Genomic DNA, 142,285 nt, shown 5'->3' on the forward strand with positions numbered 1-142,285 from the left:
GGAAGGAAAAGGTTTGGGGGTGACTAAGTTCTCATGTTGGGGACAAAACCGGAAAAAATCTCCCATAGCAACCGAGAGATCAAAGGCAGACCACGTCGTGGGAGGAGAGGCCCGGTGAGAGGGGGCAGAGGCGGAGAACCAGCAACACATCAAAAGGCTGCTATGTATGCTTTTGTTGGACAGGCTGCAGCCAACAGCAAACAGCGTTGGATCATTGACAGTGGGGCCAGCAGGCATCTAGCTCCACCTGGTGGCCAGTTGCGAGACTGCTTTCAGATTTCAAATGGGACAACAGTCACATTGGCTGATACAACCAAGAGAGCTATTTCAAAAGCTGGTGTTGCGTTTATGCCTTGTTTGAAAGCTGATATTGATGTGTATTTACTTGATGGTATGAAATGTGGGTTACTTTCTGTTTATGCTCTTGACAATGCTGGTTTTCAGGTGCAGTTTGGGAACCAGGTAAGCACCATTTCCAAAGATGGGGAGCAGTTAGTACAGGTACGAGGCCACGATGGGCTGTACATACTAGAAACAGGTGATGATGCTTCTGAGGAAGCACAGGCAAAGTGTGCCAACGTCCCCACTCATGACCAGTGTATGCACTTATGGCATAAAAGATTTCCGCATGCGAACTGGTGATATGTGCGCAAACAGGTAGAGTGTGCTGATGGCTGTAAAATGAAGGAGTGCTCTAAGTTTCTTGAATGTAGAGCTTGTAAAAAAGCCAAAGTGCACACCACCAATTACCCGAGGTGACCAAGAAAGCCTTTGAGCTCGTGCACGCTGCCAAGAAAGCCTTTGAGCTCGTGCACGATGCCAGTGGCTAGCTTGTGTAACTCCAGATACATTCTGCGTCTCACCGATGATTTCTTGAGGGTGGGATGGATTATCACACTCTGAGATAAAGGGCAAGCAGCCAAGGAGATCAAAGAGTGGGTGGTGGCAGTAGAACTGGAGTTTGACACCCGTGTCAAAGCGTTTCAGACAGACAGAGGGTCGGAGTTTATAGCCTCTAGTCTGCAAAACTTCTTCCGTGTGAAGGGTATTAAGCACAGGAAGACAGCAGCTTATTCCCTGCAAGAAAATGGAGTTGCGGAGCACAGGAATCGAACCCTGCAAGAGGCCATGGAGGCTCTTCTGTTTGATTCAGGGCTGCCCAAATGCTATTGGGCCGAGGCTGTGAAGGCAGCGTTGTTCTTTTTGAACAGGACGTATAACTTTGTGGTTGGGAACACGCTCTATTTCATGCTCCATGGAAGGAAGCCCAAGGTGCACTACTTTCGTACCTTTGGGGTGGGGGCTTGGGTATTGATTCCCAAACAGCAGCACAGGAAAGGTGGCCCTAGATCATGCAAAATGATTTTCTGTGGATACGAGCCAGGGTCAAAAGCCTGGAGGCTTACATATCCAAGTGGAGATCGCTCACGTGTGGTAATCAGCAGGAACGCTGAATTTTGTGAGCAGGCTGGTTGGGACAGGATTCACGGAAACCCCAAAGTGCTCACAGATTGGTTTAGAGGTCTTGGTCCAGGGGATCAACCAATTGCACCTGCTGGTGGAGCTGCTGGCGATGCACCTGCTGGCGGTCCAAGCAGAGTTGCCAATCACCACCAGGGTGCAGTGCCAGAGGGGGCAATTCCAAAGAGAGAGGTGAAGTCAGAACCCAGGAGTGTACCCTTCTTTCCTCAGGCTTGGCCTAGTTGGCACAGGCACAGAAGGTCTCCCTTGTGTCCCACAGACAAGCGCAGTCCAGAAGCGCAATGCAGGCGCAACAAGTCGCTTGGTGGTTCACCAGACGCCAGGGACTCACAGGAAGAGTCCAGCACGTCTGGGTCAGAGGGGGAGTCTGGCATGGGACAAAGACGGTCCAAGCGGACCACGAAAGGTAAAGCACCTGACCGTTACACAGTCACAAATGTGTGAGCTGGTTTTGCTCAGTGCGAACCAGAAAGTTTTGCTAAGGTTCAGAAGTTACCTCAGGCAAAATCCAGCAAGTGGCAGAAAGCCATGGAAAAGGAGCTTACTGCCATGAAGTCTCTAGGAGTTTTCACACTCACAACTCTGCCAGCTGATCAGCAGGTAGTGAGAAACTGTTGGTTTCTGTTTGTGCCACTGTGCAGTGCTTTGGAGTCACAAGACTCTGTTTACATCCCACACATTCCATACTATTGGAAGTCTCACAGGAGACGGGAGACAGATGTGACGTTACTGGTTTCCTGTTCCTTTGTTCCTTTGTGTTTCAGTTGCTCTCTGCTCTCACAGAGAGAGGATGTCTTTTCTGTCTGCGTAGTAAGAAATAAAACCTAGCCATGTAGCTCATACTATCTCGTCCTTCCCTGCATGCTGCTTTGATTCTCTGCTGAATGGGATGTGCCTGGAGCCTTATCAGAGGCTCAGGTCGTTAATCACATCGAAGGCGATTCCAGAGGACTCGGTTGGAGGAGGATGAGCTTTATCAGCTTGGCCGAGCGCAGGTTCCGACATTTTTGGTTATGGGCCCAGAAGAACGGCAGAAAGAACGGAATGTAGATTATCTTCTCTGTGTGTCAAGAAGATTGATAAGAGGTATGTGCTCTTGCCCCGGGAAGCCTGCCAGTCCCTAATTAATTGGCAATAAGGGTGGACTTTGAACTTTTAGCCAAAGCTCTGATTGGCTGGAGCAGACGCTCAGGTGAATGCAAAGGCCTCATTTGAAATGCAGCTGCTCGTAAAAAGACGCAGCCTGCTTTAAAGACACAATGGCCAATCCAAAAGTGACAGAGGCTCTTCAATTTGCAATGGGAATTCCAAAGCTCTCAAAAGGGAATTATCAGGACTGGGTGCAGTATGCAGAAGCTCTACTAAGAAAAGAGGGTCTGTTTAATGTGATATCAGACGCCCCCCCCCCCAGCTCCAATAACCGAAAAATGGGAGGCTAAGGATTCCAAAGCAATGGGAACTCTGACGCTTATTGTGTCCCCTAAAGAGTTATGTTTTTTGCGTGACAAGGCCTCAGCCAAAGAGATGTGGGACAGTCTCCAAGAGTCACATTTAAGAACAGAGTTGGGAGCTTCTTTGTTCTTTTATGCCAAGTTGCATCATATGGCACTTGCTGAAGGAGCAGGTGTATGTGCTCACCTCATGGAAATGCAGAATCTTAGACATGAGTTGCAACAGCATGGAATCACCTTTCCAGAGGCTGTGTATTCCTTCATGATTCTACATTCTTTGGGTTCAAGTTGGGAAGCGATTGCCAGCCAGCTTGCTGTTTTGCCTACTGCTCAGCTTACAGTAGGGCATGTTACTGCTGTGGTGTTGAATGAAGCGGATCGGCGTAGTGCCAGCTGTATCACTAAGAGCGAGTCCTCACAAACGTCATCCCAGAATGCAGTGCAACCACTAGGTGGCGCCAAAGCTTTGGTTTTTTTTATATATATATAAATATTTATTAAGTTTCAGAAAAGACAACAAACATAAGAAAAAAAAACAAGAACAGATACACAAAAATACAAAATACATAAGTAAAAAGAAAAAGTAGTTTCAAAAAAGAAAAGAAAAAACGCATTTTAAGAAAAAAGAAAAAAACAACACAAAAATCCCTCTTTTACTTCTCATCTTTGATTCACTTATTTTCTTGACTTCCTCACATCTCCCTTTTTTGTATCCCTGTTGAAAATTAATTCAGCAAATTCATATCCAATTTATTTGTCTAATTATCCATCCAATCTTATTTTTAACCTCGTTGCTAGTACCCCTTCAGTTCATTTCAATGCCATTAACTTTCAAAATTTTTACAATATTTCTGTAAATAAATTTTAAATTTCTTCCAATCTTCTTCCACCGACTCTTCTCCCTGGTCTCGGATTCTGCCAGTCATTTCCGCCATCTCCATATATTCTATTACTTGCATCTGCCATTCTTCCAGGGTGGGTAGGTCTTGTGTCTTCCAATGCTTTGCGATAAGTATTCTTGCTGCTGCTGTTGCGTACATAAAAAAAGTTCTATCCTTCTTTAACACCAATTGGCCGACTATGCACAGGAGAAAGGCCTCTGGTTTCTTAGGGAAAGTATACTTGAGTACCTTTTTTAGTTCATTATATATCGTCTCCCAAAAGGCCTTAATCCTAGGGCACGTCCACCAAAGGTGAAAGAATGTACCTTCTGTTTCCTTACATTTCCAACATTTGTTATCGGGCAAATGATATATTTTTGCAAGCTTGACTGGGGTCATGTACCACCTATACATCATTTTCATAATATTCTCTCTTAAGGCATTACATGCCGTAAATTTAATCCCGGTGGTCCACAACTTCTCCCAGTCAGCAAACATAATGTTATATCCTATATCTTGTGCCCACTTTATCATAGCAGATTTTACCATTTCTTCCTCAGTGTTCCATTTCAATAGCAAATTATACATTCTTGATAATATCTTAGCATTGGGTTCTAACAATTCTGTCTCTAACTTAGATTTTTCCACCTGGAAACCCACTTTTTTATCCTGGTTATAGGCCTCTCTTATTTGAAAATAATGTAACCAGTCTCGCACCTTATCTTTAAGCTTCTCATAACTCTGCAATTTCAATTTGTCCCCTTCCTGTTCCAAAATTTCCCAATATTTTGGCCATTTAATCTCCATATTAAGTTTTTTCAAAGCTTTCGCTTCCATAGGTGAGAGCCACCTTGGGGTTTTACTTTCCAGAAAATCTTTATATCTCGACCATACATTAAACAATGCCTTCCTGACAATATGGTTTGTAAAGGCCTTGTGTACTTTAACCTTGCCATACCACAAATATGGATGCCACCTGAATACATTATCATAACCTTCAAGATCTAAGATGTCTGTGTTCTCAAGAAGTAGCCATTCCTTCAACCAGCAAAAAGCTGCTGATTCATAGTAGAGTTTCAAATCTGGCAGGGCAAACCCCCCTCTATCTTTAGCATCCGTAAGTATCTTAAATTTTATTCTGGGCTTTTTGCCCTGCCAGACAAATCTAGAAATATCTCTTTGCCACCTCTTGAAACAATCCATCTTGTCAATAATTTGCAAAGATTGAAACAAAAACAGCATTCTCGGCAATACATTCATCTTAATAACAGCAATTCGACCTAGCAAGGAAAGCTTCAAGTTTGTCCAAATTTCCAAATCTTTTTTCACTTCTGACCAGCATTTTTCATAATTGTCTTTAAATAAATTAACATTCTTAGAAGTCATATTCACCCCCAGGTATTTTACCTTCTTTACCAATGTTAAGTCTGTCTCCTTCTGAAACCTTTCTCTCTCAGTCGGAGACAAATTTTTTTCCAAAACTTTGGTTTTTGTCTTGTTTAACTTAAATCCTGCCACTTGACCGAAATCCTGGATTAGTTCTAGTGCCCTCTTAGTGCTAGCTATTGGCTCCTGTAATGTCAAAACAAGGTCATCTGCAAAAGCTTTAAGTTTGTAATGTTTAACTCCGACCTGAATACCCTGTATCAAGTGGTCCCTTCTTATCATGTTTAGCAAAACTTCCAGGACTGAAATAAAAAGTAATGGGGAAATTGGGCAGCCTTGTCGTGTCCCTTTCTCAATCCTAAACTCTTCTGTCACCACATTATTAACTATCAGTTTAGCCTTTTGCTCAGAGTAAATCGCACCTATACCATTTTCAAAGTTTTGTCCTACCCCCATCCCCTGAAGATTTTTCTTCATAAAGCTCCAAGAAATATTGTCAAAGGCTTTCTCCGCGTCTACAAATATCAAAACTGCTTCTGTATTAATATTCACTTGTAACTTTTCCAAAATATTAATTATATTCCTCATATTATCGGATAAGTGTCTACCAGGGAGAAAGCCGGCCTGGTCTTTATTTATCATTTCAGCTAATACTTTTTTCAATCTTTTAGCCAAAATGTCTGCAAAAATTTTGTAATCCACATTTAAAAGGGATATGGGACGGTAGTTCTTAAGTTGTGTCTTCTCAGTCTCATTTTTCGGTATAAGTGTGATATATGCTTCTTGCCACGACTCTGGCGCTTTTCCCCCCTCCATAATTTCATTACAAACCTCCCTTAGTGGTTGAATTAAATAGTCTTTCAGAGTTCTATAATATTTGGAGGTTAGTCCATCAGGCCCTGGGGATTTGCCTAGTTGCATATTCTGAATGACACCTTCCACCTCTTGTTCTGTTATTTTATAGTTCAAAAACAATTTATATTTTCTTGAGAAATTTTTTGTAATCCATTAATTTTCAAAAATTGGTCAATTTCAATCTCATTCTGTGGCCCTTGTGTGTAAAGTTGTTTGAAGTATCTCTGGAAACAACTTCTTATCTCCTGTGGATTCTGTATGTTCTTTCCATCAACTTCAAGGTTAGTTACCGTGTTCAATTTTTGTCTCTTCTTCAACTGCCATGCTAGCAACTTCCCACATTTATTCGCTGAATCAAAAGTCTTTTGTCTCATCTGTTTAATTTTCCATTCTATTTCTTGATTTATCATTTTCATATATTGTACTTGATGTAGCTTAATTTCTCTTAAGATCTCTTGTGACTTCGGTTTGGATCTAAGTTTCCTCTCTCCTTCTCTTATTTTTCCCAAGATCTTTTCTTTTTTCTCCTCTTGAATTCTCTTTTTTATTGCATTTTGTTGAATCAGAAATCCTCTCATTACAGCTTTGCTAGCGTCCCAAATTACTCTTTTTTCCACAGAAGTCTTCAAATTTATCTCAAAATAGTCTCTCATAATTTTTTGGGCCTTCTTAATAATTTCCTGATCTCTAAACAAGGTGTCATTCATCCTCCATCTGAAGGAGCCATTCAATGTTACTTTCATTTCCATTTTCACAGGGTTATGGTCGGAGCAAGTTTTTGGGCAGATTTCCACCCTTCGAATCTTGGGAGCCAGTCCTCTGGTAATCCAGATTTGGTCAATTCTTGTCCAGGTCTTTTGGGCTTCAGAAAAGAAAGTTCCCTCTCTGCCTAGGGGGTTCTTAGTTCTCCAAGTGTCAATCAAGTCCATATTGTCTGTCATTTCAAAAAAAGTTTTCGGTAGTCTTCCATCTTTAGTTACCACTTGTCTTTCTGATTTATCCATATTTGTCGAAACCACTCCATTCATATCTCCGAGCATGATGATTTTGTAATCCATAAAGTCCAACAGTGTCTCATGCAGTTTCTTAAAAAATTCTGATTTCCCCTCATTTGGTGCATATATCCCTACAATCAAAAAGTTCTCTCCTTGAAATTGTATCTCAATTGCCACAAATCTTCCTTGATCATCTTTAAAGACAAATTTGGGTAGTAGGCTTTCTTTTGCATAAATCACGACTCCTCTCTTTTTAACTTTGTCTGATGAAATAAATTCTTGACCTAATCTTTTGTTAATTAAAACTTTTCTATGTGTTCTGGTCACGTGAGTTTCTTGCAAACAAATCAAGTCCAATTTCTCCTTTTTCAGCAAATGAAAAATTTTCTTCCTCTTATCAGGGGAGTTCAGCCCTCTAATGTTCCAACTTAGTACCTGCAGAGACATTGTGTAGTTATTCTGTTCCTCCAACTGCTCCCAGTAGTTGTTCTTGGTCTGTTGGTGGTCTCGCTTTCTCTAGTTTGTCCGGTCCCAGTGGTAACTTTGCTGTGTCCAAAGCTCCTGGCTTTGGTATCTTCGGTTCTCCTTCCTCTGACTCTTTCCGTAAATGTTCCTCGTGGTCTTTCAAAAATCTCTCTTTATCTTCCTCTGATCTTATTCTCACTTTTTCCCCTTTATAGGTAAAGGACAAACCCTGGGGGAACTCCCACCTGAAAATGATGCTATTTCTTCTTAACAAATACACCAAGTCTCTGTATTTGGCCCTGAGGTCCAAAAGATGTTTTGGGATGTCTTTATAAATCTCAATCCTGGAGTCCTCTATCTCCAGTGATTTCTTGTAGTGCAGGCTCAATATTTTGTCTCTCTCTTCCTTAGATCTGAGTGTAATCAAACAATCTCTTGCTCTATTCTTTTTTCCTTTACCACCTTTGCCAAATCTAAAGGCCGCCACTATCTTAAAATCTTTATCCTGGTCCAGGCCCCAGAATTCTTCAAATTCCTGTGTCAAATATTCACTCAAATTTTCTTCTTCCAATTCTGGGACCGCTCTGATCCTTAAGTTGGCCTGTTTATCTCTAAGTTCAAATAAAGACAATTGCGTCTTGTGGTCTTCTAGTTGTCTATTGATTGGCTGAATCTTTCCTTCTACTTCCAATACCTTTTCTTTAGTGTCCTCTTCAATCCTTCTTGTCAGTTTAGATTCCTGCAGCAGCCTATCGATGGCCTGTGTGTTAGAACTGATAGTTGTAGTATTTAAATCAATTTTAGCTGACAATTTTTCCAATTCTCCAAAGATTTTATCTAATGATGCATTAAGTGTCTCATCAGAGCCCCCACCTTTTGTCCCAGATTGGCCAGTTTCTTCCTTTTCTATAGTTGGAGGGGCTACAATTGATTGTCTTCGCTGCTGCAGCCTAGTTTTTACTCTTGCAGGTTTTTCTTGGGGTTTTTCCTGAGGTTGAAGTTGATCCATTACTTTATCTCCCTCAAGGTCACTCTCACAGTCAAATTCTTTGTTATGGGAGAAGTTTCCTGGCCAGCTGCAATGGAAAAACCCCAGTTATAACACAGACTTCCTCTAGGGGAGCTTGGCAACAATGTTCACTTTAAAATGGATTGCTTCTATATACAATAGTATCCTTCAGTCAAGGGCAACAGTTACAAAGAGAGTCTCTCAAAATTTCCAATTCAAAAACAGAGTAACCATATAATGTAGCAATAAACGGTGCAGGGCTTTCCTTGCTGTTTCTGGCAGCCCAATAGCAGGGATTGAGCGCTGGTCTTAATTTCCGCCCTTTCCCCCCCTTTAAATAACAAGTTTCTTCTTCCCCCCAACTTTAAGGGGGGTTCTTTCAACAGGCGTTGGAATTAAGCTCCTTATATCTCCACTTTTCCCGGTTCTTAGCTTCCAAAGTCTTTGCTTTGATCCTATTTACAAAATCGGAAGACGGACTTCCCTTTTGCGCCTTCCCGCTTCAGAGTCAAATTCAAGTTCTTGTGCCGATCAAAGGAAGCAAGTCCCTTGATCCCCCGTTTTTATCAAGTTCTTACTCACGGGTTGTAGTTTAAAGCCGAATTTTCAGAAGAAGAAAGGTCAGCGCTCTCCGGCATCAGCTGTGCAGCTTCACTCTGCAGAAGTAGCGATTAACTCTCAGCACCGCGTCACACACCCCGTCCTGTTCCGGGGCTTTTTTCCAAGCCCCTTCTCAAAGCGGGGGGAGCGCAAAGGTACCCACCGAGTCCCACGGTCGCAGGCTTCACCCGCCTGTGGTTTTTGGAAGGGTCCCCGCTTCGCTGTAGCGGGTAGACCCGATTTCTGCGGAGCTTCCCCTTCTTACTCAGAAGGAGTCCGCCATTGCCGATGGCGCCGCCTCCGGAAGTCTCTAGATGGCGCCAAAGCTTTGAAGGCAGTGAAATGCTACTCGTGTGGACGTCTAGGCCAGGTGAAGAGGGATTGCAAACATCTCAAGGCCAAGGCAGCAGAGCAGCGAAGCGAAAGCTCAACGCGTGTGTCAGGGGCTCAGGAGCAGAGACACGGGGGAGAGAGGAAACGGAGAGCGAAGGGGAGGAATCTGAGGGCAGCGTAGGGGAGTATGACAGTGGCCCGAGAGATTCCATGAGCTTCTCCAGCGATTCAGAAGATTCCCAGAGGGGGGCGCCGATGGCCAGGGCAAGGGGGGTCCCAGGGGGGACACACCAGAAGCAAGGGGCCAGCGGGGATTCCCAAAGCAGCAGCAGGAGATCAGGACCAGTTCCCCCACCAGAGCGGAGTGGGGGGGAAGAGTCCCATGTGTCAGGACCAGCGTCTCCTCCAATAGGGAGAGAAGATGAGTCAGGGCTGGCCACGCCTCTATCGCAGAGTGAGGGAACGGAGGGGAAGTCAGGTCCAACTAGCACTCCCGAAGGGGGAAGCAGTGACAGGAGCAGTGTAACGGTCAGGAGAAAGGTTGCCGGCTGGGCGCGCGCGCCAAGTTCAAATGTACAGGCGCGCGGGACAGCAGAAAGCCCGGATTGGGAACCAGGTCCTAAAGCCCGCCGAAGGCAGGGGGAAGAATCAGGGGACTCAGCGTCAGAAGAGTCCAGAAAGGGCAAGACCCCAGCGGACAAGCGGACCCAGAGGAGGAAAGAGCAGAGGAAGAGGTGGAGCAAGGCTAGAGTCTTGAACTGGTGTCTGGGGGGAGGAGATTCAGACGGAGCTTCAGCGGTCTAGAGTCCAAGACGTAGAGCTGCGCGCCGCGGCTTTGAAATCGAAACTGAACTTCAATAAAGACTTTTGTATATAATAAGAACTGGCGTTGGTCCTTTGTGAGCTGGGACCTCGGGCAGCTCTGACAGTAAGCTCCGTCTCACAAAAAATTGAACCCTCGCAGCGTGAGTTGGCGCAGCGAGGGGCAAAACTTGGTGTTTTGCGAGCTCACGAAGATCGGCAAGGATGACTACCGAGGACAAGGTGAAAGAGCTGACAGACGCAGTCTCGGCGCTTTACGCAGAAGTAGCAGCTTCCAGAAAGAGGGAGGAAGAAGCAACAGCGCTCTGCCGGGATCTGCAAGCCAGGTGGGAACGTTTGGGCAAAGAGGGGCTGCCGGGACCCAAGCCGGAAGGAGTCGGCCTCGGGAAGAGGGGGGGCAGCATCGTATCCCACTTTGACGGGAATCTGCAGCAGTATCCTAACTTCAGAGCAGACTTAGTTTTCGCGCTCAATTTGCTTCGGAAAGACTTCAGAGATGAGGAGGAGAAAGTAGGCTTCATAATAACTCATCTCCATGGGGAAGCTAAATCGTGGCTGCGCAATTTATGGCGCGAAAATGACCCCGCCCTCAAAGATTCAAAAGCCTTTATTGAGGCTATGGACAATTGTTTTAAATCAACGGTAGATGTGGATGTGGCCAGGAGGGAAATGCATGGGCTGAAGCAGGGCAAAGCCACTGTGAGACAGTATCACTCCCGCTTTTTTGCGCTAGTAAATGTGCTGGGCTGGGAGAAGGACTCCGCTGCCATCCGAGATCTGTTCTGGGAGGGGCTGAATGGGGCTGTGAAAGATGAATTAGCGAGAGGGGAAAGACCCAACAACACCACAGAAGTTGTCCAAAGAGCGCTGGCGATAGGGGTGCGCCTGGAAGAACGCCCTTGGAGGAGGGATGAGGGACGTATGGGACGCACACCAGTCAGAACAACTCCCTTCATACCCAGAGAGACAGCGCGGGCGCAATCCACGCCTCCAGTGGGAGGGGGAGAAGAGCCGATGGAGATAGGTGGTGCCAGGGCTCAGACAGCAGCCAGAGCCCAAACACCAGGAGCAGTCAAGGCGAAGACTCCTAGAGGGAGCAGGAAGTGTTATATCTGCGACAGTGCACAGCACATGGCCAAAGAGTGTCCCCAGAGGCTCCAAAGGCACACTGCAGCTTCAGCAACAGTAAAGGGAGCAGTTCAGCAGGGGGAACAGCTGCAGGGAAACGACGAAGCCTGGTTGGAGGCAGAGGCACTGGGGCCCAGCCAGGCGAGTCAGTGAAGCAGTCCCCAGAGATTTTACAGCCCACAGACCCCCTCCCGCCCAAACCAGTGGTGCAACTCACCGCATCGCTCCAGCTGCCCAATGGACTCACCCTGGAAGTCCCTATTACTATTGACTGTGGTAGTAATGCAGACTTTGTAGGAGTGGATTTCATCAAGCAACATCGCATAGCGCTCCTACCAGCCACGATGCCCCTAAACGTCGTCACGGTCGATGGCAGAGAGCTACTGGGAGGACAGGTGGGGTACCTCAAAGGTCTCCGGTCTGGAACCCCCACAGAATTATTTTTTAAGAGTTCTTTTAGGTTTACGCAAAGACGTGCAATCTGCCATGGTCAGGTTGGAAACTCACATGTTGAGCATAGAGAGCCAAATAGATAAAAGAATTCTCTGTTACTGGTTTAGAGTTCAACAGATGGACAACACTAGGCTACCAAAAAAATGCCTGATTGAGCTCTCAAATGGATTACCCCTTAAAAACTGGGTACATCATGCTGCCCAACTGATGGGCAAATATGATCTCTCAGTGACTGAGATTAAAGAACTCCCCTTATATTCACAGAAAAATATTTTTAAACGAACCATAAGGGCAGTGGCAACTAAAAACGATTTAAACTCTATGTGCACATCTACATGCGCCCCATTGTATTTTAAACTTAGAGAGGTCAATGAACACATATCTTATTTTAATGAATTGACTTTTGCTCAGCTTCGAAAAGCTTTCACAGAGCTACGACTAAATACAATAAGCTCTGCTTATAGAGATGGGAGATATAGAGGCATACCAAAAAACGAACGTGTTTGCATTAGGGGATGTTCTGAAGTAGAGGACCTTATGCATTATATCTTGCACTGTCCGTTATATAATGATGCAAGACAAAGATTTTTGGTACCTATAATGACGGGGTCCCCTGGCCAGAACCCCCTCGATATGATGTTATATCTCCTTGCAGACACAGATAAGTATGTGACCTGGCGGGTAGCACTTTTTGCAACTGCTGCCAGGAAAATTAGAGCAAATTATATAGCTAAGGTAGCCATTAACTGTAAAGGAGATGAATTTATCTGATCCTATCTATCTACCTCAGGCTATGCTCTATCTTTCTCACCAAACTCTGAGTATAAATTGCACACTGTATTAATTGATATTGTTTCTAACATTAGTGACCATGTGATGATTTTAGCCTATGAATTTTATTGTTTAATGTTTTTATTTGTAAATTGGGGTACTTTTATAGCTTTGTTTAGAGTATGTAATGTTTTAATAATATAAATGTTTTAAGCCTTTTTTTACCAATTCAGTATATTTATTTTTAACTGTCAAATAATTCTGTGTACATTGCGGCAGCCTTTGGCTATGTGCAATAAAACTGACTGACTGACTGACAGGTGGTACAGCAAACACCGCCAATGGTGATGCAAATTGGAAATCACCGCGAAGTCATCAGCTTCAACGTCACCCACCTGTCGGACACGCCCATAGTGTTGGGCATGAGTTGGCTGGACAGGCACAGCCCAGCATTAGCATGGTACCAGCGTCAATTAACCTTCTGCTCCTCCTACTGCGCAGAACACTGCATCCTGACCAGCCAGGAAGATGAGGGGCAAGAGGATGACCCACGGCTACACTTAGGCATGGTGCAAGCGGTACCCAACAAGTACAATAATAATAATAATAATAATTTATTATTTATACCCCGCACATCTGGCTGAGCCTCCCCAGCCACTCTGGGCGGCTCCCAATCAGTATTAAAAACAATACAGCATTACATATTAAAAACATCCCTGAACAGGGCTGCCTTAAGATGTCTTCTGAACGTCAGGTAATTCTTTATCTCTTTGACATCTGATGGGAGGGCGTTCCACAGGGCGGGCGCCACTACCAAGAAGGCCCTCTGTCTGGTTCCCTGTAGCCTCACTTCTCGCAATGAGGGAACCGCCAGAAGGCCCTCGGCGCTGGATCTCAGTGTCCGGGCTGAACGATGGGGGTGGAGACGCTCCTTCAGGTATACAGGACCGAGGCCGTTTAGGGCTTTAAAGGTCAGCACCAACACTTTGAATCGTGCTCGGAAACGTACTGGGAGCCAATGCAGATCTCTCAGAACCGGTGTTATGTGGTCCCGGCGGCCACTCCCAGTCACCAGTCTAGCTGCCGCATTCTGGATTAATTGCAGTTTCCGGGTCACCTTCAAAGGTAGCCCCACGTAGAGCGCATTGCAGTAGTCCAAGCGTGAGATAACTAGAGCATGCACCACTCTGGCGAGACAGTCCGCGGGGAGGTAGGGTCGCCTGCGTACCAGGTGGAGCTGGTAGACAGCTGCCCTGGACACAGAGTTAATCTGCGCCTCCATGGACAGCTGTGAGTCCAAAATGACTCCCAGGCTGCGCACCTGGTCCTTCAGGGGCACAGTTACCCCATTCAGGACCAGGGAATCCTCCACACCTGCCCGCCTCCTGTCCCCCAAAAACAGTACTTCTGTCTTGTCAGGATTCAACCTCAATCTGTTAGCCGCCATTCAACCTCCAACTGCCTCCAGGCACTCACACAGGACCTTCACCGCCTTCACTGGTTCTGATTTAAAGGAGAGGTAGAGCTGGGTGTCATCTGCATACTGATGAACACCCAGTCCAAACCCCCTGATGATCTCTCCCAGCGGCTTCATATAGATATTAAAAAGCATGGGGGAGAGGACAGAACCCTGAGGCACCCCACAAGTGAGAGCCCAGGGGTCTGAACACTCACCCCCCACCACCACCTTCTGGACACGGCCCAGGAGGAAGGAGCGGAACCACTGTATAACAGTGCCCCCAGCTCCCAGCCCCTCTAGACGGTCCAGAAGGATGTTATGGTCGATGGTGTCAAAGGCCGCTGAGAGATCCAGCAGAACTAGGAAACAGCTCTCACCTTTGTCCCTAGCCCGCCAGAGATCATCAACCAGCGCGACCAAGGCAGTTTCAGTCCCATGGTGAGGCCTGAATCCCGATTGGAAGGGATCCAAATGGTCCGTTTCCTCCAGGTGTGCTTGGAGTTGTTCAGCAACCACCCGCTCAATCACCTTGCCCAAGAATGGCAGATTTGAGACTGGGCGATAGTTGGCCAAATTGGCCGGGTCTAAAGATGTTTTTTTAAGAAGCGGTTTAATGACTGCCTCTTTCAGCGGGTCTGGGAAGGCTCCCTCACAGAGGGAAGCATTCACCACCCCGCAGATCCCATCGCCCAGCCCTTCCCGGCTCGCTTTTATCAGCCAGGATGGGCAAGGATCAAAGAGACAGGTGGTCGGTTTCACTCGTCCAAGCAGCCTGTCCACATCCTCGGAGGTAACAGATTGGAATTGATCCCATGTAACAGGACCAGACAGAACTCTAGCACTCTCCCGCCCTGGCCCTGCTCCCACGGTGGAGTCTACCTCCTTCTGAATCTGAGTGGTTTTATCTGCAAAAAACTTTGCAAAAGCATTGCAGGAGATCTTGGGGTCCCTACCAGGCCCCGGTGGTACAGGTGGTTCTGATAGATTGCGAACCACCTGAAAAAGTCTCCTGCTGCTGTTTTCTGCAGATGCAATGGAGGCGGTGAAGAAGGCCCTCTTCGCCGTCGCCATTGCCACTTGGTAGGCTCAACGTTGAGCTCTAACCCGTGTCCGGTCTGATTCAGAATGAGTTTTCCGCCACCGGCGCTCTAGCCGTCTCAACGATTGTTTCATCACCCTCAGCTCCGGGGAAAACCACGGGGCTGTCCAGGCTCCATGCAATCGGAGAGGGCGCTTCGGAGCCAGACAGTCAATAGCCCTGGTTAACTCCACATTCCAGCGGGCCACCAGGGAATCAGCTGAAAGGCCATCAACTTGGGATAAAGCATCCCCTACCACTCTCTGGAAGCCAATTGGATCCATTAAGTGGCGGGGGCGGACCATCCGAATCGGTCCCACCTCCCTGCGGAGGGGAAGGGTTGCGGAGAAGTCCAGTTGCACCAGGAAGTGATCTGACAATGGCACTTCTTTTGTTTCGCTTTTAGTTAATGTCAGATCACCAGCATCCGTAGAGGTAAACACCAAGTCTAAGGCATGTCCGTGGCTATGAGTTGGGCCAGACTTATTCAGGGACAGCCCCATGGAGGCCATGCTTTCCACGAAGTCCCGAGCGGCCCCTTGTAAGGTCGTGTCGGCATGGATGTTAAAATCCCCCAGGACAACCAAGCTAGGTGTCTCCAGGAGCATATCCGCCACGACCTGAAGCAGCTCGGGCAGGGAATCCTTGGTGCAGCGGGGAGGTCGGTACACCAATAGGAATCCTGTACTGCCCCTATTGCCCAACTTCCAGAACATGCACTCAGAAAACTGGGTCTTCCCAATAGGACGCCTGGTGCAGACTAATGACTTCCTAAAAATCACTGCAACCCCCCCTCCCCGCCCACATGACCTGGGTTGCTGTGCGTAAGAGAAACCTGGTGGGCAAGCAGCGGCAAGGACAGGCCCATCTGCTTCATCCAACCAAGTCTCTGTTACACATGCCAGATCAAATCCTCCATACATGATCAAGTCATGGATGGCAGTGGTCTTATAAATCATTGACCTGGCATTGCACAGCAACACTTTCAGGTCATGTGGGTATCCCTTGCTGATTCTAGTATCCATCCGGTCAGGACCAGACCCGGAGGCAGGAATAGTCCTCAGACAACGACTAAACCTGCCTCCTCTGTAATGACATGGTCTGGTCTTAGCGTAACTCCTCCTCCTACCCGTGATCACTGAGATCGGTTGTCCCAGTGCATTCCCCCCTGTGGAACATGCCCCAGCCATTTTGTGGGCTGTGGCCCACTCCCCGGCAGCCCTGACCCCTCCCCCTAAGAACAAAATAACAACTTATACAAACAAACAAAACCAATAAAACAATACAAACAAAAAAATGTAAAAATTACAAGAACATCAAAATAAAAAAATAATTCCCCAAACCCAACCAAACTTCCATCCCACCCCCACCCCCCACATACAAAAAATCCAAAAGAAATTTTTAAAAAACATTTTAAAAACACTCTGTGCCCCTCCTGCAGTAACACTGTCCTAGTGAGGCCTGTCAGGCCCCGCCCTGGGCCAGATGGTAAGTGGCAGGAAGGAGCAGGGCCCTCAGGCACTCACTCAGGGGAGTCCTCCTGGGCAGCAGGCAGCAAGCAGCAAGCAGTCCTAGTGAGGCCTGTCAGGTCCCGCCCCAGGCCAGATGGTAAGTGGCAAGAGCAGGGCCCTCAAGCACTCACTCAGGGGAGTCCTCCTGGGCAGCAGGCAGCAAGCAGCACGCAGTCCTTGTGAGGCTTCAGGCCCCGCCCCAGGCCAGATGGTAAGTGGCAAGAGCAGGGCCCTCAAGCACTCACTCAGGGGAGTCCTCCTGGGCAGCAGGCAGCAAGCATCAACAAAGTCCTTATGAGGCCTGTCAGGCCCCGCCCCAGGCCAGATGGTAAGTGGCAAGAGCAGGGCCCTCAAGCACTCACTCAGGGGAGTCCTCCTGGGCAGCAGGCAGCAAGCAGCACGCAGTCCTTGTGAGGCTTCAGGCCCCGCCCCAGGCCAGATGGTAAGTGGCAAGAGCAGGGCCCTCAAGCACTCACTCAGGGGAGTCCTCCTGGGCAGCAGGCAGCAAGCAGCACGCAGTCCTTGTGAGGCTTCAGGCCCCGCCCCAGGCCAGATGGTAAGTGGCAAGAGCAGGGCCCTCAAGCACTCACTCAGGCGTTTTTGGAGGTCTTCTGCGAGAAGGAAGCGGACAAGCTGCCTCCCCACAGGCCCTACGACTGCAAGATTGACCTCCTGCCGGGGGCGACGCTGCCGACTGGAAAACTGTATTCCATGTCTGAAGACGAACTGCAAGTACTCAGGGAGTTCATAGATCACAACTTGAAGCGAGGATTCATCCAAGAGTCCAAAGCAGTGGGGGGCAGTCCCGTGTTTTTTGTGAAGAAAAAAAACACGCCCCAACGGAGGTTGGTAGTTGATTACAGAATCATCAATTCCAGAACAAAGCCCACAGCATTCCCCATGCCCAAGATCGACGACCTGCTCGCGACGGTGAGGAAGGGACGCATCTTCACCAAGTTGGATCTTCGAGGGGCGTACAACCTTATACGCATGCGGGAGGGCAATGAGTGGAAGACGGCCATGTTTACGCCTTTAGGCACCTATGAAAATCGAGTTATGCCGTTTGGTTTGCAAAATGGCTCCCATTGTTTCCAAGCCTTCATGCACCACGTGTTAGCGGGACTCCTCTACAAGAAGTGCGTCTGCTTCCTAGACGACATCCTGATCTTCTCGGAATCGCAGGAGGCTCACGAGAGAGACGTCAAGGAGGTCCTGCAGAGGCTACGGGAGCACAGACTTTACGCCAAACTGGAGAAGTGCCAGTTCGACATGACGGAGGTGGATTTCCTGGGCTACAAGCTGTCCGACAAGGGACTCGCCATGGACAGCACCAAGGTCCGCTCGGTGTTGGACTGGAAGAGCCCGCGCAATCGGAAGGAGGTCCAGAAGTTCGTCGGCTTCGCCAACTTTTATCGCAAGTTCATCAAGGGGTTCGCGATGGAGACGGCGGCCATCACGGACACCCTCAGCTCCAAGAAGAAGAAGTTCACCTGGACAGACCAGGCGGAGCAGTCCTTTCGGAGACTCAAGCGTCTCTTTGCGTCCGAAGAACAGCTGCTACACGTCAACCCCTGCAAACCAATGAGGGTTGAAACGGATGCCTCGGACAGAGCGGTGGGGGCAGTCCTGTTGCAGCAAGATCCGCAAGGGGACTGGAGGCCGTGCGCATTCTACTCCAGGAAACTCAGCAAGTCGGAACAGAATTACACCATCTGGGACAGGGAGTTGCTGGCCATCCATGCAGCCTTCAAGGCGTGGCGGCACTTCCTCATCGGAGCCAAGCACACGGTGCAGGTCCGCACGGACCACAAGAACCTGGAGTACTGGCGCACGGCGCGGTTCCTGAACCAGAGACACATCCGCTGGGCGGAGTTCTTTGCGGATTTCGATCTCCGGATAGAATACATCCCGGGAGACAACAACGTCACGGCGGACGCGCTATCCAGGAAGCCGCAATATCTCGAGGAAGCGGCACCGGTGGCAGCCAAACACATTTTCGCACCGAAAGCGTGGGCGTGCGCTTCAGCCACCATGGATCTGGAAGTGGTAGGTCGCGCGCTGCAGACGGATTCGTTCGCACAATCCAAGATGGAGGAGGTGCAAAGAGGCACAGCGAAGGACGACGAGTTCCAGATACGCGACGGACTGCTCATCCGCAAAGGGGCCCTCTACGTGCCGGGAGACGACCTCCGCGCGAAAGTGCTGCAGCAGTTACACGACGCGCCTAGCGCCGGGCACTTCGGCAAGGACAAGACGGCGGAATTAGTAGCCAGAGACTTTTGGTGGCCCAAGATGAGGGGAGAAGTCGCGGATTACGTCACTAGGTGTGACACATGCCAAAGGGCGAAACCAGTACACAGGCCGCCGGCGGGACTGCTGGAACCGCTACAGACGCCGCTCAAACTGTGGGAGAAAGTGGCCCTGGACTTTGTCACAGATCTGCCCAGCTCGCGAGGCAAAACAGCGGTACTCGTGGTCGTAGACCTGTTCACCAAGATGGCACACTTCATTCCTTGCGCGAAGGTGGCCACAGCGGAACAGACCGCCAAGCTGTTCATAGACCACGTGTTCAAGGTTCACGGCTTACCGCGGTCCATCCTGTCCGACCGGGGTCGCCAATTCATCTCGAGCTTCTGGCAGAAGCTGCTGGGCATCCTGGAAGTCAAGATCAACTTAGCGTCGGCACGACACCCGCAGACCAACGGGCACGCAGAGAGGGTCAACGCCATCATGCAGCAGTACCTGAGATGCTATGCGAATCAACAGCCCTCGACCTGGGTGGACTACCTACCGCTGGCCGAGTTTGCCTACAACAACACGAAGCACGTGTCCACGGGGGTGACACCGTTCTTCGCCAACAATGGGCGGCATCCCAGAACCTTCCCGGGATTAGAGAAAGTGGGGGAGGGGGAGACACAGGGAGCAGAGGCTTGGGCAGCGGAATTACGGGAGGTCCACGAGCAGCTCCAAAGGCATTTAGAACTAGCAAAACACGCATACAAAGTGCAGGCAGACAGGCACAGGAGAGTCGGGGAAGACATCCAGGTGGGGGACTGGGTCTGGTTAGCAGCCCAGGCAGTGCCGGCCAGGACGTTAGCTCAGAAGAAGCTCAGACACAAGCAGCTAGGGCCTTACCAAGTCAAGGCACAAATCAATCCGGTAGCCTTCCGGTTGACACTCCCGGAGGGCTCCAGAATGCACCCGGTCTTTCATAGATCAGTGCTCACACCCTACAAGGAACCCCACAGGTTTCAGGCGCCTGGGAACGCACCAGACCAACCCAGCAAATCGCCAACAGGGGGGGTCGCCGAGAGCAGCGCCACTCAACGAGGTCACGGAGATTTTGGACTCGAGATGGGGGGAAGAGGGGGATGAATATCTCCTCGCCAGGGAAGGTACCCCGGCCAGCGCCAACAGGTGGGTACCGTACTATGCCGTGGAGGAGCACTACCTCAAAGACGAGTTCCATGCACTCTTCCCACACAGACCTATGCCGGCAGATTATTTCGACGAATATCTTTTCACACACATGCTTTCAGCCAGCACGTTCCAGGGGTTCTCATCAGATGAGGAACCAGCACCCGACACATGCTCCCCGGAGGGATCACTCTCGGGGTCTGTCACAGACCGCTCTTATTGGTGGGACGATCAACCGGAGGTGGGGTGGAGCAGGGAACTGCTGAAGGGGCCTTTACAGGCAGCATCCCCCGAGGCAACGGGGGGGGGGAGACGGACATGGACGTGTTGGGGGAGGATCCTGAGTTTGAGCACAGCTGCAGAGAGATGGAAGCAGAGGAGATCGACGTCGACGAGCCCATTACGGACTGGCCGGACCCAGCCGGCCAGCTGCACACCAGAGGGGAAGAACCGTATCCCGCGCTCACCCCCACAGCGCTGGAGCACCCGGAACCCGCACCCGAAGAGGGGGAGGGGGAAGGGGGGGCTTCGAGGGGGGGATGGATGTCAGGGGCTCAGGAGCAGAGACACAGGGGAGAGAGGAAACGGAGAGCGAAGGGGAGGAATCTGAGGGCAGCGTAGGGGAGTATGACAGTGGCCTGAGAGATTCCATGAGGTTCTCCAGCGATTCAGAAGATTCCCAGAGGGGGGCGCCGATGGCCAGGGCAAGGGGGGTCCCAGGGGGGACACACCAGAAGCAAGGGGCCAGCGGGGATTCCCAAAGCAGCAGCGGGAGATCAGGACCAGTTCCCCCACCAGAGCGGAGTGGGGGGGAAGAGTCCCATGTGTCAGGACCAGCGTCTCCTCCAGTAGGGAGAGAAGATGAGTCAGGGCTGGCCACGCCTCTATCGCAGAGTGAGGGAACAGAGGGGAAGTCAGGTCCAACTAGCACTCCCGAAGGGGGAAGCAGTGACAGGAGCAGTGTAACGGTCAGGAGAAAGGTTGCCGGCTGGGCGCGCGCGCCAAGTTCAAATGTACAGGCGCGCGGGACAGCAGAAAGCCTGGATTGGGAACCAGGTCCTAAAGCCCGCCGAAGGCAGGGGGAAGAATCAGGGGACTCAGCGTCAGAAGAGTCCAGAAAGGGCAAGACCCCAGCGGACAAGCGGACCCAGAGGAGGAAAGAGCAGAGGAAGAGGTGGAGCAAGGCTAGAGTCTTGAACTGGTGTCTGGGGGGAGGAGATTCAGACGGAGCTTCAGCGGTCTAGAGTCCAAGACGTAGAGCTGCGCGCCGCGGCTTTGAAATCGAAACTGAACTTCAATAAAGACTTTTGTATATAATAAGAACTGGCGTTGGTCCTTTGTGAGCTGGGACCTCGGGCAGCTCTGACAGCGTGGAAAAGGCAAAGGTCTGATGTCCAGGACAACGCAACACAAGGCCATGGTCTCACGCTACACTACAAAGGTCCAGAAGACGTGTAGATCTTGCTTCATCGTCGACTCGGGAGCGACCCGGCACGTCTGCAAAGACAAACACCTGTTCGTGTCCTTTACTCCGCAGGAAGGTGCGATTCACCAAGCAGATGACCACACGATCTCCAGTCAAGGCTACGGAACGGTTGTTCTTCACAGCTTGGATGCATCGGTACGCAACATTCTTTTTGTTCCAGATGCTGCACACAACCTATTGAGTGTCTCGCAGCTGACTGAACAGGACATAGACATTTCCTTCAAGAAGGGGAAGTGCACCATCACCAAGAAAGATGACTTTGTATTGCATGCTGATTATGTTGATAATTTGTTTGTATTGCATTATTATGATTCTGTTGATATTGTGCAGGATGAAACTTGTTGTATTGCAGATACTAACAAGGTTTTGCATGCAGGATGTATTCATGGTTATCACAGGAGACTTGGTCGTTTAAACTTCGAGACAGTTTCCAATATGCCTGCATTAGTTGAAGCTATGACTATAAAACCCTGCAGGTACCACATGAAGTGTAAGGCATGCGCAGCAAACAAGGTAAAGACGGCTGCAAAAGGTAAGGTGTCTAGTAGACAAGCTACAGAACCATACCAGGTAGTGCATGCTGATCTCGTTGGTCCACTAACACCCTCTTTGGGTGGAGCCAGTTACTTCATGGTCCTCTTTGATTCATTTTCCAGGTATATTCATGTGTTGAATCTCAAGCAGAAATCAGAAGCGTTTCCTAGGTTCAAGGAATTCTGTGCTTGGTTGCAAAATGTGCATGATAGACAAGTGAAATGTTTGTTTACAGATCGCGGGGGAGAATTCACTTCTCAGCAGTTTGAACCTTTTCTGACTGAGAAAGGAATTCAACATGACTTTTCAAGTCCACGGTCTCCTTGGATGAATGGACTTTGTGAAAGGGCAGGCCAAACATTGCTTCAGTTATTGGGCAGAAGCGCTCAGCTGTTTTGTTTACACCTTTAATTGCAGATTGTCATCACCGATTGGTTGTACTCCCTATGAAAAGATGTTTGGCAAGAAACCATACATCAAGCACATGAGAATTTTTGTTTCTGACATGTGAGTTCACACACCACAAAGCTCCAAGTTAGGCAAACGTGGTTTGCATGGTATCTTTCTAGGATATCAGAAAGGTTCTTACAGAGTAATAATGACTGATACTAATACAGTTAGACTCACTAGAAGTGTTGAGTACAATGCCAAGTGGGGGGAGAATGTGGGGATTTTCCAGTGTTATCCAGATGACAGTGAAGAGTCTGAGGATAAACAGCAGCAAAACCCCACACCCACTGATGAAGGTTCTGATTCTGAATCTGAAACTGAATCAGATAGTTCAGAGGATTTCAAGAGTGCCAAGGCCTCTCTGAGACCCTCTGAAGCCTCTGATCAAAAATTGGAGGAAGCACTGTTCACTATAGGTCACTTTTCTCCTAAGAAAGAAGAGGAGAGCGTTGAAGACTTACGTCCAATTCACAGGTCTGAAAGAGCCACAAAAGGAAGACCTCCAAAGAGATTTGCTGATGAATTTGCTAAAGCAGCTAAAGCTGTAACAGCTGTTAATAGCTCCAAGAAGGTATTTGAACCTTCAAGTTTCCAAGAGATCCAGGCTTTGGACTCGAAGGATGCTGAGCCATGGTTAACTGCCATGAATGCTGAGCTTGATTCCTTAGAGAGGAATAAAACATGGGAGCTAGTTCCAACAGTTCCAGGGATGAAACTGCTTGACAGCAAATGGGTCTTGAAAGCAAAGACAGATCAAAATGGCAAGGTAGTCAGACACAAAGCCAAATTGGTAGCCAGAGGTTTTTCACAGGTACCAGGAGAAGACTATCGCGAGACCTACTCACCTACCGTGAGATATGAGAGCATTAGGCTTATACTCAAACTTTCTGCAGAGGAGATTCTAAAAGTTTCTTATCACGATATGAATACAGCATTATTGTATGGAACCTTAGGCAAATCACTTTATATGCTTCCACCTGATGGCATACAGGTAAAACAGGGATTTGTTTGTTCTCTGAAGAAGTCCCTATATGGTCTCAAGCAAAGTGCACGATGCTGGCACTCTAAACTCACTGAAGTGTTGTTTTCTATAGGTTTTCAGCAAGGTAAAGCTGATCCATGTGTATTTGTCAAAGAGGAAGGGCAAAAGAAGCTGCATTGCTTGTTTTATGTTGATGATATTCTGTTCTTTTGGAAGGATGTCAAGATGTACATAATTTAAGGTTAAGGTCTATACCAGAGCTTGAACAAGGAAACTTAATTGAGTTCCTGACTAAAGAATTTGTTAAATTTTGGCCCTTAGAGGAGGAAAAGGACTTTAAAATTGTGTCAGCTTTTAGACTTGGAAAATTTGCAAGGAAAGACAAGCCCAGAGACTGTTTGATAACTTTGAGGTCGAAGGAGGAAAGAGACAAGATATTGGGCCTACATTACGAAAAGTCACTGGACTTTTTGGATAGAAGAGCTGAGATTTACAAAGATATCCCGAAACAACTCTTGGACCTTAGATCCACCTATCTTGAACTGGTTAGATTGTTAAGGAGCAACTCAATTATCTTTAGGTGGGAATTTCCTCAGGGATTATCCTTCACTTTCAGAGGGAAGAAGGTTAAAATTAAAACACCTGAAGACAGAGATAAATTTTTGATTGCACTCGGAGAGGACCTTCAGAAAGGAATTGAAACACCTTCGGGGCCTGGACCATTAGCTGCACCCCCATCCTTGGAACCTGAAGATCCAGAGAAAAAGATACCACCACCAGAGAAATAACAGATTTATTCAGGATGTCTCTGCAACTTCTGAGCTGGAATATTAATGGATGCAACTCCCCGGAAAAAAGGAGGAAATTATTTCATATATTGAAAAAAGAACAATTGGACATCATTTGTCTGCAAGAAACGCACGTGACTAGGCTCCATAAAAAAGTGTTAATAAACAAAAGATTAGGCCAAGAATTTATTTCCTCGGATCGAGTAAAGAAAAGAGGAGTGGTGATTTATGCAAAGGAGAGCCTGTCACCTAAATTTCTATTTAAAGATGAGCAAGGAAGAATTTTGGCAATAGAGATACAACACCAAGGAGAGAAGCTTTTGATATTAGGAATCTATGCACCAAATGAGGGGAAATCGGAATTTTACAAGAAGCTGCATGAGAGCATGCTGGATTATCTGGACTATGATAACATCATCATGATGGGAGATATGAATGGGGTGGTATCAACCAACATGGACAAGTCACAAAGCCAAAACGTGACAAAAGATGGCAGACTACCTAAGACTTTTTTCGAACTGACTGACAATATGGACTTGATTGACATTTGGAGGACAAAGAACCCCTTGGAAAGAGAGGGAACATTCTTTTCTGAAGCCCAACTGACATGGACAAGAATTAACCAAATATGGATATCTAGAGGTCTGGCACCCAAGACCAGAAAGGTGGAAATCTGCCCAAAAACCTGCTCCGACCATAATGCAGTAAAGATGGATATGACACTACTACCAGCCGGCTCCTTTAGATGGAAGATGAATGACAATTTGTTTAGAGATCAGGAGATTACTACGAAGGCCCAAAAAGCTTTGAAGGATTACTTTGAGATAAACTTGAACACTACGGTGGAAAAAAGAATCATCTGGGATGCAAGTAAGGCTGTGATGAGGGGGTTCTTGATACAACAGAATGCTGCAAAGAAAAGGACACAAAATGAGAAAAAAGATAAGATTTTGGGAAAAATTAAAGAATGTGAGAAGAAGTTAAGATTAAATCCGAAGTCACAGCCGATTCTGAGAGAAATTAAACTCTATCAAGCACAATATTCCAAATTGATAAACCAGGAAATAGAGTGGAAAGTTAAATTAATGAAACAAAGGTCATTTGAATCGGCTAATAAATGTGGGAAACTGCTAGCATGGCAGTTGAAGAAGAGACAAAAATTAAATACAGTTACAAATCTAGAGATTGAAGGAAAGAACATTCAGAACCCTGTGGAGATTAGAAAGTGCTTTCAGAGATACTTCAAAAAATTATATACTCAAGGGCCGGAAGATGTGACTGAGATAGAACAATTTTTGACAAAGAATGGATTACCAAAACTGTCACAAGAAAAAAGATCAATCCTGAATTGTAAAATAACACGACAAGAGATTGAACAAGCCATTCAGAATATGCAACTGGGCAAGTCTCCAGGGCCAGATGGGCTCACCTCCAAGTACTATAAGACATTGAAAGACTATCTGATACAACCATTGATGGAGGTGGGCAATGAAATTATGGAGGGGAAGAAGGCACCGGAATCGTGGAAAGAAGCTTTTATCACATTGATACCTAAATTGGAAACTGAAAAGACACAACTTAAGAACTACCGTCCCATCTCCCTTTTAAATGTGGATTACAAAATTTTTGCAGACATTTTAGCAAGCAGATTTAAAAAAGTTTTAAATGAAGTAATTCACAAGGACCAAGCAGGCTTTCTCCCAGGTAGACACTTGTTTGCCAACACAAGGAACATTATTGATATTTTGGAACTACTGCAAACAAATATCAATACAAAAGCTGTGTTAATTTTTATAGATGCAGAGAAGGCCTTTGATAATATTTCTTGGAAATTCATGAAGAAAAATTTGGAAGGGATGGGAGTGGGACGGGGGTTTGAAAATGGGATAGATGCAATCTATTCAGAACAAAAAGCTAAATTGATAGTTAACAATGTGGTTACAGAAGAGTTCAAAATTGAAAAAGGAACACGACAAGGTTGCCCTATTTCCCCACTGTTATTCATCTCAGTCCTGGAGGTGCTCTTGAATATGATTAGGGGGGACCGGTTGGTTGAAGGAATTCAGGTCGGAGCGAAACAGTACTGTGATGGGATGACGAGCTGCTTGTGCGTAAAAGCTTAGTCCCTCAGAGTTTGCTCAGTTTAGCAAAGCTCTGTCTTTAGCGGAGCCCTTAAGCATGGCTCCGTCAATCACTGGCAGAATCCGACAGTGGGCGTTTACGGAATTTACTCCAGCATAAAAGCTCCTTGACGGAAACGTGTCGTCTGGATTCACGGCGCGACAGTTTCCGGCGAGGAGTGGGTGTACCTATGGGAGGTCCTGAGACTTCTCTGCTGTTATCACTAGAAGACTCCCTGAGCCATTCCTTCGCCTCCCTCTCTCTCTGATCTCCCATTCTTCCCCTGCTGGTGCCTTCCTCCGCTGCTGACTCTCTCCTGACTTCTGAGAGCCCCTCCACCTCCTGTCTTTCCGATGGCAGTTCCCTGACATCCACCTCCCCTCCAGGGCCCCCTTCACCCCCTCCCGCCTCCTCCCCTACTGGCGGTGAGGATGGAAAACCCCGGAAGGAACACTCTTCCTCATCAGAGGATTCAAACACTTCTCGCCACTGCCTCCCGTCTCTTCTTCCTGATTCCTCTTCCTCGTCGGAGTCTACTCCCTCCTCCACCCCTGACTCTGGGAACCCTTCAAACTCCCCCTCCTCATCGGTGGTGCCGAAGTGTTCCCTCCTGAACCGTGCCACGGGCTGAGGATTCCTCGGGAACCGTTGATGAAACGTTTCTATTAAAACCTCGTCATTGACCTCCTCTGCCGGTACCCATGTGTTTTCTGACTCCGCTTCCCCTTCCCATTCTACCAAATACTCTACTTGATTCCCTTTCCACCTGGAATCAATGATTTCTGCCACATGCATGTTGCGTTCCCTTTCTTCTATGACTGGTGTTTGAGTAACCTCCCTCTCACGTTCTCCCCACTCTCGCCCCTCTCGGTACGGTGACAGTAAGGACCTGTGAAATACTGGATGCAGTTTCATATGGTTGGGCAATCTGAGTTTGAATGCTACCGGGTTGACCTGTTGTATGACCTCAAAGGGTCCCAGCCGTTTGGGTCTCAATTTCTTACACCCTCCCTTGAACGGCAGTCCTTGGGTGGATAGCCACACCCGGTTCCCCACCCTTATGGTTTCACCTTCCCTTCTGCTTCTGTCTGCTTGCTTCTTGTATTCTTCCTTGGCTCTCTCTAAGTTGAGTTGGAGTTGCCGGTGGATCGCTTCCATCTCTTCAACAAAGTGTTCCGCCGCCGGGACACTCCACCTCTCCCCTCCTTCTCCTGGAAATGCCCTGGGATGACACCCATAATTTGCCAGGAAGGGACTCATCCCTGTGGACACGTTCTCCGCGTTGTTGTAGGCAAATTCTGCCAGGGCCAACTTATCTACCCAATCATTTTCTCTGTCATTTACATAACACCTCAGGTATTGTTGTAAAATCCCGTTTGCCCTTTCCGCCTGCCCATTTGTTTCTGGGTGCCTGGCCGTTGAAAAATTGACTTCCACGTGCAGTAAGCTCATTAGCTTCCTCCAGAACCTGGAAGTAAATTGTTTCCCTCGGTCTGAGACCACCCTCAAGGGGGCGCCATGCAACCTGAAAATATGCTTTACAAACAACTTGGCGGTTTCTTCCGCTGTGACTGCGTGTGAACAGGCTATGAAATGGCACATCTTAGTTAATAGGTCTACCACCACCATGACAGCTGTTTTCCCTTTGGATTTTGGCAGATCCGTCATAAAATCTATGGATACTGCCTCCCATGGCCTTTCTGGTGTGGGTAAGGGTTCCAATAGCCCCGCTGGTGACAGCCTCTCCCCTTTCGCTCGCTGGCACCTGTCGCACCCCCTAACATATTCCCGTACGTCTTCCCTCACCTTGGGCCACCAAAACTCCCTGGTAACCAACCACATGGTTTTGTGCTGCCCGAAGTGCCCCGCTGTGGGGTTGTCATGTAACTGCTTGAGCACTCTGCCCCTCAGTTCCCCATCGGGTATGTACAGTGCCCCTTTGTAATACAACGCTCCGTTCTTTTCCTCAAACCCCCCTGTGTTCTCCCCTGTCCCCCTGAGTTCTCTGAGTTTCTCTTGGGCATATTCATCGTTCTCGGTACCCTCTACCAGTTCTCTTTGCCCCACCAATGCCGCCCCACACATCCAGTGGTCCTCGGGGATGATATGCCTTTCCTCAGGCGCTCCCTCCCCCTCTAAATACTCAGGTTTTCGGGAGAGAGCGTCCGCCCTGACGTTCTCTGGTCCTGGTACGTAACGGATTTCAAAATGGAATTTGGAGAACTCCTGGGCCCATCTCACTTGTCTCTGGTTCAGTACTCGGACAGTTCTCCAGTATTCTAAATTTTTGTGGTCGGTCCGCACTTGGACCTTGTGCTGCGCCCCAATCAGCAAGTGTCGCCATCTCCGGAACGCTTCATGAATGGCGAGTAGTTCTCGGTCGTATACGGTGTAGTTCCTTTCGGATTTGTTCAACTTCCGCGAGAAGAAGGCACACGGTCTCCATTCCGACGTATCTTTTCCCGGCTGTAGAAGCACTGCCCCCACCGCTCTGTCTGAGGCGTCAGTCTCCACTCTCATTGGTTGCTGTAGATCCACGTGCAAAAGTTGTTCTTCCGACGCAAACGCCTTTAACCTTTCGAACGCTCGCTGCGCCTCTTCTGTCCAGACAAATTTCTTCTTGCTGCTGAGACAATCAGTGATGGGTGCCGTTAAGTGGGCAAAGTTCTTGATGAACTTCCGATAGAAGTTTCCGAAACCCAGGAACCTTTGCACGTCCTTCTTAGTTTTCGGTGTCTTCCATTCCAGTACCACTTGAACCTTGCTGGGATCCATGGCCAATCCCTTGTCTGACAACCGGTACCCCAGGAATTCCACCTCTCTGGTATGAAACTGACACTTCTCCAGTTTCACCCACAGCTGGTTTTCTTGCAGTCTGCTCAGTACCTCTCTTACATCTCGCACATGCTGCTCCTCATTCTCTGAGTACACCAGGACGTCATCTAAGAACACTACGCAGTTCTTGTAAAGCAATGGTCCCAGGACGTGATTCATGAACGATTGAAAACAGGCCGAGCCCGCCTGTAGACCGAAGGGCATAACGAGGTACTCAAAGGCCCCCAAGGGGGTGAACATAGTGGTTTTCCACTTGTCTCCCTTTCTCATACGTATCAGGTTATACGCCCCCCTTAGGTCCAGCTTGGTAAAAAATTTTCCTTTCCTCACCCGGGTCAGAATGTCATCGATTCTGGGCATGGGGAAAGTCACTGGTTCTGACACCGCATTTAGGGCCCTGAAGTCCACGACCAATCTGGGTTTATTAGTATTTTTTTTGTCCACAAAGAACACTGGACTGCCCCCCACCGCTCGTGACTCTCTGATGAAACCTCGCTTGAGATTCTTGTCAATGAACTCCCTTAACTCCTGCATCTCTCTGTCTGACATTGCATACAGCTTGCCCACTGGCAATTGTGCTCCTGGGAGTAAGTTGATTTGACAGTCAAAGGGTCTGTGCGGGGGCAGTTTATCTGCTTCCCTTTCGCTGAAGACGTTAGCCAGGTCGGCGTATTGTCGTGGTACCTTCCCTTTGTCTGTTATTTCCACCCCTGCTAGCGTGGCCTGGGTTCCTACTTGGGCTTCCCTTTCCTTGCAGTGTGCCAGGCAATGCACTGACCCAAATGAGACTACTCTCTGGTGCCATCCCACTAGCGGATCATGCAGCGCTAGCCAGCTCATCCCCAAAATAATGGGCGCTCCTCCCAAGGTGGCCACATTAAACGCTATCAGTTCTGTGTGCCTTGCCACCCTCATTATCATTGGGACAGTCTGCTGGTTCACTTCTCCTCCCAACAGCGCCCTCCCATCAATCGTGGTCACCTGCAAAGGGTTACTTAAAGGGATAGTCTGTATCTGGTGTTCGGCTGCAAACTCCTTACTCATAAAATTACAGGGTGCCCGTTTGGCAGCTCTAGCGACACCTCTATTACAAGCGCTGGTCTTGGGGGTTCCGGCGTGGGCACATTCACTGCCCCTTGGCCTGGCTGCTGTGCCCCGATGGTGGCAGCCAGGCGTTGGCTTTTACTTGCTCCTTAGCTCCCTCCTCCTCCCCCCAACAGCTCCCGCCATCCCTTGCCATTCCTTTCTTTGCGGACAGACTCTGGCAAAGTGACCTGGCTGTTGGCAGAGAAAACATTTCTTGGCGCTCTTTCCCTCCTTCTTCCGCCCTTCACTGGGGTTTGAAACTGCGCGCGCGCTGTTCCAATTTCCATCGGCTCTGCTGGCGGGGAATGCTGCTCGGGAATCTCTGGAATGCGGAAATCCCTCCAACGTTCCCCCTTCCCTTCCCGCTTCTCCAAGGCTCTCGCCTCCTGGCGTTCTCCTATGGCCAGCGCGGATTTAGTCAGCTGGTCCATAGACTCCGCCCTGGGCGCCCAGGAAAGTTCGTCCTTCACTGCCGAAGATAGTCCTTCTTCGAACAGCATTTGTATCGGTTCCGCCGACAAATCCCAACCCAATTTATGGATCAGCATGGTGAACTCAGTCCAGTACTCACGGACAGATCGGCTCCCTTGTTTACACCCCATTAACTGTCTGCGCACCACTCCCTGCTCAATCTCGCTGGAAAACATCAGATCCATGGCGCGAAAAAACTTCCTTGTGTCCTTTAGGGCATCATTATTAGCTGCCATCAGGGGTCTCACCCAGGCTTTCGCCCCCCCTTCGAGATGGCCAATCACAAACGCTACCCTCGATTCCTCATCAGGAAAGTCATCAAACTGCAGATTGAGGGCATATTGCATCTCTGTCCTAAAGGCTTGATAGTTCCTGGGATCACCCCCAAACTTCTGCACCAATCCTGGCACCTTCCTTGAGAGTGGGGTGGCTTTTCCCTTTTCTGCATCCTGAGCCCTCCTCTCCTCGAGCCTAGCCATTTGCAGCGCTAGCTGGACCTCCAACATCCTGTACCTTTCTTCCAGGCTTGGACCCGCTCCAGCTCCTCCCGCTTCTCCGGCTCCGGCTGGGTTGCTCATGATGCCTCTCCTTGCACAAGCTGCTTTCAGAGACTGTCAGATTGCTGTGATGGGATGATGAGCTGCTTGTGCGTAAAAGCTTAGTCCCTCAGAGTTTGCTCAGTTTAGCAAAGCTCTGTCTTTAGGGGAGCCCTTAAGCATGGCTCCGTCAATCGCTGGCAGAATCCGACAGTGGGCGTTTACGGAATTTACTCCAGCATAAAAGCTCCTTGACGGAAACGCGTCGTCTGGATTCACGGCGCGACAGTTTCCGGCGAGGAGTGGGTGTACCTATGGGAGGTCCTGAGACTTCTCCGCTGTTATCGCTAGAAGACTCCCTGAGCCATTCCTTCGCCTCCCTCTCTCTCTCTGATCTCCCATTCTCCCCCTGCTGGTGCCTTCCTCCGCTGCTGACTCTCTCCTGACTTCTGAGAGCCCCTCCACCTCCTGTCTTTCCGATGGCAGTTCCCTGACAAGTACAAACTTAAAGCTTTTGCAGATGACCTAGTTTTGACCTTACAGGAGCCAGAACCTAGTACGAAAAGAGTATTACAACTGATTCAAGAGTTTGGTCAGGTGTCGGGATTTAAATTAAATAAGCAGAAAACCAAGGTATTAGAAAAAAATTTGACAGTCACAGAGTCAGAACGGTTTCAGAGAGAGACAGAGTTAAATGTGGTTAAAAAAGTAAAATACCTAGGGGTAAACATAACAGCAAAAAACTTGAGTCTATTTAAGGACAACTATGAGAAATGTTGGTCAGAAATTAAGAGAGATTTAGATAGTTGGACAAGATTGAAACTTTCCTTGTTAGGCCGAATTGCTGCTATTAAGATGAATGTACTGCCAAAAATGCTGTTTTTGTTTCAAACATTACAGATTGTGGACAAAACAGAGTGCTTTCGGAAGTGGCAGAGAGATATTTCCAAATTTGTCTGGCAGGGCAAAAAGCCCAGAATTAAGTTTAAGATATTAACTGATGCGAAAGAAAGAGGGGGCTTTGCCCTGCCAGACTTAAGGTTGTATTATGAATCAGCAGCTTTCTGCTGGCTAAAAGACTGGCTACTTCTTGAAGATACTGATGTACTGGATTTAGAAGGTTTTAACAATACCTTTGGTTGGCATGCATATCTATGGTATGACAAGGTTAAGATTAACAAGGTTTTCAAGAACCATATTGTCAGAAAAGCAGTGTTTAACGTCTGGACAAAATATAAAGACTTACTGGAAAATAAAACTCCAAGGTGGCTTTCACCATTGGAAGCTAAGGCCCGAAAAAGACTTAATATGGAGGCCAATTGGCCAAAGTATTGGGAAATACTAGAAAAAGACGGAGATAATTGGAAATTGCAGAGTATGGAGAAAATGAAAGATAAAGTGCGAGATTGGTTACACTATGCTCAGATTAAGGAAGTTTTTAAACTTGACAAAAAGTTAGGGTTTCAGGTGGAAAAATCGAAGCTGGAAACGGAATTGTTAGAACCTAAGACTAAGGTACTTTCAAGAATGTATAACTTGCTGTTAAAATGGAACACACAAGATGAAACGGTAAAATCGGTTATGATAAAGTGGGCACAGGACATTGGGTACAATATCATGTTTGAGGACTGGGAAAGGTTGTGGACCACTGGGCTGAACTTCACTGCATGTAATGCTTTGAAAGAAAATGTTATGAAAATGATATACAGATGGTACATGACCCCAGTCAAACTTGCAAAAATATACCATTTGTCCGATAATAAATGTTGGAAATGTAAAGTAAGCGAAGGAACTTTCTTTCACCTCTGGTGGACCTGCCCTAGAGTGAAGGCTTTCTGGGAAATGATATATAATGAGCTGAAAAAGGTATTTAAGTATACCTTCCCTAAGAAACCAGAGGCCTTCCTCTTGGGTATTGTCGGCCAGAGGGTGTTAAAGAAGGACCGAATATTTTTTTTGTATGCAACAACGGCAGCAAGGATACTCGTCGCTAAGCACTGGAAAACCCAAGATTTACCCACACTGGAAGAATGGCAGATGCAACTGATAGACTATATGGAACTGGCCGAGATGACCGGCAGAATCCGAGATCTGGGAGAAGAGATGGTTGAAGAGGACTGGAAGAAATTCAAGATTTACTTACAAAAATATTGTAAATTGTATGAATGTTAAGAAGGATGCTAGATCATAAATAATCTGGCACCACTAAGTTAGATGGTGTTATGAAGATAAGTGAGATTAAAGAAAAGATAAATTTTTGGATAATTATTAGATTACATTTAAATTTTTAGGATTTGAACAAAGGATATCTAAAATTAGAGAAAAAATATGGGAAAATTAGATAATAAGATTGGAAACAAGGCGATAAATTGCTGGAAAATTTTTTGTGTGTGTGAGGAACGCAGGAGCGGGAGATGTGAGGAAGTCCAAAGAAGTTAAGAAATTATGTTAAGATACATGTTATATTGTTTTTTCTTTTGTATTGTATTCAAAAATTGTTAATAAATATTTATATATATATAAAAAAAAATAGAATTCAAGATTTCCAAAAAATAAAATAAAATAAAATAAAATAAAATAAAATAAAATAAAATGCAGTTCAAGCAGTAAAGTTAGTTAGTTTCAGTTTTCAGTTACTTTTTATAATCAGACGGAGACAGTCAAAACAATGTATCTCTCTTATTTGGCAAACTGTCAATGAACGTTCTATTTGCAGTGAATAAACATTTCAAAGCACGTCAATCTCACTGGCAGCCCGTTTCCAGGTTCGGAGCGGTAGTGTTTTAACTTCCTTCACTCTCTCCTGCAGGCATATACGATCCAACACTTCCCCCCTCTTCTCCTGCTTCCAAGGGGGGTTAGATGTTTTTTACTGATGGAAATTTAGTCCTTTAGAGTAAGCTTTCCAAGACTTTAGCTTGCAGCCTCTTTGCTTCAGTCTATTTACAAAAGGGGAAGGCGGACTTCCTGTTTTAAACCTCCCCCGTTCGATGCCAAATTAAGACGTTTTAAAAATCCAATTCTTCACTCTACTCACGGGTAGTTGCTTTGATATCAAATTGTCCACAGGAAAAAGTCAGCGCTCTCCGGCAACAGCTGTGCGGCTTCGCTCTGTGAAGAAAGCAGTCGGTTCGAAGCACCGCGCCGCTCACCCTACGTCGCTCTGGATCCCCGAAACCGGGTTTCCCCGTGAATAGGGGAGGCGCAAAAGGTGCCAGCTGAATCCCACATTCACAGGCTTCACCCACCTGTGATTTATAGTGGGTCTCCACCTTCGCCGTGGCGGCCAGACCCAAATTTCCACGAAGCAAATTCCTCCCAGTCAGAGGAATTCCGCCATTGCCGATGGCGCTAACCCGGAAGTCCAATTCCAAATTCTTTAACATGAACTCCCAAGATATATTATCAAAGGCCTTTTCCGCATCCACAAAAATTAACACCGCTTGCTTTTCATTTCTAGCAGTCAGATATTCAATTATATTAACTATATTTCTTATGTTGTCTTTCATCTGTCTGCCAGGTAAAAAGCCTTCTTGGTCCGTATGAATTATCTCATTCAATATCTTTTTCAGTCTATTTGCCAGTATGCTTGCAAATAGTTTGTAATCATTATTTAACAGCGAAATCGGCCTATAGTTCTTTACTTGTGTTAAATCCGAATCTTGTTTTGATATTAATGTAATATATGCTTCTTTCCATGTTTCTGGTAATTCTCCTTTTCTTAATATATTGTTCATCACTTATTTCAACAGTACAAGTAGGGCGTATTTCATTTCTTTATAATATTTTGCTGTGAATCCATCCAGTCCCGGTGCCTTTCCACTTTTTAGTTCTTTTATAGCAGCTTTAATTTCTTCTGTTTCAATTAGGTCATTCAGTCTGTCTTTCTTTTCTGTCGGAATTTTTTGCACCCCCTTCTGTCGCAAGAAATCTTCTATTTTCTTTACGTCATTCTCTCCAGCTCTTTTATATAAATGTCTATAGAAATTTATGAATCTTTTTCTATTTTTTTTCGGGTTATCTACTTCCTTTTCTTCCACTACAATCTTATTAATTGTATTCTGTTTGTCAGGATGATTGGTGGATGCTAGCAGAGATAACAGCCCGGGACTCCAGCCAGCTTTACAAGATTTATTAAGTCCAGAAAACTATGTACAATCCGGAGCTCTTAAAAGCATGTCTTTCTCAGTCAGTGTCAGTTGCCGAAAGTGGCTCCTCCCTCTTGCTTTTCCAGCATAGAAACTTCCTGAAGCCCGCCCTTTTCCTTCCCCCCTTACGTAAAGAGCGAAGCGCCGGAAGCTGTTCCTTTCTCCCTGATTCATTGTTTCCTGACAGCCCCTCCTCCTCTTCCCTCTCTGACGAAGTGCAGCTGCTCATTATCGGAGGCTGCTCTCTGTACATTCCAGGCTTTCCCCCTTCTTAGCGAACAGTTCCCTGACACTGTTCCTTTCTCTTTTTGATCTGCCATGCCAGCCACTTTCCAGATTTGTTAGCGTATTCAAAGTTCTTTTGTCTCATTCTTTTAATATTCCATTCTACTTCTCAGTTTATTATAATTGCAAATTGACTTTGCAAGATTTTAATATTCTGTTTTATTTTCACATTATTTGGGTTTTTAACTAATTTATTCTCATTTTCCATTATTTGTTTTAGTATTTCTTTCTTGCCTTTTTCTCTGAATTTATTTCTAATACTGTTCTGCTGTATAAAGAAGCCTCACATTACTGCTTTGCTAGCATCCCTTACCACACTCGTTTTTGTTCCTTTATTACTATTATTCACAAAATAGTCCATCAGAGTCTTCTGCGCTTTCTCATTTATTTTTTGATCATCCAATAAGTTCTCATTTAGTCTCCATAGAAAAGTTTTTTCCTCCATTTATTTTATTTCACATTTTATTGCATTATGCTCCGAAAGTATTTTTGGTTGTATTTCCATTTTTGTCACTCTTGGTGTTAACTCGCTGGATATCCAAATATAGTCTGTTCTTGACATTGATTGATTTGGTCCTGAGAAATAAGTAAATTGGTTTTCTAATGGGTGTCTTAATCTCCAAACATCTATCAAATTACAATTCTCAATCATTGAAAAAAGTCTTTTTTTAAAATAATCTTTATTACTTTTCAAATTTACGGCAGAAAAGAAAAAAAGAACAAAAAAAAATACAATAAACAATACAAAACACAACCTTAACACTAAATTAAACAAAACAAAACAACAACAATTTTAAAAAAACATATAGCATACCATTTCATTAGTCTATCTTTCATTCCCTTATTTCATCGACTTCCTCTCACCTCCCTTTTTGTATTCCACTTCTGTTACTTGTTTCAGCAAATCCTTTCCATCTTTCTCTATTTTTATCATTATGAATGTCTTAACATATTTTTAACCTTATTTTCCATTAATACTAAAATACTTATTTATACTTAACTCCTTATAGCATTTCTGCTAAAGCCATAAAGTTTCATTCCAACAATTTTCAAACACTCATTAATTTTACAATATTTCTATGTACAAACTTTAGACTTTCCCAATCTTCTACCACCATCTCTTCTCCCTGGTCTCGGATTCTGCCAATCATTTCCGTCCATTCCATATAGTTCTGCCAATCATTTCCGTCCATTCCATATAGTTCATCAACCTGGAGATCTTCTGTCTGAGGCTCTTAAATCTTTTCCAAGTCCCTTCTGCAATTCTTCTTCATATTCTTTGATGCTGAAAATGCTGAAGAGCAAGTCTCGGGGAGGCCCCAACCCAGCCATGCCCCCATTCCCTCTCGACAGGCCAGCCAACTCTCCACAGCTAGAACCAAGGTCCATACAATATCTCAAATCATGTTTCAAGACTCATCCAGATCCAAAGACCCCCACAACTCCAATCACCTCCTGACCTAGATTCAGAACCCAAAGGTCAATAAATCCCTGCATGAAAGAGTCTATCCAACCTTCCTTCTCCAGTGCAGGCAGGGCTCCAATCTTCAAATTCTGACTTTTTCTATATTCATTCATAAGAGGCCTCCACTTATAGTCCTCGATTTGCCTCTGAAAGGCTGGGGCTTCCACTTGTATTACTTTAGGTTCAACAACCACAACTTTCTCCTTCTTCTCCCCAGTTTGTCCTGTCAAAGTAGTTTCCTGTATCAAATCCTGAGCAATTTCTGTATTAATGGTCACTTTTTGTCCCAAATTTATCACTTTTTGTTCCAAGTTCTCAAGTTTGGAATTCATAACATCCATCTTTTTATGAAGCTGTTCCAGCGAGTAGCTTATCTTACATAAAACAGTCACTAAAGCTCCTTCTGTCAACATTCTTAAAGTCCAAGGTCAATCTCTGATTCTCACAGCTCTTAGCTTGCAGCTGGGAAAAAACACTCTCGTAACAGTTTCAAAAGCTCCCTCTAGAGGGAAACAGTCTCCACTTGTATCGATCCTTTCATGCGCATTTTAAAATATAAAGTTAGTTTCAATTTTCAATTACTTTTCCTCCTTTTCGAACGCAGAAGAGGACAATGGAAACAATATATTTCTCTTATTTAGCCATCTGTCAACATGCTATCCATTCACAGTCAATGAACTCTCCCAAAACGTTAATTCTGCTGGCAGCCCTTTTCCGGGTTCAGAGCAGTGGTAATTTAATTTTTCACTCTCTCCTGCAGGCTCACTAAGTCCAAAATTTTCCCCTCTTCTCCTGCTTCCAAGAGGGGGGGGTAACAGTTTTAACCGATGGAGATTTAATCCTTTACAAAATACTTTCCAAGGCTTTAACTTGCAACGCCTTTGCTTCAATCTATTTACAAAAGAGGAAGGCGGACTTCCTGTTTAAAACCTTCCCGCTTTGATGCCAAATTAATGAATTTAAAGATCCAATTTTCCGTTCTACTCACGGGTAGTTGTTTAAAGTCAAATTGTCCACAGGAAAAAGTCAGCGCTCTCCAGCAACAGCGATGCGGCTTCACTCCGTGAAAGAAGCGGTCGATTCAAAGCACCGTGCCGCTCACCCCACTTCGCTCCGGATGCCCAAATCAGGGTTTCCCCGCGAGTAGGGGAGGCGCAAAAGGTGCCAGCCGAATCCCAAGTTCACAAGCTTCTCCCGCCTGTGATTTCAACAGGTCTCCGCCTTCGCCGTGGCGGTCAGACCCTAATTTCCATGGAGCAAATTCCTCCCGATCGGAGGAACTCCGCCATTGCCTGGAGGCGCCAACCCGGAAGCCCATTGAGAAAAAAGTCTTAGGTAGTTTCTCTTCTTTCGATTTTCCTCTTGATCTCAACCTATCCATTTCCATCGAAACCACTCCATTCATATCACCCATTATTATGATTTTCTGATCCACAAATTCAAATCCAGTTTTACTTCCATTTGGTGCATACACTCCGACTATTATCAATTTTTCACCTTGCCATGTGACTTGTACCGCAATTACCCTACCTTCCATTGTATTTCAGATTTGGGGGAGGTCCATACCAGCAGAATTGCAGTAAAATGCTTGAAAAGGTTTTTAAAGCCCAGGTTATCCATACACACAAGTTTAAGAATTATCCTACGGTACTTCAGTACCCTGCAGTTGTGATGTTAGCCCCAAGAGAGACAGGAGATAAAACCAGAGAAAAATTGTAGGAAACTTGCATACTTCCAACTGAAGGAAGAAAAGCAGCAACCATTCTTCTTGTTATGGTGCTGTATTTGTAATTCCAAAGGGCTAGTTCACACATAATGCTCATTATTATGTGCATTATTGTTATAAAAGTGCCTCTGCTGTTATAATGCACTAGTGTTATATGTGAAATAAGAATCATGGCTTATGGCAAACAGTTTGTAGCTATACAAACCAGCTTCATAGCCCATTGTCTGAAGTGAGCTTGCTTGGTAACCACCAGTGATTGTTGCAAGCTACGATTCCTCGTTTGCGCATAGCACAAAGCAGAGATTCTGTGTGAAGAGAATCAGAACTTACAGGGTTAAACAGTTCTGAGTGACGTCTCACATTCTGAGGCGTGGCCATGTTCACATACGGAAATGTTTCTCTCTGTGTGTGTTCTCTTTCGCTTTTGACAGAGAAGCAGAAGGATGCCAGCCAATTCGCCGGGCTGATTTAACTCTGCTAAGTAAGAGAGCCAAGGGAGCTGAACAATCGGCACGGACGTCCAGTGGCGCAGTGGAAACGTGCCGGACGCCAACTTATCTTCACAGGTTATGGGAAGTCAGCCAAGCTTTGGAAGCTGTTGCCACGTCGTGCCGGTGTGTGGGAGAAGCCAGCTGAGCTGAGCTGGAGCCAGTTGGAGCTTTTGCCTAACGTTTTGAGGCAGAGAGAAGCTTGCTGGGGAGGATCTCATCTTCGGGACCGGGTGCCAAGGAGCTGCTGTTACGTGAGTACGCTGAGCCCCGGGGGAGAAGATGGCAGATGGCCAGGAGTCATATTCCGTCCCTTTTGAAAAATTAAATGGGAGAAATTGGCTGCAGTGGAGCTTTCAAATGGAGCTGTTGCTAGTGGGGAAGCAGCTGTGGGACGTAGTCCAGCAACCACAGAAGGCGGCTGGGAAAGCAGAGGCTGAGAGGGCTGCAGAGCAAAGTGAAGTGCAGAAGCGTGTGCTTGCTTTTTTGGCAGAAAATGTGGATGCTCATCTAGTGCCAGTTGTCCTGGATGCTAAAGGGCCAGAGGCTGCTTGGCTAGCACTCCGAGAAGCTTGTGGAGCTGGGGTGGGAAGCAAGGGCCGAGACGTGGCTGCATCCGAAGGGGAGAGGCAAGATGGCGCTGGCCACATTCTTGAGAGCCGACACACAGCTGGGAGGAGCTGGGAGCCCCCACGGGGGGGGGGCAAAGGGACTGTTGCTGGTGCTGTTGCTGGCAATGCTGCTGGTGCTTTTGCTGAGCCTGAGAGCTGTATGGATGCTGCAACGTGTCTGTGTGAGGAGCCAGGAGAGAGGCCAAGTGTTGGGAGCCCTTTACCCACCAGAGGGGGTGCAGGAAAACGTCCTGGGAGCCCCGTGAGTAGGGGGCGGCAGAGAAATCCAAAGGCAAGTTTGTAAAGTTTTCCACTGTGTGTGACGAGGAGGAACGCCATCTCAGAGAGGGCCGAGCTGGCACAGAGAGCCCATCTAGTAGCAGAGGGGGGGCCAGGCCAGCTGAAGGCGCAGTTCAGGTTTTTTCCACTCGGCAATGTTTTGTCTACAAGTCTGCTAACCATTTGCGTCGTTCCTGTCCGCGGAGAGCCAGAGAGGCTGGGCAGGATGTCTCCAAGGTCGCTTCTCATGGCAGTCAGCCAGGTTTCCATGGCAGCCAGTCCAGGAGAGGGGGCCAGCGTGGGAATGCAAAGGGAGGACGTGACACAGCAAGCGTGGAGGACGGTTCTTATCTAGCCTCCATGGCAACGCTAGAGAACAACTCCAGTGAGGGCAGAGTGCTGCGTTGGGTCATAGACTCAGGAGCCAGCCATCACCTGATGACACCTAGTGGTGAAATGTGGAACTGCAGGGCTGTTTCAACTGGGAAGACAGTCGTCTTTGCTGATGGCTCACAGAGACATTTAACTACTGTTGGAAATGTGTTTGCTTCTTTTTTACAGGCAGAGCTGGAGGTCTACGTTGTGCCTGGAATGAAATATTGTCTTTTATCTGTATCTTCTCTTTTACAGGAAGGGTACAAGGTTTGCTTTGAAAATAATGTCTGTTCTATTTCCAGGGGTGGGAGACAACTGGTCAGTGTTGCATGTCAGAACAACCTCTTTGTTCTGGAGACACCGCTGGAGGGTAAGGGGGACGCTGAGGAAGCACAGGCGAAGTGTGCAAATGTTCCCATTCATGATTCATGTGCTCACCTGTGGCAGAGGAGAATGTCACATGGCTGTTGGAAAGATATCCAGAAGTTGCCCGAATGCACTGTAGGTTGCAAGATGAAAGCATGTGATAAATCCCTTGATTGTAGGGCATGCAGAAGGGCAAAGGTAAAAAGGTGCAGTTATCCCAGATCGGAGAGGGTAACCACAAAGCCTTTTGAGCTTGTGCACACAGACCTTTGTGGTCCCATGCCAGAGAGTCTGGGCGGGGCCAGATATGCGCTTACGCTGACAGATGATTTTACCCAGAATGGGTGGGTCTTCTCGCTGAAACACAAAAGCGAGGCAGCGCAACTGATCAAAGACTGGGTTGTGGCGGTGGAACTACAGTTTTCCACCAAGGTGCAGGGTTTTCAGAGTGACCGAGGCGAGCAGTTCACTGGGTCTGCTCTGCAGAGTTTCTTCCGCCAGAAGGGAATACGTCACAGGTTGACGGTTGCTACTTCACCTCAGGAGAGTGGTGTGGCGGAGCGCAGGAGCAAGGCACTGGCTGGAGCAGCTGACGCTTTACTGTTTGACTCTGGTTTGCCTCAGAGTTTTTGGGCCGAAGCTTGGAAGGCGGCCAATTTCACTTTGAACAGGTCCTATAGTTCAGTGGTAGGTGACACACCGTATTTCTTGCTGCACCGGAAGAAGCCGAAGGTGCATTTCTTCTGTGTGTTTGGTTGCGAAGCCTGGGTGCTTGTGCCAAAGGCTCAACGAAAGAAAGGTGACCCGAGGTCCCAGAGAATGATCTTTTGTGGGTATGAGCCTGCGACAAAAGGGTGGAGGTTTGCATATCCAGATGGTGATCAGTCCAGGATTCTGATCAGCAGAAATGCTGAGTTCTGTGAGCAGAATGGTTGGTCAAGGATCCATGCGAATCCTGACGTTCTCTCAGAATGTCTGCTTGATTCTGATGAGGAGGGAGAGGCAGAAGCTGAACCTGTTGATGAGGACCAGGTCGCTGACCAGGGTCAAGAACAGGATTGGGCATCTCCACAGGTTGTTAAAAGAAAGCCCAAGAGTGAGCCTTCGTCTCCCGTTAGCAAAGTGCAGAAGGCCCGAAGACGCAGTAAGTCAGAGGGGGAGTCTTCTGGTACCAGTGACACACTTGCTGACCCCAGTGGGTCAGAGGGAGCACCTGAGACAGTGCTCAGACGTTCCGCACGCTCCACGAAGGGGGTACCACCTGAGAGGTTTCAGGTCACCAGCGCGTGGGTTGGTTTCGCACAGTGCGAACCTGAGAGTTTTGAGGAGGTTCAACAGTTGCCTGAGACAAAAGCCAGGAAGGGGCAAGAGGCAATGGGAAAGGAGCTGAACTCAATGAGGTCTTTGGATGTGTGCTCGACCACGAAGCTGCCAGAGGGCAAGCAGGCCGAGAGCTGTGCACAGATAGACAGATGCAAGGTTTTGCCAAAGAGCTTGGCAAGAAGTTCCTGTTGTCTGACTGTGCAGAGGTCAGAACGCCCATGGAGTCCAACTCTGTGAAGGGTTGTGTTTGGGGAGAGTTATACTCACAGTTTCCCTCAGAATGCGAGACGAGAGGGGTGTGAGGAGAATCAGAACTTACAGGGTTAAACAGTTCTGAGTGACGTCTCACATTCTGAGGCGTGGCCATGTTCACATACGGAAATGTTTCTCTCTGTGTGTGTTCTCTTTCGCTTTTGACGGAGAAGCGGAAGGATGCCAGCCAATTCGCCGGGCTGGAAGAGGAGCTGAAAGCCCCCACTTCCTGGATCTGCTGCTGAGGACTCGGATGCATGAAGCTATGTTCTGTAATCTGTTTATACTATGTAAATAAAGAATGTAAATATATCTCTGAGTGAGCAGAGGTATTTCTTGCGAAAGGCTTCCAGACCCATCACAGGCAGGAGCGAAGTCTCTGTGCTACGGGACTCTTGTATAGGAGCCTTCCAGAACCGGTGAGGGCAAGGCTGAGCTTCTAGCAAGAGTGAAAGCCCTTCTTGCATTTCTGGATGCGAAGAAATAGAGATATGTTGCTGGAGCGGCTATGTATCTCCCGTTTTCTATTATTTTATAATCGGGGACCCTTGTACAGTCCTGTTGTCTCTCTGTGTCCATGATTCTTTGCCTAACCACAGATCTAGCTTGGCCCAGGCCCATAGTTATGAGGGTTTGGTAAGCAAGGCCCAGTTTCTGAAGAGTGTTTAAGACTGCTGTCTGCCAGCCAGACTGAAACTGGTTGCTCAGAACCAATGGGGCTATTCCTCAGGGGAGCAGTTTCAGAGTTAGTCACTTATATATTGATGTTAGACTAATATGAGCTTCAACTTTCATCATCCCTGTTTCTAGTCTGACCCATGCATTTGAAACGCATCTAGGAACTTGTAGAAGGGCTCCAAGGAGTTTGGATTGCACTCTTTCAAAAGGAATGAACGAGGAGGGAGGCAGGCCCAGAAACGATCTGTAAAGAAGCTGTGGCAACGTTTTGGCTTTATATACAGATAGGTAGCCGTGTTGGTCTGCCATAGTCAAAACAAAACAAATTCCTTCCAGTAGCACCTTAAAGACCAACTAAGTCAGTTCTTGGTATGAGCTTTCGTGTGCATGCACACTTCTTCAGATACCTGAAGAAGAATATCTGAAGAATATCTGAATATCTGAAGAGTATCTGAAGAATATCTGAATATCTGAATATCTGAATATCTGAAGAGTATCTGAAGAAGTGTGCATGCACACGAAAGCTCATACCAAGAACTGACTTAGTTGGTCTTTAAGGTGCTACTGGAAGGAATTTGTTGTGTTTTGGCTTTATATAATTTTAGTGCTGCAGGGACATAAAAAACCCCTTGAGTTCTAAAAAATTTAAGGATAGCATTTGCAGATATTTCTCCGGCACACCCATTTGAGTTCATATGAATTTTGTTGGATCCTAATGCCTGGACCGCCATTCCTAAATATTTATGGCTTGAGACGTTCTAAATTTTGGCCTTGAAGTTTCCAGTTTCTGAGCTTTGGTTTTTTCCCAAAAGCAAGAATTTTGGTCTTCTGATAATATATTTTGAGGCATTCCATCTCACAATAGGCAGCTAATTTTCTTAGTGCTCTTCTAAGCCCTATGGGGGTTCTGGATAGTATTACAGCGTCATCTGCATAAAGCAGAGCAGTGATGTGCTGGTTTGCTAACTTCGGAGGGTGGAAGTTGAGGTTATGGAGAGTGGTTACCAAGTTATTTAAATAAAGATTAAGTAATAAAGGCATCCTTGCCTAACACCCTTAAATGTTTTGATGGGATCTGTTAAGTGCCCTAGCACCTGACTCTAAGGGCCGTATTTGAATGTACTACCTGAATTAAATATAGTAGCCTTCTATCAATGGTAGTGGCCCAAAGCTTGTCCCAGAGTCTCGTTCTGGGAACTGAGTCAAAGGCTGCTTTTAGATCAACAAAAGCTGCATATAGTGAGACCTGCCCTCCTGACTTATATTTTTCTATAAGGTGTTGTAACGTTAGGCAGTGATCTAGTGTGGACCTGCTGGGTCTAAATCCCACTTGTTCTGCTGCCAGAATGTCTTTATCCTCTAGCAACTCTGTGAATTTTTCCAGCAGGTGCTTTGTGTAAAGTTTGCTAATTACACTTAATAAGCTGATAGACCTGTAGTTCAATGAATCTCCTCTGTTGCCTTTTTTATAGAATAGAATGACTATGGCTGTTCCCCAGTCCCTTGGGATGCGGCAAGTATTGCCTATATTGTGGGATGTAAACACAGGAGCAGTCAATGACAACATTCCTAGAGTGTACATGTTAGAACATAGGGAGGGATGTCTGTCCAGCAAGCAGGTAAACTTCCTGGGGACGGACTTCCTCCGCATGTGACCAGAGGTGGGTGTGGCCTCACCTGTGCAGGTAAATGATAAAAGCACAGGGCAGGCAGCCATTCTCTCTCTTGCCCCTCTTGCTCTCTTGCCTCTCTCTGATCTTCATCTTCTGAAGGAGCAACATGCCCTCTTGGCTCTCAGCCAAGAGAGGACTGGACTATCTTGCTATAAGATAGATTCTGAATGTATGTAACCTTTTTAAAGCTGTCTGCCTTCTGGGATCATATTGTGAACAGAACGTGAGTAAACTCTTTTATACTTTTATAAAGACTGTGTTGTGTCTTGTATTTTAAGAGGGAACAAAAGGGGAAATTACCAGAGTAATTATTATAGAGGTTCTAGCGAACCTGTGCAAGCGTTACCGTTGCGAACTTAAAGGGGAATGTTATAAACTCTGCTGATATTTTGGGAACTTGTTAGCACAAGTTGGATAAGGATATAATTAGTCAATATATCCTCTCCTGCACCCCAGAACATTCCCACATATATGAGTGAAAAGAGTGGCTAGGAAAGGGACCTACCAGTCTGCCTATGATTTTAGCATTTCTGGAAGGATGCCATCAGGTCCAGGAGCTTTAGCCATTTTCAGTTGGTTTATATGTGATTTCACTTCTGTTTCCGAGACTGCTGGCCATTTAGCCAGCTGCTCTATTTCATGTTCCTGAATGGGATATTCAACATCCTCATACATAGCTTGAAAATAGGAGACCCAGTGGTCAGGTGGGATTTGTGTGGATAGAGGGGAAACAGCCTTGGGGGAGCCGGAGGTAACCAATTTCCAAAATAGTGACTGTTTTTTTCCCTTTGCCACACTAATTAGATTCAACCAGCGTTTTCTGCTGTAGGCATATTTTTGGTGGGTTATTAGGGCTTTGTTTTTGTTTTTTAAGAGAGGGGACAGAAAGATAGGCTTGTTGTCTAATAGCGTTCTCAGCTGTCTGGGCAGTTTTATAGGCAGTTTGTAACGTTTTCTTATTCAACGCTCATATTCAACAAGAGGATCTTCTGGATAGAGGTTGCTCCTGGAGCCCTTTGTAGGTGTATATGGTTTTTCAGAAGTTAAAATCTCCTTTAGTTGGATGTCAAGTGTGGGGGTCCATTTAGCTCGACATCCAGGGCGCTCTAAAGCAATAATCTCTGCAGGGTATATTGTTTTCAGAAAGATTGTCTTGTTTTTGAGGGATACCTGCAGGTGTAATGGGAAGTGATCCCCTTCTACATATGGGAGCACTTTTAATCTCTCAGTTTTTGCTACTAATTTGCTATCAACCAATATAAAGTCAATTGTACTAGTTTTTGACCCTGTCAGGAATGTATATTCTCCAGGGAATGTATTCCCCAGGGAATGTATAAACTTAGCTGCCTCGAAAATTTGAAAAGGCAGGCACTGGCGTAGTTTGAATATTGGTCCTTAGATAGCCTTGGGGTCTGGCGGGCTTCTGGGCTAGACGTCTTGGGAAACCCAACTTTGCACCTGTATTTGGTTGCTAAACTGGAGTCATCTGGCCCTAGCCTTGTGTTTAGATCACCCACCAGCAGAACCTTTGCCCCTGGATAATCCGAAATCAGCAACTTAACAAAGGTTTCTAATCTTTTCCACTTGCTATCGATGTCAATATTTAAGCTAGTTGAAGGAATATAAACATTTATAAATAACACTTTACATCTTCCCTGTGATATAACTAAGGCCATTGCTAGTTGGTCTAGGGAAGGCAGCTCTTTACAGGTGGTATTTAGACATTGAGAAATCAAGATGCAAAGCCCCCCTTTTAGCCTCCCCGGGCCTCTGCCCGGGATGGCCCTAATTGCATAAGCATAAAAACCTTCCAGAGCTGGAGTTTCCGCAGCCCATGTCTCTTGAAGGGTGATGATGTTAAAGTTTTGGCAATAGAATGGAATACCTTAGATTGAGATAAACATCTAGACCAACCAGCCACATTCCAGGAAAGGATATTTAGGGCATTGACTGATTCTTGGATTTTGGGCACCCTCAGAGATTTTCAGCCGTTGATTCTTTAGGGTGGTGGAGTCTGGCGTATTTGTAGGGAGGTGGGGTAGGATAGAAAAACCTTTTGTAGTAAGGACTGATTTGGTGTGTTTAGTTTCTCTGACTGTATCTCTGACTGTCCACCCACTGTATCTGTATTTCAATCTTCTGTCTGAATGGCATCTAGAGATCCTAGGTCATCCGCAAAGATTGAGCTGTTCCCGGTCGCTGGCACCGCTAGTTCGAATTGGTGCATTATTGTTTGAGGTATTGAAGGGGGTGCTGGGGACCCCCATTTCCTCTGGGGTCAGGTACTGGCTTAATGTCCAATCTTCATTGGATAAGGGTTTTGTTGTGTGGTTTGCATAGTTGAATTCCAAAGGGGCAGGAAAGACTAGGAGAGGTATGGACTTTCTTATGGTTGATAATCTAGCAATTAGCGCGTCCTGGGACTGTTGAATTTGCTCAAGGGAGGCTATGAAGAACTGCTCATTCTCGTTGATGGCATTTTTTTTTTTTTTTTTTTTTGTTCGAAAGAGGAGGATAAGGTTTTTTGAAGCTTAACCATCTGTTGGGGGACTTTGTCTGCTTCTGGCTGTGGCAGCTTGCAATTCTCAGCAGTGTTAGGTTTTGTTTTTAGTCTAACGAACTTGTGTGTTTCTATGAGTGGTGAAGGGTCACCAAAATCTTTGAAAAGACAGATCACCAACAGTCCAGCCCTTTGGAGCTTGTCTTTATTGGCTAAAATTTGTTTGGTTGTAGACCAGTCCCTAAAGGTCACCACTGCTGTATTTTGGACATTGTCAGATGAGAGAAATTTTACGTTGATAATATTTTTTGCTGAGACGAGGCCTCTAATGGCTAAGTCGATTTTCTTGAGAATATTGGCTCTCCATTGTGCAAGCATGGGGAAGCCTCTGTATTTGGAGAGGGGTAGGAAGACAAGTTTATGTCTGATTAGGATTAAATTTTGACTGTTTCAGGCTATTTTGTCATGAGCCTTTTTGGGTAGATTTGAGTATATATGTTTTCCTTGAGGAGTCTTGTAGGAAGTTGATTGCTTAGGTGTAAGGATCTCAGGGGGTTACTTGAGAGCAATGAGGCAAATGCCTCCCTGGTCGGCTGTAAAGCCTCTTTATTGGTGCCAAAAACCCTTCACCATGCAGAGCGCCACTATTCTGTGGCTCGCTCATTCACTGGCAGAATCTGTGAGTGGGCGGTCCTTAAACCTTCCCCAGCAGAGTAGTTTCTTTTTTCTTTTTAATAATAATTATTAGCAGTTTAAAAATTACCAAAAAAAGAAAAAGAATTAAACAATACAATACAATACAATACACGAACAAAAGCAAAAACACCACACAACCCAAACCCTAAAACATTAAATCAACCAAACAAGACAAAAACAATTAAAAACACATCCATTAATTTCGATATCATAACTTTCGTTCACTTGTTTCAGCGACCTCCTCACACCTCCCTTTTTGTATTCCACTTCAATTAACTGTTTCAGCAATTCCTTTCCATCTTCCTCTGTTTTCTGTCCTGTAATTTATCTTAACATATTCTAACCTTGTTTTTTCCCTTTAATACATTTACAATCTGTCTGTACCTAATTCCTTATAACATTTCTGCTAAAGCCATATAACTTCATTCCATCATTTTTCTAACATTCATTAATTTTACAATATTTCTGTAAATAATCTTTAAGCTTTTTCCAATCTTCTTCCACCGACTCTTCTCCCTGGTCTCGGATTCTGCCAGTCATTTCCGCCAGTTCCATATAGTCCATCAACTTCATCTGCCATTCTTCCCGGGTGGGTAAATCTTGTGTCTTCCAAAGGTTCACGATGAGTATTCTTGCTGCTGTTGTTGCATACATAAAGAAAGTTCTGTCGTTCTTTGGCACCATTTGGCCGACCATGCCCAGGAGAAAGGCCTCTGGTTTCTTCAGAAAGGTAGATTTAAATACCTTTTTCAATTCATTATAAATCATCTCCCAGAATGTCTTAATCCTTGGGCATGTCCACCAAAGGTGAAAAAATGTACCTTCAGTCTCATTACATTTCCAACATTTATTTTCGGGCAAATGGTAAATTTTTGCAAGCTTGACTGGTGTCATGTACCACCTATCAATCATTTTCATTAAATTCTCTCTTAGGGCATTACATGCCGTAAATTTCATACCTATGGTCCATAACTGTTCCCAGTCAGCCATCATAATGTTATGTCCAACATCTTGTGCCCATTTAATCATAGCAGATTTCACCGTTTCATCCTGAGTGTTCCATTTCAACAGCAAGTTATACATTCTTGACAAATTCTTAATTTTGGGATCTAGCAATTCTGTTTCCAATTTTGATTTTTCCACCTGGAAGCCAACTTTTTTATCCAAATTATATGTCTCCATTATTTGGTAATAATGGAGCCAATCTCGCACTTTGTTTTTTAATTTTTCAAAGCTCTGCAGTTTTACTCTGTCTCCCTCTTGTTCCAAAAATTCCCAATATTTCGGCCATTTGGCCTCCATATTGAGTTTTTTCTGTGCCTTCGCTTCCATTGGTGACAACCATCTTGGGGTTCCCAGCAGAGTAGTTTCTTGACGCCCAATCTGCACCTCCCCTCTAGGCACGGAAGCCTACTGCGCAGGGAGAGCGTGGGTAACGGAGGACCTCTCTCCTCCCTGCTTTGCCCAGGCAAGGTGTCCTGGCACCACCTCGCCTCCTCTGAGCCCTGAAGCTCCTCTCCACTGGAGGCGTGGTTACTCTCCTCCGCTGAGGAGGTGCTGCTTCCCACGATCTTTGGGGGCTCTCTGTAATCCATCCGGCTTTTCCCCTCTCGCCCCTGAGCCAATGGCAGTTTCCCTTACATTAGGATCTGGGATTTCCTTTAATTTTACTGAGACTCCACTGGGGGTGATGTTTGTTCTACTAGGTTTTGAGGCCTAACCTCCTTGATGCTTTTTTAATATGCTTGGGCTTTGGCTCTTATTTTGGGTTGTTGTACAGTGGTACCTCGGGTTAAGAACTTAATTCGTTCTGGAGGTCCGTTCTTAACCTCAAACTGTTCTTAACCTGAGACACCACTTTAGCTAATGGAACCTCCTGCTGCTGCCGCGCTGCCACCACGCGATTTCTGTTCTCATTCTGAAGCAAATTTCTTAACTCAAGGTACTATTTCTGGGTTAGCGGAGTCTGTAACCTGAAGCGTCTGTAACCCGAGGTATCACTGTACTGGAGTGCTTTGTGTTTGAATTCTCCAACAGCTTAAATTACTTTGAGAAATTCATTTTTCAAGTACGAGAGGATAGCTTTGCCTTTCGGTGTCCCATTTTAACATTCTTAGATTTCTTCTTCTTGACTTTCCCTTTAAGGAAGATTTCTTGGGGGCAAGTAGTAGTTCTTCCTGGCCTGGTTTAGTTCTAGTTGTTTTTTTCTATTATCAGTGCTTGACTGGATTATATTTCCATTTGGGAAATAAGCAGGCCCAAACATTCTAAAGAGTGCTGCCAGAAGCGGAGCCCACCAGTGCTGGTTTGATGTAATCAACTCTGCTGGGATAAAGTCTTTCCCCGGAGCCTTTCCACTCTTCAGATTCCCAATTAATGTATGGACTTCCTCCACAGTAACCGGCCTCCAATTAGGGAGCAGTGGCAATTCTGCCCTGTCATCATCCTGTAAGCTGGAAGGGAGGTTTGGATTTTCCATAAATATATTTCTGAAGTGATTCTCCCAAACCTGAGCTGGAATGACACAGCTGGGGGCTGAGGAACTATTTTTCATTGAGTCAGAGACCAGTTGCCAAAAGAGTTTAGTTTCATTGTTTAGTGAGGCATTCAATATCAGGGACCAGGAATTTTGTTCGGACTGCCTTTTTTTTGAGGCCAAAAGGGCTTTATACTCTTTTTTGATTTTGAAATAAGCTGGAGGTAAGTAGTTTAATCCAGCGTTTCTATAGGCCAAATAAGCGTTCCTTAAGGCTTCCTTCTTTGTGCGGCACTCTTGGTCAAACCAACCATGTCCTTTTGCAGTGCGTGGCTTGCCAGCTGAGTTTATGTTACGCAATGCTGGATAATATGCTTTATCTATGACCTCATGTTCTATGTGAGAGCGCTGAATTGAATTTTGGCCAGTAGTGGAGATGATTAGAGGTAGGTGGTCGCTTTCAGTCCTATTATCTATGGTGAATTTTTTAATTGATTCGAAGGCCTCTCTGTTAGTGAGGCAGTAGTCTACTGTGCTGGCTCCATTTGTATTTATGAATGTGTACTCACCTTCTCTGTCCCCGGGGAATGCCCCATTAGCAATGATGAGGTCAAGACTTATTTGTAAAAAAGCCAGGCAGAAGCCAGCATAGTTGATTTGGCAATCTTTCGAATGTCTACGAGGGGGTGGGTTTAGAAAGAGGGCGCTATTTTCCTTTAGATCTCTTAATATTGGGAATTTTATTTCCAGGCTATCATCATTTGAGCCTATTCTGGCATTCATATCTCCCATTAGGTAAAAAGGCGATCCAGGGTGCCTAATTTGTAGAGAATAAAGGAAACTATGGAATTTACGCCACGTGCTCTCGATCTGTGTTTGCACTGTATATGGTGGGATATAAGCTGAAAGAAGAATGATACTCTTGGATTCCAGATGCAAAGTGATCCCCAGTACCAGCTGCTCGAAAACTGAGGACTCAGTAACTTGTGACGCCAATTGAGTGGAAACCAGAGTTACTAGGCCCCCCCTTGGTCGTCCCCTTCCGAGCGGTTTAGAGGCCTTGATTTCATAGGCGTCGTAACCGTCGAAAACTATGTTGTCAGTTGCCCAAGTTTCCTGCAGCATTATTATTTTTTTTTTTTTTAAAATAATTTTTATTGGGTTTTTACATTTTATAACAACAGACACACACACAAAAACAAAGACAAACAAGCACACAAATACACATACCCTAAGTTTCTTTACCCACTTTCATTGACTTCCCCCCACCCCCTCCTCTTACATCCCAATTCCAAAATTAATTCAGCAAGTTCTTACCTAACCTCTTAAAGATATTCACATTGCTTTTAAAAATTAAAATCTTTTGTTTATCTGTATTCAACTATCCAATTCTCTTATAATCATTAATTTCTTTTTTTTTAAGGTCGATATAACTTCCCCTTCACAAATTTTCCCTTTATTATATTAATTATAGGTCACATTGACCAAGTAAAACAAAACATAACATTTTATAATTCTATTCTCTCCCCCCCCTGCCCCGGTTTCTGTCCCTTCCTAGACAAATGTCCAGAAAACAAACAAAAAATATTTCTAGCCCGGATTCCTCACGTCCGAGGCGTCTGATTCTCTGTCAGTCCCTCTCTGCCAGCTATATTGGTAGTCCTCTTTGATGGTCCTAAGACCCCGAAGGAGTTCAGTCAGAGTCAGATCATATTTTCTTTCATTCAGAATGTTGAAGAGTGTTTGCTGCGAAAGACCATCTAGTTTTCCATACTCAAGAGAAAAGTCCCAATCATATTGCTTTGTTCTTTCTAGTTTTAATATTCCAAGTACTCCAGGGGCTTCTCTCTTCTTCTTTCTCATCTTTCGCAGATCTGTAATCCAGAGGTCTTCTTGCTCATACTCTAACGCTGCAGATTTCTGGTTGATATTTTCCACTTGTAGTGTCTGAACTCCTTCTTTTTTCTCTGTCAATTCCAAAGGCATCTCTTCCTGCTCAGCTGCAGAATTTTTATCGTACATCTCCTTTGTGCATTCAGCAGAGTTGTTTGTTTCAGAATTCAAGGTCATAAAAACTTTACTCAGAGCCATACTCTGCTCCTGCAGGATTCCCACGAGAAAAAACATTTTTTCTATCTCCGCCAGTAATTTTCCCTCTGCAGCCATTGTAATGTCACTAATTCCCCCTAGGGGGCTTTCAGTTATTTAGTAGTCCTTTTCCAATAATCTGTTACTTTGTTATTATCAATACTTTGTTTCCAATCGCCTCAGTCCAAATGTATCAGCTTTAATTCCAAGAGTTATTAAATAGCAAAATTCTTTACTTTGTCCGCCCGTTTGACAGCTTCTTTGACAGCTGTCAAACTCCTTTCACTTCTTCCTCCGGGACCCAAATAGGACACTCCCGGGTTTTTTGGGGGGGATACACACAAAGTTCCAAATTCCCTTTCTCTCCAGCACAAAAATCTTGTTCTATCAAATTTGTGAGAAACTTTTAAATCATCAAAACAGTATTCATTCCGCCTTAATTCTCCGTTCCTTGCTTTGAAACGTCTATAAGTAGAGGGGGTGCGGACTTCCCTTTAACACATCCCCCGATCGTGCCGAATTCACAGGATAAAATTTTTAAAGTCCAAATTCCACTACTCACGGGTCCTTTGTTATCCAGTCCAAATTTTGGGAAGAAAGTCAGCGCTCTCCGGCCATGGCTTGCGGCTTCGCTCTACTGAGGTAGCGGTCTACTCTCAGCACCACGCCACTCTCCGTACCCTCTCCGCAGCCTTTAAAAAGGCTCTTCGTGGGTCGGGGAGGGCGCTTAAGGTGCCCACCGAGTCACCAAGTCCGCAGGCTTCCGCGCCTGCGGTTTCTGAGGGTCCCCGTGTCGCCGGCACGGCAAGACCCGTCCTCAGCAGAGCCGATTCCCTCCGGAGCTCGGAGGGAATCCGCCATTAGCCGTTCGCGCTAACCCGGAAGCCCGGCCTGCTGCTCGAAAGCCCGTACCAGCTGCTCGAAAACTGAGGACTCAGTAACTTGTGACGCCAATTGAGTGGAAACCAGAGTTACTAGGCCCCCCCTTGGTCGTCCCCTTCCGAGCGGTTTAGAGGCCTTGATTTCATAGGCGTCGTAACCGTCGAAAACTATGTTGTCAGTTGCCCAAGTTTCCTGCAGCATTATTATGTCAAACCCCATTATATATTCATGAAATGGCTCGTCCCCTAGTTTGTTGGCCCAACCCACTATGTTCCATAACTGGCTTGGCTTCATTGTGATGGGGAAATTGTTATCAGCTCTCCCACTGGTTCGGAAATGATGCAACCGTTCTTAGGATATGCACAGTGTTGTTGTTCTCGGGGTTGATTTGCAGCATTTTCCCAATTTCCCGGCATCAACGGTGTTTTCTGAATTGCTGGGACCATTGGGGGGTCTTCGTCAAAGACGATTAAATCTTTCTCTGGCTTTCTATGTGTCCCATTTCCCTTGGGAGGGGCGTCACTTGGCATTGGCTGATCAGATTCCAGCCGGGGTAAAGAGTGGTGAAATTCTGGATCTGCCAAAGGCGCTTCTCGGCCTTTTGGCTAAGATCAAGTGTAAAGGGAAATAAATATCTCACACAGAAAATTCACAGGATGTACTTCTTGCAGAAGTAAAATTTATAAAATAAGTACTTATGAATGAAAGTCAAGAAACCAGTGGCTATTAAATTAAGGATTAAGATCAGAATTGTTGTAATTGGATTAATCAAGATCAAGGAAGCAGAAAGAAATAAGATCGGAGTACCTTGAAATTCAACACTGGGAAGTCACTCAAAATTGTTTAATTTGGTATTTGAATAATTGGCATTTTAATTGTATTGTAATTTGGTATTCTAATAATGCGGCTCTTATTGGATAATGGTAAATGAAAATTAATAAATTTTATTATACAGAAGGGAACACAAAAACTCCACAGTAGAGCCAATACTCCTTGTTTTGCTGCACTCAGGAGCCCTGAACCTCCTCTAAGCAGCTGTCTCTGTAAACTGAAAACTACCACCAACTTGCAAACAGTCAAAGATTTTGCTTTTAACAGAATGCCTCATTTAATCAGCAGTAATATATATATATATATATATATATATATATATATATATATATTCAGTTTATAGAAAAGCCATTGCTTCTTAGAACACATATACTAGAGATCTCACATAATCAGAATTGAACAGGTTGGTTCAAGTCAATGGGAAATTTAGAGCCTTCCCACCACACCCCAACCCATGGTTCTTCAACCCACTTGCTCTTCTTTGCCTGTCCATACCCTTGCTGCCAACAGCATGCAGGTCCTCATGTCCCTAAGTGTTTTGCATAGCCAAAAGGAACCTTGCCTCACAGAAGTTGCTTAATTAACATGGTTGCTGCACCCTGAGCAAGCAGAACATATGGCCAGTGGCATAGCGTGGGGGGTGCAGGGGGGGCCGGCCGCACCGGGCGCAACATCTGGGGTTAGGGCAAATCCATGGGTTAGGGGGCACAAATTACTTGCCTTGCCCCGGGTGCTGACAACCCACGCTACGCCACTGCATATGGCTATTCATTGGCACTACCCTAGCACAGCTGCTGCCCACCCAGCTCCCCTAACAGTAGCCACCCCACATCTGGCTGTAGTGAACAAAGAGATGGATCAAGCAATAGGGCCTTCACCATTGACTTGGCTGATGTACAAGTTCCATTTTGCTCCCTGGACTGTTTCTGTTCAAGCTAGTGCTCTCAAAAACTGGCATCAGCATTTCCTTGTTTTCTTTTTGCATTACGTCTTTTAGATTGCAAGTCTGTGGGCAGGAACTGTCTTGTTCTTAATCTGTGTAAGTGCTTAGTAAATCTTAGTATAAATATAGTTCATAAGTGCCACTCACACAAAAGGATCAAGTCTAGTCACGTCTAATTAAAAATCCATCATGTAGCTAGCTATCCTACACTTTTAGTAACTTTTAGCTCCAATGTGGCATTAAATACACATATTTGTTAGGATTTTTATCACACCAGCTGCACAGAGAGCAGCACAATGGTTGTTGACATCATGTGAGTGTCTGAGAGCGTGAGACAGGAAGTCTCAGCTTGGTCTCAGTACTGTAAGAAGTTACCGGTACTTTTGCTTCTGAGTGAAGTGTGCTCTTCCATACTGCTGCTCAGGGAGAGCAGACACGCTCATGGAAGCTCTGTGTATAGACAATGTAAATAAAGTAGTTTAGAGCTACGAATTGTCTCTTTCTTCTGCAATGAGATGCCAGAAGACAAGTGTGCTCCTCTCAGGAGGGAGGGGTCGCTTATTACCGGTCTCTCTGGACTGAGGAAGATTTACAGCCAGAGGGTGACCACCGGAGAGATGCCTCGGTGTCTTGGGAAGGTGGCGGCCTTCCCGGGCATTTTTCCAACAATATTTCCCCCCATATATGTGCAATTTCATATTCTGTAGGTTTTGTTACATTATGCTTTTTGCCATGTTTCAAATCTCTCACCTATTGTGCACACATAGTGCCTCTTTTCCACTCTGAATATTTCACTCAAACCAGTTTAGTTAAGCCCTCATTTTAAGTGGGGTTTTTTTTCTTGGCAGGTGAATGAATTGTTGCACTTCTACAGTAGCAGTGGTTCAAGCAAAATATTATGACTACCACAGTATCTCACTTAATGGTTGCACTGATGTAACATTCACCTTTAACCATTCCTTTTTGTTTAGAATCCATGCTTCCAGGTTAAGTTATGGAAAAAATTGCATGAGTAAGCAAAGACCCTATGGCTAGAAATTAGGAAATTAGGAGAAAGGCCATGATGGTTGTTTAACAGAAGGCTACAATAATCTTTACATTCACATTTTTACATTAAATTAGAATCATTGTCATACATTCTTAATTGTTTTAAAGCTGTGTTTCATTTGGGGTCTATTTGACCCCTGCATTATATTAGTCAAGTGCTATTCACAAACCTACCTCTAAATATTGCATGTTCTGCAGAAGCTGGGGAAAGGTCTGCAGCTGTCCCAACGAAAATAATTTATGCTTTTCACTCTCAGCTAAGCTTTCTGCATTGGAGCTGCATACAGGCGGAATCAACTTTGTATTCCTTTCCTATGGAGAAAAAAAAATGCCAAAATTAAACGACTCATGGCTACATTTCTAGATTATGCCTCTGTCAACCCTAATCCCAATTTCTTTCTTTCTTTCTTTTTAAATATTTTTTATTAACAGGCCAATCACATCACATTATCCAAATCACATTAGTTCCAAATTATACAGCCGAATTTTAAATTTTGTTGGGGGTACCCATACATCAAGCTCCGAATGAGTCCAAAGCTCCGAACAAGTCCAAACATCACTTATATTACTGCTTTAATTAAACAGTTCTATCCAGTTCAATCCAGATAGTCCTTTATTACTTTCTTAATCTTCTTGTTATCGTATATTCCTTTCTTTACGATCTCTGATAATTTTCACAAGCAGATTGAAAACAGGCATCCTCTGTGTGGGTTTTGTACTCTCCAAATATCATATCACTCAGGGACAGCCGCTGTTCAACGCTTCCATAAAAAAATTAATCTTTGGTCTGTCCTTTACTTTTCTCAGACTTGCCAAGTATATCAGGAGGCTCTGTCAGGTCAAGATTGCATTCTAACATTCCTTCTCATTCCAATGGTCCTGATTTTCCTCCCCCTGTCCTTCTTTCTCCGGCAAGCCTGTCTTGGCGAGACGCCATTTTTTAACTGCGTCATAGAATTTTCCTCCGTTCTCACCGTTCACCAATTCTCTCTCCAGCTATAATCCATCCCACACAGTTCTTGAATTCCTGCTTGTGATTAGTAAAATGCAACAATCTTGTTTCTATCTGGGGTGGAGGGTTATTAATATCACATCGTGCAAAGAAAAAGGGTTTTTTCCTCCACCCCCCCTTCATTCCAAACATATAGTCTCTTAATGGTGATTCATCAGAAGATTTACTTATCCGTCCGTCACTCCCGGTCAGAGAGATCCATTAATCAGCAGTCTTATCTCTCAAGCGTTACTTGATGTATGTGCTTCAGCTTCATTCCAATCATATGTTTCCAATTATAATTCTGAGCTGAAGCTAACCAGCACGCGCTGATTGGAATCGGCGTCAGGAAGATCTGACTTCATCGAGGGCTCGTACCAAGTGACCGGCACCCCCATCTCTCGGATCAGGGGGTGCATTGTGGACATCGCTGGCAAGGCAGCCCCCCCCCATCTCCTGGGGGGGGTAGGAAGACTGCATACTTCCCATAGCAGCCTCTTAATTACCTCGTATGGGTCAGAGAGATGTTATTGTCGGCCATCTTCCAACGCGCCACCTGGTGGCCCCACCCTAATCCCAATTTCAGCTATCATATAATCTTCCAAATCTTTTCTAAAGTTGTGCCTTAAGTGATTAATTTTCTTTACAATTCTGTGTAATTGTAATGTTCAGGTAGAAGAAGAAAACCAAAGAATATTTCAAGATTGGTGAGCTTTAAATATTCAATAAAAGGTTTACACTCCTCCTTAAAGTCTGCCTCTTCCTGATCAGAATTATAATAATAATAAATGTGTGAGCTTTACATATTGCATTCCATTTATAATGTAATTGAAAAAATAAATGACCAGAGAGCATCTGTTGCTATAGCAGGTGTGAATCCAATAATAATCAGAACAGGAGTCTACTAAAAGCATCATGTAAGCTACTCTAAATATGGGACGCGGGTGGTGCTGTGGGTTAAACCACAGAGCCTAGGACTTGCCGATCAGAAGGTCGGCGGTTCGAATCCCCACGACAGGGTGAGCTCCCGTTGCTCAGTCCCTGCTCCTGCCAACCTAGCAGGTTGAAAGCACATCAAAGTGCAAGTAGATAAATAGGTACTGCTCCGGCGGGAAGGTAAACGGCGTTTCCGTGCGGTGCTCTGGTTCGCCAGAAGCGGCTTAGTCATGCTGGCCACGTGACCCGGAAGCTGTACGCCAGCTCCCTCGGCCAATAAAACGAGATGAGCGCCGCAACCCCAGAGTTGGCCACGACTGGACCTAATGGTCAGTGGTCCCTTTACCTTTAAGCTACTCTAAACTTTTTCAAATATGAAAATATAATAAAGTTATTCAGCACTACCATCAGGAAACCCTTTCCATATCTGTGAGTGGACAGAGATTCTCATGCCATCATTGACACTAACTAGTTGTCAATAAAGTAAATAAAATTAGCATGCACAGTTGTAGCCCAATAACTGCATTCAAACTATCCCCAGCAACAAACCCTCTTCAGAGATTGGGGATACTCCATGTATTTTAAAGTTAGCTGGGATGCAGATGGTGTTCCATGAATTTGCAGTTTTATGTTGTCAATTGCTGTTTTCCATGGGTGTGAAAAAGTTCTAAATGACATCTGGCAGGGGAAGAAAAAGAAGAAGGTTGGTTTTGTTGAGATTAAGTTCCTTTTCTGTCCTCAAATGGGTTGACTCTGCACTTACTCCAACAGGCTACGCAAATCAAACTTTTTACTGCCATCATGTGTGGAAGAGAGCCTCTCCACTTTTGGGACATAACATAAGAAATTGAACCATGAATGCTCAAACTGTCCTTGATAGAAGAGGGACTGCAACCCTTAATAGCAAAAACAGCAGACATTGGGGGAAAATTGATATCGGTGATATCAAAACCCAAATAGAACTGAGAGCATACAACCACCCCCAACTCTTCCCAGCAATGAGAATCACCCCTCCAGGGCAGGTAAGCTATCATCCATCCAGTGTGGAAGAGGAACTTTGCATACTAAGTCCAATGTTCTATTTACCTACAGTGGAGGAGGCTACCATTGAATGTGTATCTGAAGAAGTGTGCATGCACACGAAAGCTCATACCAAGAACTGACTTAGTTGGTCTTTAAGGTGCTACTGGAAGGAATTTGTTTTGTATTGAATGGGATGTTCTATACCAGCCTTGTACTCAACAATTAGCCTGGTACCATAAAAAACTAGGAATTCCATGCAGATGAGTGAGCTAGTTGGTGGTGAAAGGACATGTAGCTCACTCCTTATCCAGCAACTTTGTTTTCATGTTTGCTGTGGAGGAAAGCAAGTTTCTTCCTTCATTACAGAGCAGGCTGACAAATCTGGCAGTCTGCTTTAAAAAGACACAGCAGAATGAAAAAGGTAGCTCAGCCAATCCATTGGCAAGATTAACTCTGTGCTTCAGGCTTAGTAGGAGCAGCCCAGTAGGGGTATTAAGCCCACCAGTGTGGCATCCTGCTTCTCCAGGGACCTGACTTCCAGCTTCCCAATACTTGTTTTGCCCATCACAGACAATGTCATATTCGGCTATGATGACAAAAAAGCAGATTACAGGGCTGCATTAAAAGATACTGGTCTGGTTGAATATATTTGTGAGCTTGCCCTCTTCAAGTGTTCATTGTGGGGGGTTTTTATCAGCAAACCTCAACAAAGTTTATTGGCAGAGGAGAACTCAGTACAAGAGTAATAAATGTCAGTTAAGACGACAGCTGGCTGCTCAATTTAATTTCTGCTTTGATTTGGCTAAGCTATATGGGTACACCCTTACCATATTTGGAGCTGGCATTATTTCGTCAAGGATCTTAAAACAGGAGTAAAGAATCTCCAGTCTGTGGGTCCATTTTGGTTTGACAGGTAATTTCCCCCAAACCATGCCCACCTATCCATCAGCTGGTGTTGCAAAGCAATAGGATTAAACTTGGGCTCAATTAGCTTATGACTGGGTGCTAATCCTGCTCTACACTACACATGCAAATTCATGGGAAGAGCACTATAAAGTGCTGTTTAGGGAACATCGACCTCCTGCGCTACTTAACATCCCTTTCGATAATGATACACCATGGCCCCCAACATCTGAAACTGAAATCACTTCGTTAATTCTACAAATGAAATCTGGCAAAGCCCCAGGAAGTGATTTCATTGTTGCTGAACTTCTGAAAGCGCAAATAAACTGGTGGGCCCCGGTTCTTGCAAATCTATTCTCATATATAGATAAGACAACCGAAATCCCTAAAGATTGGGGACTGGCTATAATTGTTCCTATATTTAAAAAGGGCAACCCCTCTGACCCATCTAATTATAGACCAATTAGTCTTCTGAATGTGATCTGCAAACTTTATACAAAACACCTATGCCTAAAATTGTGTGAATGGTTAGATCATAATGATTTGCTAGAAATTGAACAAGCAGGATTTACATCTGGACGTTCCACCATTGATCACTGCTTAGTGTTAGATTATTTTGTTTATAAGTATGTGAAACATTGGAAAAAGTCATTGTATGCGGCCTTTGTGGACCTAAAGGCAGCATTTGATTCTGTATCCAGGGGTAGGCTCTGGGCCAAATTGGCCAATATGGGTATTAACAGAAGGTTATTACTTCTGGTGATCAAGCTTCATGAGAACAATACCCTCCAGATAAGAGTCGCACAGGACGGCAGACTCTCTAGAGAAATCCCAGTCCATAGAGGAGTCAGACAAGGATGTCTATTAGCCCCATTTTTATTTAACATCTATGTTAACTCCCTGGTCACATGTTGCTGTGAAATCGAAACCCATCCCCCGGTGTTCTCTAACGGCCGAAAAGTACCAGTTTTAATGTATGCGGATGATGCTGTTCTTCTCTCTCAAACCAAAGAGGGTCTGAAACGTGCCTTAGGAAAATTTAGTGACCAATGTAACACTGAGCTGTTAACAATTAACTTTGCCAAAACCAAAATTGTACATTTTAACCGCTCCTTCAGGAAAGATAATTGGAGCGTAAAGGGAAACGCCATTGAACAGACTAAGATCTTCCAATACCTAGGCATTACTTTCTCTTATAATGCCAAATTGTCAACACACCTGACCACATCAGCTATATCAGCAGGAAGAAGTGCAAATGCCATCCTTAGATTATTCAGAAGGAAAGGAGCTGGCTTCCTCCCGATGGCCCTTAAAGTTTTCCAGGCAAAATCGTTAGCCCAACTCCTGTATGGCTCTCAAATTAGCCCTTCTACCAACCTTAAGACCCTTGAAACAGTACAATCAAAATTCTTAAGATCATTATTTGCTACCCCAAAGTGTACACCTAATGCAGTCTTAAGGCAAGAGGCAGGACTGCCCAGAGTGGAATTAAAAGTCTGGGAGCAAGCAATATCCCTCTGGTTGAAAATCCATTACAACCCTAAGGGACTGTTACCTTACTTCCTGGCTGCAGTTCCCTATCCTCCTTGGCTTATGCAAATAACTAACAAGATCAAACAAATTGGCCTAAACCCTGAAAATCTTCTTATTGGAACTCTGAACAAGGCAAAAGTAATTATCACTCAGAGACTTTACGATGTCGAATTACAACAAGAAGACACCCTACTCCCGGAGACGTATAGATGTTTAAAAGCTTGGCCTAATTTTGCAGCTGCCCCTTACTTAACTAACATCACTAACAAAGCTTATAGATGGGCTTTCTCCAGAGCCCGCTTTGAGACAATGCCCTCAGCAGTGCTGTACGGCAAATTTACGCGGGTACCAATGCATGCGCGTCTCTGCCCCTGTATGTCTAATAAGGTAGAATCTGTCACTCACATCCTTCTATTTTGCGAATTCTATAGTGAAGAACGAGTTCAACTTATTTTGCCGCTTTTATCAAAATTTATACCCCTTCAACATTATTTGGAATCCTCCCCCGAAATTCTACGAAAATACCTTCTGGAAGATTCCTCAAGCTCAATATCATATGAGGTGGCCAAATTTTGCACTTTAGCAATCAGGAAGCGTAAATCTCTTTTGTTGAATGGCACACTGCGAAGTTCCCTTGTGTAATTTTTTTCTTTTCTTTTCTTGATGCTGTTGTTGATTTCCTTTTGTTTGATCTTGTGGTGTTCTGTGTCACTGGCTTTTGCCGCAACAAAACTTGACTTGGCTTGACTTGCGTAATCCTGCTCAGTTCAGCCACACTCTCTGGTTCCTGCTGGGAACAGGCACAGGCAGCCAAAGACAAGCATTGAGAAAGGTAGCTGTCCCTCTTCCAGCCATCTACAAAAAGCAGCTTTCTTAAGTGTTTTTTTGCAGATCAGATGCAAGAAGGCTTTCTCATGTGTGCAGCAATGGCTGTAAAATACTGTCAGATGGCTGTTAATTTGTTTTTGTGACTGTGTGGAACCCAGCTCAGCTGATTGATTGTGCGACTGCAGAAATGGATAAAAGCCCCCCATCCAAACAATAACTATCATCATTGCAGGTAAGAAAAAATAATAATTTTAATTGTTGTCATCTACAATACTGTCTTATTTATTTTACAGTACAGTACATTGATTATTGCTTTCATTTTATGGATCAATGGTCGTAGATAGTAAAATTCATGTTAAATTGCTGTTTTAGGTTTTTCTTTTAAAACGTCTGCAATGGATTAATTCGTTTTGCATTACTTTCTATGGGAAAGCGTACCTTGGTTTTGGAATGGACTTCCACAACAGATTAAGTTTGAGAACCAAGGTACCACTGTACTTCAAAAGTAACTCATGAAGGATTTTTTACAGCTATTATTGTCTGGTAGAAATTACAACCATCACATGACACCATTGGCTTCACCTTCATTATTAAATTAATATTAAGCAACGTGATATGCAAAGTGTAAGAATGCAGTTACAGATAGGTAGCCGTGTTGGTCTGCCATAGTCAAAACAAAACAAATTCCTTCCAGTAGCACCTTAAAGACCAACTAAGTCAGTTCTTGGTATGAGCTTTCGTGTGTATCTGAAGAAGTGTGCATGCACACGAAAGCTCATACCAAGAACTGACTTAGTTGGTCTTTAAGGTGCTACTGGAAGGAATTTGTTTTGTAAGAATGCAGTTATGTGTACACCAGTTCCAATCTAACCATTTCTTCCTCATCAATGAGTAGTTTAATAATCTGGCAACACTGAATTCAGATGCCTAGTCTCCCAGCGCAGATCTCCCAGCACAGCACAGATCTCATTTGAAAGCATCCTCACCTTTGTTTTTGTAGGCAAAGTTATTGTTACCATTTCAGGAGCAAAGCTCTTGTACTTCCATAGCAGAGTCTGCAGAGAAGAAACTGATGTCTGAAAAGAAATAAGAGCTCGATGTTGTTGCACTTGATAATGTTCAAACATAGTAGCTGAGAAACTATGAAACCCACGGCATCAGTGGTTTTTTCCGGGGGGGGGGGGGGTGCATAGCCCTAAACATTTTGTGAATCTAAGTTTGGCCTCACTGAGGGGCAGTATTTCAATATGAGTAGGAAAATGAGAGTGCCCCTAAACATTTCTTTTTTTAGAAAAAAGCACTGCACTGCATTAGACATTGCAAATCTCTAGCCATGACCCTACTAATAGGAGATGGAGGGCTATACCAATGTCAAGCAAATGCTGCTGTGACAGACAGACCAGAATATGGTGATGCAGTCCCTCAGAATTCCACCACTGTTGGAGACTTCCAGTTCAATGCAGAGGCTAATGGCGGTGAGCTCTGTGTCGTCCGCTTAAGGGACAACACGGTTCAGGCAAATAGAGCCTTGGGGGTGATCACCAGGGCTCGGTGCACCCCTAACCCCCCCCCGGAGGAGTGGGGGTCCTAGCGGTCCAGCGGAGTGTGAAAACTCGCCCCCCTGAATCCCCCGGGGGAAAGGGAAGGGGCTTGAGTCCACTCACGGCTCCAATGCACTCTGTTGCTGAAGCCACACACCGTCACCAGAAGCAGCGGATCTTCCAATTAGAGGTAAAAGCCAAATAAAGCTTTAAAAAAGACAATTAGGATTAAATTGACTGATTTGGTGAAATGGAAGCCAAAAAGGAAGTCAGCTTCTGACTTCCGGTCGGCGCCATCGTTTAATGGCGGTTCGTTTAATGGCGGCAGGACTGCTCCGCAAGTTCGGGTCCGACCCGCTACGGCGAGCGGGGGACCCCTAAAATTACAGGCGCGGAAGCCTGTAAACAAGGAGACTCGGCGGGCACCTTTTGCGCCCCCCGGTACTGTAAAGGAGCCTTTTTAAAGGCTCCGGAGCGGCATCGGGGAGAGCGCGGTGCTGAGAGTCGCTACCCAGCTTGTGGAGTGAAGCCGCGTTGCCATGAACGGAGAGCGCCGATTCCTTCCTGAAATAAAGATTTGACTGCAACACCCGTGAGTAAGATTGAGGGACTGAACGGGACACTAAATTTGAAAATTGGCTGAAAACGGGGAAGGCACTAAACAAGGAAGTCTGCCCCCCCGAACTGCATGATTAGCGAAGCAACGAAAATAGCAAGCTGTATTTGAAGGAAAAACCTTTTGCAAACTGTCAAACCTGACATCGGACTTAATATTCCCCCCAATTGGCAGGAGAAGGGGGGAAGATAAAATTGGATATTGTTCCTGCGCGGAAATAATCGTAAAAAAAGACTTTTCACTGCCAAACTCCCCCAGATCGGGCTGCCTGAGCAAGGCACCGGGAAAGGAGAACTGTCAGTCTAAATTGGATACAAAGTAAGGTTTTGTTGGAAACTTAGCTGTTGGACTTTAATAAATCTGTTGAACTTCTGGTTAAACTGAAACATTTGTGGATTTACAGTATCGACTCTTGAACTTTTGGCTCATTGCTCTATGTTTCCCTTGCTTCTTTGTTACCCATTTCCTTTTGGACACAATTGAAAGCTCCCTCTAGAGGGTTTAAAGAGAAACTTTTTACATTGAAAAAAGAAACAGTGGGATTTTCCACTTGCAAGTCTACTCTGTGAGAACGACCTTGAGGCCATGAGTGGCCCTGTGGATGAGATAGTAACTAGACATAAATCAAAACAAGCGCAAGCACAAGCACAGAAGAAAAGGAGCTCAATATCAGATACAACACCAGCTGCACAGGAAAAGACAGTAACAGCTTCTATGGAATCTATGACTCAGGCACTGGTCAAAATAAATCAATCTTTGGAAGCTCTGACAAAGCAATCCATAGAACTGACAAAGCAGTCCACAGAAAATTCTAAAAAATTGACAGAATTGACAGCAAGACTTGAACACGGCAAGCGTGTCATCTAATACAGATTCTATAAATAAATTAATTCAAGAAAGTTCTGAAACACGAAGGATTGCTGAAAGTGCAAAAAATACTGCAGAGGAAACAAGGGGAAGATTTGAACCGATTGAAAAAAAAGTAAATGAACATGATGCAACCCTCTCTTTATGGGAACTACAGAGAAAGGAGAAGAATTTGAAACTTAGACTGGTTCCTGAGAGTGAGGGTGACAACCTTGTGGGATTCCTTAAAAACAACTTTGCAGAATTTTGGCATGAGGAATGGGGAGAAGGAGAAGGAGTTGAGATTGAAATAACAACAGCCTTTCGGCTAGGCAGGAGGCAGACAAAGAAACCAAGGGATTGTTTAATCACATTGGGATCCAAGGAACAGAGAGATAAAATATTGAACCTACACTATCAAAAAGCCTTGGTGATCCAAAATTCTCAGGTACAGATTTTTAAAGATATCCCTAAATACATTTTGGAGGTGAGAACCCTCTTTAAAGAATTGGTTGACCTGCTGAAGAAAAACGCCATTCCTTTTAGATGGGAATTTCCACAGGGCTTGTCCTTTAACTTCAAAGGAAAGAAGATCAAAATAAGAACAATCCAAGATAAAGAACAGTTTTTGGGGAGACACCGGGAAGACTTGCAGAAAGGAACTGTAGACGAGGAAGAACCAACTGACATTGCTAATCTGTCATTTGGACTTTTGTTACCACCATCAGAAGAAGAACAGAAACTTGGAGCAGTTGGAGGAACAGGTACTTAGTAACAAAATGTCTCTGCAACTTCTTAGCTGGAACTGTAACGGTTTGAACCTTCCCCGAAAAAGACGCCAAGTCTTTCATATTTTGAAGAGAGAGCAGTTAGACTTAATATGCTTGCAAGAAACCCATATTGTCAGGACACACAGGAAATTATTGATAAATAAGAGACTGGGACAGGAATTTATCTCATCAGATAAAGTGAAGAAAAGAGGAGTGGTGATCTATGCAAAAGAAAAACTGGCTCCAAAAATGATATTTAAAGATGAACAAGGAAGATACCTGGCAATTGAAATACAAATTCAAGGAGAAAAAATTCTGATAGTCGGAGTTTATGCACCAAATGAAGAGAAGGCTGAATTTTTTAAGAAGTTGCATGAGACTTTAATGGACTTTCTGGATTATAAAATTGTATTGATGGGAGATATGAATGGAGTCGTCTCCACAAACATGGATAAAGCACAGAGACAAGTGATTTCAAAGGAGGGGAGACTACCAAAGACTTTTTTTGAAATGACTGAAACTATGGACTTGATTGATATCTGGAGAACAAGGAACCCTCTTGAAAGAGAGGGAACCTTCTTTTCTGAAGCAAAAATGACATGGACAAGAATTGACCAAATTTGGATTACTAGCAGCCTGGCGCCAAGAACCAAAAAAATAGAAATCTGCCCAAAAACCTGCTCTGACCATAACGCTGTAAAGATGGAGATGAAACTAACAACAACTGGATCCTTCAGATGGAGAATGAATGACACCCTATTTAAAGATGAAGAGATTTATAAAAAGGCCCAAAAAACATTGAAAGATTATTTTGAGATAAATTTGAGAACAGATGTGGAGAAAAGAACAATCTGGGACGCTAGCAAAGCCGTGATGTGAGGTTTCCTAATTCAACAGAACTCTATAAAAAGGAAAAGACAAAATGAGAGGAAAGAAAATTTTTTAGGAAAAATGAAAGAAGGAGAAAAGAAATTGAGGTCCAAACCAAAGTCCCAAGAGATCTTGAGAGAGATAAAGTATTATCAGACGCAATACATGGAATTGATGAATCAAGAAATAGAATGGAAAATAAAGCAAATGAGACAAAAAACATTTGAATCTGCAGATAAATGTGGGAAACTTTTGTCATGGCAATTAAAAAAGAGGCAGAAACTGAATACAGTGACGAGCTTAGAGATGGAGGGAAAGACCATCTACAAACCCAACGAGATAAGTAATTGTTTTCAAAGTTTTTTTAGGAAATTATATGCACAAGGGCCAGTAAACGAACAAGAAATTGAAGAATTCCTTAGAAATTATGGATTACCAAAAATTTCAGAACAAAATAAAAGGATCCTGAATGAGAAAATAACAGAACAAGAGATAGAGGGTGCCATCCAGAATATGCAACTGGGAAAATCACCAGGACCAGACGGCTTGACTGCCAGTTACTACAAAATGCTGAAGGATTGGTTAATACAACCTCTAAAGGAAGTTTGCAATGAAATTATGGAGGGGAAAAAGGCACCTGAATCGTGGAAAGAGGCTTTCATCTCACTTATACCGAAATCAGAGACTGAAAAAAACCAGGTTAAAAACTACCGCCCTATATCTTTACTCAATGTGGATTATAAAATTTTTGCAGACATTTTGGCAAAAAGATTGAAGCGAGTGTTATTAGGGGAGATTCATAAGGACCAAACTAGCTTTCTCCCAGGGAGACATATGTCAGACAATGTGAGGAACATTATCGATATTTTGGAGCTGTTAGAAGTTGACATTAATAGAAAGGCTGTTTTGATTTTCGTGGATGCGGAGAAAGCCTTTGACAACATTTGTTGGAGCTTTATGAAAAAGAATCTCCAAGGGATGGGGGTAGGCCAAGGTTTTGAAAACGGTATAGGTGCAATATATTCGGAACAAAAAGCAAAGTTAATTGTAAACAATGTGGTAACGGAAGAAATACCTATAGAAAAAGGTACACGACAGGGTTGCCCAATATCTCCTCTACTTTTTATATCAGTCCTGGAGGTTTTGTTAAATATGATTAGAAGGGACCAGTTGGTTAAAGGAGTTCAGGTCGGAGCCAGACATTATAAACTAAGAGCATTTGCAGATGACCTAGTTTTGACTTTACAACAGCCAGACACTAGTACTAAAAGAGTGCTGGAATTAATTGAAATATTTGGTCTAGTAGCAGGATTTAAATTGAATAAACAGAAAACAAAGGTTTTGGAGAAAAAATTAACAATGGAAGAAAGAGAGAGGTTTCAGAGTGAAACAGGTTTGGAAATAACGAAAAAAGTGAAATACCTGGGGGTAAACTTAACATCTAAGAATCTGAATTTATTTAAAGACAATTATGAAAAATGTTGGTCAGAAGTAAAGAAAGATTTAGAAACATGGTCAAGGTTGAAACTGTCTTTGTTAGGTCGAATTGCTACTATTAAGATGAATGTATTGCCTAGAATGCTATTTTTGTTTCAGAACTTACAAATTCTGGACAAGATGGATTGTTTCAAGAGGTGGCAGAAAGATATATCAAAATTTGTCTGGCAGGGCAAAAAGCCCAGAATTAAGTTTAAGATTTTAACTGATGCAAAAGATAGAGGGGGATTTGCCCTGCCGGACTTAAGATTATACTACGAAGCAGCAGCTTTCTGCTGGCTGAAAGACTGGCTACTTCTTGAGAACACAGACATCTTAGATTTGGAAGGATATGATAATTGTTTTGGTTGGCATGCATACTTATGGTATAACAAGGCAATGGTGTACAAAGGTTTTAAAAATCATATTGTTAGAAAAGCATTATATAATGTTTGGAGCAGATACAAAGATCTACTGGAAACTAAAACTCCCAGGTGGTTGTCACCAATGGAAGCCAAGGGGGTGAAAAAACTTAATATGGATTCTAAATGGCCAAAATATTGTGAAATCTTAGAATATGAAGGTGAAAGGGTTAAGCTTCAGAGTTATGAAAAACTAAAGTCCAAAGTTCGAGATTGGCTGCATTACCACCAGATAAATGAGACATTTAAAGAGGACAGGAAAATAGGATTTCAGAAGGAGAGGTCAAAGTTAGAAACGGAACTGTTAGAACCCAATACTAAGAATCTGTCAAGAATGTATAATTTGCTGCTTAAATGGAATACACAGGAGGAAACGGTGAAATCAGCTATGATTAAATGGGCACAGGATATCGGTCATGACATTATGTTTGCTGACTGGGAACAGTTATGGACCACTGGTGTTAAGTTCACGGCATGTAATGCCTTAAAAGAAAATATAATGAAAATGATCTACAGGTGGTACATGACCCCAGTCAAGCTTGCAAAAATTTATCATTTGCCCAATAATAAATGTTGGAAATGTAATGAGAATGAAGGTACCTTCTATCACCTATGGTGGACCTGCCCGAGGGTGAAAGCATTCTGGGAAATGATTTATAATGAAATTAAGAAAGTCCTTAAATGGACATTTACTAAGAAACCAGAGGCTTTTCTCCTGGGCATGGTTGGCCAATTGGTGCCAAAGAAGGATAGGATTTTCTTTATGTATGCTACTACTGCAGCAAGAATTCTTCTGGCAAAGTATTGGAAGATGCAAGAACTACCTACTCTGGAAGAATGGCAGACAAAGGTGATTGACTTCATGGGACTGGCAGAGATGACCGGCAGAATTCGTGACCAGGGGAAAGAGGCAGTGGAAGAAGACTGGAAGAAATTTAAAATATATCTTAAAAACTGTTGTAAAATTGAGGAGTGTTAAGATGTCAAGGGGTAAGAAGCAGAGAATTACAGCTGTAACCAACAAATTTATGGGAATTTAATGAAGGGAACTAAATGGATAAATTGACTAAAGGGTTGCTAAAAAAATTCTTTCTAAAATAAGGATGCAGCGAAAGGGAGGCATGGGGAAGTCGATTGAAAGAAGTTACAAGAAAATAAGATTATGAATTTATTTATGTTTGATTTGTTTATGTTTGTTTGTATTTTGTGATGTGTTTGTCTTTTAATTATGTGTTTTAAAAATTGAATAAAAATTATTATTTAAAAAAAAAAATGATTTCTGCGGGCAGGCTCTGCAAGGGACGGTTTTGTGAATGGGAGACAAAGAGACATTTACAGCCATGGAGATTTAGCAACAATTTGACTTAAACTTTGGGAACTGTTTCCTTCTTTTGGAATATATTAGAAACAATTGTGTCAAGCTGCCTTTTGGAAAAAAGGATACAAACTGACAGCTGGAAAGAATTTGACAGAATGACAATTTTGGCAGAGTAAGAAGTAAAAAGGCTGGGAGGAAAAGGCTGTGGCACTAAGTCCAGACCCTGGAACATGTAGGCAGAAAAGGGGCTAAGCAGGAGAACTCTCTACCACATTGAGGGAGAAATCCCTAAAGAAAGAAGGAGAGCCTGGAAAAGCCTTGGAATTAACACCAGTGGCTACTGAAGACTGGGGGGGGGGGTTAAGCAATATTACCTGCCAAGAAAGAACTGAACATTCCAGCATATTTGGGACTTATACATTAAGCCAAAAAAGTTGGAATTTGGATTACAATATATTAAAGAAGATTCTATATGGATTTGGATTTGGACATGCACGTCTAGTATTGGATGTATATTGTGGATTATATAGAAAGATGGACTAACTTTTATTGGCCACCACTACTTGGAAAAGGAAGATAAGTATATGTTTTTATATTAAGTTTGTCTTTTTTGATTGATTTGATCTGGAAATGGGGTTGGGGGGGGGGTTCTTTCTTTGAGGCCTGGAAGTGAGAACTGTTATTTTCTGTATGTCACAGATTTAGTTAGATATTTCATGTTTTTTTTGGTTACTGCTTTGAGAGAGGGGGAAGGCTGTTTAAAGGGAGGCTCAGCTAGAAACTCTGGCGAGAGGATATTTGATTTACTGCCTCATATGCAATCAAAGAAAACTTTGTAAAGATGTTCTATAGGTGGTACTTAACACCAGTTAAGTTGGCAAAGATATACAAATTGAAATCCAACCTCTGTTGGAGATGTGGTGGAGAAATAGGAACAACAATACATATGTGGTGGAGGTGTGAGGAAATTAAGAAATTTTGGATAGTAGTACACAAAGAACTAAAGAAGATGTTGAAAATATCAATAACAAAGAAACCAGAGACATATCTCCTTGGATTGATAGATGATGAGATACCACGGGGGGAAAACAATTTTTCAATATGCTAGTACAGCTGCTAGAATAGTGATTGCTGCTAGGTGGAAGTCAAACTATACCCACAAAGGAGGAATGGATTTGAAAACTAAATGAATATTTAATTTTGGTAAAATTAACTGCTATAATAAGAAATCAGTCAAATCAAAAATTAAAAAGGAGTGGAAATGTTTTGATGAATATATGGCAAAATATTGCTCAAAAAAGATATGCTAATATGCCTAGATTAAAATGTGAAGTACTGGATGAAAAAAATTAGTAAGGAAAGATAATAAGAATATATAGATGATTTGAGAAGATTGTAGAATGCAAAGATTAATGTAAATTGTATAATGTGGAGGAAATCGAGTGGGGGCGGAGGGTAGGAGAAAAGAATAATATGATGTATTAAGGAAATAGAAATGTATAAGTATGGGGGGATGGGGAGGAAATGGTGTTGGCTTTGGTACATCTGTATTGTAATGTAATATGTGAAAACCAATAAAAAAAAGAAAAGAGGGAAAAAATAAAGGGAGGCTCAGCTTGGGAGTGGGAAAAACACTTTCACTTCTGGGCTGAGTCAGGAAGTGCAGGTGTGACCTTGAACAGTTCAAAATAAGTGTTCAGAACTGTGGGAAAACTGTTGGTTTAGATATGGCGGGTAAACAAGAGCCAGGAGTGGCGACTAGGAAATCTGTTGTGGAAAAAAGACACACAAGCGTGCAGGAAGAGGTGTGATGGCCTGGGATTAGGACTCAGATGCTGAACCTGAGGGATCCCAGACTGCACAGGATTCCCCGCCTCCAGAACCAGTTGAGCCAGGGCTGGGGCATGAGCCTGAAGGGTCCTCACCTGTGCTGGATCCTCAGGTGCAGGCACCAGCTGAGTCTGCTCTGGCTCCTGAGGTGATCGAGGACCCATTGCCTGCAGGTGCTCCACTCTCAGCCCCATCAGAGGAACCTGAGGTTGCCTCTGGGTCCGGTAACCCTCCAGCCTCTCCTGAGCTGCAGAGGCTCAGGGCAGAGAGGCGGAGGGAATGAAGTTCCCACAGGAGGAGTGCTCGCCTCCAGACCAGGAGAGGTGAGTCACCAGAGGATCGGGGCTGCCCTATGCCTTGGGGCAGATAAAAGGCGGCCAGCCCCAGTCCCAAGCTGCGGGAGCAACATTGTTGGTTGCTAGTTTCTGCCTGAGTTCCTGACCCGCCCTGGCTCCCTGCTTGCATGCCTGTTCCTGACTTCACCTGACTCCCTGCCCTGCACCCAGCTTCAGCTACTACGGACTGCCTCCACGTTGCACCTTTGACCACGGACCGGACTTGGACCTCGCCTCTCGGGTAACCCACGGGACCAGCACAAGAGGTATCAGAAAAAACAGGGAAACCAGAGCATACTGATTTTCTTACACAGCAGTTTATGGAATTTATGAAAGAGATGGTTCAATCAATGAAAAGTTTTACACAACAAGTGCATATGGATATGGAAAAATCTAATAAACTGCTGACAGAACAATTGCATAGGGACATGGAGAATTCTATTTTATTTTTCCAATTTTTTTTATTGCTTTTCCATATTTATAACAAATATAACATACTAAAAAGAGAACAAAAAAAGAAAAAGAAAAACATACAAATAAACACATATTTCTTCTAGAATCCAATTTAGTTTTCATTTTTAGGTGACTTCCTCGAATTCCCCCTAACTGAATTTCATTGTATCCCCTTGTAACAGTTTTCCAATATCCTCTTTCTAATAAAATTAACTTCTTCAAATTACTATCTACCTTCCTTTTCATAATATTCTCAAGCCATAATGTTATACAATTAATCATAGTTTAGTCCAAGGCCAATTTGGTACTTGCAAGTAGTTCTACTTATATTACAATATCTAGCTAAATAATCTTTAAATTTCTTCCAGTCGTCTTGGTGTTCCTCTTCTTTCTGATCGTGGATTCTTCCAGTCAGGTCGGCCAGCTCCAAAAAGTCCAACATCTTCATCTGCCATTCTTCTACTGTTGGTATTTCTTGCAATTTCCAATTTTTAGCCAGTAAGATTCTTACAGCAGTGGTGGCATACAAAAACAGTCTAACATCCTTTTTGGGCAATTCCAATCCTATTATTCCACGTAGAAAGGCTTCTGGTTTCTTAATGTATATTTCAACATTTTTATCAATTCATTATAAATCTTTTCCCAGAAGTCTTTCACCTTAGGACATGTCCACCACATATGATAAAAGATACCTTCTTTTTCTTTACATTTCCAACATAAATTATCACTCATATGATAAATCTTTGCTAATTTTACTGGGGTTAAGTACCATCTATACATCATTTTCATAACGTTTTCCTTTAACACAGTGCAGGCAGTAAACTTAACCCCTTTCTTCCACAACCTTTCCCAATCTTCCATCATTATATTATGTCCAAAATCTCTTGTCCAGTCTATCATCACAGATGTTACTTGTTCATCCTTTGTATGCCACTCCAACAATAAATTATACATCTTAGATAAATGTTTAACATTGGTATCTAACATCTCCTTTTCCAATTTGGTTTTTTCCGTTGCAAAACCATTTTTCTTATCAAGCTTATACAGGTGAAACTCGGAAAATTAGAATATCGTGGAAAAGTTCATTTATTTCAGTAATTCAACTTAAAAGGTGAAACTAATATATTAGGTAGACTCATGACATGCAAAGCGAGATATGTCAAGCCTTTATTTATTATAATTGTGATGATCATGCTGTACAGCTGATGAAAACCCCAAATTAACAGTCTCAGAAAATTAGAGTATTAAATGAAATCAGCAAAACAAGGACTGCAAATAGAGCAATATTGGACCTCTGAGAAGTAGAAGCATGCATATGTACTCAGTACTTGGTTTGGGCCCCTTTTGCATCAATTACTGCCTCAATGTGGCGTGGCATGGATGCTATCAGCCTGTGGCACTGCTGAGGTGTTATGGAAGACCAGGATGCTTCAGTAGTAGCTTTCAGCTCTTCTGTATTGAAGATTCTCTATGGGGTTCAGGTCAGGCGAGTTTGCTGGCCAATCAAGCACAGTAATCCCATGGGCATTGAACCAGGTTTTGGTACTGTTGACAGTGTGGGCAGGTGCCAAAGTCCTGCTGGAAAATGAAATCAGCATCCCCATAAAGCTTGTCTGCGGAAGGAAGCATGAAGTGCTCCAAAATCTCCTGGTGGACTGCTGCGTTGACCCTGGACTTAATGAAGCACAGTGGACCAACACCAGCTGATAGCATGGCTCCCCAAATCAACACTTCACACTGGACTTCAAGCATCTGGCATTGTGTGCCTCCCCATTCTTCCTCCAGACTCTGGGTCCTTGGTTTCCAAATGATATGCAAAAGTTGCTCTCATCAGAAAAGAGGACTTGGGACCACTGAGCAACAGACCAGTTCTTTCTTTCTTTTCTTTAGCCTAGGCAAGATTCTTCTGACGTTGTTTCTTGTGCAGGAGCGGCTTGACAAGAGGAATACAACATTTGAAGCCCATCTCCAGGATCCGTCTGTGTGTGGTGGCTCTTGATGCACTAACTCCAGCCTTAGTCCACTCCTTGTGAAAGTCCCCAACACATTTGAGTGGTCTTTCCTGACAATCCTCTCCAGGCTGCGGTCATCCTTGCTGCTTGTGCACCTTTTTCTTCCACACTTTCCCCTTCCACATAACTTTCCATTAATGTGCTTTGATACAGCACCTTGGGAACATCCAACTTCTTCTGCAATTATCCTTTGAGGCTTTCCCTCCTTATGGAGGGTCTCAATGATGGCTTCCTGCACAACTGTCAGGTCAGCAGCCTTCCCCATGATTGTGCTTCCTACTGAACCCATTGCAGGTGTTATGGACTGAATAGCTACTGCACCTTTTCACAATATTCTAATTTTCTGATATTGTTAATTTGGGGTTTTTATCAGCTGTACCCCATAATCATCACAATTATAACAAATAAAGGCTTGACATGTATCACTTTGCATGTCATGAGTCTATCTCATATATTAGTTTCACCTTTTAAGTTGAATTACTGAAATAAATAAACTTTTCCACGATATTCTAATTTTCCGCGTTTCACCTGTACAATTCATTGATCTGATAATATTGTAACCAATCCACTTTATCTGTAATTTGATCAAATGGTCTTAATTTAAATCCTTCATTATCCTCCAACAATAAATCAGAATATGTCAACCATTTACTCTCCATATTTATTTTTTTCTGGGTCTTTGGTCTTTGCTTCCATTGGTGAAAGCCATCTGGGTGTTTTCCTTTCTAGGAGATCTTTATATCTTATCCAAACATTATATGAAGATTTTCTATTTCATGATTTTTAAAACCTTTGTGGGCCTTTATCTTATCATACCATAAATATGCATACCAACCTAATACATTGTCAAATCCCTCCAAGTCCAGAAAATCAACACTGTCTAATTGAATCCATTCCTCAACCCATCATAAGGCTGCAGCTTCAAAGTAAATCTTCAAATCCAGCAGGGAAAATCCCCCTCTTTCTTTTGAGTCTGTAAGTAGTTTATATTTAATTCTGGGGTTTCCCCCCTGCCAGATAAATTTAGACAAGGCTTTTTGCCATTCTTTAAAACATTTCACATTGTCAATAATTGGTAGAGCTTGAAATAAAAACAAAATCTTTGGCAATACATTTATCTTAACCACCGATATTCGGGCCATTAGCGACAGTTTTAAATTTGACCAGATCTCCATCGGCAATGGCGGTGTTCCTCTGATTGAGAGGAACCCGCTCCGTGGAATTCGGGTCATGCCACCGCGGCGAAGGCGGAGACCCTTTAAAAATCCCAGGCGGAGGAAGCCTGGGAACGTGGGATTCGGCTGACACCAGAAGTGCCCCCCCTACCCGCACGGAAACCCCTTTTTGGGGGTTCCGAAGTGACGTGGGGTGAGCGGCGCGGTGTTTTTTTTAAAAAAATATATATTTATTTATTTTAACAGAAAAGGAAAAAACATCAGAGAAGTACAAAACAGCAAAAACAATCACAGATATGGATCAAAAAAGAAGAAAAAAATAGAAATAAAAGCTCCAATTTTTTAGTTCATGTTTACATAACTTTCTTTCCTGACTTCCTCACGCCTCCCTTTTTTGTGTTCCTCTTTGTCCAATCAAGTACAGCAAATCCTTACCCTCTTTCAAAACTAATTTCTAATTGTTAAAATCACTTCTATTATGTCTCCGATCTTTCCTCCTTATGTTTGAACACCTTTAACATATTATTTACTTTTGACATAATATAACTTTAATCTTTCGCCCTTTTTCTATTACGTTTTTGCATACTTCTTAACACTGTATCCCTAATACCATATTATTTTTATATCCAACATCATTTTAACATTCGTACACTTTGCAGTGTTTCTGCAGATAGTTCTTAAACTTCTTCCAGTCCTCTTCCACTGCTTCTTCTCCCAGGTCTTGGATTCTGCCAGTCATTTCTGCCAATTCCATGTAGTCTATTACTTGCATCTGCCATTCTTCCAAGGTGGGCAAATCTTGTGTCTTCCAATACTTTGCGATGAGTATTCTTGCTGCTGTTGTCGCATACATAAAAAACGTTCTATCTTTCTTTAACACCAATTGGCCGACTATGCCCAAGAGAAAGGCCTCTGGTTTCTTAGGGAAGGTATATTTAAATACCTTTTTCAGTTCATTATATATCATCTCCCAGAAAGCCTTAATCTTCGGGCACGTCCACCAAAGGTGAAAGAATGTACCCTCAGTTTCTTTACATTTCCAGCATTTGTTATCAGGCAAATGATAAATTTTAGCAAGCTTGACTGGGGTCATGTACCACCTATAAATCATTTTCATAATATTCTCTCTTAAGGCATTGCATGCCGTAAACTTCATACCGGTGGTCCACAACTTTTCCCAGTCAGCAAACATAATGTTATGACCAATGTCCTGTGCCCATTTAATCATAACTGATTTAACTGTTTCATCCTGAGTATTCCATTTCAACAGCAAGTTATACATTCTTGAAAGAAAGCGGCGCGGTGTTTTGAATCGACCGCTGTTTTTTACGGAGTGAAGCCGCGTAGCCGTTGCCGGAGAGCGCTGACTTTTTCTTGTGGACAATTGGATTTTAAAACAACAACCCGTGAGTAGAATGGAAATTGGGCTTTTAAAGTATTTTTAAATTGGCTCCGAGATCGGGGAAGGTCTAAACAGGAAGTCCACCTCCCCTTTCTGTAAATAAACTGAAGCAAAGAATTGGTTAACTAAGGTCGTGGAGAGTCTTACCTAAAGGATTAAAGGATTAAAACTCCACTGATTGAAACTACTATCAATATTCTTTTGGAAACAGGGAAGCCTGCAGGAGAAGGTCAAAATTTGGGAATTGAAGGGCCACTTCCCTAAACCCGGGAGCGGTCTGCGAGAGCCCGTGGATGGTGAATAGATAAATTTGACAGCTAGCTGTCAAGATACAAAAGAAGGACTTTGTTGCTACTGTCAGTTTCTGTGTTTAAAAAGAAGGAAGGCATTTGGAATTGTTACAATTTTACGTTTGGGACTTTTGGGACTGTGCTAGAAGGAGTGTAAATGGAAACTGCGGCCCTCTAGAGGGAGTTTTGGGATAGTGTTGCAAGGATGCAGCTGGAAAATTGGTTCTAAAGATAAAGCCTTTGAGAAACTAGCTTTGACCTTGGACATTTCAAGGATGGTGGCTGAGAAGGAAGTTGCATCTGAATTGAATAGGACATTTTATCTGCTGGGAAAGCTGCAAGAACAGATAAACATCATGGCTACCAATGTTGAAATTTTGGGAACAAAAGTGGGCTCCAGCAAAGAAGTAGACAAGAATCCGGCACAGGAATCTCTTTTAACTGAACAAATTGAAGAACCAGAGAAGGAGAAAGTTGTTGTTGTTAAAGTGATGCAAGGGGGAGTCGCAACCCTACAGAGGCAAATGGTGGATTATAATTTGAGGCCTTATACGTTTGCAACTAGGAGAAGCCAGTTTTTGGAGATGAGAGCCTGGCTTGGTTTGGAAAATGAAAGTTGGAGAGATCACCCTATGTGGGGATCAAATAACTTTTGGGATTTGAATCTGAGCCAGGTGGAGATTGGAGCCTCTGGGGCCCTTGGATTTGGAAGGAGTGTGAAACAAGATTTGGAATATTCTATGGGCCCTACCTTTAACTGTGGGAGTCTGGCAGACTCGCTATGAAGGAATATGACTACCGTTGGGTTGGAGCTCCCCTGAGATCTGTTCTTTAACACCAAAGACTATCAAAAAGATCGGCAGAGGAGACTTCCGGAGGCGGCGCCATCGGCAATGGCGGATTCCCTCTAAATCTGAGGGAGTAAGCCCCGCAGAAATCGGGTCCTGCCGCTACAGCGAAGCGGGGACCCTCTCGAAAACCGCAGGCGGGTGAAGCCTGCGACCGTGGGACTCGGCAGGCACCTTCAGTGCCCCCCCCCAATTTGCAAGGGAACCCTGTAAAGGGCTCTGGAGCGGAACGGGGAGTCTGGCGCGGTGCTGAGAGTCAATCGCTACTTCTGCGGAGTGAAGCTGCACAGCTATTGTCGGAGAGCACTGACCTCTTTCCTCTGACTATTCGACTTTTAAACAACAACCCGTGAGTAGGTCAAGTTAAAGACCGGGGAACTAAAGGAAAAAATTAGAATTTGGTACTGAAGCGGGAAGGTGTAAACAGGAAGTCCGCCTTCCGCTTTTTGTAAACAGATTAAAGCAAAGACTTTCTAAGCTAAGAACTGGAAAAATCGTGCTTAAAAGGACTTAATTCCTAACGTCAAAATTAAGAGGACTCCCTCCCTGAGGGGCAGGAGAGGGGAGGGAAGAGGGGAAACTAATTCTTTGCCTGCAAAAAGAAAAGGAGAGAAAAGGGAACAAAGACCACCACTTAATCTTTGGGAACGGACTGTCAAGGAACAATAGAATTGCCGTGCTGAGAGTTGCACTGTTTATGGACAATGTAACTTTTGATAGATACTCTGCAAGTGTTTTGAAGGTTCTGAAGGTTTTCTCTAAATTTGAAACTGTTGCTTATTATTGAAAGGGGACCTGAAAAGTTGGAAAAGACATTTTATCGTAACAAATATTGGCTGCTACTGTGTCCCCCTAGAGGAACTTTGAAACTTTTACAACTGTTACAACTGGGAATTTTCCATTCTAACTGGCCAGGGAAATTTCCAAGTCTGGGCCGTGGGACTGACCTTGATCCGCAGATACAGGGTGATGGCAAATCTGCCTCAGGAAAAAACGACAAGATCAGGTAAAATTAGAGTGCAGCAGCAGCGCAGACCATCAGCATCTGGCCCTTCTGTACCACAAGGGGAAGATTCTGTACAGGTTGGGTCAAAAGGAATGGCATCTGAAGAGGGATTAGCTTCAGCATTAAATAAAAAAATTTAATCCTTGGAAAAACTAAGCAATCAGGTTGCTGATGCATCAATTAAAATTGACCAAAATACTACAAGTATCAATAACTTGGGGCAGAAGGTGAATTCCAATACAGAAGCTATTGACAGACTGCTGCAAGAATCCACATTAAATAGAAAAAATAGCTGAAGAAGCAAAGGAGAAAGCTTTGGCTGTAGAGGAAAAGATACCACCGATAAGTAAACAGCTAGAGGATCATAGGTCGCTGTTGTCTATGATTGAACTGAAGGAAAAACAGACTAACTTGAGGATCAGGGCTGTACCTGAACTTGAGAAAGACAACCTAAGTGATTATCTTACACAGGAATTTGCAGACTTTTGGAACCTTGATTCAGATAAACAAGACTTTAAGATAGTAAGCGCTTTCAGACTTGGAATAGGGGGAAGGAAGAACAGGGTGAGAGACTGTTTGATTACTCTCCGAACAAAAGAAGAGAGAGATAAAATACTGAGTCTGCATTACCAGAAGTCCTTGGAAATAGAACATTCAAGAATAGAGATTTTTAAGGACATTCCGAAACATCTATTGGATCTTAGGGCTAACTACGGAGATTTAGTGGCCCTGTTAAGAAGCAACAGAATTGCATTCAGGTGGGAATTTCCCCAAGGCCTTTCTTTTACCTTTAAAGGGAGAAAAATCAAAATAAGATCAGTGGAAGATAAAGGAAAATTTTTGAGAGATCACGGAGAAAACCTACAAAAAGAAGCTGAGGAAGAAGAAGAGCCAAGAGCATTAAAACCAGGAATACTAGACCCAGCAACGCTTCCTTCGGGATTGGACAAATTAGAGAAAGTGACACCACCGACAGAACAAGAAGAATTACTTGGAGCAGGAGGAAAAACGAAATAATTTCACCATGTCTCTGCAGATATTACCGTAAGTTGGAACATTCGCGGTCTTAATTCCCCGGATAAGAGGAAAAAAGTTTTTCATCTATTGAAAAAGGAACAATTGGACTTGATTTGTTTACAAGAAACCCATGTGACAAGGCTACACAGGAAAGTACTGATTAATAAAATATTAGGTCAAGAGTTTATTTCATCAGATAAGGTCAAAAAGAGAGGAGTTGTGATTTATGCAAAAGAGAGCTTATTACCAAAATTTATATTTAAAGATGACCAAGGAAGATTTGTGGCAATTGAAATTCAAATCCAAGGAGAGAAACTGCTGATAGTAGGAGTTTATGCACCAAATGAGGGGAAATCTGAATTTTTTAAGAAACTGCATGAGACATTGTTGGACTATATGGACTGTAATATTATTATGATGGGAGATATGAACGGAGTGGTGTCTACAAATATGGATAAGTCACAAAGACAGGTAGTTACTAAAGATGGAAGACTACCAAAAACTTTTTTTGAAATGACTGACAATATGGACTTAATTGACACCTGGAGAACTAAGAACCCCTTGGGTAGCGAGGGAACTTTCTTCTTTGAAGCTAAAATGACATGGACAAGAATTGACCAAATCTGGATAACTAGAGGAATGACTCCCAAGATTCGAAAAGTGGAAATCTGCCCTAAAACTTGCTCCGACCATAACCCTGTGAGAATGGAGATGAAACTAACACCGATTGGTTCCTTTAGATGGAGGATGAACGACACCTTGTTTAGAGACGCAGAGACTATCAAGAAGGCCCAAAAAACCTTGAGAGATTATTTTGAGATAAATATGAATACTACCATTGAAAAAAGAGTAATCTAGGACGCAAGCAAAGCGGTCATGAGAGGGTTTCTGATTCAACAGAATGCATTAAAAAAGAGAACTCAAAATGAAAAAAAAAGAAAAAAATTTGGAAAAAATAAGAGAAGGTGAGAAGAAACTTAGAGCGAAACCAAAGTCGCAAGAGATTCTGAGAGAAATAAAGTTATATCAAGTACAATATATGAAAATGATAAATCAGGAAATAGAATGGAAAATTAAACAGATGAGACAAAAGACATTTGAATCGGCTAATAAATGCAGGAAACTGTTAGCTTGGCAGATGAAAAAAAGGCAAAAGCTAAATACTGTTACAAATTTGGAAGTGGAAGGAAAGAACATACAGAATCCACAGGAGATTAGAAATTGCTTCCAGAGATACTTTAAACAACTTTACACACAAGGGCCACATAAAGAGATTGATATAGACCAATTTTTGAAAACTAATGGATTACAAAAAATTTCTCAAGAAAACCAGTTAATGCTGAATTATAAAATAACAGAACAGGAGGTGGAAGGTGCCATTCAGAATATGCAGTTGGGCAAATCTCCAGGGCCGGACAGTTTAACCTCAAAATACTATAGATCTTTGAAAGATTGGCTAATTCAACCACTAAAGGAGGTTTGCAATGAAATTTTGGAGGGGGAAAAAGCGCCAGAGTCGTGGAAGGAAGCTTATATTACACTTATACCGAAAACTGAGTCTGAAAAGACACAACTTAAGAATTACCGCCCCATATCCCTGCTTAATGTGGATTATAAAATTTTTGCAGATATTTTGGCTAAAAGATTGAAAAAAGTATTAGTGGAGGAGATACATAAAGACCAAGCTGGCTTTTTCCCTGGTAGACACTTGTCTGACAATACGAGGAATATAATTAACATTTTAGAAAAACTACAAGTGAATATCAACACTAAAGCAGTCTTGATATTTGTAGATGCGGAGAAAGCTTTTGACAATATTTCTTGGAGCTTTATGAAGAAAAATCTTCAGGGGATGGGGGTTGGTCAAGGTTTTGAAAATGGTATAGGTGCAATTTACTCAGAACAAAAGGCTAAATTGATAGTTAATAACGTGGTGACAGAAGAATTTAAGATGGAGAAAGGGACACGACAAGGCTGCCCAATTTCCCCATTGCTTTTTATTTCGGTCCTGGAGGTTCTGCTGAATATGATTAGAAGGGACCATCTGATCAAAGGTATTCAGGTCGGAGCTAAACAGTACAAACTTAAAGCTTTTGCAGATGACTTAGTATTGACATTACAGGAGCCAGAATCTAGTACCAAAAGAGTATTGGAGTTGATCCAGGAATTTGGTCAAGTGGCAGGATTTAAGTTGAACAAGTTAAAAACTAAGGTTCTTGAGAAAAATTTAACACCAATGGAGAAAGAGAGGTTTCAGAAGGAGACAGGTTTAACACTGGTAAAGAAAGTAAAATATTTGGGGGTGAATATGACTGCTAAGAATGTGAATTTGTTTAAAGATAACTATGAGAAATGTTGGTCAGAAGTGAAAAAGGATCTTGGCCGAATTGCTGTTATAAAAATGAATGTATTGCCAAGAATGCTGTTTTTGTTTCAGTCACTGAAAATTTTAGACAAGATGGACTGTTTCAAGAAGTGGCAGAGAGACATCTCTAGATTTGTCTGGCAGGGCAAGAAGCCCAGAATAAAATTTAAGATACTAACTGATGCAAAGGATAGAGGTGGATTTGCCCTGCCAGACTTAAAACTGTACTATGAATCAGCAGCATTTTGCTGGCTGAAAGAATGGCTGCTTCTTGAGAACACAGACATTTTGGATCTAGAAGGCTTTGATAATGTTTTTGGGTGGCATGCATATTTGTGGTATGACAAGGTTAAAGCACATAAGGCATTTAAAAATCATATTGTCAGAAGAGCATTGTTTAATGTCTGGACAAGATATAAAGACTTACTTGAAAATAAAACTCCAAGGTGGCTATCACCTATGGAAGCGAAGGCTCTGAAAAAACTCAATATGGAGGCCAATTGGCCAAAATATTGGGAGATTCTGGAACAGGAGGGTGATAAACTGAAATTGCAGAGTTTTGAGAAGCTTAAAGATAAAGTGTGAGATTGGCTTCATTATTTTCAAATAAGGGAGGCCTACAATTTGGATAAAAAAATTGGCTTCCAGGTGGAAAAATCAAAATTGGAAACAGAACTATTAGAACCCAAAACTAAGATATTATCAAGAATGTATAACTTGCTGTTGAAATGGAATACTCAGGACGAAACGGTAAAATCTGCTATGATTAAATGGGCACAAGATGTTGGACATAACATTATGTTTGCTGACTGGGAACAGTTGTGGACCACAGGTATGAAATTTACGGCATGCAATGCCCTAAGAGAGAATATTATGAAAATGATATACAGGTGGTACATGACACCAGTGAAGCTTGCAAAAACCTACCATTTGCCCGATAATAAATGCTGGAAATGTAAAGAAACTGAGGGTACATTCTTTCACCTTTGGTGGACGTGCCCAAAGATTAAGGCTTTCTGGGAGATGATCTATAATGAAATGAAAAAGGTATTTAAATATACCTTCCTGAAGAAACCAGAGGCCTTTCTCTTGGGCATGGTCGGCCAACTGGTGCCAAAGAAGGATAATACTCATCGCAAAGTATTGGAAGACACAAGATCTACCCACCTTGGAAGAATGGCAGATGAAAGTAATGGACTATATGGAATTGGCGGAAATGACGGGCAGAATCCGAGACCAGGGAGAAGAGTTGGTGGAAGAAGACTGGAAGAAATTTAAAGACTATTTACAGAAACACTGCAAAATTATTGAATGTTAATGATGTTGGAATGAAACGAAGTGGTTTTAGCAATAAGGCAAAAGGAATATGTAAAAATGGATTGATACTAGATGAAAATTCGAAGTTATAATATGTGAAGACAAGAAATTAAGGGTAAACAAAGAGGGTATGGATTTGCTGAACTAATTATTAAATGGAATACAGAAAAGGGAGGTGTGAGGAAGTCATGAAAATAAGTAAATGAGTGGTAAGATAATAGAAAGAGGGATTTATTTTTAACTTTTTATTTTTCCTTTTTATTTTTTCTTTTCTGGTTCTTGTATTCTCTGTATTCTTTTTTTACTATTTTTGTAACCTTTTTTCTTGTTGAAAAATTTAATAAATATTATTTTTTAAAAAAAAAGATCGGCAGAGGGGACATGAAAGAGAGTTAAGAGCCTCGGACTTAAGATCTCCGGGTTGATGGACTTTTGGAGAACAGTTGGCAGGGGCCGAGACCGGGGAGGGGAGATGGTGGAAAAAAAAATTGGGAATTTAAAGTGTATATATTGTGAAAAGAAAAGAAAAAAATTTTTTTTATGAGAGATGGGAAAATCGTGAAATGGAATTTTTTGTGACCCTAGGGGAAACATCTTAAAAGAATAAGCTCAGATTTATAAGTTCTAAGGAGAAATAAGATTAAATAAAGTAAAAGTGGATGGTTAATTGGCGAATGAGAGAATGGAAAATTACAGTATATTAAGATAAGTTATAAGGATAAAAACAAAGATGAAGGATTTGCTGAAATATCTATTTGAATTAGAATACAAAGAGGGAAGGTGTGAGGAGGTCAAGGAGATAAGTTAAGAAAGGGAGTTATATCAAGGTTTAACTTGTTCTTTTGTCTTTTTGATTGTATCTTTTTTTCTTTTTTGCTGTCTTTGCTTTTTTATTTTATTTTTTATTTTTCTCTTGGATATGTTTTGTTTTTGTATATTGTGTTCTTTTTTGTAACCTTTTAAAATTTGAATAAATATTATTTGGAAAAAAAACCCACTGTCTAGTTGAATCCATTCCTCAACCCATCATAAAGCTGCAGCTTTAAAGTAAATCTTCAAATCCAGCAAGGAAAATCCCCCTCTTTCTTTTGAGTCTGTAAGTAGTTTATATTTAATTCTGGGTTTTTTCCCCTGCCAGATAAATTTAGACAAGGCTTTTTGCCATTCTTTAAAACATTTCACATTGTCAATAAGTGGTAGAGCTTGAAATAAAAACAAAATCTTTGGCAATACATTTATCTTAACCACCGATATTCGGGCCATTAGTGACAGTTTTAAATTTGACCAGATCTCCAAATCTCTCTTCATTTCATTCCATAGTTTCTCATAATTATCTTTAAACAGATTCAAATTTCTCACCGATAAATTCACACCCAGATATTTGACCTTTTTCACAAAAGTTAGGCCAGTCTTTTCTTGAAGGATTTTTCTCTCCTCATTATCTAATTTTTTTCCACTACTTTGGTTTTGCTCTTATTTAACTTAAATCCTGCTACTTGCCCGAACTCCTGAATCAGTTCCAGTGATTTTACTGCACTGGAGTCTGGATCTTGCAATGTTAACACCAAATCATCCGCAAAGGCTTTTAACTTACATTGTTTAGATCCTACTGTTATACCTTTTACTTCTTCCTCCTTCCTTAGCATACTTAACAAAACCTCCAGGACCGTTATAAATAGCAGAGGGGGAGAGTGGGCACCCTTGCCTGGTTCCTTTTTCAATTCTAATTTCATCTGAAACCACATTGTTAACTATAATTTTTGTGTTTTGTTCATAATAGATCACATTAATACCATTTAAGAAATCTTTGTCCACCCCAATACTTTCTAAGTTTTTTATCATAATTCTCCCAGACATATTATTGAAGGCCTTCTCAGCATCAATAAACATTAACATTGCTTTCCTATTTTTTCAACTTCCAATCTTTCCAATACATCGATTATATTCCTAATATTATCTTTCATATGCCTTCCAGGCAGGAATCCTGCCTGATCTTTGAATATAATCTGTTAATACCTTCTTCAACCTGTAAATTTTGTAATCCACATTAAGTAATGAGATTGGTCTATAATTTTTTACACTTGATCTATCTTGATCTTGTTTTGGTATCAGAGTAATGAAAGCTTCCTTCCAGGTTTCAGGTGCTTTGTCCCCTCTTAATATCTTATTGCAAACTTCTGTCCCCTCTGCTGTTTATCTCTGTTCTGGAGGTCTTGCTAAGTATAATTAGAAAAGATGAACTAGTTAAAGGTATTACAGTAGGTTTGAAACAATACAAATTAAAAGCCTTTGCTGATGATTTAGTTCTGACATTACAAGATCCAGACTTCAGTGCAGTTAAAGCACTGGAGCTAATACATGAGTTTGGTCAGGTAGCAGGATTTAAATTAAACAAGAGCAAGACCAAAGTAATAGAGAAAAATCTGGATAATGAAGAAAGGAAAATATTACAAGAAAAAACAGGCCTAGATTTTGTGAAAAAAGTTAAATATTTGGGAGTGAACCTGTCTGGGAAAAATTTGAATTTGTATAAGGATAACTATGAGAAAATATGGAATGAAATTAAAAAAGATTTAGAGGTGTGGTCTAACTTAAAATTGTCATTAATGGGCCGGATTTCTGTGATTTCTGTGATTAAGATGAATGTGCTGCCAAAGATGCTTTTTTTGTTTCAAGCCCTCCCAATTATAGACAATGTGAAATGTTTTAAAGAATGGCAAAAAGCTCTTTCTAGATTTATCTGGCAGGGGAGGAAACCCAGAATTAAATACAAATTACTTACGGATTCTAAAGAAAGAGGGGGATTCTCTCTGCCAGACTTAAAAATCTATTTTGAAGCTGCCGCACTTTGTTGGATTAAAGAATGGATGAAATTAGAAGATACAGATTTACTAGATTTGGAGGGATTTGATAATGTGTTTGGTTGGCATGCATATTTGTGGTATGATGAAGTAAAAGCCCATAAAGCATTTAAAAATCATATAATTAGGAAATCGTTGTATAATGTTTGGATAAAATACAAAGACCTTTTAGAAAGAAAGGCTCCCAGATGGCTTTCACCAATGGAGGCAAAGGCCCAGAAAAAATTAAATATGGATACCAAATGGTTGAGATATTATGACTTATTAATAGAGGAAGAGGAAGGTTATAAATTAAGACCATTTGAGCAAATTAAAGATAAGCTAAATTGGCTACATTACCACCAGATTAATGAATTGTATAAACTGGATAAGAAAAATGGTTTTGCCTTGGAAAAATCTAAGTTGGACTTCCGGAACTTCCGGTCGGCGCCAGCGTTTAATGGCGGTCCTTGCTTCGAGCTCCGAAGCAGGACTGCTCCGTGAGTTCGGGTCTGACCCGCTACGGCGAGCGGGGGACCCCTAAAATCACAGGCGCTGAAGCCTGTGAACAAGGAGATTCGGTGGGCACCTTTGCGCCCCCCGGTATCGCAAAAGAGTCTTTTTAAAGGCTCTGGAGCGGCATCGGGTGTGAGCGCGGTGCTGAGGATCGCAACCCAGCTCGCGGAGCGAAGCCGCGTCGCCATTGACGGAGAGCGCCGATTCCTTCCTGAAACTACCGATTGGCAACAATACCCGTGAGTAAGAACTGCAAAATAAACTGAACGGGACTTTTAAATTAAGAAGAGTTGGCTGAAAACGGGAAAGGCAAAAATTAAGGAAGTCAGCCTCCCGGAACTGCACGATTGACTCAGCAATGAAAAGAGCAAGCTGTATTTAAAGGGAACGCTTTTTAAATTTTGCTAAACCTGACATTGAAAGGGTCTTCCCCCCACTGAGCGGGAGAAGGGGGGAAGAAAAATCGACTTAATTTAACCCGCTAGAAGAAGAAAGTTGTGAACGGGAAACTCTCCGCTGCCGATACCTCTGACCAGGCTGCCTGAGTGGTGAGCGCCTGGAAACGAACTGTCAAAAAAAGAGGACTGTGGATACAAAGTAAGACTTTATTTGAAATACAATAACGGGACTTTACTTGGCAAAATCTGCAATATTTTAAATTGCAACAAAGTAGGGCTTTGGGTTGGACTTTTATTCCTTTGGGACTTTGCATGGCTATCTGCTTCCCTGCTTCTTTGTTACTCCTGCCTGGATACAATCTCTCCCTCTAGAGGACTAAAAGAGAGACTGCTGTATTGAGGTAAAGAAGTGGGATTTTCCACTTGCAACTTTCCTGTGTGAACGACCTTGAGTTATGAGCACTCCACTGGATGAAATATCAACAAGAAGCAAAACAAAACAGGCTCAAAAGCAGGCTCAGAAAAGAAGCTCCATATCAGGAGCAGCAGCTGCACAGGAAAAAGTAACAACAGCATCAATGGATTCTATGACACAGGCACTGCTCAGAATAAATCAATCTCTAGAAGCACTTACTAAGCAATCTACAGAGAACTCTAAGAAATTGACAGAATTGACAACAAGATTGGATTTGAACACAACGACAATATCATCTAATACAGACTCTATAAATCGTTTAATTCAAGAAAGTACGGAAACAAGGAAAATAGCCGAGATCGCTAAGAGCACTGCCGAGGAAACTAAGGGAAAATTTGCGCCCATTGCAAAGAAGGTACACGAACATGATGCAACTTTGGCCCTTATGGAATTGGAGAGGAAAGGCAAGAATTTGAAATTGAGATTGGTACCAGAAGAGGAAGAGGGCAACCTTGGGGAATTTCTCACAGATAAGTTTCAAGAATTTTGGACTGACGAACTAGAAGGAGAAGAAGATGAATTTGTAATAACTACAGCTTTCCGGATTGGCAGGAAGCAAGGCAAGAATCCGAGGGATTGTTTAATCACTTTGAGATCCAAGGAAGAAAGAGACAAAATATTGAACCTACACTTCCAGAAGGCTTTGATTATTAAGAATTCTCAAATACAGATTTTTAAAGATATTCCTAAATATTTTTTGGAGGTGAGGACTCAATTTAAAGATTTAGTGGATTTATTGAAACAAAACAACACTCCATTTAGGTGGGAGTTCCCACAAGGGTTGTCCTTTAACTTTAAAGGGAAGAAAATCAAAATAAAAACAATTCAAGATAAAGAACACTTTTTGGAGAGAAATTTTGAGGACTTTCAGAAAGGAACTGTGAGTGAGAGGGAAATACCGGATATTGCAAACTTATCATTTGGATTGACTCCAGCACCGACCGATCAGGAACAAGAACTTGGAGCAGTCGGTGGAAAAGATACCCAGTAACAAAAATGTCTCTGCAACTTCTGAGTTGGAACTGCAATGGTCTTAACCATCCCCGAAAAAGGGCCCAAGTGTTTCATATACTAAAGAAAGAATATTTAGACATAATATGCTTGCAAGAAACTCATATTGCCAGAATACACAGAAAACTTCTGACAAATAAGAGATTAGGACTGGAATTTATTTCCTCAGATAAAGTTAAGAAAAGAGGAGTGGTGATCTATGTCAAGGAAAAATTGGAACCAAAAATGATCTTTAAGGATGAACAAGGAAGATTTCTGGCAGTGGAAATTCAAACTCAAGGAGAAAAAATTCTGATTGTAGGAATTTATGCACCTAATGAGGGGAAGGCTGAGTTCTTCAAGAAGTTGCATGAGACATTAATGGACTTTATGGACTATAAAATGATAATGATGGGTGATATGAATGGAGTTGTCTCCACAAATATGGATAAAGCTCAAAGACAAGTAATTTCTAAGGATGGGAGACTACCAAAGACTTTCTTCGAACTGACTGACACAATGGACTTGATTGACATTTGGAGAACAAGGAACCCTCTGGAAAGAGAGGGGACCTTTTTCTCTGAAGCAAAAATGACATGGACCAGGATTGACCAAATATGGATTTCTAGCAATCTGGCACCAAGGGTTAAAAAAACAGAAATCTGCCCAAAAACTTGCTCTGACCATAATGCAGTAAAGATGGAAATGAAATTGACAACAGCCGGAACCTTCAGATGGAGAATGAATGACACCCTTTTTAGAGATGAAGCAATTTATAAAAAGGCCCAAAAGACATTGAAAGACTACTTCGAAATAAACCTAAGAACAGATGTGGAAAGAAGAATAATATGGGATGCAAGCAAGGCCGTGATGCGTGGTTTTCTAATCCAGCAGAATTCGATAAAGAGGAAACAACAGAATGAGAAGAAAGAAAAAATTTGGAAACAAATGAAAGAAGGAGAGAAGAAACTGAGATCAAAACCTAAATCTCAGGAGATTTTAAGAGAAATAAAGTATCACCAGACCCAATACATGGAATTGATGAACCAAGAAATAGAATGGAAAATAAAACGAATGAGGCAAAAGACTTTTGAATCAGCAGATAAATGTGGGAAACTGCTGTCATGGCAACTGAAAAAGAGACAAAAGTTGAATACTGTGACATTTCTCGAGGTAGATGGAAAATCTATAAATAAACCAAATGAAATTAGTAATTGTTTTCAAAGTTTTTTCAAGAAATTGTATGCACAAGGGCCAAAAAATGAACAAGAGATAGAAGAATTTATTAAAAAACATGGACTGTCAAAGATTTCGGAAAAAAATAAAAGGATTTTAAATGAGAAAATTACGAACCAGGAAATAGAGGGTGCCATCCAGAATATGCAATTGGGAAAATCACCAGGACCAGACGGGCTGACGGCGAGATACTACAAAGCAATGAAGGAATGGCTAATACAACCATTGAAAGAAGTTTGTAACCAAATTTTGGAGGGGAAAAAGGCTCCCGAATCGTGGAAAGAAGCATTTATCTCACTTATACCGAAGACAGAAACTGAGAAACATCAAGTTAAGAACTACCGCCCTATATCACTCTTAAATGTGGATTACAAAATTTTTGCAGACATTTTAGCAAAAAGATTTTAAAAAGTGTTGTTAGAGGAGATTCACAAGGACCAAACAGGCTTTCTCCCAGGGAGACATATGTCAGATAATGTAAGGAACATTATAGATATTTTGGAACTATTGGAGACTGATATAAATAGAAAAGCAGTTTTGATTTTTGTGGACGCGGAGAAAGCCTTTGACAATATTTCTTGGAGCTTTATGAAGAGGAATCTCCACGGGATGGGGGTAGGCCAAAATTTTGAAAACGGTATAGGTGCAATATACTCTGAGCAAAAAGCTAAATTAATTGTGAATGGTGTGGTTATGGACGAGATCCCAATAGAAAAAGGGACACGACAGGGATGCCCAATATCCCCTCTATTGTTTATATCGGTCCTGGAGGTGTTGTTGAATATGATTAGAAGGGACCAGCTGGTTGAAGGAATACACCTCGGAGCTAAACATTATAAGTTAAGAGCATTTGCAGATGACCTAGTTTTGACTTTGCAACAGCCAGAAGCCAGTACAAAAAGAGTTTTAGAACTAATTGAAATATTTGGTCAAGTGGCAGGTTTTAAATTAAATAAACAGAAGACAAAGGTGCTGGAAAAAAATCTAACGACGGGGAAAAAAGATAGTTTTCAAAGGGAAACTGGTTTGGAAATAACAAAAAAAGTGAAATACCTGGGGGTGAATTTAACATCTAAGAACGTGAATTTATTTAAAGATAATTATGAGAAATGTTGGTCGGAAGTTAAGAAAGATCTTGACATATGGTCTAGGTTGAGACTATCCTTGTTAGGCCGAATTGCTGTTATCAAGATGAATGTATTGCCGAGATTGTTGTTTTTGTTTCAGACACTGCAAGTTCTAGATAGGATGGACTGTTTCAAGAAGTGGCAGAAAGATATATCCAAATTTGTCTGGCAGGGCAAAAAGCCCAGAATAAAATTTAAGATTTTAACTGATGCAAAAGATAGGGGGGGTTTTGCTCTGCCGGACTTAAGACTTTACTACGAAGCAGCAGCTTTCTGCTGGTTGAAGCAATGGCTACTTCTTGAAGATACAGACATTTTAGACTTGGAAGGGTATGACAATAATTTTGGCTGGCATGCATATCTATGGTATGACAAGGCAAAGGTTTATAAAGGCTTTAAAAATCATATTGTCAGGAAAGCTTTGTATAATGTTTGGAATCGATATAAGGATTTGTTGGAAAGTAAAACACCCAGATGGTTGTCACCAATGGAAGCTAGAGCGGTGAAAAAACTTAACATGGATTCTAATTGGCCAAAATATTGTGAAATTATAGAATATGACGGTGAAAAAGTTAAATTACAGAGCTTTGAGAAACTAAAATCCAAAGTTCGAGACTGGTTACATTATTATCAGATAATTGAGACTTTTAAGCAGGACAGGAAACTAGGATTTCAGAAGGAGAGGTCAAAATTGGAAACAGAACGGTTAGAGACCAATACTAAGAATTTGTCTAAAATGTATAACTTGTTGCTGAAATGGAACACACAGGATGAAACGGTTAAATCAGCTATGATCAAATGGGCACAAGACTTAGGTCATGATATTATGTTTGCTGACTGGGAACAGTTATGGACCACAGGCCTTAAATTTACGGCATGTAGTGCCTTGAAAGAAAACATAATGAAAATTATCTATAGGTGGTACATGACACCAGTCAAGCTTGCAAAGATATATCATTTGCCCAATAACAAATGCTGGAAATGTAACGAATGTGAAGGAACTTTCTACCACCTTTGGTGGACCTGCCCAAAGATTAAGGCCTACTGGGAAATGATCTATAATGAAATTAAGAAAATCCTTAAGTGGACATTTGCAAAGAAACCGGAGGCTTTTCTCTTGGGTATGGTCGGCCAATTGGTACCAAAGAAAGATAGGACTTTTTTCATGTATGCAACTACAGCAGCAAGAATTCTCTTGGCAAAGTATTGGAAGATGCAAGAATTACCTACTCTGGAAGAATGGCAGACGAAGGTGACTGAATTTATGGGACTGGCAGAGATGACCAGCAGAATCCGTGATCAGAGGAGAGAGACAGTGAAAGAGGACTGGAAAAAATTTAAAATATATCTTAAGAACTGCTGTAAAATTTCAGACTGATAAAATGTCAAGGGGTAAGAAACAGAGAATTATAGCTGTAAATGTTTAAGTTAAGAGAACCTGAGGGAAGTTAAATATAGAAATGGAATGAAGGATTGCTAAAAAATTGGAAACAAGGGTGCAGTGAAGGGGAGGTATGGGGAAGTCATGTTTGTGAATGTTTTTATTTGTGTGTTTTTTGTTTATGAAAATTAATAAAAATTATTTTTTTTTTTAAAAAAAGGAAAAATCTAAGTTGGAGATGGAGTTGTTAGATACTGAAGGTAAAAACTTATCTAAAATGTACAAGCTTTTGCTGGAGTGGCATACGAAAGATGAACAAGTTAAATCGGTGATGATAGATTGGGCAAGAGATTTAGGACATAACATAATGTTTGAGGACTGGGAAAGATTGTGGAAGAAAGGGGTGAAGTTCACCGCATGTACTTTGTTAAAGGAAAATATTATGAAGATGATGTATAGATGGTATTTGACTCCTGTAAAATTAGCAAAGATGTATCATAATTGTGATAATACATGCTGGAAATGTAAAGAAAAGGAAGGAACATTCTTTCATATGTGGTGGACTTGCCCCAAGGTGAAAGACTTCTGGGAAAAGATTTATAATGAATTGAAAAAAATGTTGAAATATACATTTATAAAGAAACCAGAGGCCTTTCTTCTTTGAATAACAGGTTCGGAATTGCCCAAGAAAGATGTTAATCTATTTTTGTATGCCACAACTGCGGCTCGTATTTTGTTAGCGAAAAAGTGGAAAACTCAAGAAATACCAACAGTAGAAGAATGGCAGATGAAGATGATGGACTTTATGGAGCTAGACGATCTAACCGGAAGAGTCCGCAACCAGAAGGAGGAGGAACACCATGAAGAATGGAAGAAATTTAATGATTATTTAGCTAAATTTGTTAAGCTAAAATAACTGGAAATAGCGTCCAGATACTTAATGGGTTTAGGATTGTATTTATGTTAACTGATAAAATAATATGTCTAATACAAGAAGAAGATTTAAAGATGTTAATGTTTAATTTAAAGGGTATTAAAATTGGGATTTGGAAAACCGTTATAAGGATATGCAATGAAATTCAACTAAGGGGAAACGAGGAAGTCATTCTACAAAGTAAATAACTGTTATTTTCTATTTTAACTCCCATTGAAATAAGTTTTTCTTCTGTTGCTTTTGCCTTTTCATTTACATTATTTTTTAAATCTTGGATATCTTTCTTCAAACTTAAAATTAATTCTCTCATATCTAGTGGTTGATCCATGTCAATTACAGAAGTTCTCCTGATTTGTGAGGCTGAAACTGCCACAGAACCTGACACAGTTGTTTTTTTACCATACATCACTATGAAATTCAATTAGCTCACTAGGTAATTTGTTCTCTTTCCTTCTGTCTTACAGATTGGATATCAATTAAGTTCAATCTTTCTTAATACAATCGTGGCAATATTTCCAATGTGGTAATTAATGAATGTCAATTAAGTTCAATCTTTCTTAATACAATTACGACAATTTTACCAGTCTGATAGTAATCTCCGGCCTATGTATCCACTAATTTTTTATATTCCCAGTTTCACTAAATATATTTTAAATTGATTATGAACAATTATCTAATTAGTTACAGCCAAGCATCAATACAGCAATATCACAAATTCATCAGATCAAATAAATATAATAAATGATTGCAATCCTTGCGTTCACTTAATCATTCAGGGTAATAGATCATATATATAAATCTTTAAACAGGTTAGTGGCTCAATTAATCAGCACCTTGCAACAAAACTAATGACATCTGATGCTAATATCAGCTGCATTAGCTACCAATAGATAGCGAAAGGCAAAGCAAACAAAAACAGAAAAAAAACAGCAACAAAAAACAGCAACCAAAAAAACACACAAGACAAAACCACACAAGTTGAAAACCACACAAAAACAACCAGAAAAACAACAAAAATGAAACAAACAGGGAAACAAAACAAAACAAAAACACAAAAAAAATTACAAAAGAAACAAAGAAAGGATGGGAGGGTAAGAGAAAAATAAAGCAAAAGAAGTAATAATAATAATGCAATTTATAATTTGTAAATAAATAAAGAGGGGGAAGAAAATATGAAAAGTATATTTAAATAATAAGAAAAGAGCTGGGGAGTATTTTCAATTAATTATGTACAAAGCAATAATGTTATGTGCTATTAAGTTCTCTCTAGATGTTACTTTTCCAGAGGTAACAGGAATGGTATTCCAGTAATGGGGTATAGGGTCTATAAAAATTTATGAAACCTTGTCTCTTTCAGCAGATTATGATGCAGCGTTTTGGGATCTTCACTAGTTGCAGATCTTGCAAAAAATCCCTGTAATTGCTCTTATAAGTCTTACTAGAGGAACGTCTTTTTCAAAAGAGTGCAAACTTTTCTTTCACCAGCTGATGTCGCTGTTTGAGTCACTCCCTCTCTGCGATTTTCGACCCCCTTCTCAATCTATGTCAGTCTAATACAGTTCATTTTCGTTCCTCAAACCAGGAAAATGTCGGTCTAAGAAAATGTTGGAGCGCGTGAGTCAGCAGAAGTACTCTTAGGTGTTATTAAATTGATTTATACTCCGTAGCAGTCCACAGCCGAAGAAAAACAGAAATCCCCAGAAAGGGAGGATAGCCACACTTCTTGGGAGAGGGGAGGCGATGTTTATCAGTCTTGTGACAGTTTTATAACTTTGTAATCAACCACTCTCTCATTCACCACCGTTCTCTGGGAGTCTCTGGCCTCTTATATTCCTTTTGCCAGCGTGAACAGACAGTTGAAAATTAACTTGTGAACAACAGTTAATTTTATACTGAAGAGTCTGGAAACCCCTTTATATATTTCACCACTTGGGAAGGGGCTTTTTTATTATTTCTTCTTCATGACTTCTTGGTTTATTTCTGTCGCAACACTAATGAAGCCACAGGTAATCTTTTTGTTCATAACTCCAGCAGGAAAAGATGGCTAAAACGTCTTAGGTATTAATGGAATAGACGTCTTTTTTAAAAAAAAACCAGTCTGATATAGCTTGTAAGTAAATCTTGGTCAGTTGCGAAAAGCCATTTAGGTTCAAACACTTTGTTTTAGGTTCAAACGTTTTGTTTTAATCGTAAATTAGCAAGTTCAGTAAGTAAAATAGGCTAATCGTTTAGGTTTGCTTCAGTTTGTTAGAAGTGTAGCCACAGACATACCCACGGGCTCGGGCTTCTCGTCAGCGGAGGGTTGCAGGAACTAGCACCGAAGAAGTTCTCCCCCTTCTCCCCCTTCTTGCTCAGCTTTTAGGAGCTTGAAAATGGTCTGGGGGTCCTCTTCTTCGCGCTGCAGCAACGCCATATCACCCTGGAAACTCCTTCCAAGGCTTCGGGGTCAGCTTAGCCTTAGCTCCCCCTTCTAGCTCCGCTAACGAACGCGTACCTCCCGACCTTGGCAAAGTGGGAGAGACGCATCTGACCGTGAGCAAAGACTACGCGGAAGTCTGTCCACTTAAGAGTGCTTTCGAACGGCCGTAAATAACTGTTATTTTCAATAAGGTTATGATTTATGTTTGTTATGTTTTATGTTTTGTTTGTTTTGTTTTTGTTTGTCGTTGATATTGTAAAAACTAATAAAATTTTTGCTCAAAAAATAATATCTTATTGCAAACTTCTACAAGTGGCTGGATAAGCCAGTCTTTCATAGTCTTATAGTACTTCGCCGACAAACCCTCTGGGCCTGGTGCTTTGCCAAGTTGCATCTGGTTTATCGCCTTATCAACCTGCTGCCGTGTAATTAATCCATTAAGTAGGATCCTTTTGTTTTCGGGAATTTTTTGCAGTCCATTGCTCGATTTTATCTTTGTTCTCCTTTCCATTTTTATACAGCTGTTTATAATATTTCTGGAAACATCTTCTTATCTCCGCAGGGTTCTCCACAGACTTTCCATCAGATACAATGTTAGTAATGGTACTTTGTTTCTGTCTGTTTTTTAACTGCCAGGCAAGCAGTTTTCCACATTTATTTGCAGATTCAAAATTCCTTTGTCTCATCTTCCTTATTTTCCATTCTATTTCCTGGTTTATAATCTGAATACTGAATCTGTAGAGCTTTCATTTCCTTTTGGATCTGCTGATTCTTTGGGTTGGATCTTCAATTCTTCTCTTTATCTTTTAATTGAGACAGGATATTATTATTTTTCTCGTTCTGTATCTTTTTCTTGATTGAATTTTGTTGTATGAGGAATCCTCTCATTACAGCCTTACTTGCGTCCCATACGACTCGTATTTCCATCTCTGTGTTCATATTTATCTCAAAATAATCTTTTAGAGTCTTTTGGGCCTTACTAATCATTTGCTCATTCCCCAACAAATCATCATTCATTCTCCATCTGTAAGATCCCTGCAGAAACAATTTCATTTCCATAGACACTACATTACGATCTGAGCAAGTCTGTGGGCATAATTCCGTTTTAGTTACTCTAGGAACCAAGTCCCTGGATATCCATAAATAGTCAAGTCTTGAAATGATTAATTTGCATCTAAATAGAATTTGAAGTCTTTTTCAGTTTGGATTTCTTACTCTCCATATGTCTGACAGGTCAAATTTATCTACCATTTCAAAAAATGTCTTTGGTAATCAACCAGCGTTCATTATTTTCTGTCTCTGTGTTCTATCCATAAGTGTTGATGCAACTCTATTCAAATCCCCCATCAAAATCAGTTTGTAATCCAAATAGTCCAGAAGTCTTGTTTCCAGATTCTTGAAGAATTCTGTTTTGCCATCATTTGGTGCATAAATTCCCAACAGTAGGTATTTTTCGCCTTGCGCATTAATCTCAACTCCAATGTATCTTCCCTCCTCGTCTTTAAATGCCAATTTAGAGTAACGTGTTTCTTGTAAACAAATTATGTCCAAATTCTGTTTTGCTAACACATGATAAACTTGATTCCGTTTTAAACGAGAATTTAGTCCCTTCACATTCCAAGAGTAAATGCTCAATGTCATCCTTTCGTATTAGGAGGCTGCTGCCCCTGCCTCCGGTAGCTGTGGACTTTCCAAGCCGAGTTCCTCTGCGTTTTCCCCCAGAAACCTTTCATTTTCTCCAACAGTCTTGATTCTTTGTTTTGTTCCCTGAAACTTAAAAGGAAGGCCTTCTGGAAATTCCCACCTGAAAAAGATGTTCTTCCTTCTTTTTTCTTTTTAATTTTTTATTAGAAATTTAAACAAAACATATTATCCAAAAACATGTCATCTTTGGCTCCCCCCCCCATTTTCCTTCCTCCCCCCACCCTCCCATACAAACCCCACCCTCACCCCCCACCCCAACTTCCCTCAGTTCCAATCTTTGGTTTCTCTGTAAATGCTGTTCTCTGCATGTTACAAAGTTGTATAAATCCTTAAATTATCTAACTGATTATTGTCAATAAAGGGTTTGTGAGTGTTTATTCAAAACCTGCCAAGGAGTCCAATTCACTTTGTTGCATCTTCAAGTACTTTGTAAAGGGTTCCCATTCACCTATGAAGTCACAATTATCATTGTCCCGTAGCTTATGTGTCAATTTTGCCAATTCTGCATAATCTATCAGTTTCTCTTGCCATGATTCCTTGATTAGAATTTCTTCAGTTCTTCCTTCTTAAGGCACCAGCAAGATCCGCGTAATTACTTCTTAAACTCAAAAAGTGCTTTGGGATCTCCTTAAACAGAACAATTGGCTTATCCTTAATTTTTAAACTTTTTTTGTAGTGCAAACCCAAAATGGTATCTCTTTGCTCCTTAGTCTTAAAGACTATTATGCAATAATGTGTAATTTTGTGAGTCTTTTTAAGGCCCAAATCTATAGGCCTTTTCAATCCAAGAATTCAACTTGTCTTATGGGAGGTCCCAGCACGCTACAAATTTGTCAATTAACCAGTCTTTGAGATTATCTTGTTCCAATTGGGGTGCACCTCTCACTCTTAATAGATTTTCACGTTCTTTCATCTGAGGGACATGGAGAATTCTAATAAATTACTGACAGAACAATTTGGAAAATTAGGTGAAAAGGTTAACAATCTGGAAACCAAAGTGGATAAGTTGGAAAAAAAACTACTGAGGAGTTAGGACATTTGAAGGAAGAACAGAAAGCAGTTATGGGGACGGTGGGAGGTCTACAAGAGAAGCAAAATGACTTGGAAGATCAAATTCTCCTCTTACAGCTGAGAGGGAGGGGAAAGACAGTGAGAATAAGAGGCCTATCAGAATCAGAAACAGAACAGAATTTAGAAACATATGTTACACAGACAATTGCAGAATGGATGGGGAAGAGGCAGGACTGGATGGCAGAAATGACTGAGAGCTGTTTTTGAGTAAGGACGGGAGAAAGTTGACTGAGAAAGCAGCCAGGAGATGTCCTATTAATGCTTCCAAAACAATGAAGGATGCAATCCTTCAAAAAAGTTTTGAGGACAATCTCGTGGTTGCTGGACAGAAAGTCAACATTTTTCAGGAGATTCCACAGAAACGTAGACTTAGGAGGCACAAATACAGTGGTACCTCGGGTTACATACGCTTCAGGTTACATACTCTGCTAACCCAGAATTAATACCTTGGGTTAAGAACTTTGCTTCAGGATGAGAACAGAAATCGCGTGGCGGCAGTGGGAGGCCCCATTAGCTAAAGTGGTGCTTCAGGTTAAGAACAGTTTCAGGTTAAGAACGGACCTCCGGAACGAATTAAGTACGTAACCAGAGGTACCACTGTACCGGTTTTTGGCAATAGCGTTGAAAAGAGCAGACATTAGGTATAAATGGGAATACCCAGAGGGGATCTCATTTACATTCGTATCGTAAAACCTTTATCGGCATCACATACAACATCCAAAACAAATCAATACAGAATTACCATTTCCCCAGTGGCACAAGACATTTGCTAAAAGAAAGGAGGCAGAGCAGTCTATTGTCACATCTCTTGGTCTCCAGGGAGATTAGACGTCTGCAGTGTAGTTCGATGACAAAAAACCAAATAGAGATATTTAGCCACTTGTTGAGCTCCTGATCATTCCCCAGTAATAGAAAATGTATGACCTCTGACTCTGGTTTCCATTTGGGGATAAAGAGTTGATCTAGAAATTGCTGGCAGAGATCAGCATATAGTTTACAATTGAAAACCATATGTGTAAGGGTTTCCACCAGATGATCTTCACATGGGCAAGTTCTTTCTCCTTCCACCCTGTCTGAGAACCTTCCCCAAAGGAGGTTTGATGGATTTTAATTAAACCTGGCCAGTGAAAATGCCCTTCTTTCTTGAGGGTTAAGCAGAAATTCAAGGTAATTATGGTTAGTTTCATGTGCCCAAGAAAGTTGAAAATAAAGAGGGAAACATGTTTTCTCTGCTGCTACTGTTAGTTCTTGGTGTTCAATATCCCACAAGCTAGTTTTTATTATAGCCTTCACGTTCATAAAAAAGAGATACAGGCTGACAACAGAATACCAGGCAAAATAATTTTTTGAAAAACACAGGACAGACTTAGACCCCAGATGTGATGGCCTGGGACTTGGGCTTGGACTCGGAGCCAGAGGAGTCTCAGTCCGCACCGGATCCTTTGCCCCAGGCGGCATCTGAACCTAGTCTGGGGCCTGATACTGAAGAGCCCCAGTCTGCACAGGTTTTGCTGCAACAAGCACCAGCTGGCCCAAGTCAGGGGCCTGAGCCTACCCTGGCTCCAGATGTGGGGATTACCTCATTGCCTCCAGCTGGGCAATCACTTACAGCTACTACCAATTGGGTCAGGAGAGGCTGAGGTGGCCTCTGGCTCTAGTAACCCACTGACATCTCCCGAGCTGTAGAGACTGAGGTCTGAGAGAAGGAGAGACCTGAGTACTCACAGGAGGAGTGCTCGCCTTCGGGCGAGACAGGGAGGTGACCGGCCATTACCCCGACAGAGATAAAAGGCTGCTGGACCCCGCCCCAGGTTGCGGGAGCAACGTTGCTGTTTGCCAGAACCTGCCTGTGATCCTGTGCCTGACCTTGGCTGGTTTCCTGCCTCGTGTCCTGCCTGGGCCCTATCGGACTGACTCCTCGTGGAACCCTTGGACTCAGGACTGGGCCTGGACCGCGTTACTTGGGTTACCCCCGGGCCCAGCACAGTTTGCTCCCTCCAAACCCGCACTCCCCCCCCCTCCTGGGGGTGCGTTCGGGCAAATTCGGAAGCCATGGCCGACCCGGTGGCTGCGCTGGTGTCATTGGCTCACAACAACCAAACCATGGCCAATACCATCCAGCAGTTAAGCAATGCTGTCACAGCGTTACAACAGCATTTGGACACCCTACCGGCAAGTACCCAGTGGTGCTGCTGGAGAAAATTGATGGAACCCCGGCAAACTTCCTTATGTTTCTCGCCCAGGCCAAGCTGTACATCCAGGGGCGTGCCCGGAACTTCCCCGATGACCACACCAAGGTACATTTTCTGATCAGCCTGCTGAAGGACGGGGCAGCCAGATGGGCGCTGCCACTGCTCCAGCAAGACTTGCCCCTGTTGACAGACTATATCGGGTTCTGCAATCACCTGGAGGTGTCATTCACCAACCTTCAGAAGGTGAGTCAAGCCAATCGGGCGATCAACGGCTGGCTGTTGCGCTCAGGTGCCGTGACCCAGGAGACCCAGCCCTTGGTCCTGTGCAGCACTGTGAGACACGAAATTTGGACATTGCCACGATGCCCCGGTTTCCTCTGGTGCTGGGAATGGACTGTTGGTTTACAAGCCTCCTCCAGCCGTCTGGCCCCTCTCACTGCTCTCGGAGCTTGCTTACCGGTAACCTCCTCTGGCTGACATCCCAGAAAGACCAGGGAGATTTTGATAGGTGACATTTTCCCAGCTTGGGTAAATGCACCCCCCCTCCTCCTGCTTCCCTAGCAGGGAAAGGAGACAGTCAGAAACGTCTATTTACATTCTTTTATTTCTGACTACAGCACTAGAGAAAAACATGTCCGATCAATTCAGTTCTTCTAGCAAGTCTGACAAACTTCCTGTACATACGCAAACGGAAGGTCTCAAATTACACTCTTCACAGAGCTCTGAGAAGCCTGTGAACTTTTGGGAATCTTCTTTCCCACAGTTAGCCGCATCATGTGATGTCAACAAGCTGGCTGTCTGCAGCTGCGATGTTCTCATATACTGACATCCTCCCCCATATGAATTATCGTTAGCTGTGGACAAAGCTTGGTCCAGAGAAGAAAACAAACAGTTGTTATACATGTAACAATCCCCTGTTGTTTCAGTTCCACCCTTGGAACTACCCGCCACTGGTTTCACCAGTGTAACTCTCTGGTTGTCTGTTTTCCAAGGAATGAGTGCTTCTGCATTACCTTGGCTAGGAAATGTAGTGTTACGCTTAGCAACTCCCTGTTGTGTCTTTGTCTCTGACTTAGACATACCCTTAACCTGGCTTTTGTTGTCAACAATAGCAATACATGCAACAGCTGAGTTAGCAAACTCTTGAGAATACCTCTTGGGTGGTACGCTCTTTGTGATTCTCTCAGACCTGCGTATGAGGTGCTGATCCTCCTTGCTAACTGGTTCAGTCTCAGGATTTTTTGGAGAACCAGTTCCAATAGTAAACAGTGGTTCATCCTTAACCTGTGAAGATCTAGCTTTTGTGTGTGAACCTGTCTCAATAACTGTGTCAACAGAACTCTGAGCTTTTTGTGTCACTTTCAGTACCACTATAATCAGAATAATCAAATTCATCACCTGAATCATCAGCAGTGGGAAATGTGTGAAAAATTACTCTCTCCTGCCCAGGAGCACTTTCTAGAAATTTTGTGACAATCACCTGACCAGATTCAGACAAAATTACTCTGTAGAGACCCTTTTCATAACCCACAAAAATGCCTCTGGCATTCTTCACCCCATCTGGAGTTTCTGTCCTGATTTGAGATCCAAAAACCCTAAAATGTGAGACAGAAGGTTTTCTATGGAACAGCTTCTCAAAAGGAGAACATTCCATACCTTTTGAAACCTTTCTCACCCAAGTGTAACAAAAACAAGATAAAGATTCAGCCCAAAACTCATGTGGCAAGTGTGAACTCAGCAATTGTGCATTCCTGCCATTCTGCAACTCTTTGTTCACTTTTACATAGACAGTTTTATTCCATGCAGCTTCAGAAACAGCAACCTTGTGCTCTATCCCTTGCTTCTCAAGGAAATCCTGAAAATCCTGTGAAAGAAAAATTGGCTTCTCATCTGTGAAAAGAAAATCAATATTAGCATCATGAATATTCTTAACCTTATCACAAAACTCCTTAAACCTTTCCAAGGTTTCTCTGGGACTCTGCAAAATGTAAATCCATACATAATGAGAGAAATTATCAACACATATAAGATAGTATTTAGCATTGCCTCTAGATGGTGCTAGAGGACCAATCACATCAGCATACACTCGCTGAAAAACATTGTTAATCTTTGTTGCCTTTCCTCTCGTGTCTTCTTTCAAGATACCTGCAAGAGAAAGCATTTTAGATTCACATGCTGTACACATTTTATAATCATTTTCATCAAAAGTTAACAGATACAGTCCGTCTTTCTCTCTTGCAGAAAGATACAGCTCTCCATCTTTGTAGATTTTGCAACTTTCCTCATCATAGGACAACACCAGTTTCTTTTTAGTTATTTGAGAAACACTCAGCAGATTGTACTTTAAATCAGGAACAAAATAAACATTGTTTATAGTCAAGTTCAGGCTTTCTAGATACACAGTTCCGATCCCAGTTGTTTCCATTTCCTGACCGTTCGCCAGTTTCACAGTGAAGCGTTGCTTCTCAAACGTAGAAAACAATTCCCGGCATGATGCCATGTGTTGCGTGCATCCTGTGTCTACAATAAATGCGTTCTCCATGGATGATGTGGCTTTTAGCGACATCAAAGCCATAGCTGGTTTTGCCTGGGACTGGGTACGACCTTTGTTTGAAGCCTTAGGCTTTACAGAGCTCCCTCTAGCTCCTCTCTCCTGACGTGGTGTCTCCTGACGAACAGCGTTCAGAGCTACAGCTTTCTCCTCTGTAGTAATTGTAGTGGGGGTGCTTGATTTCTGAGCTTCACTCCCTCCATCAGCAACAGCCATTGCAGCAACAACAGGATCATCAACAGCAACAGACCCTTCACTTCCCTTTTGTGGCTCAAAGCTCCTCCCAGCTTTTGATGAGCTCTCAAGAATTTGGCCAGCTTCATCTTGGCTCTCCCCCTCTGGTGCAACCAACTCTCGGTCCTTGCTTCCCACCCCAGCTTCACAAGCTTTCCGGAGTGACTCCCAAGCGACCCTTGGTTCTTCGGCACCCTTTAGGACTGGCACAAGATAAGCTTCCACATTTTCAGCCAAAATTCTGATCACACGCTGCTCCAATTCACTTTGGACTTCAGCCTTCTCTGCCTTTGCTTGCACAGCAACAGGCCGTGGGGGTTGGACTAAGTCCCAAAGCTGCTCTCCCACTAGCAGGAATTCCATTGCAAAACACCATTCTAGCCAATTTTGGCTATTCAGTTTTTGAGAGAACAGAGCCATCTTTAATCCCAAGCTGCAGCTTTCAGCTACAAGCTGGAAAATCCAAAAGTCTATTGGGCTGTTTACAAGTTGCCTGCACTTGGCAGTCAGCCCAGCTGCTTGGAAATTCCCTTCCGAGAATCTGTAAACAATAAGCCCTCGCTGCAATTCCAACAGCTCTTAAAAAGCGTTGCTGCTTGGAAAGTCCCTTTTCAACAGTTTGTTTACAACAAGCGTCGCTGAAAAACCCAGCCTTGCTTTCTCTTCGGCTTCTTTTCTCTCTTTGCTCTTTAAGCTAACCAGCCCATAAATTAGCTCAAAAGTACTCACGTCTTGTCGCTTAGCAACGGAACTTGGCAGGCGACGGCAGAACTTTATCAGTTTCTCTGGAATGCGAAGTATGTGGCTTCTCTCCGCTCTGTTTTATCCAAAACAGGAGCCTTTTCTCAGTGAACTGAAGAAGTTTTCTATTCGCGTTCACCACCATCCATAAATCAGCAATCACAGAGGTCCGTGGATTGTTGCTTATCAGCAAAAAAACGTCTCCCACCTGGTGCTTCAGCCGTCTTTAGCAGTGCTTCACAGTCTCAGCCATCAGCCGTGCTACCACTTGTTGTAGCAACCATCGGGCTCTGCTACCACTTGTTGGTTTACAAGCCCCCTCCAGCCGTCTGGCCCCTCTCACTGCTCTCGGAGCTTGCTTACCGGTAACCTCCTCTGGCTGACATCCCAGACAGACCAGGGAGATTTTGATAGGTGACATTTTCCAAGCTTGGGTAAATGCACCCCCCTCCTCCTGCTTCCCTAGCAGGGAAAGGAGACAGTCAGAAACGTCTATTTACATTCTTTTATTTCTGACTACAGCACTAGAGAAAAACATGTCTGATCAATTCAGTTCTTCTAGCAAGTCTGACAAACTTTCTGTACATACGCAAACGGAAGGTCTCAAATTACACTCTTCACAGAGCTCTGAGAAGCCTGTGAACTTTTGGGAATCTTCTTTCCCACAGTTAGCCGCATCATGTGATGTCAACAAGCTGGCTGTCTGCAGCTGCGATGTTCTCATATACTGACATGGACTGGTTGGTACTGCACAACGTGCAGATTGACTGGGTTAGCCAGACAGTGCGCTTCCCGGACCTGTGTCCTCATGTTCAGCAAAAAGTGCTGGTAGCACTCAGATTACCCCCGGGCCCAGCACATCGGACATGACGTAAAAACAGACCCATCAGCAAAACAAAGAGCTGCTATGGAGCGGCTGTCACTGGAAGGAGCAACAGGTGGAAAAACAGATAATATAACTGACTCTGACAATGGCCAATCTTAAAATATTAAGTTGGAATGTTAACGGTTTGAACAACAAAGCTAAACGTAACAGGATTCAACATGTAATTCTAAAACAAAAGTTGGATATAATTTGTCTTCAGGAAATACGCATCGCAAAAAAAGCATAAAAGAGTTTTAATTAATAAAAAATTAGGATAGGACTTCATCTCAGCAGACAAATCAAAAAAGAGAGGAGTTGGAGCAAAGTATTGAGATAGAAGTTCCTTTAAAAGTAAAATATTTAGGGATGTGGTTAACAGCAAAAAATATAAACAACTATAAAGACAATTATGAAAAAGTGTGGCTCGAGATAAAAAGGAATCTAGAAATATGGAGTAGAATGAACCTTTCCCTACTAGGAAAAATAGCAGTGATAAAAATGAATGTATTGCCAAAAATGCTCTTTCTTTTTCAGACAGTCCCAATAATGGTGACAGATGATTGTCTCAAAAGATGGCAGAAGGAAATTTCCAAGTTTATTGGGGGGGGGGGCAAAAGGCCAAGGACTATACACAAGATACTTACAGACACCAAAGAATGAGGCGGTTTTGCCCTCCCAGACCTCAAACTGTATTATGAGGCTGCATGTTTGGTGTGGATTAGGGACTGCATAAAACTGGAAAAGGAAGAAGCACTAGATTTAGAAGGTCATGATAACAGATTCGGATGGCTCACATATTTATGGTATGGGAAAGGAAAAGTACACAAAGGATTTTATAATCATATAATTGTTGTCGTTTAGTCGTGTCTGACTCTTCGTGACCCCATGGACCAGAGCACGCCAGGCACTCCTGTTTTCCACTGCCTCTCGCAGTTTGGTCAAAATCATATAATTAGGAGATCATTAATGAGGGTGTGGGAGAGATATAAAGATTTAATAGAGCAAAAAACCACTTTGGTGGCTATCACCAATTGAAGCTTTCTTGCTCAAACCACTTGGTTAAAAGGGGAAGTGGCTTACATATAGAGATTTGTTAAAGGATCAAGAAGGAAAATGGAAACTAAAAGATTATGAAGAAGTAAAATATCATTTTCAGAATTAGTTACATTATAACAACTACATGAGATGTACAAGGAAGACAATAAGAAAGGATTTAGTTATACCACTTCTAGATTTCAAGAGGAAGTCATAGAAGAAGTGAAGCTGCTGAAGAGAGCATATAGCATCTTGCTAGAATAGGAAACAAAGGATGAGGAGCTAAAATCGGTCATGATCAAATGGGCACAAGACATAGGACATAATATACAATTTGAGGACTGGGGAAAACTGTGCGAAATAGATTTAAAATTTACAGACTGTTCCCTTCTGAAAGAAAATTATATGAAAATGATGTATAGATGGTATATAACACCAGTACAGATAGCAAAAATGTATAAAACTGGCTCAAACATTTGTTGGAAATGTAAAGAAAAAGAAGGGACTTTTTATCATATGTGGTGGGAATGTAGACAAGTAAAAAAATTCTGGGAAATGATATATAATGAATTGAAAAAAAATGTTTAAAATGACATTTGTAAAAAAAAAAAAAAAAAAAAAAGAAGCATTTCTGTTAGGAATTGTAGGGCAAGACCTGCCAAGGAAAATAAAGAACTTATTTATGTATGAGTCTTGATTGCACAAGGATGGAAGAATGAGGAAACCTCAACGAAAGAACAGTGCTAAGAGAAATTGATGAATTATGCAGAACTGGCTAAACTGACATACAAACTGTAAGACAAGGACAACTGTGACTTCAAGGAGGAATGGGAACTTTTTACAAACTACTTAAAAAGACAACAAAATGAATTGGACTCCTTGGCAGGTTTTGAATAAACATACACAAATTTATTGGTTGATAACATGATGGATAGATATGTAAGGATATGTACAATTTTAAAAAATGGGGAGAATATTACAAGTAGAGAAATCAGAGAGAGGAGCTGAGGGAAGTCCTTGGAGGGAGGGTTGGGGGTGGAAAAATGGGGGGGGGGGATAATATATGGTTTGATAATTTGTTATGTAGAAACTGATTAATAAAAAATATCTACAAAAAAAGAAGATTGGCAAACCAAGTTAATGGACCACTCTTAAATGGCAAAACTAACTGGAAAGCTCAGAAATGAAGATGACAATAAATGTTATAAAGAATGGGAAATGTTTATCGTGTATTTACAAAAGTATTGTAAACAGGTTAATACATTGGCAGGATTTTAAGAACACTTGTAATTATAGAAATAGTATAGGAAATTTGAGGTAGAATAAGTAATTTGGAGTAGAAATGATATGCAGTTGAAAAGGAAATTTAAGGAACCGGGGGGGGGGGGGAGTCATGGGATTCAGAGAATCCCATTTTATGGATTTGATATTGCTTTTATGTATATTTTTCTTTGTGGTTGTTGTTTGTTTTTTATTTTTGTTTAAAATTTAATAAAAATGTTATATAAAAAAAAGTTTTCCTTCACATAAGACAGTCTGTGCTAAATTGTAGAAATTCATTTAATTGGTGTACCAATCCAAAGAGATGACAAGCTAACAAAAGAATCTCTTCCATCTCTTTTGTTCATTTATGCTGTATACCTTTTGCTTAGAGAGCAAAGGACAAAGTTTGCATGTTCTCTCAGATGAGCTCAGCATTAGACCTACACCATCAGCAGGTTATAAAGAATAGTAGATTCTACTATTTACAGCTTTGCTTTATGTCTTAGAATGCAAGATGATGCACCGTTTAAATTACATCAGATATTTGTCAGCTATCCAAATATTAAGCTTTCATGCTACACTGGAGCTCCTATAAAGATTAGATTCCAATTTTTTAAAAATAAGTTTTGTCTTGATTCAACTTTCATATCTCTTTTTTTTTTTAATAATATTTTTATTAAGTTTATGAAATACAGAAAAAAAGAATAAAAGACAGGTATAGAAAATAAAGTAGAGAAGTTACAAATTTCCATAATCCTTTTTTTCAGCAAATCCAATGGACTTCCCCACATCTTCCTAACCCTGCGTTCTCTGTGATACAAAACATCAGCAATTTGTTAACTTATTTCAAAACTTATTGTATCTTTCATTTTATCATGTTATCTAATTTCCAAAGTGTTGTAACCGACATCTTATACGTTTTAGCTTAAACATAATAAAGTTATTTCATTATTCCACCTCTGACTTCTTGTACCTTAATTTTCATTTCATTAGTTTACAATTGCTGAAGCTAGAATTTCCTCAAAAGTGCATTTTTTAACATTCATACAACTTATAATGTTTTTTCAAATAGTCTTTAAATTTTTCCCAGTCTTCCTCGATTGTTTCTTCTCCCAAGTCTCGGATTCTGCCAGTCATTTCGGCCAGTTCCATGTAGTCCATCAACTGCGTCTGCCATTCCTCCAGCGTGGGTAAATCTTGTGTCTTCCAATGCTTAGCAATCAGGATCCTTGCTGCTGTGGTAGCATACATAAAAAAAGTTCTATCTTTCTTAAGTACTCTCTGGTCCACAATGCCTAGAAGAAAGGCCTCCGGTTTCTTAGGTAAGGTAAATCTAAGTACCTTTTTTAGTTCATTATGAATCATCTCCCAAAAGGCCTTCACTTTCGGGCAAGTCCACCAGAGGTGAAAGAATGTCCCTTCCGCCTCTTTACATTTCCAACATTTGTTGTCAGACAGGTGATATATCTTAGCAAGTTTGACTGGGGTCATGTACCACCGGTATATCATTTTCATAATATTTTCCTTCAAGGCACTACATGCCGTAAATTTCATTCCGGTGTTCCATAACCTTTCCCAGTCTTCAAACATAATGTTGTGCCCCAGGTCCTGCGCCCATTTTATCATGGCGGATTTGACTGTCTCGTCCTGTGTATTCCATTTAAGCAGCAAGTTGTACATTCTCGAAAGTAGTTTATTTTTTGGCTCTAACAGTTCTGTCTCTAATTTCGATTTTTCCACCTGGAATCCAACCTTTTTATCCACTTTAAAAACCTCCTGAATTTGAGCATAGTGCAACCAATCTCGCACCTTGTTTTTTAATTTTTCCAAGCTCAGCAACCTCCAATTGTCTCCAATTTTTTCAATTGTTTCCCAATATTTAGGCCAGTAGGCTTCCATGTTAAGTCTCTTACGTGCCTTGGCCTCCACCGGTGAGAGCCACCTCGGAGTCTTACTCTCCAATAAGTCCTTATATTTTGTCCAGACCATCAAAATTGCTCTTCTGACAATATGGTTTTTAAACAATTTGTGAACTTTAACCTTGTCATACCACAAATATGCATGCCACCCAAAAGCATTATCAAACCCTTCCAGATCTAGGACATCAGTGTTTTCCAATAAGATCCAATCTTTCAACCAGCAGAAGGCTGCAGATTCATAATATAACCTCAAGTCTGGCAGGGCAAATCCCCCTCTTTCTTTCGCATCAGTATTTTAAACTTTATTCGGGGCTTTTTGCCCTGACAAACAAACTTAGAAATATCCTTCTGCCACTTTCCAAAACATTCCACTTTGTCCACGATCTGTAGGGCCTGGAACAGAAATAACATTTTCGGCAATACATTCATCTTTATAGCTGCTATTCGGCCCAACAAGGAAAGTTTCAATCTTGACCATATTTCCAAATCTCTTTTGATTTCTGACCAACATTTCTCATAATTATCTTTAAACAAATTCAAATTTTTGGAGGTCAGATACACCCCTAGGTATTTTACTTTTTTAACCACATTTAATTCTGTTTCTTTCAGGAACTCATCTGTTTCTGTAGTTGTCAATTTTTTTGCTAAAACCTTAGTTTTTTGCTTATTCAGCTTAAATCCCGCCACCCGACCAAAGTCAGAAATTAATTCTAGCACTCTTTTAGTACTAGAGACTGGCTCCTGTAATGTTAATACCAAGTCATCTGCAAAAGCTTTCAGTTTGTATTGTTTCACTCCGACCTCAATTCCTTGTACAGACCGGTCCTTTCTAATCATGTTCAATAGCACCTCCAGAACTGAAATGAACAATAGGGGGGATAGGGGGCACCCCTGTCGTGTCCCTTTTTCAATTTTAAACCCCTCTGTCACCACATTGTTTACTATCAGCTTAGCTTTTTGTTCTGAGTAAATTGCCTCTATTCCATTTTCAAACCCCCACCCCACTCCCATCCCTTCCAAATTTTTCTTCATGAACATCCAAGAAATGTTATCAAAGGCTTTCTCCGCATCAATAAAAATTAAAACCGCTCTAGTATTAAGATTTGTTTGTAGAAGTTCCAAAATATCAATAATGTTTCTTGTATTATCAAACAAATGCCTACCGGGGAGAAAGCCAGCCTGGTCCTTATGGATCACTTCATTGAGTACTTTTTTGAACCTACTTGCCAAAATGTCCGCAAAAAATTTGTAATCCACGTTTAGGAGTGAGATGGGGCGGTAGTTCTTAAGCTGGGTCTTTTCAGATTCTTGTTTAGGTATCAATGTGATGAAAGCTTCTTTCCACGTCTCCGGTGCCTTCCTCCCCTCCATAATCTGATTGCAGACCTCCAACAGAGGTTGTATCAAATAGTCCTTCAAGACCTTATAGTATTTGGAGGTAAGTCCATCAGGGCCTGGAGATTTGCCTAATTGAAGGTTCTGAATGGCACTTTCAATTTCTTGCGGAGTAATATTACTATTCAGGGTAGTTCTCATTTCCTGAGTTATTTTTTGTAATCCATTAGTTTTAAGGAATTGATCCACCTCAAAGTCTTTCTGTGGCCCTTGTGAATAAAGTTCTTTGAAATATCTCTGGAAACACTTTCTAATTTCCTCGGGTTTCTGAATCATTCTCCCTTCAATCTCTAGATTTGTAACTGTATTAAGTTTTTGTCTCTTTTTCAACTGCCATGCTAGCAGTTTCCCACACTTGTTTGCTGATTCAAAGGATCTTTGTTTCATTTGTTTAATTTTCCATTCCACCTCTTGATTTATCAATTTCGAATATTGTGCCTGGAAAAATTTCACTTCTCTCAGCACTTCCTTCGACTTGGGCCTAGATCTTAATTTTTTCTCTCCTTCTCTTATTTTCTCCAATATCTTCTCCTTCTTTTCATTCCAGAACTTTTTCTTAATCGTATTTTGTTGTATTAGAAACCCTCTCATAACAGCTTTACTTGCGTCCCAGATTGTTCTTTTTTCCACAGTGGTGTTTAAATTTATCTCAAAATAGTCCTTTAAAGTTTTTTGGGCCTTCTTAACAATCTCCTGATCCCTTAATAGGGTGTCATTCATTTTCCATCTAAAGGATCCGGTTATGTTTAATCTCAGTTCCACTTTCAATGCATTATGGTCGGAGCAGGTTTTTGGGCAGATTTCCACTTTTCTAGTCTTAGGTGCCAGTCCTCTAGTTACCCATATTTGGTCGATTCGTGTCCATGTCAGATGAGCTTCAGAAAAGAAAGTTCCTTCTTTTCCTAGGGGGTTCTTAACCCTCCATATGTCAATTAAGTCCATGTTGTCAGTCATTTCAAAAAAAGTTTTAGGTAGTCTGCCATCTTTCGTTATGTTAGCACTTTGCGACTTATCCATGTTTACAGATACGACCCCATTCATATCACCCAACATAATGATGTTGTTATAGTCTAAATAGTCCAGCATAATCTCATGCAGCTTCCTAAAGAATTCCGATTTTCCTTCATTTGGAGCATATATTCCTAAAATCAAAAATTTTTCTCCTTGTGTCTGAATTTCAATCACCAAAATTCTGCCATGTTCATCTTTAAATAAGAATTTCGGTGACAGGCTCTCCTTTGCATATATCACCACTCCTCTTTTCTTAACTTTGTCCGAAGAAATAAATTCTTGGCCTAATCTTTTATTAATTAACACTTTTCTGTGGAGCCTTGTCACATGTGTTTCTTGCAAGCAAATAATGTCCAATTGTTCTTTTTTCAAAATATGAAATACTTTTCTTCTTTTTTCCGGAGAGTTTCCGCCATTTATATTCCAACTGAGGAGCTGCAGAGACATCCTGGTTTAGTTGGTGGGTCCTACAATGGGGTGTCTAGGTTTTCCTCCGATCCCGGAGGTGGTGGTGCTGGTCCAGATCCAGACGGTGTAGGTTTTGGTGGTGGTCCCGATGGTGGTGGTGGCCAAGAAGCTGCAGCTCCTTTTTGTAGGTCCTCCTCGTGGTCGTGTAGGAACTTCTGTTGATCCTCAGGTGTTTTGATTCTTACCTTCCTTCCTTTATAGGTAAATGATAGTCCTTGTGGAAACTCCCACCTATAAGGAATTGCGTTGTGTCTTAACAATTTGGTCAGGTCTGTGTAAGTGGTCCTAAGATCCAATAGATGTTTAGGTATATCTCTGTAGATTTCAGCCTTTTTACCTTCTATCTCCAAAGATTTTTTAAAATGTAGGCCTAATATCTTATCTCTTTCCTCTCTTGATCTCAAAATAACCAAACAGTCTCTGGCCTTATCTTTCTTTACCGATCTTCCCAGTCTAAAGGCCGTCACGATTTTGAAATCTTTGTCTTCCTCAATTCCCCAGAATTTGGAAAATAAAAGTGTCAGAAATCCCTCTAAATTACCTACCTCCAATTCTGGGATGGCCCTTAACCTGAGATTATTTTCCTTACTTTTCAATTCAACTAGTGACAGGTAGGCTTGTTGTTCCCCTACCTGTCTTTTCAGGGGCCTTACTTCCCCCTTAATCTCATCAACTTTTTTGTTTGCCTGTTCTGCTTTTTGATTGGCTTCCACAGCTAGTTTATAATTTTCAGCCGTAGCTCCTTGCAAATTCTCTATTGCCTGAGTATGCTGGGAAACCTGATCAGATAATTTACTAATAGAGGATGTAGCTTGGTCAGTTTTTAATGATTGATTGTCCACCTTTTGGTTTAAAATTGCCAGTTGCTCCAAAATTTGTTTCAGGACTGTTTCAGATCCTCCAGTTGCCATATCTTCTGTAACAGGCTGCTCAGTTTCCACCTCCTGTGCTGTTAGCACAGTTGGGACAGATGATCTGCGTTGATGAGTTAAAGTTGTTTGAACAAGTTGCACAGATTTCTTTTCTTTTTCTTTTTCTTTAGCTTTGGCTGCTCTTGTTTTCCCTGAGCCACTCATTCCACACCTGCCTCAGTTCAAGGTCAAATTGTCTTTTATTCCATAAGAGAGACAAGTCCAAAATATAAACAATTAAACCACAAGAAGTCTCAATAAAGTACAGTTCCCAGGCCACTATGTCTCCACAATCCTCTAGGGGGAGTATTTCAGAGTTTCAAGGAAGGAGAGAACTCTTTTCCGCCATTAAAGTTCCTATATTCCCCGTATTAAGTCTTTGTAATTCCAGAGTACAAAAGGAAGGTTCCCAAGGCTTTCTATTTCTTGAATAAAGGCCACAAGGTGTCAAGAATGGTCCCAGCAACAATGTTTAAACGTTAGTATCTCAGTCTATGTAACAGTTTAAACTTCAGCAACAGTATCAGCAGTTTGACAGTTCTCTATTACGCTCTGGCAGCCCGACGACTAGGTTGTCCCTTTTAGCTCCGTATAGCTCAAAAATAGGAAGAAAGTTCCGAAAATAGAATCCACAGGTTTAACAAAGATTTCCCTTTTGACTTCTAAAAACAGAGTCTATCAATGCGCCTTTGTTCTGCTTTTACGATCCTTTTTGAACGCTACAGCGCTCTTCAGAGCCCTTGCTTTGATCTAGTTAGCAGGATCGGAAGACGGACTTCCTGTTACTCGCCTCCCGTTTTCAGTCAAAATCCTCAAATTTAGTCCAAAATTTAGTACCCCTTACTCACGGGTATGTAGCTGTCAAATTCAGTGTTTTCAAGAAGAAAGGTCAGCGCTCATCGGCAGCAGCAGCGCGGCTTTGCATCCACGAAAAGAGCGATGAACTCACAGCGCCGCTCCCCCTTTCACGTTCCGGAGCCCCTTACGAGGTTCCTTCTTCGTTTCTGGGGGGGCTTTTGGCGCCCGCCGAGTCCCACGGCCACAGGCTCGCTCTGCCTGTGGTTTTTCTTAGTGGGTCTCCGCTTTGCCGCAGCGGACGACCCTTTTTCGCGGAGCCCCTCTTCACAGAGTAAAGAGGACCGCCATTGCCGTTTTGCACCGCCTCCGGAAGTCCTCAACTTTCATATCTCAAGTGACTTACCATCCTGGCGTGTAAATATAGAAGTTTCCTCACACGGAAAGGTTTCACTAGGGAGAAGAAAACAAAACTCAATACTTATTCTTTATTTGAAAAAGTTATGTTCTGCCTTTCACATATTCTTCTTCTTTGGCAATCACTCGTAGCTGAGTATGATTGTCTTCCATAAACACGGTTTTAACAATGAGTCCGTACTCAAGGCAGCTGTAGGTAAAACAGCAAGGGGATCTTTATTCCAAGTAAAGCAGCATATCAGATCTAGAAACAAGATAGGTCATATTCTCTTGCACAAAATCAGCCAATTTGAATAAAAGGGCTGAGCACACTTTTGGAGGGTGGTAAATCTGTAAAGTGGGTCCCCAAGACTGGGTGCTGGGGATGACTTGCCTCTTGTGACAAATGACAAAAAGCTTGTGATGCAATCACATAACATGTACCATGAATCTAATTATGATCTCACCATTCTCCATTCTGGTCAGCAAACACAGCACATGACAGGCAAAGGGGAGCTACAGTAAGAAAGAAAATATATTACGTAAAAGCAGTTAACAGGTAAAATCAGTTCTTTCCATCTCAACACAATCATAAAAAGCAGATGGCATTTAATTCAGCAAAGCCACTTCCGAGCTGGAGAGGAGGTGGGGTTGTGGGCACAGCCCCGCGAGAGCAGGGGAATCCTCGGGCGCGTCACCAACCCGGCCAGCCAATCGGCGGGCCGGGGAGGCGTGGCCTAACACACTTAAGGCTGGTGCGCCCGGGGACTTTCCTCTCTTCCCCGTTCCAGCTGCTGCGGTTTGCTTCGTCTTCAGGGACTGTTGCAGACAGGGATTTTGGCTGTTTTTTGTGTAGGACCTTCGCGCTTGCCTGCTTCGCTCTGCCGACCTCTGCACGAGCTGAAATCACTACGGGACCTAGGTCTCAAAAGAGCTGAAATCACAGTCTGCTTTGAGCTGAAGTGTCGGCAGTAGGGAGCTGGTGGACGTGCGCGGTTGTTAGCTTACGGGATTTTTTTGTGTTCGTTTTGTGGATTATTTCTACTTATCTTTCGTGGTCATCTGGAGGAGACGAAACAGCGCTGGTCGAGCGCTTCTGCGTGGCTTCATGCACCGAGGTTCTGGTGCTTCAGTGCGGCTAATTGCATCGACGAGGCTAGGAGTCCTGCACTTGCAAGTCGTCCCGGATTAACCAGGGGGCTGGTAAAGTATCTTGTGTGGGGCGATCTGCAGCAGTAACCCTCGGCGTGAGATAGGTTTAGCGGGCGGCTCAGCTAATTTTCTAACCTTCCTTAATATTTCAGGGAAGCGGTTTGCCGTTTTATAGTTGCCCGTGAGGCTGCTCCTCTTGCTCGCGGCTTCAGCTCATTAATACCCGGCGCTGTTAGCGGGGAGGTTCGCTTTGTGGCATTCTGCGCTGTTTGCGTGGCAGCATTCGTTATTTACTGCAGCGGGGACAATCACTTTAAAGCTGCCGGTGTTGCCGCGCTCTGGGTCCGTGCTGCCAGGCTTACTGTAAGAGGCAGCTGGGGGGTCGCATGGGGAGGCAAAAGCGCTCATATTTGTTAGGAGGATCGGGCTGCCGGGCCATCTTCTCCCACACGTGACGAAGCGCAGGCGGCCATTTTTAACAAGGGCTTACAGTAAGGGCAGCCGGCCGGCGCCATTTTAGGAGTGACCACATGGTGAAGTGCGGGCGGCCATCTTGTGTGAGGCATGGGGTACTTGCAAATATACTTTGGAATTTTAACTATGCAGGGGCCGTTTGTTTCGCCTTTCGAAAGGGTTAACGGTAGCGACGTCGTCGCGCCTAGGGCCCATTTTAAAAAAACCACTGCAGCCGTGGCCATGGCGGTGCAGAATCAGGCACCCTAGGGCGGCGCGTTGCCCACCACCATTTTGAGTGTGCCACATGACTGGGGAGCGGTGGCCATCTTAGTATAGGCAGTTCATGTTGGCTATTTGCAGTATGGTAGCGCTGCAGAGAGCTTGCTGGGGAGACCATGCATTAAAAAGGGACTCAAAAATAACTTAAACAAGGTTTTAATAAGAAAAACAAAAACTCCATTTACACTAAATACATCAACAAACAAACATGACCCAACCACCAACCCATCCCCCAGGGTAATGGGAGAGCTAGGTGCTGCTCCTTATATACTACACCCAAATGCTGACACACCTTAATCAGTACAACTCAGCAGCACCTGCTATGTTTCACAGCTGTAAAGCTGGGTCTCGTTATTTTGCTCTGGCCCTTGCTCTGGCCCCTTAAAGACATACACATCGAGTGGAACAATGATGAACCTTTACATTTAAAGAAACCATTCAACATTTCCCCTGCGGTTCATCATTGTGAAACGAAAACATAAAGCATATTTTGTACATGTCTTTCATGTGTAACCTTTGGAAGTGCTTTTGTAAAAATGTCCGCAATTTGATTGTTACCTGGAACATATTCAAATACAATCATTTTATCAGCAATTAGTTTCTTTACAAACTGCAAACGTAATCTCAAGACTCTAGTGCGCTGCGTATTGGTCTCTGAACACAGGATAGTGAGTCCGCTCTGGGAATCAAGGTAAACTTTTACTGGTAGTGTTACTTGCATCTGTAGGTCTGCAAATACTTGCAGATACCATTCTACATCACGAGTGGCCTGAACGCATGCACATAATTCACTCTCTGTTGTGGAGAGACAAATAATGGTTTGTGTCTGGGACTTCCATTCAAATGGACAACCGTTATAACAAAACACCATACCAGACACACCCCTGCAATTATTTTGTTCCACTGCATGAGATGCATCACAGAAAATTTCAAAACCTTTGTCAATACTTGATGTAAACTGCAACCTATAATGTTTGGTATGTTTAAGGTACATCACCACTCTCTTAAGAGCAGAGAAACATTGTGTAGTGGGCTTTTCCACAAATTTTGCCAGAAAGTGAAAAGCATAAGTTATATCTGGTCTTGAGATTCTTTGAATGAAATTTAGCTTGCCTATAGCAGAACGATACAAAGTTTTGTTAGGGAATGGCTTATCTTCACCTGTAAAGGTGAAACCACACACCATAGGCGTTTCCTTCCCATTTGCATTTTCTAAATGTAGCATTTCAACAAGGTCATCAATTTTTGCAGTTTGATGAACCAGAAAAGATCCATTTTTGCCTTTCTCAATTTGCATAGATAAGTAATTTTTAGCTATGCCTAATTCCACCACATCAAATTTCTTCTGTAACTGTGAAACTACCTCTTCATATTCCTGTTTAGTTTTTGTAGAAATTAACACGTCATCTACATACACACATATCTTTGTTACAGAGTTTGCCCTTTCCTTTATAAACACACAGTTGTCTGCCTTTCCTTGTGAAAAACCAATATCCAGCAATTCTTTTGCTAAAGTTTGGTGCCAATTCCTTCCACTTTGGTGCAGACCATAAAGGGATTTATTTAATTTGCATACCAAACCTTCAGCGGCGTCTATGCCTTCAGGGACACGCATAAAAATTTGTTCTTTTAAATCTGCAAACAAATATGCAGTTTTTATATCTAGGTGATAAACAGAATGTCCACGTTGTGATGCATCTTTTAACAAAAGCTTAACTGTTTCATATTTTACACTTGGTGAATAACACAAATCATAATCTTCGCCTGGAATTTGTTGAAAACCCTTAGCAACTAATCTTGCTTTGTACCTTACAACTTCATTTTTGTCGTTCATTTTAACTCTATAAACCCATTTTGAATCAATAAGTCTCATATCTCGGGTTTGTGGTACAAGAGATCAAGTGTTATGCTCTTTTAAAGAAGCTATCTCAGAGTTCATAGCTTTATACCAATTTACAGCTTGGTGCTTAGGTAAATTCTGAACATCATTGTAGCTTTTTGGCTCAAAAACTGCCTTATTGGCATACACAGTATTAAAATGTTCATCTGCAAATCGTTGTGGCTTCTGCCTCTTTCTATCTGAACGTCTCAGTCCAGAAGGAGAGTCAGACTCCTCAGACTTAATGGGACTAAGTGAACTACTAGTTTCAGGTTGTAAATCATCATTGTCAGGCTGAAGAGATGCCTGTAGGCTAAGCTCACGGTCAGAAAAATCAAGAGAATCTAACCTCCACTTGGGTGCCTGTGACTTTAAATCATCAAATAAATTATCAGATTCAACAGGCTTTTTGTCTTTTTCCATTAATTCAGAAGCACCATTTCCTGCTGCTGCTGCTGCTGCTTCCTCTTCTTCCTCAGTACTCTCTATACTGTCAGTATCTTGGAAAACAGCAACCCCATTCCAATTTACAGTTTGTATCATGCTTCTGGTAATATGAAATTTGCCAGTTGCTGGTATGTAAATTCTGTACGCCCCCTGCTGGTAGCCCATTAATTTTCCCTGAACACTACGCTCACCCAATTTTTGCTTAGCGGGATAATGCATAATTAGATCTGAACCCCAAATGCGTAGGTATTTCAGATTAGGGCGTTTTTTAAACAGCTTCTCATAGGGGGTGACATCTAAACCAGAATGATAACTGCGATTTCTAACATAACAAAACGCATGAAGCACTTCAGCCCAAAAGTCTTTGGGCAGATTAGCATCGTGCAGATACGTTTTAACCCCTGCCTGTAAGTCACGCTGCACAACTTCAACAAGCCCATTTTGCCAGGGACTTCGGGGGCAAGATAACTCATGAGTAGTCCCCTGCGCTTCCAGGAATTTCTCAAAATCCTCAGAAACAAATTCTCCGCCCCAGTCAGAAAACAGGTTCTTAATTGGTTTGTTAAAGTGCGTTTTTACCCAGTTGCAAAAAACTTTGTACTTCTCAAATGCTTGGGACTTCTCAGCTATTGCATAAGTCCAACAATATCTACTATACTGGTCTATGAGGGTGAGCCAGTACTTTGAACCTCCTAATGATGGTGGGAGTGGCCCAACTAAGTCACAATGTACACGCTCAAATGGCTCAGTTACTTTCCTATCTGAGCACCTACCCTTGCGTGCAACCTTAATCTTATTCTTGCAACAAGATAGACATTGCATAAAGAATTTACATGGTTTTAAGTTGAGGCCATTAACAATATTCTTTGTCTTAATTACATCAGCAAAATTCAGGTGTCCTAGAATTCTGTGCGCCTCGTGGACACACCCAGAATGAGGCCTTACATTCCTCAACCTCTGGCTTGACTGTGCTGCTCTGCAATTGGGAGTAGGTGCGATTGGGAGTAGGTGCGAAAATACAGTCTGTATAAACCATCAGAGTCCCGGGCATACAATAGACGTTTGTTCCCCTCAAAAAACTCACACATTGAATTTAAGAAACGCACACTTATGCCTTGACGAGCAAAGCACCTTACTTGTCCACTGACATAAATTGTCCACTGACGGGCAGTAAATGCAGTTTGCTATTGTAATGTTTAAAGAGTCAAGTTTAACAGTACCCCTGCCAAGTGACTGCAAGACTTGTGAATTGGCTAAATGTACATTACCAATTTCCTCTTCGAAAGAAATAAACAAGCTTCGATCGTTGCAAATGTGCTGAGATGCTCCTGAGTCCACAATAAAAGATTTCCACTTGGCACCTTTAATTCTTTTATGATCTGCAGTCTGAGTGTGAAAAGCTCGCGGCTCGTTTCTGTCTTTACGGTACGATGTCGACTGCTGGGCTGACAACCGTGACTGACGAACAGAAACAGGCTTAGGAGTACTTTGCTTTCTTTTGGATCTGCAGTCCTTTGCAAAATGTCCTTGCTTATTGCAGAACCAACAACGCTTGGCAGCTTTAAATGCAGTTGTATCACCACAAGTTTGCATATGGCGTTCCTCATTCTTTCTGGAAATAGGAGTGCTTATGGCACAAGCCTCCCTTCTATCCAACTCGCCCATTAATCTTGCTGTTACCCCTTCCACAGTTAATTGCGCTGGTGGAACGGCAGATATCTGGCTAGCTATACCATCAAAGTCCTCATTAAGGGAACAAAGAATGATAAAAACATACTGAATATCAGGTATGTCCATGTCCCTTCGAATTAATTCGCCGCGTATTGCCTCCAGACGTCTCAAGTGTGCTGCCAAATCACCACCAGGCTGCAACTTAGTCTGGTACAACTGCTTGAAAAACGTCAATGCAGACGCTGACTCTTTTCTAACATGCACTGCTGCAAGACTGTCCCACATTTCTTTGGCAGTTTTCTTATTCCTTATATAGACTACTTGCTGGTCGCTGACTGCCAAATTAATTATCGCCCTGGCTTTCGCATCTCCTTTCGACCAAGCATTTGTTACAGGGTCAGGAGGGTCATCAGTTACATAGGTCCATACTTCTCTAGAGGTCAAAAGCGCCTCCACCCGAAAAGACCATAAACTATAGTTCTCATCTGTTAGCTGTGGGAAGACCAGAGCCTTCTCAGCTTCTGGAACCCGGTCAACCATTCTGGAGCTCTTCCAGACCCACAGAACTACACTAACAGGAGAAGGAGTTTTCAAACCTTTCTCAGAGTCCAAAAATATGCAGTCATCCACTCAGCAGCTGGGCCCATAACCAAAGATGTTGGCTATTTGCAGTATGGTAGCGCTGCAGAGAGCTTGCTGGGGAGACCATGCATTAAAAAGGGACTCAAAAATAACTTAAACAAGACAAAACAAATTCCTTCCAGTAGCACCTTAAAGACCAACTAAGTCAGTTCTTGGTATGAGCTTTCGTGTGCATGCACACTTCTTCAGATACACATGTGCATGCACACGAAAGCTCATACCAAGAACTGACTTAGTTGGTCTTTAAGGTGCTACTGGAAGGAATTTGTTTTGTTTTGACTATGGCAGACCAACACGGCTACCTATCTGTAACTGGAACTTAAACAAGGTTTTAATAAGAAAAACAAAAACTCCATTTACACTAAATACATCAACAAACAAACATGACCCAACCACCAACCCATCCCCCAGGGTAATGGGAGAGCTAGGTGCTGCTCCTTATATACTACACCCAAATGCTGACACACCTTAATCAGTACAACTCAGCAGCACCTGCTATGTTTCACAGCTGTAAAGCTGGGTCTCGTTATTTTGCTCTGGCCCTTGCTCTGGCCCCTTAAAGACATACACATCGAGTGGAACAATGATGAACCTTTACATTTAAAGAAACCATTCAACAGTTCACGGCGTGAATACTTCCTGGCAGCTTAGCTTTCCAATTACATGGCGGCTGATGCTACCTTGTTGCTAATCTTGTCTCCGCTGCTGCAGCAGTGTTTTCAGGGCAAAGTTAACTTCAGGTCTAAGCAGCCGGGTTCTCTTTTCTTTTAATTTCATTGTTTAGCTACTGTTGCTTGATCACATTGCCTCTTGGCCATAAGGAAAGAAGCGCTGGTCGATATTAATCTAATAGTTGGGAAAGATTAGCGGTCAGTAGTATAAAGCAATACAAAGTATTCGGCTATTGCCTGATTCGCGGAAGTGCTGCTTGCCTGTTGTAAAATTTTATTGGTGGCGCTGGGGAGGTTCATTCACCTCTTCACCCTTTTAACTCCCTGGCTCAAATTGATAGCCTTGGTGGTGTTAATTCTCTACTAATTAATGATTTATTTTATTGGGAACTAATTACTTGGTGAACTGTGGAGTCTTGCATGCAGTTATTGACAATACCACACAGTAATAGTGGTGTCTGAGGAATAGCCTCCTAGCTGTTGATTTGCTGTGGGGCAAAAAGGGCAATCTGTTTTATTGTGTTTCCGCCTATTGGCGCTGTTATCTGAGCACGATTTCTGGGTCACCTTTGATTAACTCTCATTCTTTCTAAGAGGTTTCCATTGATAAGGCTTCAGCAAATTCTTATGGTCCAAGCTCCTACCTGAAATAACCCGGGTCTTTAGCGGCTTGCAGCCGGTGTAGGTAATACTGAACCAGCGCCGTGGTTTTTCTCTAAAGACAGCGTAGATAATACTGAACTAGCCCCTTTGTCCTCGGAAATCAGTTGGGCTGATACTGATACTGAAGTAGCTGGTACGCCTTTTCTTCTGTTCTTCCCAGTCGGGGTGCTACGGGGGGGGTAGCCAGGGGTCAATTCTGAACCAGCTGTTGGGTTTGAGTGATTTAAAAGGTTTACTTAACCCGTCTCTCAAATAGCAGGATGGCTTCTGGAGGAAACCAGCAGTCTTCTTCCCCGAGCAATGGCGGCGCCCAACTGCCTGCCATGCCTTGTGATCCCCAAGCGTTTGCTCAATTTTTCGCTGCTTTTGAAACCTTTTACAGGCAATGTAGACCGAGGGTTCTGGCGCTTCCAGCGCCGGAAGCATCGCAGGATTTTATACCCGATACCCTTCCTTGTAGCCAGCAGCAACCAGGCACCTCAGCTTCTACGTCAGCCGGGACTCAACTGGAAAACACCGCAGCTGGACGCCCCCAAATGCGCTCCCAGTCATCTAGTTCTAATAAGCCCACTTTGGGCACCAGTAAGGGTAAGGCACCTGCAAAAGGGGCCAATAGCAATTCCATTTCACAGGTTGTAGACATGCCTAGTATTTTTCAGGAGCAACCGCCTCAGCCTAGTTCAACAGAGGGCGGCTCGGGGTCCTGCTCTGAAGCAGAGCAACAGGAACCCCAGATCACCCGCCCAGCTGCCAACACGAACTCGGCCAACAGCGAGGCGCAAGGAGGCAAGAGGAAATCAAAGAGGAAGCACACGTTGGCGAAGAACAAGAGAAGTAAGCAGTCGGATACAGTGGACGATTCAGGTACGTCCTCCTCTGATTCTGATAGCGATGTACCCATGGAGGGGTACTGGGGTTTTGGGGAGGACAGTTCTGGTTTGCCTTTATGGGTGCACGAAAGTAGAGCCAATTCACATCGTAAGACGTTCAATGGAACACTAGAATGGAAGGAGGGGGCGTTGGTGGAAGATGTAAAGATTTCCACCAACTTATCCACGGATTTTATATTAGGGAACCATCTGTCCCAGAGGAGGAGGACTAAGATCCTCAATGGTGACTATGTGGATATATTTACCCTCCTCCCGCCTAATAAATTAACTGGGAAGGGGGAAAAGAAGCGGTCATTCGGTAAGCGTAGGTACAGGACACCTAGGGCTGAGTGCACCTTTTATAACTGGTTGGACGAGTTCCAGGTTTTTATGGGAGTGGTTTGTGCGGCTTATCCCAAGTGCGCTATGCATCTAGTCGCTTATATGGCCCATGTGAGGAGGGCTTATGCACTGGCTGGTGAGACCGCGGCTCTAACTTATGACGAGAATTTTCGTAGAAACGCTTCTCTCCTACCCTCCACCCGCTGGGACCTAAGGGACCCAAATTACTGGACTGAGGACGTTGGCCCTTACATAGAAAAGAAACATCAGGAACCGGTCAAGTCGGGTAAGACAAAAGCAAAACAGCGGCACCAGTGCTGGGAATACAACAAAGGGGTATGTTAATGGCCTTCCTGTAAGTATATCCACGAGTGTGAACGGTGCCTTGGGAACCACCCTGCCATGGCGTGCTTTAAGGGTAAGCAGCAGCCCTTTAGGGGTGGCAGGGGGTACTTCAATAACAATCCCAGAGGTGCCACCGGATCCTCTCATGCGGGACCCAGTAACCGTCAGTAACATCTCTCTTGGGCTGGCCTTCTCCCCTATTCGGCTCCATCCCCTCAAAACCCTACTAGACCTGTACCCTGATAGAAAAGCTGCAAAATACCTATGGGACGGGTTCTCCATGGGTTTCAGAATTCCAGTAGCATTCCCGCCTAACGCCGGGGATCCCCCAAACCAGAAGTCTGTAAGGGCGATGCCTGAAATAGCCAGGAAAAAGATAAAGAAATAAATCGAGGCAGGGAGGGTTGCAGGTCCCTTTAACGATCCCCCTATAGAGGGGCTGCACATATCCCCCCTGGGCATCGTCCCAAAAAAGGCACCGGGTGAGTTTCGCATGATTCACAACCTCTCTTACCCAAGAGGTGGCTCTGTCAATGATGCGATACCACAGGAACTTTGTACTGTGAAATACGCCTCCTTTGACCAGGCAGTAAAAATGATCCGCAGATTCGGGAAAGGGGCACTCCTTGCGAAATGCGACATTGAGTCAGCATTCCGCCTCCTGCCCGTGCATCCAAAAGACTTCTGTTGGTTGGGATTTAGGTTTGAGGGGGCGTATTTCGTTGACAAAGCAATGCCGATGGGCTGCTCCGTCTCATGCTCAGCATTCGAGTCTTTCAGCACGTTTCTGGAGTGGGCCCTACGCTTCAGGACAGGGTCGGTCAGAGTATCACACTATTTGGATGACTTTATCCTGGTTTCAGATAATAGACAGCGATGCTCGGCCCTTCTGGAGGCATTCACATCCCTGGCAGAAGAGCTCGGAGTACCATTGGCTTCTGACAAAACGGAGGGCCCTGCCACATCTCTGGTCTATCTGGGTATCGAATTAGACACAGTAGCGCAAACGTCCAGGCTTTCTATGGAGAAATTGGTTGCCCTTAAGGCATTGATACAACAGCTCCTGCCACTAAAAAAGGTGACCCTTAGGCAAATTCAATCCTTGTTGGGTCACCTAAATTTTGCATGTAAGGTGGTTTCGCCCGGCCGCCCCTTCTGCGGCCGCCTTGCAAGATTTTCAGCGGGCCTTCGCACCCTGCAGCTCGAGGCAGGATTCCCCTCCTTCTAAAAGGGAGGTCCTCCGCTACCTAGTTCACCTGAAGGAGTTGGGCAGGGCAGCAAAGACACTTAATGTTCAGTCCGCTGCGATATCTTTTTTTTGTAAAGCCCTGTTTTCTACCGACCCCTGTGCTGATTTCGTGGTGCGTAAGGCCTTAGAGGGCTGGCGTAGACTCCAGCCCCCCAGTGATGGCAGAAGGAGACCCATAACTTATGACATACTGACCCAGATTCACAAAAAGTTAAGAGCAATATGCTGGTCCAAATACGAAGCCCTCCTATTCTCTGCCGCCTATTACCTTGCCTTCTTCGGCGCGTTGCCCATAGGTGAGGTGGTATGCGAGGGGGGCGCAGACTCCAGCCAGAGGGGCATCCTCTTAAGTCACTTGACCTTATCTAACACTGACTTAATCGTGCAAGTGAGAAGTTCAAAGACGAACCAGCGGGGTAGGGGGGCCCTCCTTCGCTTACTAGCAACTCAAAGGAGTGGATCTTGCCCAGTTAGGGATACTAGGCGTTTCCTTTATTTAAGACCCAACAACCCCGGCCCTTTCTTAATACACGCAGATGGCTCACTTTTGGCAAGGCACCAATTTACACGCATCATGCGCTTGGCAATTGCGGCTTGCGGGCTGCCTGCGGCAGAATTTGCGGCTCACTCCTTCCGAATTGGTGCCGCTACCACAGCAGTACACCTTGGGCTTTCGGCCGAGAGGATAAAGGATATGGGCCGGTGGAAGTCTGATGCCTACAAAGCCTATGTTAGGAAAAATCTATGACTAGCAACATCTTATCTGACCTCGGTTTATCTTTCCATTATCTTTCCATTTCCACAAGAGGGTTCGCATATGGTTGGTGGGCCACAGCATTGTGCATTGGGCAAAGAATCGGGCCATTAGTGCCGGCTTGGGGCAAAGCCTAAACTTACCTCCAAATGTTGAGGTGGCTTGGATTGTGCGGAGAGGGATGTGCTGGGCTGAATTCAAGCCAGCCGTGATGGCTAGAGCCCTCTCTGAGGGCCCACCCGATGCCCTAGTTATCCAGTTGGGGGAGAACAATCAAGCATATTGTAAAGCTATAGACTTAAGATGGAACATCTTTGATGACTTTGCCAATTTAATGGCCGTCTATCCCAACTTTACCATCTTGTGGTCCTCGCTGCTTGAAAGGTGGATATGGAGAGATAGTTTGTGCCTGGTTGCAATCAATAGAGCAAGAAAAGTCTTGGCGCGTATAGTGGCGGCTCTGGGAGGGTGTGTCATAGGCCACCCCGGCATCCAGTACAGCAATGAGGCCCTCTACAGAGTTGATGGCGTGCATCTCTCAGATGCTGATAACGACATTTGGCTGGGGGACATCATAGCAGGGATGAGGGGTTGGTTACAGGTTTGAGGGTATTGGCAGCGAGCTTCGCTCGATTGGTGGTTAGGCATTGGCAGGAGTAATTGTTATGCAAATGAAGGGGGGAAGGAAGCGCCATCACCTTCACCCAAAGCGAAGGGTAGTCCGGAGGACTTCCGGGTTGGCGCCATCGCCGAATGGCGGACTCCCTCCGAGCTCCGGAGGGAGCCTGCCCGGCAGGGGCTGGGTCTTACCGCGCCGGCGACGCGGGGACCCTCAAAAAACATGGGCGCTGAAACCCATGGACATGGTGACTCGGCTGGCACCTTTTGCGCCCCCCGACCCGCGAAGGAGCCTTTTTAAAGGCTGCGGAACGGGTGACGGGGTGGTGGTGCTTTGAGTCCTCCGCTTCCCCTGCCGAACGAAGCCGCATGCCATTCGACGGAGAGCGCTGACTTCTTCTATTGAAAATTTGGACTTAAAAGAATAACCCGTGAGTAATTGGAACCTGGACTAAAAAGGGGGATAAATTTTTTAAAAATTCGGAGCGAGCGGGGGAGGCGCAAAAAGGAAGTCAGCCCCCCCCCCCGTTGTAGAGGAGTTAAAGTAATGGATTTGACAACTAAGATCGAGTGCAACCCTATTTTGACAAAGTTACTAACTTCGCGATGGAAAATTATAAGACTGAGCTGGAGGAGAAAAGTGGAATTGAACTAAAAAGCAACCCCCCCCCCGGAATCCTGGGAGCGATTTGTGAGAGCGCCGGGAGAAGAGAAAGAGAGGTTTTGACAGCTGTCAAAGAGCTGTCAAAGCGGAAGAACAAAAATGAGAACTTTGTTATGAGGACTTTGCCGGTTACATTTGTTATAAATTGGATACAAATTGTTTAAAACAAGGAATAACAAGTTATTTTGACTGGTGGGCGTGATCTGGAAGGGAACTGAGTTATTGCAATCCACCTAGAGGAGCTGAGGGATATTACAAGTATTGTTGGCTTGGAATCTGAATAGAACTTTTTATCTCCTGGGAAACTGCAGAAATGGAACACTATTTTGTCTACAGAGGTCTACACACTAAAGGAGACAATAGATTTATCTATTGAAGAATGGAAGGGACTTGGCATAATGTTTTGTTCCTGAATAACAGAGCCTCTGCAGAGGAATTAGAAGCTTTTGGAATTAGAACATTTGTGCAGGAGAGCAGGGGGAAAAAAAAAAAGGAGGAGAGAGATCAACAAGAACAACAAGAATTGGATAAAGTTGGAAGTGGGAACATTTGGGACATCCAGATTTGAAAGGTCTAAAGAAATAAAATTGGAGTTTTTACTCCTAAATATAAAAATCTGGATGGAAGAAATGGGCCTTTTTGAGATAGACTCCTTCCAAGATTGGACATTCCAAATTAAAGATGACTGGTAAAGGACTATGGTCTAGATAGATGTGGGAGCTCCAGGAAGACATCAGACATTGATGAACATTGGGAACGCAACCGGGAAAGGGGGGAGGGAAATTTGGAATCCAAAGGGCGTAAAATTATATTTGATTATTTTAATTATATTTTATAATTTTATCCTAATTAATTATATTTGATTATTTTAATCTGTATTGTGTATCAAAGGGGGGAACGCGTGGAAGAGAACAGGTCGATTTTAGGGGATGGGAAAATATTTTTAAAACTGGGCTAATGATAATAAGTTCAAAATTTGGGATAAGAACTTGCTGAATTTATTTGTAAGAATTGGAATACAAGAGGGGGAGGGGAGGGGAAGTCCTGGAAATATGTTATTGAAAATAAGATTTTAAATTCGGATGTTTTGGTTTTTTTTTTATTTTGTTGTAATTGGAAATTTCTAATAAATATTATTAAAAAAAAAAAAAAAACAAAGCAAAGGGTAGTCCGGTAAAGGACTCCAGGGGGCGTTGCCCTGTCCAAAGCCTATGGAGGTGTGGGCCTAAGGCACGCCCCCAAGCGGTGACACCCGGGGGATCCTAGTTGGCGTACTTCAGCAGGACTCCCCCGGCTAGTGGTTAACCCTTCCCGGTCTCCATGCCGGGTAGTCGATAGGAACCAATGCCTAAGGCCAGTACCTCTCAAATCCTGTAATCAATAAAGTTGTGGCCTTTTACACCCATTAACCTTAAATAATGTGTCCTGTGTCTTCATTTCACAAGGGGGGAGGGCACTTGGCACGCAAGTATTTTAGTGTCCAAGTGACAATGAGTTCTAAACTACTTGCCTGCTTATAGATAGTATTTAACTGCCAAATGTTTACTTAGAAGTCTCACTTTATTCATTGGAACCAGCCTGTGCACAGCAGGGTGGGAGTGAGGTTTACCACGAGCAGTCTCACTATTGCAGCTGGATGCTAGAATGCAGTGTGGAGGGCCTGGCATGAAATTCCTTGATGCCTATGGATACCAGACAAGTGCTTAAATAGAAGACTGATTTACCATATTTTTCGCCCTATAGGACACACTTTTTCCCCTCCAAAAATGAAGGGGAAATCTGTGTGCGTCTGTCAGGGAACTGCCATCAGAGCTAGAAGCAGAGGGAAGGCTCCAGAGCGATGCCGGAGAGGGTCCCAGCAGGGGGAGAGGCAGCCCAGCTGCTGGGGAAGGAAATCAACGTAACACCAGGAGAGAAGGGGGCCAGATGGGGGAATCGGAGAAAAGGCTCCAGGACTCTTCAACGGAGACTAGTGGGGAGAGCATGGGTACTCCGCTGCCCACACCCTCCCTGCACAGAAGACTTCCGCGCAGGGAGAGTAGGAGGAGACTTGGTGTCAAAGAACTTTTTTGCTGGAAGAAGTTTAAGAAATGCCCACTGACGGATTCTGCCAGCGACTGAGGCAGCCACGAAGTGAAGGGCTGTCCAGACAGAAAGGGTTCAACCAGGCAACCAAGCCAAGAGTGGCGGCAACTTACGCATGAGCAACCCCCTAGAACCATTACAGCAATCCATCAGTCCCCGAAGTTGCTTGTGCGCAGCTACAGAAAGGCAGCACAATGAGCCAACCCAAGGAAACCGGAGAGACAGGGCAAGTGGCTGGAGTGCAAAATCTGGTAGAGAGGAACCGAGATTTGGAACAGCATGTGGCCCTCCTGACGGCGCGGCTGGACGAAAGACGAACTCAGGATGCACAGGTCAGACCCACCCCCATCGCAAAGAAGGTACACCGCAAGGGCTGGTACACAAGTTTGGGGGAAAGCCCCAGGACTACAATGCGTTCCGAACGGAAATAGAGTACGCTTTGGAACTGCAGCATAATGACTTTGCTGATGATGGGGAGAGGGTAGCCTACATTGTGGGGCATCTGGAGGATGGGGCACGCGAATGGATCAGGCCCCTAATGGCCACGCAAAATGCTGCCTTGAAGTACCTTAGGAAATTTTTTCAAGCGATATATGCAATGTATTCCAGTGAAGTGGAGCAAAGTGTGACTCGTCGGGAACTGATGGGGTGCAAGCAGGGGAACCAGTCAGTTAGAGACTATTGGTCGCGCTTTGCGATGTTGATCCACCGGCTTGGGTGGGATCTGGACTCTGAACCTATTCAAATGTTGTTTGAGGAGGGGTTGTCCCCAACGGTGAAGGATCAGCTGTCCCGCGTGCCCCGTCCACAGTCGATGGATTAGTTGACCAAGGCTGTGCTTGCGATTGGAGTGCGCCAGGAAGTGCGGGCTCAAGAGAAACGCGAAGTGAGTGGGGAACGTTGCCATGACTACCGCATTCCTGAAATACCGAGACAGCCTTCCCAGGCGGCTGAGCCAATGGAAATAGATGGCGCGTGCGTGCGTGAGGTTTCAAACCTCAGTGAAGGTCGGAAGAGGGAGGGGAAGGACGGGAAGACCGCCCAAAAGTGTTTCCTCTGCCAACGGCCAGGACATTTTGCCAGGGTCTGCCCTCAAAGGAAGGCCTGGCAAGGGATGGTGGGGGCTGTTGGCTGTGAGGAGAAGGGGGAGGAAGGGCAGGCACAGGGAAACGGCAATGCCTGGCTGCCAACCAGCGGGGCAGCAGCCAGGCCAGCAACTAATAGAAGTGTCCCAGCCTGACCCTCCCAGGGCAGCTATAGCCATAGAAGTGGTGCTAGAACTCCCGAATGGGCACCCAGTCAAAGTTGAGGGGCTGCTGGATTCGGGGAGCTCCTGCAATTTCTTCAGCAGGGACTTCGCTCTGGAGACCAACTCCACCTACTGCCCCTGGATTTTCCCTTGCAGGTGACCACCATAGACGGCAGGGAACTTCTGGGGGGGGGGGGAGTGACACACCAGACCCCGCCAATGCGAATGAGGGTTTCCAGGCACACGGAAACCATTGCCTTTCACGTGGCCACACTGGCAGGGCCCCCAATAATACTGGGAATGAGCTGGCTGGCGCTGCATGATCCAGTAGTGTCATGGCATCAGCGATCAGTCAACTTTGGGTCAGCGTACTGCTTGGAACACTGTCTGGGGGGAGAGAACCCAAGGATGACAGTGACCAGGGTGGCTGGGCTGGCGGTGGAAACAAAAGGGGAGGTGCCACCACAATATGCTGACCTGAAGGAAGTCTTCAGCGAGAAGGAGGCTGATAGACTACCCCCCCATAGACCCTTTGACTGCCAAATCAATCCCAGGGGCTCAGCTGCCGGTGGGCAAGCTGTATGCCATGTCTGACCGGGAGATGCAGGAGTTGCGGCAGTTTATTGACAAGAACCTGAAGAGGGGTTTCATAAGGGAATCAAAGGCGATGGGGGGCAGTCCGGTGTTCTTTGTGGACAAAAAGGACACTAATCAGCCCAGATTAATCGTAGATTATAGGGCCTTGAACCTGGTATCAGAACCCGTGACCTTCCCAATGCCTAGGATTGATGACATTTTAACGCGGGTGAGGCAGGGGAAAATTTTTACCAAGCTGGACCTCAGGGGAGCGTACAATTTGATTAGGATAAGGGAGGGGGACGAATGGAAAACCACCATGTTCACCCCCTGGGGGCCTTTGAGTACCAGCCTTGGTCGCGCTGGTTGATGATCTCCGGCGAGCTAGGGACAAAGGTGAGAGCTGTTTCCTAGTTCTGCTGGATCTCTCAGCGGCCTTTGATACAATCGACCATAACATCCTTCTGGACCGTCTAGAGGGGCTGGGAGCTGGGGGCACTGTTATACAGTGGTTTCGCTCCTTCCTCCTGGGCCGTGTTCAGAAAGTGGTGGTGGGGGATGAGTGTTCAGACCCCTGGGCCCTCACTTGTGGGGTGCCTCAGGGTTCCGTCCTCTCCCCCATGCTTTTTAACATCTATATGAAGCCGCTGGGAGAGATCATCAGGGGGTTTGGACTGGGTGTCCATCAATATGCAGATGATACCCAGCTCTACCTCTCTTTCAAATCAGAACCAGTGAAGGCGGTGAAGGTCCTGTGTGAGTGCCTGGAGGCGGTTGGAGGATGGATGGCGGCTAATGGATTGAGGCTGAATCCTGACAAGACAGAAGTACTGTTTTTGGGGGACAGGGGGCGGGCTGGTGTGGAGGACTCCCTGGTCCTGAATGGGGTAACTGTGCCCCTGAAGGACCAGGTGCGCAGCCTGGGAGTCATTTTGGACTCACAGCTGTCCATGGAGGCGCAGGTCAATTCTGTATCCAGGGCAACTGTCTACCAACTCCACCTGGTACGCAGACTGAGACCCTACCTGCCCGCGGACTGTCTCGCCAGAGTGGTGCATGCTCTAGTTATCTCCCGCTTGGACTACTGCAATGCGCTCTACGTGGGGCTACCTTTGAAGGTGACTCGGAAACTACAACTAATCCAGAATGCGGCAGCTAGACTGGTGACTGGGGGCAGCCGCCGAGACCACATAACACCGGTCTTGAAAGACCTACATTGGCTCCCAGTACGTTTCCGAGCACAATTCAAAGTGCTGGTGTTGACCTTTAAAGCCCTAAACGGCCTCGGCCCAGTATACCTGAAGGAGCGTCTCCACCCCCATCGTTCTGCCCGGACGCTGAGGTCCAGCGCCGAGGGCCTTCTGGCGGTTCCCTCATTACGAGAAGCAAAGCTACAGGGAACCAGGCAGAGGGCCTTCTCGGTAGTGGCACCCGCCTTGTGGAACGCCCTCCCATCAGATGTCAAAGCGATAAATAACTACCTGACATTCAGAAGACATCTGAAGGCAGCCCTGTTCAGGGAAGTTTTTAATCTGTGATATTTTAATGTATTTCTGGTTTTTATGGAAGCCGCCCAGAGTGGCTGGGGAAACCCAGCCAGATGGGCGGGGTACAAATAATAAATTATTATTATTATTATTATTATTAGTCATGCCATTTGGATTACAATCGGGCTCCGCCTGTTTTCAAGCTTTCATGCACCACGTGTTGGGGCCCCTGCTGTACAAGAACTGCATAGCCTTTTTGGACGATGTCTTAATCTATTCGGACAATGAGAAGCAACACGTCAAGGACGTCAGGGAAGTGCTACAGAGACTGCAACGGCACCAGTTGTGGGTCAAGTTGGAAAAATGCCAATTTCACGCCAGAGAGGTGGAGTTTCTGGGGTACAAGTTGTCAGACAAGGGCCTAGCTATGGACCCAAGCAAGGTGAAAGCTGTGCTGGAATGGAAGGCCCCCAAAACCCCGAAGGATGTGCAGAGGTTCTTAGGGTTCAGCAACTTCTACAGGAAGTTCATAAAGAACTTCGCTCACCTGACCACGCCCATCACAGATTGTCTGAGTAGCAAAAAGAAGTTCACGTGGACCGAAGGTGCCCAGCAATCCTTTGAAAGACTGAAGAAGGCGTTTGCTTCGGAGGAGCAGCTCCTGCACGTGGATCTGGAGAAGCCCATGAGGCTGGAGATGGACGTGTCCGACCGAGCCGTTGGGGCGGTCCTTTTGCAGCCGGGGGCTAAGCAGGGCTGGAGACCGTGTGCCTTTTTCTCAAGGAAGCTGAGCAAGTCGGAGCAAAACTATACCATGTATGACCGCGAACTGCTGGCAATCTATGCGGCTTTTCGACAATGGAGACATCTGTTGATAGGGGCACGGCACAAGATCCAGGTCTGTACTGACCACAAGAACTTGGAATACTGGCGGACCGCGCGAGTACTCAACCAGAGGCAGATTCGATGGGCTCAGGAGTTCTCCAAGTTTTCCTTCGAGATACGATACGTGCCGGGAGAGGAAAACGTAAGAGCGTATGCTCTCTCCCGAAAGCCGGAGTACATGGAAGGAGAGGGAACGCCGGAGATCCGACACGTGTTTCCCGAGGACAGATGGGTGTGTGGGGGAGTGTTGGTTGGGAAACGCGAACTGGCAGGGCTTACCAGAGACGACGCGTTGGCTCAAGCCAAAATCAGAGAACTCCGGGATGGAAGGGGAGACAATGGAGGGTTTGAGGAAAAAGAAGGGCTACTGTACAATAAGGGGGCACTGTATGTACCGGGGGAGACCTTAAGGGGGAAGGTACTCAAACAGCTCCACGACAATCCAACCGCTGGACACTTCCATACTGCTCGTCACAAGACCATACTGCTCGTCACCAGGCAGTTCTGGTGGCCAAAGGTGAGGGAGGATGTACGGGAATATGTATGGGGGTGCGACAGATGCCAGAGGGCAAAAGGGGAGAGGGCTGCCCCCGCAGGGTTACTGGAACCTTTACCCACACCAGGGAGACCCTGGGAGGTGGTGTCCATTGATTTCATGACCGATTTGCCCAAGTCGAGGGGGAAGACAGCAGTCATGGTAGTAGTCGATCTACTAACCAAGTTTCATAGCTTGCTCACATGCGGTGACGGCAGAGGAGACGGCCAGGTTGTTTGTAGATCACATCTTCAGGCTGCATGGGACTCCCTCGAGGGTCATCTCGGATCGCGGGTGTCAGAGCTGCCTCTAGGTCCCAGCTCACAGAGGACCAACGCTAGCCAGTAATAACGTATAAAAGTCTTTATTGAAGGTTAGTTTCCATTCCCAAACCGCAGCGTGCAACTCTACGTCTTAGAAGCTAGACCGGCGAAGTTCCATCTGAGTCTCCGCCTCCTAGACACCAGTTTAAGACTCTAGCTTTACTCCACCTCTTCTGTTGTTCTTTCCTCCTCTGGGTCCTTCTGCCCCCTGGGGTTTCCTCCTTTCTGGACTCTTCTGACACTGACCCCCCTGAGTCCTGCCCCTCCTTCCGGCGGGCTTTAGGACCTGGCTCCCTATCCGGGCTGCCTGCTGTGCCGCTCGCCTGTACATTTGAACTTGGCGCACGCGTCCAGCCGGTAACTTTCCTCTTGACCGTTTCCCCGCTCTCCGATGGAGGCGTAGTCAATCCTGACTCATCTCCTCTCGCTGGTGGTGAGAACACTGGTCCCGATGCCTGGGACTCCTCCCCCCCACTGCGCTCTGGTGGGGAAGCTGGTCCTGATTTCCAACTGCTGCTCTGGGAGTCCCCGCTGGCCCCTTCCTTCTGGGGTTTCCCCCTTGGCACCCCCCTTGCCCTGGCCATCGGCGCTCCCTTCTGTGAATCTTCCGATTCGCTGGAGAGGCTCATGGAATCCCTCGGACCACTTTCATCTCCTGTGCTTCCCTCGGATTCCTCCCCCTCGCTCTCCATTTCCTCCCTCTCCTGTGCCTCTGCTCCTGAGCCCCTGACAGCGGGAAACAATTTACTTCCCGGTTCTGGAGGAAACTCATGAGCTTGCTACAGGTCGAGGTGGGCTTCTCGACGGCTAGGCACCCGGAAACCAACGGACAAGCAGAAAGAGCGAACAGTATACTCCAGCAATACCTGCGCTGTTACGTCAGCGAGAGACAGAATGATTGGGTAGAGAAGCTAGCGTTGGCTGAATTTGCATACAATAACGCTGAACATGTGTCCACGGGAATGAGCCCGTTCATGGCCAATTATGGGTGTCACTCCAGAGCCTTCCCGGGGAGGGGGGAGGAAGCATGGAGTGTGCCCGCGGCAGAGCAGTTTGTAGAAGAAATGGAGGCCTTGCACCAGCAACTCAAAATGAACTTGGAGCGGGCCAAGGAGGTTTACAAAAGGCAGGTGGACAAGCACCGTCGGGAGGGGGAGGCCATACGGGTGGGAGACCAGGTGTGGTTGTCAACCCAAGGGTTACCCCTAAAGGGAGGGTGCAAAAAGTTGCAGCCAAGACGGCTGGGGCCTTTTGAAGTAACACAACAGGTGAACCCAGTGGCATTCAAGATCAAGTTGCCTGACAGCATGAAGATACATCCGGTGTTCCACAGGTCCTTACTCTCACCGTACCGGGAGGGGCGGGAAGGAGGAGTCACCACCCACCCACAGGTAGAGGAGAGGGAACACCGCAACCAAGCCACGGAAATACTCGATTCAAGCTGGCGAGGTCGCCAAGTGGAGTACTTGGTAGCTTGGGAGGGAGAACCCAGGTCAGAAAACACGTGGGTCCCCGCTGAGGCGATCAATGAGGGGTATCTGGTGGGAGAATTCCACAGCCTGTTCCCGGATAAACCAAAACCACTAGCGAGATTCTGGGAGGAAGAATTTGGAACCACAGACGATGAAGAGGACTTTGTGGGTTTTCCCGCCTCCGAAGAGGAGGGAGGGGAGGAGTCCGAGGGAGAAGAATCAGACTGGGAGGCCCACCCCGCAGGAAGAGATCGGAGCGGGTGGGAAGCGGGTTTTGAATCCTCAGAGGATGGCGACAGCTCCTTCAGGGGATTCCCCGCATTGTCGGCCAAGGAAAGGGACGAAGTTGGATCAGAAGGTCGGGCCGGGGGTGGAGGGGGTTCTGGGGGGGAGGTGGATGTCAGGGAACTGCCATCAGAGCTAGAGGCAGAGGGAAGGCTCCAGAGCGATGCCGGAGAGGGTCCCAGCAGGGAGAGAGGCAGCCCAGCTGCTGGGGAAGGAAATCAACGTAACACCAGGAGAGAAGGGGGGGCAGATGGGGGAATCGGAGAAAAGGCTCCAGGACTCTTCAACGGAGACTAGTGGGGAGAGCACGGGTACTCCGCTGCCCACACCCTCCCTGCGCAGAAGACTTCCGCGCAGGGAGAGTAGGAGGAGACTTGGCGTCAAAGAACTTTTTTGCTGGAAGAAGTTTAAGAAACGCCCACTGACGGATTCTGCCAGCGACTGAGGCAGCCACGAAGTGAAGGGCTGTCCAGACAGAAAGGGTTCAACCAGGCAACCAAGCCAAGAGTGGCGGCAACTTACGCATGAGCAACCCCCTAGAACTATTACAGCGAATGCAGGCTTTCGCTTAAGCGTGGAGAACGAGAGGGGTCGGTGCGCAGGAAGCTATCAGCAAGCCTGGGGAGCCCGCGGGAGTGCCAAAGCAGAGTGCCCCACGCTTCGGGCAGACATCCGCGGCTGGGGGGGATTTTTTTCCTTTATTCCCCCCCCCAAAAAAAACAAAAAAAACCCTAGGTGCGTCCTATGGGCCGGTGCGTCCTATAGGTCGAAAAATACAGTAACTATTTGGCCTCTGCATCAGGCTTCTTGTGAAAATGAAATGGTTTAAGAAAAACCATCACTCAAGTTGGTATCAAGATGGCATTTTGATCTGCTGCTCCTTCCTTCCCTGGAAGCAAAAATAGCCTAGCTTGGAATCAGTCACATCCAGAACCTACTATTCTCCTGATGCTGGACACAGTCAGGGCATTTGATTGTTTAAACTTGCAAGATCACTTTACAATTCTATGTTCCTTTGGCATTAGTACATCCTGGGTTGATCCACCTTTTCAAGCTCAAGTTTATTAAATTTGTGAGGTCCATGCCTTTACACAAAATACCATAAAACATTATTAAAAAGATAAACAGTAAAATTATAAAAATAAGCTAAAATTCATGCCATGCTGTCCCAGCAAAGGAAACTACCCAAAAAACACCACCATTCAGGAAAGAAGATACAGCAACAGGTTAGGAGAGCAATGGGAGGGACCTCACCATTTCATCCAGGAACCATACCCTAGTTTTCATAGCCTTCACCACAAAGACCGCTACCACGTGAGAAATCCGTGGATCAGCATCCACCAGTAAAAACTTTACTTGGTCCTCAGAGTTGACTATTGATTTGGGAATAGTTTGTAACATCACATCCCTGAAGGCTGAATAGATGGGACAATACAACATGTAATGTGTGAGATCCTCTTTGGTTCTCATATGACAAGGACATATACGCTGCTCTACTGGGATTTTTGCATATCTGCCTGACAGATAGGCCGTAGGAATGGTTTGAAAACGGGCCATGGTGAAAGCTCTCCGAAGGGTGGGATTGGTGATATTCGCCAAGTAATTGGCGCAGGTTTTGACTGTTTTCAGTCGGGGAAACCAGTGGGAGGACCCTGGGTTCTGTATTTTTGTGATGTCTAACAGGGCGTCTCTCTCCAGGATCCATTCCCGAACTTTGTCCGGGCTCCACAGTTTGAGAGTATTAAACTCCGGTAGGGTGTATCTAACCAGGATCTCAGATAGGTTTTGACACCAAGTGGTGTTCTTTTGAAGAGATACAAAGGCTTGTTTGGCCAATAAGGTGTTTGAAGTGTTTGCAAGGTTGATGTAAAATCGTAGGAATCTTAAGTGGGCCCTGGCAGACACAGAGGGTAATCCAACCTTCACCCTCAAGAAAGCTGCCGGGGTTCCTTGAGGAAGGCCTAGAATCCTCTTGAGATAATAATTTTGCAAAATTTCAAGCCGTTCCAACAGCCTCTGGTTCCACCCCCAGAGTTCTATCCCATATAACATCTGGGGAATAGCTTTCCCAACAAAAGCTCTTAATGCCGGGATCACCAATTGTCCTCCCCGGGTATGGAAGAAACTAAGCAGGACACCAATTGTTCTTCGTGTTAGGATGGTTACAGCCTTAAAGTGGGCTAGCCAACTAGATGTAGCCTGGAATGTAACACCCAGATATTTAAAAAAAGGGCACTGTTCAATCACATGTTCGTCTAAAGACCATCTAAAAGTGTGGCGAGCTCTAGTGAACACCACAATTTTTGTTTTGTCATAGTTTATCTTTAGTGAGTTATGGGAACAGTAGGCTGCGATTCCCTCCAACATGCTGTGTAAGCCTCTTCGGGTGAGTGCCATTAAAGCCATGTCATCAGCATATAACAATATATTCAGACGTTTTCCTTCGAGGGCTGGAGCCGATGACTTGTACTTTGCCATGTACTGGACAATGTCATTTATATAAAAGTTAAAAAGAAATGGGGCTAGCAGGCATCCCTGTTTGACCCCTTTCCCCAATGGCAGTGGGTCCGTAAGAGTTCCCGATGACCCAGTTCTGATTTTAACTGTAGTATCTGTGTGTAACTCTCTGAGAATTTTTAAAAGTCATCTATCAATGTCCGTTTCATATAATTTTTTCCATAGTCTATCTCTACAGATTGAGTCAAAGGCAGATGTCAAGTCTACGAAGGCCACAAAGAGTCTGCTTTTATATGCTTTTGAATATTTAGCTACCAGGGTCTGTAGTACCATACAGTGACCTATCGTATTGTGGCCCTTTCTAAATCCTGCCTGTTCCTGGTTGAACAGGTTAGTGTGGTCCGCCCAGTCTACCAACTTGTTTAATAAGTACCGGGTATAAAGTTTGTATGCGATGTCCAGAAGGCTTACAGGGCGGTAGTTTGCTGGATCTTGAATATCTCCCTTCTTGTAGATAGGGGCTACCACACTTAGTTTCCAGTTTGCTGGAATTTTACATGTGTTGTTTATTGCCGTAAAAAGTTTGGCCAAAAAGATGGCCCACCATTGGGCATTTGATTTAAATACCTCGGGGGGATCATATCCTCACCAGGAGCTTTGCCATTTTTTAATGTTTTAATTAGCTGTAGGCACTCTGATTCCGTAACAGGATCCCAACTAGCTAGATGATCATTCTTCAATGGGAGGGACGGACTCGAATTAGCAGTATTTGAGGGTGTGTATAGCTGGGAAAAGTGTTGAAGCCACACATCAGATGAAATACTGTTGTTTACAATTTTTCCTTTGGATGAGACTCCCTGTGCTATTATTGCCCAAAATTTTCTATCGTCTCGCAATTTAATCGCCTTATCAAGTGCCTCCCATTGTTCCTTCCTATAAAGGGATTTCTTGAGTTTTAAGGTGTTTTTATAGTAAGAGCGCCATCTGTGGAAATTTACCATAGATGACAGAGTCCTCTCCTGTTTTACCTTGTTTTGTTGTTTCCTGAGCAGGGATCTTAGCTTCCGGCAGTCTTTGTCAAACCAGTCCCCCGATTTGTTATGTTGTTTGGGAGGCCTGGTGTTTATAAGTAATGGGAAAAGAGACTCTGAGATCCGCTGATATAGTGAAAAAGGATCAAAGTTAGGTAAAAGACACTGGTCTCTCAGAACCAATAAATCTGGAGAGTGCAGGCGTTGTTTAATTTTAAGCTCCAGCTCGCTGTTCCATTTACGCCTGCATGGGGCCGGTGCTTGAGGAGGGACTGCACAATGTAGATGTTGTAATCCCCCTGATTTGAGGGGAGTTAGTGAGATTGCTCTAGGAAGATGGTCGCTCTCAGTTCTGTTAAAAGTGCTGAGACCCTGTGCCCTCTCCAAAATTGTTGGAGAGACCAGGATATGGTCAATCACACTTGCACCACGATGGCCGATGAAAGAAAAGAAACCTCCTGCCCTATCCATGTAAGTACCATGCAGGTTGTACAAATTATGCTTAAAGGCAATCTCCAGTAATATTTTACCTGCCTTATTCAGGACCTTTTCATCAGAGCTCCAAGGGATAAACCAGTCTGCCTCTGGTAAAAACTGGGTTTTGGAGCCATACGAGTTGATGTCGCTGCCTATCCTGGCATTAAAGTCACCTGCCAGCAGGATATTCCAGTCAGGAAATTCTATTTTGACCTTCTCCAAGCATGACTCCAAATCTTCCCAGATTTGTATTGTCTGAGAGGAAGTACACACGGGGGGAATATAAACGTTGAAACATAGAAAATCTCCTCCTGTGTTATTGGAGATAAGTAAAATCTGAAAATTGTTGCTCTTCATCCACTGCAGTTGTCGCACCCTGTACCCTTGCTCTATAGGAATAAAAGTGACCAAACCGCCACTAGGTCGGCCACGGTTATTTAGTTTTTTCGCAGGGGTAGCAAAAGCCACATAGCCCTGTAAGTAAGGGAGATGAGAGTCTAGGCACCAGGTCTCCTGTAAACAAATAATCTGGAATTTTGAGAGGAAATCCAGAAGATCAGCATCGCCCTGCTTAGACAGCCAGCCCGCCACATTCCATGATAAGATGTGGAAATATGGTGGTGAGGGGAATAACGGTAGACTCCTCCGTTTGTTCTTTAGGATGATGGAATGAATGTTTTTGTAGAGGTGGAGTGGGCTGTTAAGATCATTTGTGGTAGGGACTAGCTTAGTGAGTTTTGTTTCCCTGGCATGGTGTCCCCTCGCTGTATCTGTCTTTCAATCCTCCACCTGAATGTCATCTAAGGATCCTGAGGCATCCACAAAGATTGAACCGTTCCTACTCATCGGCATGGCAAGTTCTACCTGGTGTGTTGTTGTTTGAGGTATTAAGGGGTGTGTGGAAGAACCCACTTCTTCGGGGGACAGGAACCGGCACTGTGTCCAGTCATCGTTGGATAAGGGCTTTGTTGTGTTGGTAGCATAATTAAATTCCAAAGGAGCAGAAAAGCCTTGGAGGAGTAAGGATTTTTTGATGGCTTGTAACCTAGCTATTAACGCATCCTGGGACTGTTGAATCTGCTCAAGGGAGGCTAAAAAGAGCAGCTCCTTTTCATTTAAGGTATCTTTTTTGGGTTTGTTGGAAGGGAGTAAAAATTTTTGGAGCTTAGCCTTCTGTTTGGAAATTTTGACTGCCTCCGGTTGGACTTGTTTGTA

General features: G+C 43.7%; 1 long non-coding RNA gene across 1 annotated transcript; it reads right to left on the reverse strand.

Moving 5' to 3' along the window:
• Nucleotides 1-56,699: 56,699 nt before the first annotated feature.
• Nucleotides 56,700-116,022, reverse strand: LOC309333264. The gene is made up of 4 exons (XR_014152428.1): nt 115,514-116,022; nt 63,718-63,800; nt 58,994-59,122; nt 56,700-56,829 (listed from the first exon to the last, which is right to left on the reverse strand). It is a non-coding gene; the product is annotated as an uncharacterized lncRNA (long non-coding RNA).
• Nucleotides 116,023-142,285: the final 26,263 nt, after the last annotated feature.

The sequence above is a fragment of the Podarcis erhardii genome (assembly GCF_964252035.2).
Source record: "Podarcis erhardii genome assembly, chromosome: W".
NCBI lineage: Eukaryota > Metazoa > Chordata > Lepidosauria > Squamata > Lacertidae > Podarcis > Podarcis erhardii.